The sequence below is a fragment of the Semicossyphus pulcher genome, unplaced genomic scaffold (assembly GCF_022749685.1).
Source record: "Semicossyphus pulcher isolate SPU_LCO1_2020_fin unplaced genomic scaffold, fSemPul1.0.p SCAF_4, whole genome shotgun sequence".
Lineage (NCBI taxonomy): Eukaryota > Metazoa > Chordata > Actinopteri > Labriformes > Labridae > Semicossyphus > Semicossyphus pulcher.
In genome coordinates, this window is record NW_027211715.1 from 25,354,370 (window position 1) to 25,476,265 (window position 121,896).

A 121,896-nucleotide genomic window follows, 5' to 3' on the forward strand; every position below is an offset into this window, starting at 1 on the left:
CCCTTTATCAGCCCAGGCCATAGATTCTCATTAAACGGGTGAATCCCCACAGTCCCTGACACTTTGGCCATCACACGTCCACTCTGCCATCTCTCCACCACTGACCATTTGTCCGATCCAACTGGACAGATAGCGGAGCAACTGTGCTACTTGCAGAGCACGTGTAGCTTCTTTGCTAACGTATCACCCTTGCAAAAAATGCACTTTTAAGATAGCATACAAAAACAGATACTTCACATTCTGTGATTATTAAAATATTCCCACCCGGAGCCAAAAAAGTGTCTTGCACGAGCGTCAGTGTATCTGTGCTTACTGTAACAAGACTGGACAATTGTCTAATCAGTTTAACCAGTGGTCAAACGCGGTCAGGAGATAGCCAGCGCTGTGTGGTCACTAGATAAGAGGCGCTGCTCCTCGAAGGCCGTGCTCGCTGCCTCGTTAGTGCTGGGTCAGTGAACTGCCGTACAGATTTCTAAATGGCCACTCAAAGCACACAACTGGACTTATGTGTGTGTGAGAGATAGATAGATGTGTGTTACTGCTGTGTCTCTGGACTTTCTCACTGAAGGCCCAGGGTTTACTGCGAGTTAACCGAGTTCCCCCAGCGTGTCTTCGCAGGAGGGAAAATATTTAAAAGGGATGTTTGTATACCCGTCCTGTTGCTGATGTGAGATTAGATCCGAGCTGCGGATTTTTTTTTCACCTTCTGCTGGGGACGAACAGCACACACACACACACACGCACGCACACACTCCTGAGAGGCTTTGTTGTAATGTTGAAGCAGGTAAATATCAGCCGCATACAGTATTTAGTAGGCCTGAATAGAGGAGTCCTCACGCTCTTCCAGCCCCTTGACCCTGTGTCTCTTTTTGCACACACACACACACACTTATCTCCTGCCTCTCACTCCCATAGCAGAGAGGCAGTGAGGTCTGTACTGAGCTGCTGCTGGATTGACTGGCAGTTCACGTGTCCACAGAGAGACACAGAGAGAGTGTGTGTGTGTGTGCGTGAGGTTGTGTGTGCATGCGCTATACAGGCCCAGTCTGGCAGCAGAAAGCAGTTCACTCCTGGGAGGGCCCGGATGTTGGGTCAGGAAGAGAGGAAAACAAGAGCGGAGGAAGAGAAGAAGGGATGGAGAGAGATATACATGGAAGACATGAGTCCGTCCATGTAGGTGTGTGTGTATGTGTGTGTAAAAAATGGATGCATCCTCCACCTCCTGCTCCATCAGGTATTTGTTTGGCATATGGGAATCTCTCTTATGAAAACATACAGCACATGTATGTATGTGAGGGGAATCTGCAGTAGATTTTGATTTATACATTCATGTTCATGTGCTGTATATACCTGTGTGTGTGTGTGTGTGTGTGTGTGTGTGTGTGTGTGTGTGTGTGTGTGTGTGTGTGTGTGTGTATTTGATATTATACATCAACATTTAATGGCAGCAGGAGGGCGGGAGCCAACACATTTTTTCACCCTGGTTTGAATGCACCAGATCTGTCACTACACGGGGGGTAGAGAGAATGTCATGGAGGAGGTATGTCTTTCTTCATCGTATCCATCCACAGAGTATTTTAATTGGGTTTTCGCTCCTCCGCAGAAGAAAAAAAAACCAAGGGAACAGAGGTGAGAGGAGGAATGAATCATGGCGGGGTGGAGGGAGGGAGGGAGGGGGGAGAAAATGTGCTGCTCTGGGTTTCCTTCTTCACCTCCCCAGCTATGGCCGTCTTACCAACACACACTTCAGCTAGCCTTTGGTGGTATTGTGTGGTGTTGTGATGTGTTTGTATAAAGCTTTATTGAACAACGATGCGGCTGACATTCCGTCTGTGTTGGTTAAGGCCGCCTCGTAGAAACATAACAACACTGCAAGACCCAAAGCGTCTCCTAGTGACCGCCAAACACTGAGTGAGCGATGGACACACTCATATCTGCAGAGAGAAAGTCAATGTGTGTGTGTGTGGATGCTACGTGTGTGTGTATAAATATGGGAGTGTGTGTGTGTGTGTTGTATGTTGATGGTTGATGTACAGGCCTGGAGGGCAAACGCTCCAGGCTTCTCTCGTTAAGAACCTGTCAGTCATCGGCAGAGAGGAACCAAAAGCAGTCCAAATCGCAACACTGAGCGTGTGTGTGCGTGTGTGTACACGTGTTTGTGTGTGTAGAAAATGCATTCAGCCACTTGGCTATTCCCAAAAATAAAAAAAATAAAAAAAACAAGTGAGGAGAGAAAATATGAGTGAAAAAATGGTGAACGGCAGTGATGCAACGTGAAGCCACACTGCCCTCCAGTGGTTTTCTGTTGCATCACAGCTTCATGCAGACGGACGTGTGTGTCGAGACACTTACTTGATTATATGAAGCCGACTTGTTCACTGTGAAGATCTGAGAATTAGAAGAGTGTAAACAGTTTACACAGTATGAAGGATGCATTTAATGGAGCCAGCCAGTGTTACGGTGTGAAATGACGCTGAGAAACACGGGGTGCAGACAGGAAGGAGAAAGAGGAAGTGAAAAACAAGCTGTTGACTCTCATATTTATCACTCTTCACGGCTGCTCTCATACATACATTTTGTGTGTCTCCATTTAGACTAAAAGTGTCGTGAGACTGGATACGACTCGTCTATCGATGTTTGTGATAATTTTTCTGAATGTATCATAGTAAATGTTTTAGCCATTTACATGATGACACTTTTTCCTCTTATGTTTAGACCTGACCATTTCAGACTGCGCTGGGATGGTTCGTCTATATCAAATGGTGTCTGATGCTGTGAATTTTTGAATCAGTAAGACAAGCCGGAAGTTACTCTCAGTAGTAACCACTTCCAACATGTGCGACCTTTAACATCAAATTAAATATCTTTATATGTCTTTATTTTTTGTATTTTAAGGCAACAACAACAAAGAACAACTTATATAACTTCATATTTGTCCCCACTGTAACAACACATACTCTCCCTCACTTACCTTAAACCGCCTCTTTAAACTGTGTAATGATAAATCTGTTATGGCAGAAGTAAAACAGGTTTTTCATGTCTGTTTGTAAGAAAGACTTAAGAGTGAAACCATTAATAATGATTTAATCTTGTTCTTCATGTTGCCATGGAAGAAATTGTTGTTAAAGTTTTGCACACACTTGAATCATGGCTTTATTATGTCCATAAAAGTATCTTTAAACTTTACAATATTTAAGGTGTTAAAAACTTCTGTTGAAAAGACACATGTTGAAGCGAGTGACAATAACTGAAACTCTTAACCCACATACAGAGTGTAGGTGCAGCGTGCAAGCAGTGGAGGGAAAATTGCATGCATCTGGGTGTAGAGCACACACACACACACACACATGTATGCATGCATTTCTTTGCAATCCATTTTTATCACACCTCCCTGTGGTCACAGCTGTGACTGCGCAGAGGAGAAAACAGCATAAACTTCAAGAGTTAGTCTTTGGCCTTCCAACTCCATGGTCCTCGCTGACAGTGTGAGAGCTCTGGACAGAGAGGAGAGGAGAGGAGAGGAGAGGAAATGAGAGGAGAGGAGAGGAGAGGAGAGGAGGACAGGAAGCTACAAAACAACAGATTGTAGAAATTGAAGCAGAAAAAGAAATTGGGGAAGCTGTGACACTGTTTCTCATCCAAACCACACCCCCTTCCTCACCCCCTACAAAAACATCCACAGCTTAAAAATAGAGACCAGAGCTGCTTTTACTGTAACACCAAGAATTATGTTTGTTCTCATGTCAATGAAAACTACCTGATGAACCTTCCCAGCTTCTTTTTATCTGTCATTTATATTGTGACATTAACGTAAGCTGGTTGATACAAGAGGTAGTTTCAGATATGCTTTTACACTGATCAATTCCCTTTACACTTTTTTAATGCATTGGGAATGTACCTAATCTAAATTGAGATAAGTATTTCCGTCTGAAATGTTACCCAACAAAGTAAGTTCTGTTCTGTGGGAGGGGATGACATCGTGTAGTTTCCCTTCACCTTGCAGCATCGCAGGTTTCTGTCTGAAGGATCTGAATCAGCAAGTGAGCCCGAGTTAAATATTATATTATTATATATTATATTTTAATATAATGTTACCAACCTTTTATTTATTATTATTGTTTTTTAATTGTTTTGTCCTTTGCCTTTATTGAGAGGACAGTAAAGATGGAGAGGAAATGTGGGGAGGAGAGAGTGGGGACAGACGACATGCAGGAAAGTGCCACGGTCGAAGTCAAGCCAGGGGCCGATACAGCGATGTCTTTGCCCCCGTGTACAGGACATTTGCTCTAAAATAGCACTTCTTAACCTGTGTTTTATTTGTGATTCACTGTAGCCTATACGAAAACATGGATACATTTTCACCTACCTGCTTATGCTAAGCTACACTTACCACACCATGTATAGAGGCACAGCCCGCAATGTAGCGGCCCCAGGATCAACTCCGACCCTTGGCCCTTTGCTGCACGTCATCCCCACTCCCTCTTCCCCCATTTCCAACTCGATCCACTGTCCTGTCCATAAAATAGGCCAAAAAATAATCTCAATAAATAAATAAGTGTATTTCCCTAAATGTTGAATTACTCCATTAAAGCTATAATCTCGAAGATCTCAGTTGTGCCGAATTACCAAAGGCAGCTTTTTTCAACTGCAACTCCGCTATACGAGGTCTGTAAGCTGACTACTTACGAGCAGGATTTTGTGAGATTTCATCTAGTTTATGAGCTGATCAGGGTCTGATATGTCATATAACGTCATACATACATTGTGTTTTAGGCTTAATGTCATATAAACATAGGAAATCTGACATTAAATAATTTTGCTGCCTCATGATTGATCAGCGACTTCAAAGACAATGCACTGTTATAACCCATAAGGACATTGGGCCATATTTAAGCTATCTTCACAGCTAACGTTAGCTTCTGCTACTTTGTAGCTAATATTACTGTAAGCTAGAAAGCAGGTAAATGCTGTTGAAAGTACTACAAGATATGTATTTTTCCTTGCTGAATGTAATGCTAGCTAGGCGATCGTTGAATGCTAACTTTAGCTGTTGTCTGATGGTAGCTAAAGGATTATAAATATGTTGTTTTAATTAGATATATGACCCAATGTCCCTCCCTGATCATGGAAGATTCTGGTAATCACTTAAAGCTGTAGTAGGTAACATTATTAAAACTAACTTTTTGTCATATTTACTCAAACGGTCACTTTAAACATACAGTAGTACAAGAGAGAGAGATTCTGTGAAAAAAATCATGTTCCTCTGGCTCCTCCTACTGCTCCTAAAGGCATTTGTAAGAATCCAACGCTCCGAAAGACAACAACCAATCAGAGCCGAGCAGTCTCTCAGGCTGCTGTCAATCACACACTGCGCAGCACCACTACTCCGCGCATGCTCACATGGTCAAGCTCAATTTCTTCAGTGTGCTCAGTGTCAGCCGTTTTGTGTCCACGAAAACAAAAACAACCACCAGGAATGACAAAACTGCCCATCCCTCCATTGCCAACTAGGCCTGTACTACGAAGACCGTTAAACAGAAGAAGAGAAATGAGGAAAAGTAAGCGAACGAGAGTAAACGTTGGAGCAGCATTTCAAAGGTGGAGAGAGCTACAGGACCTGGAAGCATTATAAAGCGATGCGGAGTAAGGCAGTTCTGCTCGACAGGTAATTACCCCAGCTTAATTTCTGCTGTATTTGTTTCAAATTGCTGAGAAGTCTGCGGTTGCTGTGACGTTGGGTTACGTTGGTGTTTCAGTCGGGCTAATGTTAGCTTGTTCTCAGTCTGGCTACGGTTCAGCGTTATGTCATGGCGGTGTGTCAGAAAATATCCTTGTGAAGTGTCTAGGCATTGTTTCCATTTCGGACTTTCTCCTGATAGTTATGTGTGTCTGTGCTTTCACGGCTAAATGTTCTCAGCTTCGGTGTGTTACTGCTTAGTTGGTGCTGTTTTTCCACAGTCTCTGTTAGCAAACTAAGTGCTGGTGGTTTTGCGAAAAAGAATTAGCTGTAGATTATCGTTCACAGAAAAAACACTGATTTCCGCTGGTTTGATGTGTATCTGCTTCGATAGTGTTGGTGGTGTTATACAACGGCTGCGGTTGTTGTCATTTCATGCTTTTACATAGTGTATATCTGGCTCCTTTAGTTGCTGTGGTTACTAGCCTGGTCGTGCATGACAGCCTCCTCTGCGGGGAGGGCTTTGGAGGCAGGACTGAGCGCCGCGGAGAGATATCTATATACAGTTTTCATATAGTCTTCTCAGAACTCACTCTCTGTCATACACTTGTGTTTTAGTTCTAACATCGTATGGACGTAGAAATTCTGACTACAAAATCTTTATAATATTACTGCCCCGTGATTGATCAGTGACTTCAAAGACAATGCACAAAAATCCGTAAGGACATTGGGCCATATTTCAGGTTAAAACAACAGATTTGATAACCCATAAGCTAACAGCTAACGTTAGCTTCAGCTACTTTGTAGCTATATGACCTTTGGCTAGGAAGCAGGCAAATGCTGACATTACTGTTTGAAAGTGCAACAAGATACGATTGAAAAGGCGTATTTTTACTAGCTAAATGTAATTTTAGCTAGACCGTGGTTGAATGCTGACTTTAGCTGTTGTCTGATGGTAGCTGAGGGATTATAAATATGTTGCTTTAATTTGATATATGGCCCAAATTAAATGTCAAGGTTTTATACATATGAGACAGAAGGTAAACTAAAGCCACAGGTGTTACCAATGTTTAAAACCAAATTCCACATCTATAACTACACATAGCATTGCCTCTGAATGTGTAGCAGAAGAATAATTCTTTAGTCTCTGTGCTGATTGACATACAACTGCAACTCCAAATAATCTTCAGATACAGCCACTTCTGAAGCAAAAACATAGTTTAAGTTTGAGCACCAACCAAAACGTACTCTTTTGTTTTAGTGGTTTCACTGTCCAGTGACTGAGTCATTTGTCAGTTCATGTGACTTCTGTTTTCATTTTGTGGTTGGTTTGTGACACAACAGTTTGAGGCTCAAATAAGCAAAGGCAGAAGTGTCATTTTATTGTGTGATTCAGACTGAAGAAAAGGTATTTAATTCACTATCATAACTTTGTTGTTATAGTGATAATAAGGAAAAGTATAAAAACTTGCTTGTGTACTTTTGTATGAAATATATATTCAGATTTAAGAAGCCAAACTTACGTTACAGAATTATTATATAAATTTAAAAAACCAAATATTTACAGTCATTGTGTCATGGGATGGTTACCAATGTCTTTGTTTGTCAGTGGTATGTTCCTCTTCCCTTAGACACTGACTCCAGGAACACAGCTGATCATGCTATGCTAACATAAACCTACTCTTTATATCTACTCTTTTTCTCTCTCTCTCTCTCTCTCTCTCTCTCTCTCTCTCTCTCTCTCTCTCTCTCTCTCTCTCTCTCTCTCACACACACACACACACACACACACACACACACACACACACACACACACACACACACGCGCGCACACACACACACACACACACACACACACACACACACACAAACACACACTGTCAGACTGTACGCTGCTCACACTTTGTGGTAGGAAACCTCCAAACATGGCAACTGACACTTCACCTGAGAATGAATGCAGATTCTACATCACACATACTTTGTTTGGTAGCCAACTGTTGTCCCAGCAACCAGTAGCCTGGCTAAGTTTCCCAGTTAGCCTATTTAAAGTCTATGGACTAGTCTAGGACTATTACTTTTCTACCTTTTATTCAAACAAAACTAAGTTGAATGCTAACATAAGCATGCTAATATTGTCACAGTAAAAAGGCTAACATGCTGATGTTAGCAGGTATAATGGTTACCATGTTCACCCTCTTAGCTTAGCGTGTAAGCAAGCTAACATTAGCTAAAAAACTAAACAGAGATTACAGCTGCCATGAGAAATATCATTGGTTTCTGGTGTGATTTTGTCCATACATTCTTGACCTGCCGATGATTATTTCATTCGTTAAATGTCTGGTCAAAGTGGTGAACTGACGTGCCAGCTCACTCTTGGTATAAGCACACTGCTAGCTCGGGGTGCTGGGGGTCAAGGGGTTTAATACAACATCCCCAGATTGAATCTGAATTGGTAGCTATTGTTCATTTTTCCTAAAGCCTTGTGGCGTCTTTACTGTTAGCTCCCTAAGACATTAAATCCCTAAAAATATTTTTAAGTACTTAAATTCTAAATGCTCCCTAATGGCCAAGAGGCTGCAAACATCAGCACACCATAAAATTGATGGGAAAAGAGCAGGTTTAACCTTTTGGGAGCATGAATTAGCTCTGTAAATGTTACCTTGATTTTCTTTCCTTTTTGTTTTAGCTTTTGTATGCGAGTGAAACTTTACGCCTGTTTGTAGTAAAGAAGCAAGAAGGACATATCTCGCCATGTTTCTCCGTAATGGAAACCCTCAATTATTGGTCAACAGCAGGTCCTGACAGCCAATTGGTTTCTCATTTTCTGCTTGGTTAATATCCATCCATTTATCATCTATACCACTTATCCTGTTGCGTCATTGGGCGAGAGGTTGGGGGAAATCCTGGACTGATCATCAGTCAATCACAGGGCTGACACATAGAGACAGACAACCTTTCACGCTCAGGCTCACACCTACGGGCAATTTTAATGTCAATGAACCAAACGAGCATGTCTTTGGACTGTGGCAGGAAGCCGGAGTACCCCACGCATGCACGGGGAGAACGTGCAAAGTCCACACAGAGAGGCCTCCTACATCCAAACTGAGATTCAAACCAGAAACCTTCTACATGTGAGGTGAAAGCGCTAACCACTTGCTTTAGAAAAATGATAGACTTTAACTTCAAAATGTTTTTGTTTAGTGTTTACTCGTTGCCATTCCCCTGAGTACATTTTAACACTGAAAACTGAGCTGAGCGGCTTTAGAAACTTTTTATCGTTAAATAACATTAAGTACATTTTTGTTTTTCTTTCCCTGCATTGAAAAACATGTTCTTGCTTATCTATTGTTGGTTCTCATAAGTACTTCCCTTTTTTGCAGTAAAGCAGCGTATTCCTCTTTACAGTGGCACAGATCTGACATCTTGACAATAACATGGTTGCGTGTCTGCATTTTGGGACACAAACCAAACAGTGACTGCAGCTTGGTTTGGATTGCATTATTGTGATGTTGCTTGCTTAAGAGCCACTTCCTGATTACAAGAATCTATGGTCTCAGGGGTGGAAATAGCCAAATAGCGTGAGTCTAAGAGGAAATCCATTATTAGATCTTCATTCTAAATATGTGAGCCCTTAGTCGGAAACGCTGTATGTTCCTTTAGAGTTTCAGTTTGTGGTTCTGGTGAATTGTGTGTTCTTGTCTTTGTCTTTAGACTACATTATCTGTTGTTTGACTGCTGTAGGATGTAGTAAAAACCTCCATCCATCTCTACGGTCTAAACTCAAATATGGCTCTGCTTGGTTCTGTGTATTATTTTCGTAGAGCTGCATGAAAAAGCTGAGCTGTGTTTCATCCACATTCACATCAGCTCACCACCCAGAGAGTGAGTCTCACTCCCCGGAGAGTCTCTCCACTCCTCTCCTTCCTCTTTTATCCCCCATTTTCTTGTGTATGTAAACAGAAGTAAAGCATTTTTGAGCTCCGAGGCAGAGCACGATGATCAAACGGTGAGCGCGATCAATGACTTTGAAGAGATCTAACATCCCCTTATAAATGTATTTCACACAGAAGGAACAGCAGAAATGAAGAAACTCACTTCTGGAGCCAATGGCCACATGTTTTCTCTCTCTTTGGGCCGAGAGAGTGAGAAAAAAAAACAGAGCACAAAGTTTAAGAAAGGAAAGACTGCATCTTTTTTCTTCTTGCACATGCAAGGATGCTGTGCTTGCTCTGGTGCTTTTTTTCTTCTTCTTTTTTTTGTCTACATGACCGAGCGACTGCAGGCCTGTTAGCTTGAGAGCAGGGAGGAGTCAGAGAGGAAGGAGAGGAGAAGTTTCACTGGTGTGTGTGTGTGTGTGTCAAAGATGTAAAATATCTCATGAAGAGTTTGATTTGTCTTCATGTGCAGGCCTCAAAGTGTGTTAAAATGATCATTCTCTCGCATTTCTGTGTCTCTTCAAATGAAAGTGTGAATGTGAAAGCCATCATATCCAGGATGTTTCCAAAGACTTATGTGTGAATAAAGTTTTTAAAACATCTTGGTCCTCAAACTAAACTTCATCCTTTTGTGTCAATAAGTCTGAGGCTTTTCACACTTGAGCAAAAAGCAAGAGAAGAGTAGATGAGCGAAGACTTCCTGTTCTTGGTGGCGTAGCTGAAATGAAACTTCCTGTCACCAAGCGTTAAGGTAGCAGCAGGCTGTGACATCACTCTCACTTGCCTTGACTTGAAACCAGAAGCGAGGTTTAAGGGTTTGGGGGAACAAGTCCAGGAAGCTGCGTCAACTGATAAGACAGAAAAACGTATGTAGCTTAAAAAAAAAAGAACATTTTCGACTTTCTTTAGAGTTAATAATTAAGAGAGGAGCTTTTAATTTGGCGTGTGACTTGTGCCTGTAGGACTGTCCTGTATGGTGTGTGGCTGAACACACCCTAACTCCTGGACATGGCAGGTCTCTATGGTCTGAAGATCCTGCTGCTCTGGGCCGGGCTCATCGCTTTGGCAAACTGTAAGTAATCCTCTTCTTTCTGACAGGACTGTGGACAGGAAATGGAGTTTTGTGTATTTGAGTCTTTGTGTTTGTCATCGCACAGTCTTCAAAAGGAAAAAAATAGTGTGTTAATGATGTAAAACATGAATGATAGCCAACTGTAGGTGATGAGGCGTCTTATTCTAACTCTTAAAGTATCTGAAGTTGTAGCATATGGTTGTTAAACATGCGATCGTGTTTTTACAAAAGGTTAAGATTGAGAGATTCAGACTCGGGTAGAGACATGAATCCGTCAGCACAAACAACCTGCTTTTATTTTGAAAAGTGGAACACAAAATGTAATCATTTAAAGTAAAAGCTGAGGGCAGGAATGACAAGCTACAGTATATCATGTCTTTGAGGCGCGCTGCGTTTGTGCTACTTCATGTTTCTTAAAGTTTCCAAACGCGAGAATACAAGAGAGTACAGAGCGCTCGGTTTGTGATGTGAGGAGCTGCTAAAGTGACAGCTTTGTGAGCCCCTTTGGCAAAAGAATAAACACTTATGTTCAATCAAAGACGGCTGCTAATAACAAGACGCTCTTTAAAACGTCTGCTTTCATTCGCTACAAAGCCATGGGAATTTTTGCAATCATGTTTCTGTTCTGCTTTGACATTTTCTGTGTGTGTGTGTGTGTGTGTGTGTGTGTGTGTGTGTGTGTGTGTGTGTGTGTGTGTGTTTAGTTGTGATGGTGCAAGTGTATATAAATGGTTGTGTGTGTGTGTGTTGGGGGGGGGGGGGGGGTGTTGGCTGTCGGCTGTCAGAGATGAAAAAATTAGTCGGGGTGTGTCGCTGCAAGCGCCTCACTTCAACCCTAGTGGCTGTGGCTGTTGTATAAGATACACATCTGTGAGTGTGTGTGCGTGTGTGTTAAGTCAGACCCACCTTGCTGCCTCTTGCATCATTCAGACTTCTGCTACCGTTCAGCACATCAAACCATTTCTGCTACTTTCAGCGTAGACGTCTCTGTATGAGCTGAAATAAACCCGGCGCTCTTTTTTTTTTCACTCCTCACTCCGGGTCACTGTTTGTCTTTCCTTCTGACGTAAGCTCTGTCACAGGTAGTGCGCCAGGTGAGCCATCATGGTGAACCACTGAATACACTTCTTTTTATGAGCAACAGTTTCCTTCATGTGCAGTGCGCCAAAAGTCGCAATAATTCATAATAACCGTAACCTTAAAGCATATAACCATCTCGCTCAAACACTTCTAATCAAATATACTTATCATTGTAATGTTATGGTCCTTTAAACGTCTACTCCTTTACATTACAGAATCATACATTGTACCTTTTATATTATTACTTTTCTTGTGAGATTTAAGAAAATAAAAGCCTATACGGACACGTATTTATATAATAATAATAATAATAATAATAACGTATGTAGTTATACAGTTAATTAAATCACCAGACAAACAGATTGAATCTACAGTCAGACCAATGTATAGAAGACATATACATGAAAATACTGTATGAATAATAATCCAATGATGTCACATCCTGTATTACAATATATCTCAATGGCCTAAAACAAATCCATTTTATTGATTGAATTTTTATTGATAAAGCTTTTATTTAGGGTGCAGATTTGAATGCTTTTAATTGAAATTGCATTTTTTATAAAGTGATTCTGCTTTTTTTCTACCCAGTGTTAAGTCATATTCAACTGCTGCTTCAGTTAAAAGCTGAGATACCACAGTGTGATCAACACTTGATTAGTCTGACTTCGTAAAATTAAAGTACAATCAGCTCAATACGCGTAAAAGTCAAAGTACTGGCCCCTGTGAGGGACAATATTGATTAAAACAGTGAATATTCGTCATGTACATATTGCACTGTACTTCTGACACATGAAACATGTATGTGATGGTGTTCTGCTATTATATCGAATAGCATGAAATGTGACAAAGAGAACACACTGAACGGCAGTCACAAACTCTACAAACGTTTCCTCGTTGTAAAAGAATAAAAGTAGAAGTAGAGTCAAATCAGCCCTGAAGCTTCCTTCAGATACGTGAACTCAGAGCAGCTCTGCAGATCCTCCATCTCTCTCCAGCTGCAGCAGCTCAGAGTTGTACGATCAAAACGTTGACCACTTCCGTGTTCCATTCTGAGTCGTCTTCATTTCCTGGCAGAGCCGAGCACTGTGGGCAGAGCAGACGGAGGCACAGCTAATGTAAATGCTTTGAGAATTCATGAAAGATAAAAAGGGGAAGTGCGGAGTCTAAAATGAAGAAGTGAGGTCAGAAATGTTCAGATGCTGCGTGATTAAAGTTTCTTTGAGGAGGAGGGGATGTCGCACGAAGCAGGGTACGCTGCTGTGCGGTGAGCGCAGAATAAGAGACGAAAGTCGAGGCAGATAAAAAAAGTAACTGATAAAGAGAAACTGATACATGAGATACATGTGCTTTAAGTTAACAGATTCATGTTCAGGCCTTTTACGGGGATTTGAGCTCTGAATGTCGCTAAACAGAATCTCTTCTTATGTCTAAACATTTCTTCTTCTTTGTCTTTTATTTGAGACCTTTCACGCGCTGATTGAACAGTTTAAACATCACGCCTTCATTTCACACTTTGCCCTGAAGACGCTGAAAAAGAAAGTAGCACTGTGTTCACCTTTTCATGCTTTCAATGCTGTCGCTCAAACTCTCAGTTGTGATAAAAATGGATTTGGATTAAGTTTTGTCATCGGTTATTTAAAATATTCATGCATCACACTTGAGTCTCTCAAACCTTTCACTGAAACAAAATCAGTCACCGCAGAGAATAAAGAGAAATGTCACTGCAGAGAGAGGGCGTGCATATCTGCTCAGTACCAACGTGCCAAACCACATCCTGAGACTCCATCACACCATGGCTCATTGAACACTGAAGAACAAATGTGCAAAACCGATGTAAGAACAGAAAGCAGCAAAACATTCACTTAAAAAAATAAATAAATGTATCTTCCTCTTGTAAAGAGTATTTATAATAGTCCTTATAGTGTGAACCCGCGATCTGTCCAAACTGAAAATAGTTTGTCAGTATGCAGTGGTTTTAGGTTTCAGTGCAAAGCAGGAAACAGTGGTTTGCCTTCTGAAAAAGTGTTGCGCTCAGCCACATTGTCATAGCAGCCAGGTTGCACAGCGCTGCCTCTTGCATACAGAACTACGGATCAAAATGGCCGCCTTTTCCTCTTTTTGACCTGTTTGTTATTAGCAGGATGCTGCAATAATTTACACTTGTTTTTTCTCTTTTGTAATTCCAGGTCAAAACAATAGAAGTAAGTAGAAATACACACAAAAACATTCATTCCACATTCAGTAACATCCTCGTTATTATAATGAATAAAATGTTTAATTCTGTGTTATGTCACCAGCTGTGCTGTACGTGTGTTAGCTTTAGCTCAGCCTCCCACTTCCTCACTGTCTCCTCATAAGGCCTCTGGACAGAATATTTTCTCAGTCTTTATAAGTATCCATTCTGGTGACCTGTCTTATCCAAGGTTTTAATTGCAGACATGAAGAAGCAATCCAAAGTTAATGACATGCAGAAACATAACAGGAAGCTACATAACAAACAAGCAACAATGATATCCATGTGCTGCAACAAAATGTTTGTTCGCCCTTAATCTTTTGGTCCCGAACATGGGGCTTCAGTCATCTTTACCTAGACACAGTTTTTATGTACAAAACATGTAAATTGAATTCTTGTAGCAGCATATAGCGATATTTGCATGGCAAAAAAGGAAGCACTTTCACTCCGAGTATTTCCCGTTCATTCCTCTATTGGGTTGCTTTTAATCCGAGCTCAAACAAACCGACAATAACTTACTGCATAACATCTGGACCATGATTTACATTTCCAAAATTAGATCCTTCACACAGTGTAAATGCATGTTATTATTTTTCGTTTGATTCCAGAGTGATTTCTAAACTGATGTTGCTCCTTTTCCTTTGCAGAAATTCCAGGTTGTTTCTCACGTTATGCATCATCTGTGATCTGTTTTAATGATTTTTAGATGTATTTAGCATGAAGCTAAAAAAAAAGTGGTGAAATGTATTGTGTAACAGTCAAACTTGGAAATCAGCAGCAGCTCTTTGTGGACAAATGTTCGGATTTAGAGGAGACAACTTTTTGAAAGGGCTTTGCAAGTTTATCCAAGAGCTTCACAAACTGTTCATTAGTGTTTTGGTCTTTCGAATCAGGCTTCATTAACTTCAGCCAAGGTTAATAATAGTTTATTCATTAATTCATTTTGGTTGAGATTAAATTGACAATATCTTAAAGGATAACGTCAGGATTTTTCAACCTAGACCCTATTTCCCCATGTGTTTGTGTGTAAGTAACTAGTGGAGACAACAATTATTGAAATCGATCCAGTATTCAGGGAGGGAGCACCGACCGGCAGCCGCGAAATGAGATATAATGTAACTAAACGGGGCACACGCCAATATACAGCTACTAAAAGCGCTTGTTTTTGCTACTGACAGGCTCGGATCGCTATAATAAGTGTCCGACAATGGTGCCCGGTGCCCCACTAATTACTTACACACAAACACATGGGGAAATAGGGTCGAGGTTGAAAAATCCCGACGTTATCCTTTAATATTTGAAGATCAGCTTGGTAGCTTTTTTTTGCAACATTATCCCACCACAGTATGAGCCTTGATACAACCCTGTTGAGGTTAGTATCATTGCTAAAGACAGCCAACATTAGGTCCAGAACCAGGAAGTTATTGAACTTGCATCTAACGCTCCACCTGATTCCTCTTCTCGTATTCCAGCCCAGTGCCACAATGTTGGTGTTAAAATGCTACATGCAGCACATTATGATGATGGAAGTGTAATCGTGATATTATGATTAGCTTGACTCATGTTTTCTTGTAATGCAGCTGTGTCAGCCCTCTTACCTTCACGCACCCCCACAAACACTGCCTCACCTTCAGTCATCAGCTTATCTGCCACCTCATCCTCTCCACGCAACATGACAGCTGCTCCTGTCATGTCTTCAGCTACCTCCATAACTGCCCCCACACCTCCACTCACCTCCGGCAATGTATCCCACATATCCGGTAATGTATTCAGCCTGGAAACATTAGCACTGAAATCAGCTCGGTGTTCTCCTGGTAAGATTATTGGCAGCAAAGTGTTTCTACTGGAATGTGACTCCTCCTGCTCTCCATCCTGCAGCCACTACTCCTCCTGCAAGCACCTTACCTGCACCCACAACCACTTCAGACCGCAAGAAAACAGACCCTCAGACAAACACCACTCAAAACGAGACCTCACCTGCAAACACCACAGGGGCTCCTACCACGGCAGGTTGGGCTTTTCTCATTTACAAGCGCACTGTTAGTTCTTATATATATAAGACTATGGTAAAACTGCAGTGTTCTTGTAAGTAAAGACAACAGCTGCTAACACGGAAAAGACGTTCATTGAATCCAATCACTTGCAAGTTGCTTTGGAAGAGTATTTCAACGTTTTATCGTCTAGACTAATATTTTGTCTTGTTTGATTGTTCTCCAGCCACCGCTGAACCTCCTCCATCACTCCCACAGTGTGAGTATCAGTGTTATGTAGGTCTCCAGTCTTCTCTCCAGTGTCTCACTCATACTTTACAATGAATACAACTACAGTAGATTTAAACAGTGAGCGTACAAAGTGTTTCTTGCTCATTTTTTCCAGTGGTGTATACAAACTAAGATGTATTGTTGATTTTCTCTGCAGGTTCTTACACCGTCTCAAAAATCCAGTTTGGCCTCCGGATAGACATAACAAGCTCTACCAGTGGTTCCTACAGCATAAACATCACCAAAGAGGCCCGACCTCAGAGTGGAGACAAATCCAAAGTTGATCACCTGAGCCGAACCTCAACACACAACATCACACACCTGAAGCCCCGTACTACATATGAGCACGCTGTGGCATTTATTGATAGCACTGGCAAAGAAACGTCTTGTAACCACACTGGAAAAGGAACGACTGAACTCACAAGTGAAATGAGTGAGTAAAAATAATTCATCTTACTTTGTTTCAATTGAAGAACTAAGTTTAAGTTTGTGCATCACTTTTGTGTTTCAGAAAATGGAGACGTTACAGAGGGCAGCTGTTTCCCTGATCATGTTTGTTACAGGAGTGAATGGGACATCAGCTCTTCAATGTCAGCATCCAATAATGTGACAGCTAAGCAATGCCCCAATAATGATAGAGTGTTCTGTATCAAACCTGGTAACAACGACACTTGCACAGACTTGACTACAAACTTCACTTCAGGAAACTATGGGAAATCTACTTTCAGCCTCACCAAAAGCATCACTGTCGGTATGTTCAGAAGAATCATCCAGTATATTCCACTGCGTGTTACAGACCGTGTTTCATCATGTTTAATATTTGTACTGTTTGTTGTTTTTTCACAGATTTCTTGAATCCCAGCGAAATAAAACAGAAAATCCCAACTGGGCTTCCTGCAAAGATTAATGCAACATTGCCTCCGAACTGTAAGAATCTCACCGTCGATTACACGTGTTCGGGTAAGTGAAGAGACGAGATGTAAAGAAACTGTCTGTGAATGGTTCACTTTGAAACAGGTTGAGGCAACAAACACTCACACTGTAGTGAGAAAGAGATGAATGAACCGATCTGAAATGTAACAGGAAGTGGAGGTGTTGCTTTGTGCACTTTTTAAATGTTAGACTTTTTGAATGTGTCCATGTTTGAATCTTGTCTTAAACCAAAAGATAATCTCTCATAGGCTCTGAGGCACAAACAGCAGTTGTTGAAATGTTGCCGTTCTTGTGTCTCCTCAGAGAAGTCCAATCCCTCTGAGTCCAGGAGTTTGTGGGAGCTGGAGCCCTTCACAAACTACACCTGTACGGGTCAGATCAAACACAACAATGTTATTGTGAAAAACACAACTACTATCGAGTTCAACATAGACTGTGGTATGTTGAGTTTCACTTTACTTCACTGCAATGACAAAAAAATAAGTTCATATCCTGAGAAAGTACATCATTTGTTGAGTTGAGTGTTACAGACGTCTAATGTGTTCTTACAGATCTTACAACAAAAATCACAGAGGAGAGAGTGACCAACACTTCCATTGTGTTTAGTTTGACCACGACCAGTCAGAGGTGTAAAGATGTTACCAAAGATCCAAAGTTTTCTTACGCCTGCAGTTGTTATAATTCCACATATGGATGGAGTAAGTAAAACAAGTTATATTAATCATTTTATAAATGTTATTCTTTATTTGGATCCCCATTAGCTTGCACAGAGTGGTTGCTAGTCTTCCTGGGGTCCACACAAAAACATGAACATAAAACACTTTAAAATCAAACAGTGTTAAAATATGAATGAACACAACAAACCAAATCAAACCTGAGATCAGAAAAGAAGTGAAAATGGCTCCACACAGAAACAATAAACATCAGTGGCCTGTAAACAACGCAAAAAATTAATTTAGAAAAAAATATACACACATGTAGCAATAATAATAATAATAATAAGTATAACAATAAAGTAACAAAGATAATCAAAAATATTCTCAGACAGAGATAACCAAAGAAATCCATATCACTCATCAGTTTTTGATTTGTTCTAAATGTCACATTTGAAAGTCATTTGATACTTGAGTCTCCCACAGACCTACAGTGCTACATGCCAACACGTTAGCATGAGTGATGGTAGGTGTAAATAACCTGAGGTTATAGTTCAAGTCAAAGTTTGTAGAATACAAAGTGAAGTATTGAGTCATTGATTGAAGTATGGTTAAAATATCAGGGTTAAAATGGTAATCTGGAATATGTTCAGTTGAATAAACGTCTGTTAGTTCTTTATCTATCACCAAGTGAGAGACACGATGGTGATTAAGCCTTTGGCACAAGGATAGAAGCCCTTACATTTGCTGTGATACCAAGGAACTAAATTCTGCGCTCAGTGGCTGATGTGTTTTAAATCTTGGTTGGTCCATCAGAGAGGGTAAAGTCCCCCTATAAATCCTTGGAGTACACAGAGTTACTTTGACCCAACAAACAAGATGGATCATATGAATGATAATGACTGACCTTACAGAGGCATTGCGGCTTAGATGACAAAACAAACAATAACAAATCATTTTACAAGATTCGATTATGTCAGATATATAATTGAAATGCATGCCACTAAATGTAAAACGCGAACACAATTAGTGTTGTACTTTAATTTTGAACAAATCAAACGCAAACACAAACTATAAGATCTAAAGTCACCACATAAACCCTCTGTGGATTTACAAAAGCAGATTCATCCATACTTTTCTATGGAAACAGCACTACACAGCTCCTGCTAGCTAGTAGCAGCCTGCTAGCTGTAGCTAACGATAGCCAAAGTGCAGCACATAGTGGTAGGTAACTTTCAGCTTATGCAATTATGTCCACTATTAGCTCACCTGCATCTGACAGTCCTCTTCACCTTCCTCCTCTTTATCCTCCATGTTTGGCCTCACAGTGTCTCCACCACGTTAGCATCCCATTGTCTAAATTATCAGTCAGTGATGATTCCCACAGACCACATCCTCTCATTTCCTTCTTATCAATAACAAAAGTGAAGCGGCCTGTAATCAGATGATGAGCAGGGACTTGTTGTAATTCACTGTAACGATTGGTCACTTGTCGTGACTTAAACTCAACTGTTAAAGTAACGTGTGTTAATGTTGTCACACACATTCAATCACACTAACAACTAAATTAACCCAACAATCCAAAAAAGCAAAGGTCAAAGGTCATCATCACTGGCGTCACTGGAATGTTATTTGGGGGTTCATTGAGGTCGAGTCCGGTCCAAAAACAGACCTGCAAGAGAACGAAACAGAGACCTGTGTGGTTGTGACTTTAACAGCCTTTTTAATAGAAAGTAAACATTGTAAAAAGAATATTTGCAGCTAAACGTGCTGCACAGTAAAGTATGAACCGGTCGTTCATAAGAAACAATCCTAAAAAGTAGTAAAGTTTCAGCTCAGGGAATCATTGATTCATTTACTGATGTTCGTTTTGTCGTCACTGATGAGGTGACCAACAAACCCGTCTGCTGATGTAATTTCGTTTGTGTTGCCTTGTTGTTGAATCAAACACAACAAAACAGCTGATGAAACTATGTTTCAGGGTCAGGTAACGTACGAGGAGGAACATGTTCAGTTGATGGACTGGAGCCTTTCACCAACTACGCCTGTAAAGTCCAACCCACCTACAACAACAAGAAGGAAGTTGTCCAAGCAGCTTCAGTTAAAAAGGAGACAGAGGTTGGCAGTAAGTGTCCAAAAACCAAAAGATTACAGTCAACACACGTGAAATAAAAACAGACTATCCTGATTATGTATTTATTGTTATTCATTCATTATTGCACATGTTGTTGAACATCTGAAGACAAGAGTTTGACGGTTTGAGTGAAAGTCTTTCTGGAAGTGTTTCAGTGTTTTTGGAGAAAGCTCATCATGTGACCTCCTGTAACTCTTGTAAAAGAAATATGGCCGCTAAAGGAATTAAATGAGCAGCAAGAAAAGACTTATTTTGTTATTATTGGAGCTATTTTTGACCAAAATACTAATAATTAAATTTACAGTGTAGCTCCAATGATAGGTAAAGCAGGGGCCGTGTACACAATAAAAAATCACAGTTATAAAGAAATGATGTTGTTTTTCTTCACAGTACCAGAGGAGATCACTGCAGTGGAGACGTTTGTCCATAACCATAATGCGATCAATGTTACCTGTCGTGAAATAAAAAGTTTTAATGGACCTGACGGGGTTTACATTGCACGTCTTTTTCTTAATGGAGCCCAAGTGAGAATGGAAAAGAAAGTAAAAACGTGCAAGTTTGAATTCAAAGATCTGAGCTACTCCACAACATACAGAGTGCAGGTTTGTATCATCAGATTTTTTGGCAAACTGGTTCGTCTTATTTCTTCAAATGAATAAATTCCTCATTAAGGATTTTTCTGTGTTTGTAGGTGACTGCTTCCAATGCACGTTTCGAAGGAATCGGGAAGAGCGATCATAAGGACACTCTCTGTATGAGCAGTTTTAAATTGTTACAACATGTGCATCTGTTTCCATACATTGTATCTTAAACGTAACTTGATGTTATTGTCCCATCATGCTACAGATAATGACAAAGCTGTCATTGGGTTCCTGATCCTCCTCATCATCCTCACGTCTTTGGCCCTGCTTCTGGTTGTGTACAAGATTTACATTCTGAGGCGCAGAAGGTCACAGTAAGGATCACCCTGCATCACTTTGATTCTGACTTTGTTCTACTGATCAATAGTCATTTATATGGATACATAATCATTCTATATGGCTCATTTAAAAATCTGTTAAACCAGTCTTTATTATCTTTCGCAGTGATATGGGTGAAAATATTAAGCTTATTCCGACAATAAGTGAGTAGACTTAACACTTCCTGTTTCTACTGTTTCAGTCTATGCACACACAGATGGATTCCTTTTTTCCTTGTTTGATTATGTAAAAATGAAAATAGTTTATAAAAACTAAACTATACTGTACTTTTGGAGTAATGGTTATATTAGCAAAATTAAATGCTCCAGTATTTCACTGTTTCTATGTCTCATTTCCTGGTTTGCTGTTGTAGATGATGAGGAGAACCTGCTGCCCGTTGAACCAATCGCAGCTGATTTCCTACTGGAGGCCTACAAGAGGAAGCTCGCTGATGAGGGGAGACTTTTCCTGGCTGAGTTTCAGGTACATTTTACATTATCGGTTCCATAGCAAGAGTGTGTTACCCTGTTTATTGTTTTTTGGTATCTGTAAATGACATGATTGTTTCTGCTTTAAGAGCATCCCCAGAATCTTCTCCAGATACAACGTGAAAGAGGCCAAGAAGCCCTGCAATGCCCCCAAGAACCGCTACGTGGACATCCTGCCGTGTGAGTCAGAGCCTGTCCGACAACACCTGAAGCTTTTTAAGTAGAAAGAACACTTATCAGATACACAGTATGATGTGTATTTTAGTCATCATTGGGTTGTATAAAAACTGGTAACTAGTGTTAGGCATTAGATTTGAATTTACTTTATGTGGGCCTACTTTAATTTTGGAATCTGCAATTTATTAAACAATTCTGCGAAATGTTGTTTTAATCAGTGTGAGATATAACCTGAAAGCCACTGTGTGGTGGACCTTTCAGTATGAGTTGATTTTGGCGCCCCCTGTGGACAAAGCCGTACCTCTTATCTCTTTGCTGATGTTGTCCTGTACATGCTAAAGTGGTGGTTTTTTACAAAAAATGTCATCCTGCTTTCTTGAACAGTCACATGAATCAGTCACTTTAAATGTTTGCCCTGGAAAATGTAAACAAAGGCAGCGTGCAGTTAATCGCTTCGTCTGACACCTACCCCCCGCCAGCAGTTTCAGGCATCAAAAATAACTATATAGAAATAATCAATCTTGTTGCTGATGGTCTGGTTTGCTTTTGTAGCTCATATAGAGTCATCAGAATTCATTTCACTCTGTTTCATAACCAGTGAAAAACTCCTCACAGGAGCTTAAAGTAGAAATCCGGTAAAGAAAGATCTTTTTCCATTGCCTCAGTATTCATTATCCTGAACAATGGATTTGGATACAACCATAATATCCATAAACAGAGGTGTTCCAGGGTTGTTAACATGCCCTTATAGTTTTTTTTTCTGTCTTGACCCAGACGACCATAACCGTGTCCAGCTGACCACCGGAAGTGGACAGACGGGATGTGACTACATCAACGCCAGCTTCATTGATGTATGAAAAAAATCCTGATCATTCTACTGCTAGTTTTTGGTTATTTAAACAGCACACACATTTAATATGTAAGAATAACATAACAATAAAAACATCATTTGTTTTCCTGCTGCAGGGGTACAAAGAGTCCAAAAAATACATTGCAGCTCAAGGTAAAGTCAAGCTCTCATGTTCTTCACATACTCTGTGTGTACATTTGCATTATGTGTCTGTCTAAAAGTCATTCTGCTGAATATATGTAAAATGTATGTATTATATTGTGTGTGTGTGTGTGTGTGTGTGTGTGTGTGTGTGTGTGTTTTAGGACCGAAGGAGGAGACTGTGTGTGACTTCTGGAGGATGATCTGGGAGCAGCAGTCCTCTATCATTGTCATGGTAACACGCTGTGAGGAGGGAAACAGGGTAAGAACAGGAACTTTTTGTTGACTTTAAAGAGGGGGTATTATGCTGTTTCACATTTTAAGATATAATGTTACAATGTCGGATGTCCGGACTAAACGTGGGTGAAGTTTCAAATCTGTAGGTCAAAGTATGTTGGAGTAATCCCCAGGCTCCTCAGCTCAGTCTGCAGGCTGCTGTGAACGCCAGGTTTTACACAGGTTTTTCTACACGCTGCACTTTGTGAACTTTGTTGTCACTTTGTGACTTTGTGAAGTCACAAAGTGCAGCATGCTTCGGAGAGCTGGCCGATCAGAAGAAAGTGGGCTTGTAGGGGCGGGGTTTCTTAAAGGGACAGAGCTGACTGAGTCGTTTCAGGCAGAGGCTGTATGAGGGCCTGCACAGAGCACCACTGTGAGAGAAATGAGGAGTTTTTTATACTGTAAATTATGCTAAGCTACTCCACAGGTATCACAGAGTGAAATATGAAGATTGAAATTAGCATAATACCCCCCCTTTAATGCTACTTTACTAGTAAACTTCTGTATGTTACAGAATAATTTGATCACTGTGTTACTGATTTGCCAAATTAGGTTGTCACTCACTTCTCTCTCCTCTCCCCTGTTGTGTTGCAGGTGAAGTGTGCGCAGTACTGGCCGTCTCCAGAGCGTGAGACCGAGATCTTTGAGGAGTTTATTGTGAAGCTGAACTCAGAGGAAAAATGTCCTGATTACACCATCCGCCGTCTCAGCCTGACTAACGTGAGTCCTTAATGGTGACGATGTGTGTTATTACTGCAGGCCACACACACACTACATTGGTTTTAACTTATTTGAATATACATGCAGTAAAAGCCAGCATATTTAGTATGTACTATCATAGATCTGTGAATGTGTTAACGAATGACTCATTCAATTTGCATATTTGTGTTTGTGTGTATCTGTAGAAGAGGGAGAAGAACTCAGAGAGGGAGGTGACCCACATCCAGTTCATGAGCTGGCCCGACCACGGCGTCCCGGGGGAGCCACATCTCCTCCTGAAACTGAGGCGGCGTGTCAATGCTTTCAAGAACTTCTTCAGTGGCCCCATCGTGGTTCACTGCAGGTACGCACACCATCCAAAACTAGATCAGCTCATAGTTGAGTTTGTTTCAATAAAATATTAAAATTAGCAACATTTATTTTTCTTATAGTGAAGCAAAATTATAATTTTCTACATCGGATGATTTCTGCTTTTTTTAGCATTTGTACTTGTTCCTTCCAATTTCATTGCTTCCATGACAGCTAGGCCAGGGGACTCATCAGACGACCCCTCCTCTCCATTTGCTTCTAAACTAATGCTTTGACATGTATTGACACAATGTCATTATTTCATGCGTAGTGCGGGAGTCGGCAGGACGGGCACCTACATTGGCATCGATGCCATGATGGAAGGCCTGGAGGCGGAGGGCAGAGTGGACATCTACGGTTACGTGGTCATGCTCCGCAGACAGAGATGTCTCATGGTTCAAGTGGAGGTAAAAAATAAACACAGATCATATTTTAGACTCAGAGATCTCACATGGCTATTTTAACTGGTCATGGATGTGATAATGTGAGGAATAAAACTGCTCTTGTTTCTGCATGTTGTGCATATTTTCTCTCTAGCGCCCACCAGAGGGCAGGAGCTATCATAGGTTGTGCAATGTATGTGTATGAACACTTACAGGATATGTATGTGTTCAGTTTATACTTACCTACACATTTAAAAGGCCAGCTCTTTTCATGAAGAACACCTGGAGGTAACATGGTACTTAACCAGCATTTCTCAGAGGAGAACATGCCAGCTGCAGATATTTGGAGTCATTGCGATATAGATGTGGTTGCTTAATAGCAGTTTGTCTGATGTGTGTTTATTCGATCACCTAAATACATTTGATCTCACGCAGGCGCAGTACATCCTGATTCACCAGGCGCTGCTGGAGCACAATCAGTTCGGAGAGACTGAGATTAATCTGCCTGAGCTGCACAGCACACTGAGCACGCTCAAACAGAAGAACAACGAACCCTCCTTAATGGAGGACGAGTTTGAGGTATGGTACTCTATCAGTCATGCTTTTTATCAAGGATTTATCAATCAGATCACCTTACAAACCCCAACATATAACTGTAAATTGCCTACTTATAAAAAGTCCTCGTTTTGTAATTCAGAGACTCCCCATCTTTAAAAACTGGAGGACCTTCAACTCTGGGATCACAGAAGAAAACAAGAAGAAGAATCGCTCTTCATCCGTCATCCCATGTGAGTGTCAGCTGAACACAGGAACACTTCACAGAATAACGCTTACTGTATTTGACAGTGTACATGCATTTTTATACCAGAGTTAATATGTTCACTTTCACTTGTGTCGTAAAACTTCAGATGACTACAACCGAGTGTTGCTGAAGCTCGATGAAGGACGCAGTCATGACAGTGAACCGGATGAGGATGACGAGGAAGAAGAGTCATCGGACGAGGAGGATGAGGAGTCCACTAAATACATCAACGCCTCGCACCTAGATGTACGTTACTATCAGCTTAACCTGTTTCCTGTTTCCAAATAATAACCTGAATGAACTTTAAAGTAAGTCTGATTCAATTTGTTTCTGCAACAATAGACGGATGTGTTTTCTTGCCCACACAGGGTTACTGGGGTCCACGCACCTTCATCGCTGCACAGACTCCACTGCCAGACACCAGGGCTGACTTCTGGTCCATGGTTTACCAGAAGAAAGCTTCTTCTATTGTCATGCTCTCAGACTGCACTGAAGGAGAGGAGGTATTGTGTAAAATGTTGTGCATACTCCTTACAGAGAAGTACCATGCATATAGAATAATGTATAATAATTAATGTTCCTTAAACATGTTCTCTTTGTACATATTTCTTGTTCCCAGGAGTCTGACTGTGCCTACTGGGATAAAGAGAAGAAAACATTCGGGGACTTTGAGGTGGAGGTGGCGAGCACAGAAATCGCCCCAACTTTCATCACTCGCAACATGCTGCTCCGTCATGTCAAGGTAAGACAACTGAGACCTCGTCTGCTCTGCCTCAGTGTTTGTCTGTATCAGCCTGTGATGACTGTTCATTACATCGTCACAACCTCTTTTAATCCAACACCACCTCTGCCGACAGAGGAAAGAGAGTCGGCCCGTGAAACACTTCCAGTTCCTGAAATGGGAGAGCAGAGAGCTGCCGGAGAAACCTCAGGACCTCACAGACATGATCAAGGACGTCAAGCACAGCAGCAAATCACAGAGCAGCAATCCCATCGTGGTCCACTGCAAGTAAGACCCCCTCTCAGGAAATGTCCTCTGGAATCTGCATGTATAACCAAAACACATCCGATTTCAAAGCTCAGTTTCCATCCATCCATTATCTATACCGGGGGTTCTCAAAAGTTTTGGGGCCAGGGACCCCTTTCCGGGGAAAATAATTTCCAAGGACCCCCTCATAATCGTAACACCGATTACGCATATGCTCGCTACCATTTACACTCTGTCCCAAGCATAACTTCACACATTTCAGCTACCGCAGGAAGTACGAGCTCTTGTACAATTGGCTTCTTACCTTTAGCAACATATTGAGCCACCAAATAAGAAGCTTTCTGTGCCTTCTCTGAAGTTGTGGCCATGTTCACCATCTGTGTTTTCTGGTGGGTGTATTCCTCGCTCTTTCGATGGAAAGAATCTTTTGTTTTGTCCTTATATTCCAGGTGCTTTGTAATCAGATGTCGCTTTAGCTTGGCTGGCTTCATAGCTTCGTTCGCTAGCACCTGACACATGACGCATTTTGGTCTCCCGTCACTGTTCTCAGTAAAACCAAACTCTACATACCTGTCGTCATATTTTCTCAATTTAGCTAGTTTGGGCTTAGCATCACTTGAGGATGTGAACTGCTCGCCAGCTATCTAGCTAGCTAATAAGCCAAGCTAACAGGAACGGTTCGTTGCGACCTGATTGAGTCGAGTGATTCATGACAGATTGCCGCGATGTGTCGCAATCACATCAGTTTCTGTTGATCCAAAGCTTATTTCGGTGTGAGTGATGGACACTGTATGCTTGTTTCATTGATCGTCCTCATCTGTAGAGGTGCAGTTTTTAATGATACAGCACAATTTTATAATTTATTATAAATTTATTATAATTATTTCGGGAACCACTGATCTATACCTGTTTTTATTTTCGGGGACATTTTGTATTTAAAGGACAGCTGAAGAGAGATGGGAAATATTGGGAGAAGAAAGTAGGGGATGTCCAGCCTACGAGCGCTGGGTTGAAGACTATGTATAAGGCATGCCTGCTCTATCCACTGAGCTAAACCAGCAGTCCTCACAGGGCGTTAATTAACATACCAGGAGCAATTCACTAACACAATCTTATATTTTTATAACATATAAATAGGGATGAAATAATGAAACCAGCCGAAATGTAAACAAGTCAAAAACAAGGTTTTTAGTGGTTTGGTAAATGCAGGCCCTGCATGCTAAGATATACTTGTGCCTACAAAGACGTAGAAAAGGTTTTGTTGAAGGGATTAATTGGGAAAAATCTGCAATCTTAACTTTTTTCTTCTGTGTGCGTGTGCTCCCTCTCATCAGTGATGGCTCGTCCCGCACAGGGGTGTTCTGTGCCCTGTGGAACGTGCTGGACAGCGCTGACACTGAGAAGCTGGTGGATGTTTTCCAGGTGGTCAAAACCCTACGCAAAGAGAGACAGGGCATGCTGTCCAGCCTGGTAAGAAAGAGGAACTCTAAGGCTTAAGATTTATGTATAGATATCTCTGAAACACCAAAATGGTCAGTCTGCTGGTTCCTTTGTCAGCACTTCCTGATTCTGTATCTCTCAGACACTCAGTCACTTATGTACTTTCATTTTTAAAAGCTGCAGGGCGCTACAGTGCAAACGATGCTCAAACAGAAGTTAAGAGTGAATTTTTTTGTACAGCAATAGAGGTCTATAGCACATGGCAATCAACTACATTATATCAGGCTTTTGCAAATCAAGTGTTAGTCGGATAAATGTATTGTTGGTTTTGTTAATTTAATATAATTTCGTTGGAAAGAACAGCAATCCACCAGATGTATCATTTCAGGCTAATTTTTAGGGCTCTTTTCTGCGTAGTATTGTTATAATGTTAGCTTAAGTTGATTTTAAGCCTACATCTTTATGTTTCCTCTCAAACCCACCTGTGTCTCCAACAGGAGCAGTACCAGTTCTTGTACGACGCCCTGGAGGGGGTCTTTCCTGTTCAGAACGGGGATGTGAAAGCAGCTCAGGCCTCTGCAAACGACTCAGTCCAGATTGTAAGTGAAACCAAAGCAGCAGCAGAGCAGCCAGCCAGCACTACCAGCAACGGCCAGGAGGGGGCGGCAGAGAGCTCTCCTCTTGTGGCTGATGGAGAGAAGGAAGACAAAAAAGAAGAGACGGAAACAACGCCTATGGAGGACACAAGCAACGGTCCTACTGTCACTGTGGAGGTCTGAGGGGGTGGTGAGCCTGGATGTGCCTACTTCTATGAAAAATAAGCGCTTCAGCTGAATGCTTTTTTTATGATATACTTCATGAATGTATAAACATTGTAAAGCTGTAACACAACGTGGTTCGGGTGGAAGAATTTTTTTAATTTCTAAAAATACGATTTGTATTAACTTATACATATTTTAGCGAAAAACGTTTTAGGCAAATTTTACTGTAAGAGCTGTTGTCAAACTAGGGGCGTTTAATGTATGGCTTATAAGATTTTCTTGATAAAGAAACATGCTGTGTTATACATTTATATATTTCTACAGTAATAACTTAGATGTTATGTTCAAATTTGATGATGTATCACTGTGTTGTTTGATTAAAAGAGACTTACGAGACTCCGTGACCTCTTTTCAAGATGTTTGTGCTCTTCTCACTGATTTGAAGTGTGCGAGGCCACGTTGGAAAAACTTCCAAATGCCCACCGCTGGAGTGCCCTTGACAAAGGGACACAACATCAATCTGCTTCATAGACTTTGGTTTGGCTGAGCGGCTTCCAGGTGTGTTTGTGTGTAAATATAAAGTAAGTTGTTTCTTAAATGGTTGTAGTAAAGTAACAGTTAAAAAAGACAGAGGACAAAACTGTTGAAAACTTACAATAATTTACTTTAAAGTCAGCAGTTTGTGTAATTATTGTCCAAGGCAAACAAATACAAAATTTAAGACACAAAATACAAATTCATGTCCTTTCTGTGGAAATGATGAGCTCAATGCGAACCTGTCACATTTCTCTGATCAGACCTGCTTTGAGAGATCAGTTACACATCTAAATATCCATCACAAATAGAAATACAGAGTATAAAAAGAGTCGTCTATGTAAAAAACAACGTCAAAATACTGTCGAATGAGGGGAGAAATCTGTGCTTCATTCACACCCTATACAAAAATAACATCTAACCTTCGTATGTTAGAAGCTCAGGGATACGTACATGAACTATTGCACCACTAAGAACATACACACATTGTTATAGTAGTAAAAAACAGTCACAGAATAGCTTTCTAATACTGGCTGTTTGGCCTGTGGAGATTCAGCACAGATGTTAGTAATAAACTGTAAAAAGACTTAAGTAGATACATAGTGTTATCATACATAACTGTTGGCATCTGATGTGCATACAACACACTCAACAAATACTAAAATTCATTTTTGTACCAAACAATACTAATAATATAATAGAGCTTAAAGGGATGGTTCGGTTTGTACTTATCAATAGTAAGTGTACTACATACAGTGGATGCCGTCCAGCACGGCCTGGTGTTTAGAAACCGGCCTGAGTGCCGGCACGGAAGCTAGGCTCTCAACACCAGAGCCGTGCTGAACGGCATCCACTTACTACTGATGAGTATCTCATACAACCCCACTTCAAACAAACCGAACTATCCCTTTAACTGTACTTCTCCAGGTTAAAGCAGCATAGTTTTGGGATTAAATAAATACCATGAACATTAATTGAACAGCAGATTCTTTCATGAAAATGTCTTAAAACGGACTTTTACACTTAAAAAATAAACAAGTTTATAATATAATTTTATTGAATTAGGAATTATTATAAATTGACAGCTGCATAAACATCGCCTTTTTGCAGGAAATAGAACAACTATCAAAATGTGTGATTTTTAAAGAGCAGCTCCAGTCATGTTTTAAGACAAAGCTCTGCTTGAAATAATAAATTGTGTCTGATGTGTTTTTTCTGCAAAATATGTTTAATTACTTTGTAAAAATCCTCCCAAAGCATCTCCTCCTTCTCCCTCATTAAAAATTCCTCTATCTGCATAGTCCCCGCCCACTATGCACATTTCCAACCGCCCCCTCCGTTGCGAAAACAAAACACATCTCTGCCATCGTTTTGTGGCAACTTGTTAAACCTTAGCTAGCTTGAAATGTAGTAATTAGTAGTAGTAACGTTAACGTTAGTAGTCAGTAGTGAGTTTGCAAAAATCACGATGACGGTTACAGCTGGCTCGAGCATCGCTGAAGTGGTTGCCATAGGTTACACATAATGATACGCATAGCATCACCCCGTCCATTAACAGGATTGGCTCCTTAGCTTTGTGACGTCTCAAACCTGCCAATCTGAAAACGTGTTGTTCAGCCTGTCCTTGGTACACTGCAGTTTAAAAGCAGACAGGCCCAGCCACGGAGATGACTGCTGATGTTGTCCCTGATACGTCTTGTAGCACATTAAATATATGAAAGACGCTGCATGCAGCACATGCTACATTGCAAAAATGATAGTTGCAGATTTTTGAATTGCATTAAACTGTAGTGTGACAGTTTGGGGTTTGAGTTTAACATCTCTTATGGTATTTGTGCAATTTTACATCCATTCTGTTCATTTAGGCTTCATTGGTGAGCAGAACAACTTGACTGATCAAACATTTCCTTGATTTCTAGGAAACAGCAAATTTACTTTCACTTTTGTCCTTAAAGTAGGCTACTTAATCATGCTTCACTTGTTCAACTTCACAAGAGTAGGCAGTGGGGCCACTAATCTTGAGCACTTCTAAATAGAAAGAGTGCAAAAACACCTGCGAGCTAGTTCAGGCAGGAAACTCAAGCTGCACTGATTTCACCACAATCACCTGACAAAGACTTCCTCCCAATGTGGCGTCTATTTAAGCTGCAAGATTTTCCGGTCTTTGTCAGTGCCACCGCCGCCCTGCCCCAGTACTGCGCTCATACTTCCAGCCCCACCACCACCCCAGCATCCACCTGCAGGCTCCAGCTAGGGGAAAGGGGGGTTAAGATATTATCTCATCACTCCTTAAAATTCTGTTTTGCTGGTGCAATAAACATTTCAAACTATGGCCAACACAAGTTGTGTGACTGAAATAAAGTTCTGGCTCTCTGAGATGTGTCAAACAAACGCATTGCATAGCTTAATTACTGTGTACCTATTTAATGTAGCACTTTATGCAATGGAAAATCCAGCTACAAACATCCTACTAACAGCTCAGTGCACCACGATCATAATCCTCAACTATATACATCAGGCTAGTTTCAGCAGGTTTCCCTAATATTTAGGCTCAGGTGCTGCTTTACATCAGTCAGTGTTACTGGTAGTCGACCTGGAGCCTTTATCATTTGTGCGTTTTGCTTTCTTCTCCTTGTTTTAAGAAGCATAAATCAGTTCAGGTGATCAAATGTTATCCTTCCTCAAATAGGTGTCGCAGATTAGTCCACAAAAGTCACAATGCATAATGTTGCCGATAGATAACTGTTTATTTTGTGCCCATGGTTGTACGTGCCATTTTGTCTCCTTGCTCCACCTCCCCTGCAGCATCACCAACCTTCACTTCGAGGCCCGGCTATATCTTCACAGCTCTTTGTTAGGGAGCTGTATGCCGAAGATTGGGCCTCCAGGACTCATTATTTAAGCTCCTTTTCAACTGTCCTTCAGATCAGCAGCTGAAATAGCTGGAATAAAAGTTGCATACTTTCACTTGTCCAACTGTTAAATTTCACGTAAACCGGCTCCCTTGGCTTGGCATTGGGTTCAAAAAGCTAGAACCAGCTCCGATTATCAGGTTACAGTGTAACAACCACTGAAAGCTTCAGCTTTAATCTTCGTCGTCTCCTGGTCTAGCTGCCCGACTTTTCCTCTTTGATGCAGTTCGATGAGGCCTGCCTGGCAGTCGCAGGTCTGACCTTGGCAGGGTCAGTTGCAGCTTTTGTGTTGTCATATTGGGTTTTGGCGGTCTCTGGACGTGTCTTGGACTCTTTCTTTGGCGGTGGAAGGGTGGCCGGCTCCCAGAGGAAGAACTCATGCAGGAGTGTGTTTACAGCGTCCGGACACTCCATCATGATCATGTGACTCCCGTCCTCCAGGACCTTCAGGAAGGCCATCAACAGGATCTGACAAAAAGTTGACAGACGTTAGTTGGTTATATTATATGTTTTGTTCTAAGGAACTGGTCGGTTGCTGAATGCAGATCTCTGAATAGGTGAAGAATAAAACGAAATAAAAGGTAAAGTCAAGGGACGAAGTAGATGGAGAAATAAGTTGATGTAGCCACTTATGGTTTATGTGGGCATTGTTGAGTTTATGGAAGGGAGCCTTTTGTAGGATCGTTCACTGTTTCTTTATCAGTGAATGATTCCACAACAGGCTCTAAATCTCAAATAATAGTAGGTAGATGCAACTACACTTTTTTCATACTTGACATCACTCCTGACCATCGTTGATCAAATCAGATCATATCTCCTAACTGAAATTCTTGGTACTTGGTAGCAGTAAAAACAAGCGCAAAAATCACAGAAACACATCAACATTAGCACTTATTTGGAGTCCTATTTCTGGCCCTTCGACATCAAACTCTCCTTTAAGCTCAGTTTTGTTCTCCACCAACTCCTTAAAGGAGCAGTTTGCCCCTGGAAAAAGCCACAGTCAGTCGAAGCTGGTGTTCTCTATAATCGATAGAAGCAATAATATTTGAAATTGGCACCATAGCTGTGGAGAAAGTTGTACAAACAGCTCGTAGTTGCGCCCATTCTACATTCCTACAACACCCAGCATGCATTGCACCCCTCCCTCTGAAAGGAACGGCCCAGCAAGAGACGCTGGAGTGAAATACTACTGTTTCACTGCAGGCAATTGGTCAGAGCGGTACAGGATCTGAAATACGACGAGTATATACCGGAGAATCGTCAAAAAAACATCTTCAGGTCTGCAGTCTACATTTCAAACCTGGCGATTTTGAACGAGACATGACATCGGAGGCGGGCGTTCTAGATTGAGGAAGTGTAGTTTAGTGAGCTCCATGGCGGTTTTACGTAGTCTGGTTGAGGTTTTCCACAGAGAAGCGGATTGCGTCCTCCAAAGGCACAGAGCAACATTGCATTGTTTTCCTACCATAATGTCATTAGCTCCCCATAATAGCATGATAGGACTGAGGTTAAAAATCGTATCTTTAGCAGCTGAATGCTCCATAATGTTTACTAGATAGTTGATAATTTTACAGTCTGCAGAAGGTTTACTTTCACAGACATTTTGCTGAAAACAGCTTCTTGCATCTGGCTATAAGATTGATGTTGATTTAAAACAGGCAATAAAACCAACATACTGATTTATCGGCTGCTAAAACTCTCAGTGGAGGCGAGAGGAACTGCAAAGTAAGGTGATATATCTCTATTTAATTTACTGTTAAAATAAAATAAAAAATTATAGCCCATTGAAATTTTTAACTGACTTCTTTCCTTCCAACAAACCATCTTCCATTCATTTGAATATGGTAGGAAAGCTATGATGGCATACTTTTAATAGGGTCACTTTCCCAGGAACCTGGGGGATGAAGTGGCCTGCTCACCTCCGCCATGCGCTGGTCCTCTTCGATTGGGACAAACTTGTCGTGCATGCCGTGAATCAGCAGGATAGGTACTGTGAGTTCAGCATGGTAGACCTCGTCCCCCTCAGGCCAGTACTGCCCGCTCATCATGGCACGCAGCACAAAGGACGACACGTTGAAGGCATTGTTGTCTCTCAGCAGCTGCTTCTCCTTGGCACCCTGCCGAGCAAAGCCAGCCCTGCAGGAGGCAGAGGGGAGGAGATTTACATGAATTACAAATGGCTTCAAAACTAAACAAAAACTGGATTGGGATGACATTAAACTGTGGGTGAAATGAACACATGCAGTTCAGCCAGATGTAATTAGACTTAGTAAAATATCCCAACACAGCCAACACATAAAGGATTGTTGTTCCAAGCTGTAACAGTTTTTGCTCATCTGATTACGCAGGTTAAACATCAGATCTCTGGACTGATGGACAGGACACGCATACATGTTTCATCTGATGTAAGTGAAATAGAAAGTATGGATTTGGCTTCTTTGGGTTCTTTGTTTCTGTTTGTCTTACTTGAGAAAGCTCCAGGCCAGCAGCGGGGACAGGCAGTGAAGCACACAGGTGGGCAGGTTGAAGATGGAGCAGAGGCTGGGCTCCAGAGCTGTGGGACCACCTCCATTTATCATCACCATCTTGTGGATCTGCTCCGGATACTCGTGGGCCAGGAAGGTGCAGAACGACACACTGGGCAAGCAGAACAGAAGGCTGGTTAGACAACAGACAACAAGGGTCAGGCTGACACGTGCTGGTTGTTTGGGAAGTGTGTTGGAGTGACAATTCTGGCTTTTAGCATCGAAGTTTTTGGATAATATAAAGCATTTTTTTTTTTCATACTGTATGAGTACTGTATCACTATTAAATTAAATAGCTGGAACAGTAAAATAAACAAGTATTAGTTGTGGCAAGTACGCTTTACTTTTCCAATTTTCTTGTTTTCTCGGACCAATTGTCCTAAACCGTAAGCACATAATGTAGCTTTTGCTAAATTAAACAATGTGGCTACATATGGCTCTTACAAGACAAGTGGTAGATAGGTAGTTTGATTTTTCAGTAGGTATATTTTGTTTAAATCGTGTTTTTTGCGAGCCAAAGTTAGCATTCCACTTTATATGACAGTCATCTTCAGTCTTGCCAAGCCTTGACAAGCTAGTGCTAGCGTTAGCTGGTAACTTGGCTTTTTCTAACCTCCCACTCCTCAGCCATATCTTTGAAATATGTTCACTTCTGGCTTCAAAAACAAACATGGAAAAGGCTTAAATATCAAACTCGAGGCTTCAGTCGTCAAACAGGAAACAACACTGTGGAAAAGTCCGCTTCTTATACAAAGTCCATGCTAACCCAGCAATATCTACTGTGCTAACACACGCTAACATTAGCCAACATAATATAGCCTACTTGTTATACCAGACCAAGAACAGCTGTAATTACATAACCCCTGAATGTTTTATTAAACTCTTAGTTTTTCAAATTGTTGTAGATCAGTTAAACAACTAATTGTGCCTGTATAAATGTTTAGTTCACTGAAACTGCCTTTGATGTAAGTACACAATACTGTATGCACGTGAAAAGCTTTCACATACTCAAATCACATGTCTGGACATCTTCTACACCTTTATGTTGTGGGAGATATCAGTGAAGTGTCTGAAACTATGACTATTTATATTTACTGTAACTATTTTCTGCATAACCTGTAGACCTCCTCTGGTCTGCCTCATCTGAAACTTACCCATAAGAATGTCCTATGAGAATATTCCTCTTTCTTGCGTATCTCTTAAAGATCAGTCTCATATCCTCTGCCAGGGCATAGAACGTGTATGCAGCAGCTATCTGTGGTGCTGAGCTGGCACCGTGTCCTGCCAGGTCCGGGGCAATCACCTCATAACCCAACCTGGAAAAGAAGTCCAACTGGCTCCCCCAGATGTCCAGTGAGCCTCCCACTCCGTGAATGAAAAACAAAGCCACGTCTGAGTGTGACCCTCTGCAGGCCGAGATCTTCCTCTCACAGTCGATCACCACCGTACGCTTCGGCTTCTTCCTGCGCCTCCTGGGTTGCTGCGGCTGCTCGGCCTGTGCAGCAGCAGGTGCGTCTCCTCCAGCTCCTGCTTCAGATGGCCCTTCTTTTAAAGGTGAGGCAGACTCAGACGTGGGCTCAGGCATGTCGACAGGAGGTGAGGAGTTGGCACAGTCTGCCAAATCAACCTCCACAGTGCTGTTTGGTTCTGTGTCCCCATTCTGGTAGTTTTTCACATCTCCACTTGCCCTGTCGCCCAAGTTCTCAATGAAAAGCTGTCCATTACGATACACTGTGATCTTCCGTTTGCAGCTGACACTCCCGCCGGGCCCACTGGGTTCCTCCGTCACCGGCCGGTCAGGGATGATGTGTCGAACCCGCAGGACGCGGCCTGGTTTCACCTCCACGAACTCGAAGCCGTCAGCTGGTTCAGAGGTTTCTACAGGGACCACAACGTTGGCCGACTTGGAGGTCATGCAGCAGAGAATACCCTCTATAAAGCTGGTCAGCATGGCTACCAGACTGTAGGGACAAATTAATGTAAACACAGGCACACATCAGCACACACATTAAAACATGAATGAAACAAGGTCAGAGAAAACCAAAGGCATATCCATTTTAAAGGATGTTAACAGGCGAGATGCAATGCAGATTTTTTATAAACATTTTTGTTTAAATTCAGCATACGTATCTTTAAAGAGGGGGTATTATGCTGTTTCACATTGTAAGACATATATATAATGTGTCCAGAGTAAACATGGGGGAGGTTTCAAATCTGTAGGTAAAAGTATGTTGGAGTAATCCCCAGGCTTCTCAGCTCAGTCTGCTGTGAACGCCAGGTTTCACAGTTTTTTCTACACGCTGCACTTTGTGTGCAGCCTCAGCAATCAGAGGAAAGCTGGCTTGTAGGTGCTTGTAGGGTTTCTTAAAGGGACAGAGCTGATTTAGTCGTTTCAGGCAGAGGCTGTACAAGGGCCTGCGCAGAGAGAGAGTTTTTTTTATCTGTAAATTATGCTAAGCTACTCCACAGGTATCAAGAGTGAAATATGAAGCCTGAAATTAGCATAATACCCCCTCTTTAAGGTCTAACAAGGCAGATTGTTTTTATCGTGTATTACTCGCTTCAACGTTTGCTAGCTTACATTCTCCTTCTTCCGTGCTCTTACAGACTCTTACATCACTTCACTTCTTTATGCAATGCGGCAACAACACTTGACTGGCAGAATAGCATGAAACCAGCAGGACGCGTATTACACAAACGATACAAAAACAAACTTGGAAAAAGGGGGCTCCATATTGCACCAGAAAATCTCAAACTTTATAGGGTACCTATATTAAAGTTATATACACCAGAAAAATATCTTAGCAATCTAGATAAACAATATTAATCTTATTCGGTTCATTATGAACTTTGCATCGTTTTATTATCGCCTGACACTGGCGACCATAAACATAAAAATATCAAATTGTATTGTTTAAATATGTGTAATGTTTGAATGCATTATATCAAAATAAATTTACCTGTATGTGGTTTAAACTTAGATTACAAGGAGTGAAGACAACTAAGAGTTAAAATAAAACACCCGCCATATCAATTAATAAATGTTGCATATGTGCAAAACACGAGCAGATGGTGGAGCCTGGCAAGAACAGTTTAAGTCCGTAAACAGACATATTTTTGTTGTAATTGATCATTTTCTTACTTTAACCATCTACAACCATCCAAAAAATACTCAGCTCTCTTACTGAGCTAAAACTAGCAAATACTAAACCAAAAGTTCTTCATTCGAAATAGTATTTTAATGTACTATGAAGATTCTTGATACGGCTATGAGACAGGTTCAAATGAAAGCTGTTGCCTCTATATGAACTACAACAGCCCACCATACCATCACAGAGAAGATCAACTATATTTATACAGTTGTTTGTAATGCCCGTCATCGCTGCCACCAGGTCGGATTAAGACCAAGCCTTTTCCAGGAAGTAGACCAAAAGAGCCTTTGTTTACATTTTGGACGTCAAAGTGTCACAGAGCGTAGTGCGTAAGACAGTTAAAAGGATGAAGGAGATTTTTCCTTAATGAATACTACACAGGGATATACAGGACCAGCTCAGCAAAGAGAGAAGGACATACAGCTTTGTCCACAGGGGGCGCCAAAATAAGTTCTTTACAGCAGCTTTAACTAAAAGTCCATTAAGTTCTGACCATTACAAGTAGCAACGGTAAAAGTAGTAGTTATGCAGAATGGTCATATTCAGAATTATAATTTGTCATGCATTAATGTTAATGCATCAGTAATGTGCAGCTGGGAAAGGCGGAGCTAATTTAAATCACTCAGACAGACAGCTAAATCTAGAATAATACATCATCATTTATGAGTTAATTCATGTTTTACATTAATAATCTGCAAAATAGCTATTCACTAAAATTATTAACCGTATGTAGTGGAGTACAAAGTACAATATTAACCCATGTAATGCAGTGTGAAGTATAAAGTTGCATAAAATCGAAGTATTTCAAAAAAGCTCCAGTCCTGTTTTAAGACACATAAAATGCTCTGCTTTAAATAATAAATTGTGTCTATGTTTTTTGTGCAAAATATGTTAAATTACTTGCTTATAAAAATCCTCCCAAGGCATCTCCTCCTTCTCCCTCATTAAAAATTCCCAAATCTGCATACCCAGCTAGCAGGGAACGTTCCCATAACATTGGCTAACATTACCTACATGTTCTAATAACGTTTGAAAGAAAATGTTTTAATCTAATATTCAAAGAACATTTTAAGGATCATTTCAAATAAAGTTCTTGTAACGTTAAAACTTAACTTATAATAAAACATTTGCTCAATGTTACATCAAAACAAAGGTAGAACATGCTCACTGCAACATGCTGAGGATCTTTTCAGGATGTTCGTACGGCCTGAACTATCAGAACACGATTTATAAAACGTTCCTGAAACATGACTTGTTAACAAAAGAACATTCTCACTGCAACTTTCTGCAAAGGTTTCTTAGAGAACGTTCTCCTACTATTAAAAGGAACATTCTGGGAACCAAATAAAAACTTCCCGCTCAAAACATTACCAGAACATTGCATTCTCAGAACGTTCTTACAAAGAAATTCTAGCTGGGCAGTCCCCGCCCACTATGCACATTTCCAACCGTCCATCCGTCGCAAAAACAAAACACGTCTCTGCCATTGTTTAGTGGCAACTTGTTGAAACTTAGCTGGCTTAAAATTGAGTAATTAGTTGTAGTAACGTTAAAGCTGAAGTAGGTAACATTATTAAAACTCACTTTTTGTCTTATTTGCTGAAACTGTCACTTTAAACATACAGTAGTACAATCTGTGAAAAAATCATGTTCCTCTGGCTCCTCCTACTGCTCCTAAAGGCATTTGTAAGAATCCAACGCTCCGAAACACAACAACCAATCAGAGCTGAGCAGTCTCTCAGGCTGCTGTCAATCACACGCTGCGCAGCACCACTACTCCGCGCATGCTCACATGGTCAAGCTCAATTTCTTCAGTGTGCTCAGTGTCAGCCATTTTGTGTCCACGAAAACAAAAACAACCACCAGGAATGACAAAACTGCCCATCCCTCCATTGCCAACTAGGCCTGTACTACGAAGACCGTTAAACAGAAGAAGAGAAATAAGGAAAAGTAAGCTCAAAGAGAGAGTTGGACTGAGACAGAAATGAGTTAGACAGTTCTGCTCGACAGGTAATTGTAATTGTATTTGTTTCACATTGCTGAGATGTCTGCGGTTGCTGTGACGTTGGGTTACTTTGGTGTTTCAGTCGGGCTAATGTTAGCTTGTTCTCAGTCTGGCTACGGTTCAGCGTTATGTCATGGCGGTGTGTCAGAAAATATCTTTGTGAAGTGTCTAGGCATTGTTTCCATTTCGGACTTTCTCCTGATAGTTATGTGTGCCCGTGCTTTCACGGCTAAATGTTCTCACTTCTCGCTTCAGTGTGTTACTGCTTAGTTGGTGCTGTTTTTCCACAGTCTCTGTTAGCAAACTAAGTGCTGGTGGTAGATTTCCGTTCACAGCATAAACACTGATTTCCACTGGTTTGATGTGTATCTGTTGGTGGTGTTATACAACGGCTACGGTTGTTGTCATTTCACGTTTTTACATAGTGTATATCTGGCTCCTCAGTTGCTGTGGTTACTAGCCTGCGTGCGCATGATAGCCTCCTCTGCGGGGAGGGCTTTGGAGGCAGGACTGAGCGCCGCAGAGAGAGAGGGGGAGGGACATGGAGGTTGTAATCTTTCAAATTTTGAAGTCTGCTCTCTTCTCCATCTTACCTACTGCAGCTTTAACGTTAGTAGTCAGTAGTAAGTTTGCAAAAATCACGATGACGGTTACAGCTGGCTCGAGCGTCGCCGAAGTGGTTACCAAAGGTTGCACATGATGATATGCATAGCGTCACCCCGTCCATTAATGGGATTGGCTCCTTAGGTTTGTGACGTCTCAAACCTGCCAATCTGAAATCGTGTTGTTCAGCCTGTCCTTGGTGCACTGCAGTTTAAAAGCAGACAGGAGTTAACTGCTTATGTTGTCCCTGATATGTCTTGTAGCACATGAAAAACACCACATGGAGATGTTTACAAGGTTTAACACTTGACTGGAACCTTAAATGCACCGCTCAGATAGGTAAACAACTTCATCTGCCTTTACAATCTGTCGACTAATTACACCTCAAACCCTGGAGACTTTGTGCGAGACGTAACTGAGCAGCATCTTCCCTCAGCGCGGACTTTGGGTGTATTAATAGACGGGGACAGTAATAGCTCCCTGCGTTAAAGCTGTCCACCATGTGACCACGCTGCACCGGCACACACGGCCACACCGTCAGTCAAAACCATAAAACTACCAACAGTGAGTTGGGAGACTTTTTGAAAGTATGGCCAAGTAAATATGCTTCTTAAATCAAATTAAGGAATAAAAGAGTTAGATTGTTGCTTAGGTGTAAATTGAGCTCATATAAAGGACATGCTTATGCCCATTCAAATGATCTAAGTTATAGCCGTCCTCACATGTTACACTGTGGCGAAAAAGTCCATTTGCATGTAAAGAATTTAGTAATAATTATGTATTTACAGACACAGCAAACAGGATGTTAAACTGTTGATTACCAGCCATGGCAACACTAAAGCGGCCGAGCAGGGTCTGCAGGTCTCTCTGCTGGTGGTATTATCCTGCCATCCTGTTGCTCCCCTCCCTGCTGCGGGGGATTATACTCTCCGTCTCTGCGTCTAAGTCCACACAACACAATCTGTCTTCCTCCTCTCTGGATAAAAACAGCGAGCAGCTACAGCAGCTACAGCTACAGTCTCACCCTCAATATGATATGTTGCATCTTTTTTTCAGTACAGCTGCTGCTTTCATCAGGGGGATTATGAACACATTGTAATGCAGCATTCCTGCTTTGCTGGCACATCCTTTATTTAGGCAGCAGTGTTGTACAGTGCAGTGTGTGGACCTGCTGCAGGAGGCTGAGCAGGCACCACCGAGGACGACACATTCACCTCCTAATATTATTCCACATCAAAAAACACCCATTATCCAAACACGGTGAGACTTGCCCAACCTCTTTTAGTGACAATATATGACTGAGTTATATTAACCATTAACCTTTGACCCTTGAATATGTCTATCTCTTACTACCAAATATTAAAATAAATGAATAATCCTTTCAGACAGGACAATTCCCATTCATTCACCATGACCCTTTTAAATTGCCAAATCAAATCAAACATAAATGACTGCTTTGTAGAAGAAACCAAAGGCCGGGTTGGTGTTAAAAGTAAGTCCTACCTTCCATCACTACGCTTCTCATTGCAGGCTCGGATTGTCATTATAATCTGCTCTATATATGTAATTAAACGGGTAAGAGTATAGATGCTGTTCAGGACAATCTAGCACCGTAATATGAATACTTTCAGGACAACATCAGTGACTGGCAGATAATTAAGGCCATGTCTACACGTACACGGGTATTATTGAAAACACAGTTTTTGCCTCTTTCGCTTCCAAAAAAAATCCCGTTCAAACAAGCACAGTTATAAAAAATCCCACACCAACAGGCGGCGATATAACCCGGTCATGCAAAGAAGAAGAAGAATGGCGGCCCATCAGAAATCTGAAAAAATCTATCCCGACGCCTTTCTTCCTAAATTTAGTGGACGAGTAACTGTACATATATATGTAAACATGTAAAAAGTCCTGTTCAGCATCACTGTTTTTGTCACGTCCGTCAGTTTGTAAGATATGTCGCCTCATTAGTGACGTGTCGGGAAGGAAAAAATGTTACAAATATAGATGTTATGATATCATTCATCTTGGAACTCAACGGCTATGGCTATAGTCTGACGACGATACAGCCTCTGGGGACAACGGTGAACATGTCGGCCGTGTCCGGTTTAGCCAGCGTTTAGCGATAAACAACTTCTAGTCAAGACTTCCTTTTCCGCGTGCTGCATTAATTAACAGGTCTCAAGTTTGCTGAAATTTCAACATCATGATGCAGATTAGTAAAATGTAAAAAATGAAGCTTTGTCAGGTCTGTCGTCAAGAGAAGAAGAAAATAACTTTTAAAATGCTCGTTTGTTGAACGGAGGTTGGATCGATCATTTCTGATGCATTCAAGGAAGTCGGGAAATCTAAACACCGAACGGCTTTTGTGAAACAGCGTCAGGGAATTTATCTCAAGTTGAAGTTTTTGATCTAGATTTTTAGCTGTTAGCATGCAGTTGTCTGTTTATAGAGATGATAGAGATGATAGAGGGATGTCATAACGACGCATTACGTTCCTCCTGCTTTTGCTCTCCACACGGACTGTTTTTCCTGCATATGCCGCAGCCTGCTGATACGTGATTGGTCAATATAGCAAGGACTACAAACATACCACAAACAGAAACCTCAACCCATATTAAAATCCGGTCACGTGCCTGGTATCAAGAGAGATAATGATACCATCAGTCTTTTTTTGTTGTCATGGCGCCGGTGGAGCAGCAGCCTGTTACTTGCTATTCTGTGTTTTTTTGTTTTTATCTTTTGTAGTTGTCAGTTTTTGTTGTACTTAATGCCACAGTGTTCTGTTGTAGGAGTGGAGTGGACAGTACATGCTTCTTATACGCCTCTTGATAGTGTGATGACAACACTACAGTATGACAGTCCAAGCAGAGGAGTGGATCCAGGTACAGTATTCCATTGGAATTATTTCAGATGAGACGTCGGGGAACTCGAGCTGGATTTAAAAAGGAACGGGAGACACAGAGAGAGAGAGCATGGAGGGGGAATTTTAAACCAGCCCTACCATCTGTTACTATGAGAAATGTTTGTTCGATGGCCAACAAGATGGAGGAATAGGAGACCCTTGTCAGAAGCCAGAATGTGTGTCGGGTAAGCAGCCTTGTGGAAACATGGCTAAAAGACTGTATACCTGACTGTAACACCACGGGAATGCTAAGCAAAAAGGTGGGGGGCATGCTTTGCTTGTTAACAACAGATGCTGTAACCCTGGTCATGCTACCATCAAGGGACAAATATTAGTTTGAGAGCATACTATCTGCTGAGGGAATTCACTGTGGTGGTAGCCATTGTTGTTTACATTCCTCCGTCGGCAAATGCTGAAGCAGCCTGTGACGTAGTACATGCTGTTGTCGCGAGACTACATTCTCTTGTCTTGAGATTTTAACCATGTCTCACTCTCCAAAATACTGCCCACATTCAAACAGTTGAATGTCGATTGCACGACGAGGGGACATGTGACCCTGGACAGTTTATATACTAATGTCAATAATGCATATACAAACAGTGTACAGGCACTAACAGGAAAAACAGCTCCAGTAGGATGGAGTGAAGCGGGTATGGGCTGGCATGAGGAAGATCACAGGTCGAGAGCAGAAGGGAGGGCCGCTGGTTAACGGAGGTCAGCACCTGGCACCTTAACAGATTTGACAATGTTACCCCCCCCTGCCTGTTGCCTGTGGGTCATGCTTCACCTTCCACCATCTCATCGATAACCTCGTGTGAAATCCTCACACACTTATTCAGTGTAATGTCCTGTAAAGGATGAATGAAGTATCTGTCTGTCTGTCTGTCACTGTTGCAAACCTGACTGTATTTGGTACACACATCTCATGGAGCAGGGCAGTGAGTTTGATTCCTCCTGCAGTCAGAGGCTGTTATATAACGACCTGCGTAGATCAGACGCGGTGAGGACTGAGGCCCAGAAAAGAGCAGAGACTGTCGTGGGGATTTAAAAGAACAGTAGGTTCACTGTCCTGCCGGTGAACCTACTATACACTGGCTCTGGCCTGATAGACCCTTACCCACCCAATAATGTTTTACTAAACACTGAATCTGGATCACTAGCTCGCTGTTGTTTGCTTCATTTAAATCAATACATCTATTTATCTTTGAAATACCGTATGTCTTTGTTTGCATGTTCTGCATGGAAACTGCGCACTACAAACCTGAAGACAAATAAACAACTACTGTCTGCATGTTGTCCTACATGAAGACAAACACTGTAACACAACTGATTAGAAACTCGGTTTCTTTGACTGCAATAAGGATGTCAATCAAACTGCATTTACTAGATTGCCACTTTTTCCTTATTGATACTGATTCCGATCCCGATTCCAATACTGAGAGTAACTGTCAATACCAAGTACACCTCCAATACTAATGCATTTATAAAATATACAAAATATTTGATGAATAAAACAGTAATTGCAGACATATGCAGTGACTAACATAACAGTTTCCACTAGCAACAGTGTTGTTGTTTGCTATCGTCATGATAATTAACCTGAAGCCAGTAAATTTAAGGGGGTGGGAGGGTTACTAAATTATAGCATCAGATGGTTGCATTTACAGATTACCTGCATTTTAGGACTTATTGGAGGCCGATATCGATACTGGTATCGGTATCAGAATAACTCTAGCATTAACTTCATAAGAAACATTGCATAATTTTAAAAAGCAACGAGGAACGAACCTCAGCAAAGTAAATTAATGTAAAAATTGGGACCAAATTCAGTTATTTTAATTGGATAAGTACAGTATTGTGATGGTGAAATGCAGAGCAGTAGGGATATTACAAGACATAAAAGGACTAATTCAATACCAATTTGGACAAAAGGAGAAGTAACTGTCCACACAGGAAACAATATAAGCGCTTCACTGCATGCAAAAACAGCTTTGTTGCTTCGGTTGAGTAAAACGTGTTGTTCTCAGTGTTTTGGGTGAAGTCAACGGTCCTCGTCTATTCATTAACAACAATACAGAGTTGAAAAGGCCACTTACTCGTCGGATACAACACATGCCAGAACGGTTCTCCCTTTCACCTGAATCTACTTCTAAAATAAATGAAATGATATAATCTTATAACACTTAATAAACCGTTTGTCTCGTTTAACTTGACGTACAGCGACCTGTTCCCTGTCTGCTGCCGGTTATCTACAGACTATGGTATAGTCTACTCTATAACATAATTTCAAAGTAAAACCAGATGAATAACACGTAAGTACACAAAATGACTTACCTTTCTATTTTCGAAAACTCCGCGTGAAATATGATCAGATAGATGTGCTTTTCTTATGAAGCATTGCGGATGTAGGAGAGCTATAATCTGTGGCAGTCAATCCAATAATCTAATTTATCTGGATTCTGTCGTCCTAAAAGTAGCCTCCACATGGCGGCGGCTATCAATCGACTGACAGCATTTATGAGTGTGTTTCAGAGTCAGATACACATATCTCAGTGTGCCAGCGCTCCGCTTCCATGTTGGAATATTGGTGACGCGCCGCAGCTCAGCTGGATGTCAGAGTGTTTTTACTTCACCGACTGAACCACGTTAACCTCTTGGTTCGGTGAGTGGACGTGAGGAGCTGCCCCCCTGCTGCCGTGTGACGCCTAACAACCAGAGGATAGATAATTAAAGAAATAAAACAACTTCCGCAAGAATTCTGTGGAAAAAAACACACGAAATAATAGGCTATAAATACGTTTTATTAGACTGAAAGTTACGTTAAGTGTAGGCAGTGGGCCTATACATTTTTATAAATTAAATAAAAGTGAACAACAAATTCTTATTTAAAGCTCCTGTGAGGAGTTTTTTGATGGTTATGAAACAGACTGAAATTAATTCTGATTTCTCTATACGACCTACAAAAGCATGCCAGACCATCAGCAACAAGATTGATTATTTCTATATATTTATTTTTAATGACTGAAACTGCTGGCAGGGGGTAGGTGTCAGGGGAAGTGGTCACCTGCATGCTACCTTTTTTGGCTGACATGGCGCAAGCTAGGGGGAGAGAGGGAGCGCTCCCACCCAAGTTAAGATAATCCATCCACCTCACAGGTGTGGCATATCAAGATGCTGATTAGACAGCATGATTATTGCACAGGTGCGCCTTAGGCTGGCCACAATAAAAGGCCTCTCTAAAATGTGCAGTTTTAATGTATTGCAGGGGTCCGGGGGGGTCCGGGGGGGTCAGAAAACCAGTCAGTGACCACCATTTGCCTCACGCAGTGCAACACATCTCCTTCGCATGTTTGTGGCCTGTGGAATGTTGGTCCACTCCTCTTCAATGGCTGCAAAGTTGCTGGATATTGGCAGGAACTCGAACACGCTGTCGTATACGCCGATCCAGAGCATCCCAAACACGCTCAATAGGTGACATGTCCGGTGAGTATGCTGGCCGTGCAAGAACTGGGATGTTTTCAGCTTCCAGGAATTGTGTGCAGATCCTTGCAACATGGGGCCGTGCATTATCATGCTGCAACATGAGGTGATGGTCGTGGATGAATGGCACAACAATGGGCGTCAGGATCTCGTCACGGTATCTCTGTGCATTCAAAATGCCATCAATAAAATGCACCTGTGTTCGTTGTCCATAACATACACCTGCCCATACCATAACCCCACCGCCACCATAGGCAACTCGATTCACAACGTTGACATCAGCAAACCACTCACCCACACGAAAACCGGGATTCATCCGTGAAGAGAACACCTCTCCAAAGTGCCAGACGCCATCGAATGTGAGCATTTGCCCACTCAAGTTGGTTACGACGACGACGAACAGCAGTCAGGTCGAGACCCCGATGAGGACGACGAGCATGCAGATGAGCTTCCCTGAGACGGTTTCTGACAATTTGTGCAGAAGTTCTTTGCTTATGCAAACCGATTGTTGCAGCAGCTGTCTGGGTGGCTGGTCTCAGACGATCTTGGAAGTGAAGATGCTGGATGTGGAGGTCCTGGGCTGGTGTGGTTACACGTGGTCTGCGGTTGTGAGGCCGGTTGGATGTGCTGCCAAATTCTCTGAAACGCCTTTGGAGACGGCTTATGGTAGAGAAATGAACATTCAATTCACAGGCAACAGCTCTGGTGGACATTCCTGCAGTCAGCATGCCAATTGCACGCTCCCTCAAAACTTGCGACATCTGTGGCATTGTGCTGTGTGATAAAACTGCACATTTTAGAGGGGCCTTTTATTGTGGCCAGCCTAAGGCACACCTGTGCAATTATCATGCTGTCTAATCAGCATCTTGATATGCCACACCTGTGAGGTGGATGGATTATCTCGGCAAAGGAGAAGTGCTCACTAACACAGATTTATACAAATTTGTGAACAATATTTGAGAGAAATAGGCCTTTTGTGTACAAAGAAAAAGTCTTAGATCTTTGAGTTCAGCTCATGAAAAATGAGAGGGGAAAAATGAAACAAACGAGGGGAGTCAGCCCCGTCTACTCTCTATATGGCTCTGAAAGAACCTCACTCAGTCACATATAGACCCTTGTGTAGGGCTGACCCCGGCGGTCAGCCAAAAAATTAAAAGTTAGTGATACATATGATGGTTAAAGAAAGCAGGATGAGATTTTTTGTTAAAAATCACCACTTAAGCATGTAAATTCAAACCCTAAAATCAGCAAAGAGATAAGAGGTACGGCTTTGTCCACAGGGGGCGTCAAAATCAACACAAACAGAAGTTCCTCACAGCAGCTTTAAAACTATTAAAACATAGACAACCCTAGTTTGTGCTCACTGATGCATAAATCAATTCAAATGATGAAATGGATTTAGGTAATCTATGCACTATTTTAGTATCTTTTCACTGGCTTTCACGATACAATCTGTAAATATGTAATACCTGTTGAGCTGAGATTTGACCTTGGTTTGAGAGATGTGGCCTCTTATAACTTTGGATGATCTGGCCTTCCCCAACAGAGTCACAGCCAACCTTAGAAAATCAAATTAGCAACAGTTTGTCATGATCTCCCCTTTAACCTGGTTGCTGTCTTAAATATGAGTGGTTAAATCTGGTATTTTGTATTGAATTTTCCTTACTGATATGATTGAAAGAGTTCCTTCAACTGTAATTTACTAGTTCTGAAGCATTTTGCAAATTTGGTCTTCAAAGACAAAGAAGTCCTCTCCCAGTTATTTGTTATTATTTAATTGTAATGTTTAAAATGTAGTCATATCTGTTTCACATAACTCCACAAGTTATGTAAAATAATTAATAGCCTAACAAAAGCATAGAATATTCCCTCCATCTTTTCAGCATCTTCCTCTCCAGCATCATGCTGGTGCTGCAGGAGTTGCCATGGCTGTTGTTGCTAGGGAACTATTTGTAAGGAGTCCAAGAGGCTGGTACCGGGGAGGTGAGAGAAGACAACAGAAATCAAGACCCAGCAAACCTACTGAGCTAGTCTAATAGATCACTCTTCAGCTCTAACAATAACGGTGAATTAAATATTAACATACATAAAGTGTGATATCTATGATACTAAACTATTGTGTGGTAGTGTGAGTATATATGATGATAATATAATATATGTTTTAAATATAGGATAAAGGGAATATCAAGCCTTTGACCTTTTTAAAATCTTAAATTAAATGGCTTTCATTGAAGTTCATGCTCGCTTACAAGATACCCCAAACCTTACAGATAAAACATCTCTTGATAACTCACCTGCCCGCAGTTTTGACAGAATAGAATAGAATGCCTTTAATTGTTATGTTTTGGCTATTGTATTTATACCTTTGTCCTGATAAAGATGATTCATTCAGCTGTTTGTTTTAACAAATAAACCTGAACTTGTGAATAAAATTGAGCCATGTTAACTTTTCCATGGGCATCACTGTGTATAAATAAATATCTGTAGATAAAGGAAATATATATAATATTTATATAATATTGTAATAACATCTGTATTAAGGAGACGTCTAGACTTTGAAAACTGTGTGAGTAGCTGTTGATGTTTTAATAATGAAGCTCATATTGTTTGAGAGCGAGATTTCCCAGTCAATGCTTAAGGGAAGGGCTAAAGAATGTTGTGCTTATGATTGGCTGTCAGGTCAAGCTACTACCACGTGGTAGCAAAAGTAGACCAATGGGAGCTCTCGGGGCGTGGTCAGGGAAGCATCGTTACCATCGAGCCATTATGCTAGCTGAAGTCCTGTGTAACTAGCTTTGCTAATACATGCAATGACAACTTTGGTTATTTTCTCTGGCTTCGGTGATGATTTTCATTGACACTGGGATCTAGAATGGATAGAACAACTTGTGTGTGAAGGCCATTTTTTTCTTTACAAAGAGGACCCGACAGGACAGCTGTCTCGGTTAACTGGCTGGCAAGCTAGCGCGGCTAACTGTTTCATGCTCACACTGCCTTCCATCACAACCAGCCGAGACACACCAAGCGAAGTCCACAAGTCGGGTTTTCGACGCTGGACATTTCTAACGTTACCACAATCATGGAGAAGGTACGTATTACACAGACGCAAGACAGGTAATGTTAGCCCAAGCTGTAGCACCGTTCTCATAGGGCATATGTTAATACCGAGCTAGCTAGCTAACATTATTGGTAACAGATAGCTGCTAGCCACACCTGCTTCTCCTGTTGGCATTCATTCGCCAAGGCCGAGCCGGCATCGTTGTGTGCTTTAAGCTGCTCAGCTCTGACATGCTAATTTGAAACCACTTGCTGCACCCTCTTCCTTACAGTATCTGATATCATCGCCTACAGTACGGAGGTTACTGGGGACGGTACAGGCCCGTCAGCGTGAATGGGTTGCTAAGATGAGGGAACGCCCAGCACTGACTCATTGATTGTTATCCTGCATCTGTAGCGCTAGTAATTTGCATTAGTGTTTTTCGCCAGCCGCCAACATCTGTATTAGATAACTCTTGACACCTACACTGATGCCAACCGATCATTTGCATTTCTGCTATGAAATGCCACAGGTGAATAAGTCTGTGTGGTTGAAGTACATTCTTTAAGGTGGGCAGATAGAATGGGAGACTTGCGGTCTGAAGGATCAAATTGTAAGCAAGATGAAAGAAAACAAACTTCACTTAATCAAAGCTATTTATCATTTCACCCCTCTTCCCACAGGCTGATTTCTTAAAAGGACTTCCTGTCTACAATAAGACCAACTTCAGCAGGTTTCATGCAGACTCTGTTTGTAAAGCATCTGTAAGTAGCCCTTGATAGTATTTATGTCCTCAGTCTGTAAATATCACTCCTTATGGATATCTGTGTTTGGATTATATGTCTGATAAATATTTGCTGCTACAGAAGAATTGCTGGAAATTGTGCATGAGAGGACAGGACTGCAACAATAATTGTAACCTCTCTCTGTCCTGTTCTACAGAATCGGAGGCCCTCAGTGTACCTTCCAACACGTGAATACCCCTCTGAGCAGAGTAAGTCCCAAACCCACAGCCCAGAGCTCAAGGGCAGAGCTGTGGCAAAAGTTAAAACTATAAATCAGTAAGGCACTATTAATTTAAGATGCAGGTTATTGTATGAAAAGCAAGTTAAATAAGGCCAATAATAATGCTCTTAATTGATTGGCTTCATGCATGATTTGTCTGTAATATGCTGACTGTGTTTGCTTTACAGTCATAGTAACAGAGAAAACAAACATCCTCCTGCGTTACCTCCATCAGCAGTGGGACAAAAAGGTGAGCATGTGCAGCTACTCTGTCTTTTCTTTACTCTGACATATATTTGAAGTCTTTGGCAGCTGGATTATTATTAAAGCAAAATTGTGTGATTTTACTGACTTCAGCTGAATCCTTTGTGTCTCCTAGAATGCAGCGAAGAAAAGGGAACAGGAACAAGGTGAGGGCGACAGTCCAGCACCCCCGAGGAAGATCGCCAGGACAGACAGCCAAGAGATGAATGAGGACTCATAAGTGCGTGTGTGTGTGCGTGTGAGAGTGAGAGACAATGTGTATGTATGTTGGCCTATACAGGGTATAGCCAGTACAAACTAAAGACTTCAGGCCATTCTGGACTATTGCAGGATGTGTTTTGTGGAATGAAATAAAGAGTCACTTATAAAGAGTTGGGGAAATTCCCATCAACAAAGCAGCCATTTATGGAGTAAAGAATGTGTACATGAAAAAGTCCCTGTTAGTCTCCAAACAGAGCAGTTTGTCGCAGCGGGAACTTTACACTGGTGTTTCTTTTATTTATGTTGGCTATCCCCTGTGGTGGTTGTATGTGTCTGAACGTATGCAGAGCTGTGAGTGTTGTATTGTGCTGTGTGTGAGACGTGGATGATGAGTTGAAAATGTCAGAGTAGATTTAAGATCAGAGATGGACTTGACAGATGAAGTCAGACACTATTCTTAAAAACAGTCTCAGAACTGGTCCATGACTCGTGTAGCCTTCTGTCACATGGAGAGACTGTCCTGATTTGTGCAGAGAAAACATTTTGTTACCGTTTTAATTTTATTACAACTATTATTGTTTATGTATGGCAATGAGCTTCCTGCCAGCCACAGTGCCCGCCCTCTCAGTTTCACTGCCCACTCTGCAACCACATGGGGGGTATTGTGACATTTCTCCACACTGTTCGAATCAACTGAACCAAGAATGCACTGTGAAGAACAGCACAAAGTAGAAACAACTCTTCCACAATCCCCCTTAGATGTTCGTTTTTGGCAAATATGCATATTTTTATTCTATTCTGGGCTTTGTGCTTATCGGATAAATGTTGTGTTGACGTTTCTGTAAAACATTTTTACATCTAGCACCACCATCAGGCTGATAGAGGCGAGTAAAAATAGCAATTCTCTGAGTTATAGCTGATCTTTCATCAAAGGATGTTAAAGCTAAAAAGGAGAATGTTGCGCTTAAATATGGAGCTGTCAATTGTAAATTTGGCATTTTCAGTTGCACAAGGTCACAGCACAGAAAGTTAAAAAAAATATGTGTACTTATTTCTGGAAAAGCAGAAAAGATACATTATGATGTGTAAATAATTGCCAGTACCAGAATTAGTTGATCCCATGGAGTATCTTTGTGTCTGCCTTTTTTGTTGGTTAGCAAATGACCCTGTTTTGAAAGGAAGGACAAGAGCCCCGGTTCCTGTTGAATGTTGCCTCGCCTTGCATGTTGACGGCTTGGTATTATATATAACTGGACCGGTAATAAAAGATAAGGGGTATAAGATTTGTGTGACTGATGGTATTAGTCTATCAGCCTTACAACCTGTCATCATGGTTTCAGGCGCAGAGAGGAGGCTTAGGTGAACGCAGGGGAGTTTAAAGGGTTGTTATATTTTCAGTCATAGAATGCACAATAAGCATGCACAGCCGAGTGCAGTCGCCATCCTGCCTTGTTCCTGAGCTTCAGTTTGTATTGGTGTCATATACTGTACAATACTGAATAAAGCTTTGTTTTGTTTTTTAAACGTTCTTATCACTGCCCAGCAGAGTCGCATCGAAGCCTCCTGTCCTCCCTGTTCTTTTCTCAGTCAATGCTGCAGTGTTGGTTGACAGTGTGGTCAGTCATCTTCCTACCTTCAATGTAAATACCGTCTGTTTCTGGAGCGTAAACTCATTATGCTTCTGCTCAGATAGACTGTTCTACACCCTAAGCCTTGCCCCGTCTCATAGGTGTTAAATCAGACATGTTCTTTTTAGCTTTGCCGAAATAAAACTGGATTGAAACTGGGTTTTGTTGTCATGTGGTGCTTTTAATTCATGATTTTAAAGCCCTGATTTTGACAGTGATGAAATCAAGCTGTGATGATTTAGCAGGAAAAACTTGGTCACGACACATGAAATGCATTTGAAATAGTTTTATTAACTATTTTTCAGGTCTTACAAAAATATGACAAAATAAATTAAACGAAATAAATAATCCCATTTCCCAGTATTTCTCATTAAAAGATCTTTTTTTTTTGTACAGTGGTACATTGGAAGAGCGTATGATGTTCAGTTAAGTGAGGCTTCAATGAAGATGTCTTAAATCTTAAACTGAGGTTAGGGTCAGGTTTTAATGTAGCTGTGGTGAGAATTTCACCTTCTAAAAGTCCAGAAGAAGACAATACAGTTAGTTAATACAGTCCTTTCCCACTGCTTTCACATTACACTGACGGTGCTTGTAAAGTGTGGATGAGCCCAAATCCTTCAAAGATTCGCGGTTGCTTTGATGGTGAATCACAGACGGCGGATGAGTCTCGGCTGTCTGAGCTGCTGTCCTTTATGTAAGCGTCTGCGCATGGCCCGATTCACTCCAACCAAAGCTTATTTAAAGACCTCCGTAATAACCACATGCAGAATTTGTTGCTGCTGCAGAGAGTGCAAAGATGAAAGAAGTGATGCGATGGTTAATGCTATCCATTTCTAGTATATTAAGTTGTACTGTAAGTTTTTCCCTGAATTAAAAGGAACTACAAACATGGAGGAATGACCTAAACTACACTGTGATCTCCACCTTTTTCACTGTAGCCTGCTCTGCTATGAAACTGGCTTCTCATTTTCTGTACAAACTATCAAACGATGAAAAATGGACTCTATTGCATCGTGGTGTCGCTCGTCCCTGAAATCAAAAAGCTGCAAGAATAAAGGTTTTGACGAGACTACGCTACCATCCTGATCTCTTTCATGTGTCTTTCTGAGACTGATACAAACACTACATTTTCTCCCAGCCTTGCACTCCTCGTTTTACAGTTTTCGAGAACACTGACTCCCAAATATAAAAAAGAACAGACTGTAGATTAACGGTAAAATGACACTGTGACCACACAAACTGATATCCTGTCTGTTTCCTTATTGCATTTAATGACAGTAAGATCTTTTTGTCTCTCTGTGGAAGTACGTGTTTGCGTTTTCTTGATGCGTGTGACTGAAAGCTGGACTAGACTTACTGTAAAGTTGTTACAGACATGAAAAGCAGCCCCGAAATATAAAAACCGGCTTGAATCTCAAGGTCGTAATCACCTCTTAACTAGACAGATTCTGTAAACACAAAGCGGCAGGCAGATGGATGAGAGGATTATTATTGTAGCTGTAATGCAGGGGAGATCCTCTCATGAAATATTAGGAATAAAGGAGCCAAAACAGTGAAAATTGAGGGGTCTCAAATAAAAGATGCATAGAGTCGGGTTGGGGGTAATGCAGAGGGATGGGTGGTGGAGTTTCTCTAGACTTGTAGTGTTAAAATCTCCCAAAACTCTGTTATTGCCAAAATCGTTGCCAGAAGTGTCGGTGAGGAAGTGCATAGTTGATGTTTCTGTCTCATCCTACAGCGTAGCAGCCTCTGAAACGTTTTCATTGTACCATAACACATTATTTATCTTTCAAAGGGCTCTCAAACTGCAGCCAAACACTCTAAGTTCACTGCTCCTGCTGTATTCTGATGACTACACACTGTTGTTAGGGGTTAATACTGGTGTGAGGGGTTAATAGTCTGCAGTGAATCCAAACTACTACAGAGTAGTCGAACGAGACATGTAGCTATGCAGATAAACTCTGGCACCACCTGCTGGAGACCCTGCAGAAGGGAAATACCGTTTAATGATGGGCTTGTTTACTTGGGTAAGAACATTGTTGATGCACACGAGTAACAGAAAAGAACTGGGGTTAACAGTATAATCCGACAAAAACACCGCTTTGGTTAAAAAATGATCAGCACTGCAATAAATCAATGCAGCAAAATGTCGTGTATAAAAAGATATGGAGCTCAACAGAAATGAGAGCAACTACTGTAAGAACTGAATATCCCGGAGATCCCGCGGGTGCTGAGAGCAGGTGAGTGGATAGCATGTCGTGTGTGAACAATCCAGCTTTTGCATAACGTTATCAGGCAGGCTGGTGTCTCCATGCACGGCGTAGGGGTTTAGTGCAAATGCTAACTTCTTTAACTCTACGCTCGTTTGCCAAGTCTGGTGAGAGTGTGTGGAATGGAGCGCCATCTGTGTTTACACGGCGCTCTGCGGGCTCGGATGGAGAACAGCAACGCAACAAGCTTCCATGCTCCCTTTCCTCAACAAATCATCTACTGCTTTTTTATTTTTTGCTTTTCTTGCCTCTCTTTTATTTGCTCTGTGGAAAAATACTGATAGGTGACAGCTCAGACTTACTAAGCTCCTGCTACTGTCACATGATGGGACGGAGTGTTCAAAGCTCAGACATCACCTCTGCTTTGAAAATAAAGCTGGTGATACATCGGGGATGCTGACTAAGCGAGGGTTTGTGTGACCATCAATAAGAAGAATTAAAACACTGATTGATATTGCTTTTCCTTTTTTTCCCACTTCATTATAAAAGTGAAGGGCCCCAAGAGTTCCTCACAGTTTAAAATGAGACAATATCTAATAATCACTTGTGTTGTGACAGCTAAAATCCCTCCCAGTTAGTTATTCATGTACAATCTGGTTTTCAACCATGTTTTCAAACGCTTTTCCCTCCACATCAGGCGGCCCTGTCCTCGTGTGAGGTCAACCAGATGCTTACAATTTATGACTAGAAGAAATTAAGAAACACAGCTCTCTGCTTTAAAGGCTTAAAAATATTAGAAACGCAGCTCATGCATTTCTTTATGTATTGCAGACAAGGAGGGATTTGTATGTTCGTGTGTGTGTGTGTGTAAGGGTGTGTGCGTGTGTGTGTTTTAATTTGTCATGGTAGGGGGGGCTTTTGTCTTTCTTACAAAGCCTGTTTTTTGTCTCTGCAGAAAAGCAAACCAAACAAGTCATCTCTGATCAGTTTCAAGTACCTCTACACGTATACTGTGATAACACAGAAGGTAGGTCAGGCCTTTCCTCACAGTAACCACATCACCTTTTTAGTTCAGATAACCAACGACAACTTTGTCCTCTATGGAGCTACTAGACTTTCGAGCCGGCGGGGTCCAAGTCTATCGAGTGTCCGTTCTCTGACCCCTCCCCTCCAGGCGAGGGGATCTCGTCTGGAACGCTGTTCAGGTCAGACCTGGATGCTTGTCTCTCTGAAGTAAGTGATGATGATGTTTCTGCGGATCTGGGCAGCGGGGCCCCGTTCACACACGTCCCTCCCTCTGATTTCCCAAAGTTAAACAGTTTCCCAGGGTTGAAGGCTTTGCTGGGTGACTGAGAACGCTCCTGAGAGCTGCTACCTGATGATGAAGATGACGATGACGATGCTGCTGCTGCGGCGTTAGCGGCTGTGGAGGCGGCCGCAGAAGAGGCCGCAGCACCTTCCTTCTTGTTCTCGGGTGACTTGAGGAATTTGAAGCTCAGGAAGCCGGGCAGCTTCGGCTCACTGCCGGTGGGGGACTGAGGGGAGCGGGCGCCACTCGAGGAGAACTTACTCTGCAGCGGGATGATCTGCTTCAGCTTCATCACGTTATTGTTGGCCAACAGAGAGCTGGGTCTCTTGGGTTTGTCCGACCCGCCGCCCCCTCCTCCCCCGGGCCGTGATTTACTGCCATGACTCTTGTCGTGGTGATGATCCCCGGAGGAGTCGCCCTTGCTCTCGTCCCGCTCCCTCTCCCGGCGGGCCATGTGCTCTGCCTGCCTCTGCCTCTCCTCCTCCTCCCTCTTCCTCCTCTGCAGCTGCTGGTAATGCTGCTGCGCCTGCCGCTCGTGCTTCTGCAGAGGAAGGGAAACATTCTCACATTGTGTTTACTACAATCAGCTAACCGTTACAATACTGCAGCAAACAAAGCCCTTAGTAAGAGTCCTGCTTTAGTACTGCAGATATCACTTCAACCTCATCTCTATTGTGTGTCTGAGAAGTATCATCGCTAAAGTATCACCAGAACTTCTTCTGCCTCTTGTAACTTTTTCATTAATACAAAATGTTCTCATCCGTTACCTTAAAGGCCTCCCTGCGCTGATAATCCAGTTTAGCCATCTCCTCTCTGACCCATGTAGGAATGTCAGGGATGGCCACGTGGATGACGTACTTCAGGAGGATGGCAAAGTGCTGCAGAAAGAGAGAAAAAAAAGATTAAATAAAAGTACAATCTCAATCAGATATCGTGCAATACTCTTTGCTGAGCCGTTACTAGAACTAATTCTTGCACAACATCTTGTTGGCCGTGAAATTCTCCTCCTGATAGGCCTGACTTCTTTATCAGGCCAAGACAGAGCTGCAGGCTGTTTACCTCGTTCCCGATATAGGCAGGAACAGAGTGCGCGGCACACAGAACCAGCATCCAGATATGTTACAGGTGAGAGGAGACAAAAGCGTGGCGGTTTCGTAACCCATTTCATATGACTGTTTTTGTGTTTGCATTGGCATTAATATCAGTTTGAACAGTATTGATGTGATATATTCTGCCATACAAGCCTCCAAAGCCTCTGCAGGTGGAAAAATCCACTTAGGACCTTAACACACCTGGTATCAACGTGTGGTTTATCCACATAAGTCTGGCAGTGTGTACGCACATGTGTCCTGGGCCACATAAAGCACCGCCCACTCTCTCCGTATCCACGGCAACAATCACATAGATACGGGAGATCAATCGCCTCTCATTCCCGCCTGATTTAACATTTCTCTGCTGTGTGTCTAAAATTTTTTTTTAAAATTTCTCATAGATTTACACAATGTGCACGGAAATATAGACACATCGTGTCTGTGTTTATTCAGTCACGAGACTGCACTTAAGTTCTTAATACGGGACGATCCTAAACCGACGAGAGGGAGAGACGGCGCGAGTCAGAGATATGATCCACGAGCATTTTATCACAGTTTAAAAATCAAGTGATCCACTTTTAGTGATCGGAGTTTAATAATGCAGCACAGTGAGGACACAGATCTGTGTGTGTTTCCCGTGCTCTGTACCTGGCTCAATAACGTTGCAATCTGTCCGTATTTCCGCGCACAGTTACTACAAAGTATGAACTTCTCCACATGCTGTCATATGCTGCGTAGTTCATATCCTTCACTGATAAACACTGAGCTGTTAGAGGAGCACCAGGCTTCATGATCAGCAGCTCTCGCCCTCTCTGTGCTGCGAGATCCGATCACACATCGTCACACCAATGCTAGTACTTAGAGCTGACCTCTTGTGATCCGATCACCCAGGACACATGTTAATACCAGGTGAGTAATGGGCCTTAGTTAACTTTTTTGCAGCCTGAATACCTGACACTTTTTCTGATTACGTACGATTTTGTGCTGGGTTACAGAAAAGCTAGTGCCCTGGAAATCAGTTTAAACGCTCCTCTAAGCGTTTCAGACGGACTGGCAGGATGGAGCTGCGGTACCTCGAGGATGACGATGGAGATGATGGCCATCTCAGGGCTGAGCCACGGGAAGAGACGCTGCAGCTGACCACACTGGCCAATCAGGTAACAGTTTACTATGATGGCAATCAGGCCCATGGCTTCCATCGCAGTCTATGAAGGAGGAAAGAAAAAGACTTTAACTCAATGTTTTTTAGGACTGACTCTTTGTACTTTTCTTTACACGTAACAATCAATTCAATTTAGCTTCCATCAGTTCTGTTCAGTTATTTCAGTAAATTATTGATGACTAGTAACATATAGATCGTCATCAACTGTCTCCAGTGTGTCTCACATATGGCAGCATTACTGTAATTCATTAAATAGTCCCTGCCCTAGCTTCTGTTCATGTACAACCACGGCATTAGCTTCTTGTTAACATTCACAGAGTGCGTTTCTGACCTGCCACTGGCCGATGCTCTCCACTCTCAGTCCAAAGGGCCTCTGCAGACCGGTGCAGAGCTTAAAGGCATCGCTGCGGATCTCAATGATGTTGTTGATGAGAGCGCACATGGCAGCCAGAGGGAAGGCGGAGGAGAAGAGCACCACGTAGCCAAACTGGACGAACATCTCCTGGTAGTCCTGGAAGGTGTCCTGAGAGGAGCAACATTAAACATCAGCTCAGAGGTGTACAGGTACAAGGCTACAAATAACAGAAAGATTCACTTCAGACTCATGACCCTTGTGTGGTGACATGTTACTGTGACGGCTGAGGGTTTCATGCTGCAGTGTTTCTTTAGCACATGTATGAAACCTGAGTTGCCTGTAACCTTAGCTGCCAACATATGGCTAAGCTGTTTACATACAACTATAACACTTGACAGGTATTCTCCATCTATTCTAATTAAACTGCTTCCAACTAGCAACTTCTATGGAGGAACTTTTCACCATCATTCATCATCTTGGTTTCTTAGTGTTTCTGGTATCTCGGCGGTAACTCCACAAGGTTTCCTGCAACAACTACATCAATCGGGGGAGAAACAGCACGACCGCCGGCTTTCCAAAGAACTCACATTTAACTAAAATTAGCTCACACTGGTTTTTTAATCCCATCATAATTAAATACTACAGAAAGTAGAAATTCACTATATTGCAGAGTTATACAGAAAAGCAGAATCCACGTCCTGGTCCACACATCACATGACGCATTCGTGCAAGGTTGTATGGGTTTCAATTTCGCTTGTATGCATACAAGAGGTAGTTGCAAAAATTTCCCTGGTGTTTATTTTGTCTTTTTGGCTGACCAACGGGGTCACATGGGTCTGTATGACTGACTGAGTGAGTGACGGTACTTTCAGAGCCGTAGAGAGAGAGTTGCGAGAGGCGGGATACACCCTGGACTGATCACCAGTCAGTCACAGGGCTGACACACAGAGACAGACAACCTTCACATTCACAACTATGGGCAATTTAAAGTCACAAATGAACCTGACGAGCATGTCTTTGGACTGTGGGAGGAAGCTGGAGTACCTGGAGGGAACCCACGCATGCACGAGGAGAACATGCAAACTCCACACAGAAAGGCCCACTTCGTTCGTACTGGGATTTGAACCAGGAACCTTCTAGCTGTGAGGCGACAGCGCTAACCACTGCACCAATTTTTATACTCATTTTCCAGCTGTGTGTTCCTATGTGAAGCACTTTGGGCTGCATGTTTGTATGAAAGGTGCTATACAGTATAATTAAAGTTTAATTACAAAAATTAAAAAGCAATGTACACATCCTTCTATTCTTTGTCACTACGCTACACAGTAAAAAGATCAGTCAGCTGCCTAATTGCTTTAAAGCTCAAAGACTGCGAGATGATTTTAGTTTTCCAGAAAGCTCCTCACCCCAATCACCGTCTTCCCTGAGTTAGCAGTTTCTCAATCTCTACAACAGAGGTGATTAATGAACTGCTAACATGACCAATAGACGTAATTAGTGCAAACTGCCTTTAAACCCGATTGAGTTTACAGAATAGCTTCGGTCCTTCTTACAGCGTACGACTGCATGCAGCTCTCCATCTCAGCCTGTGTGAGCGTGTTGCTCTCTCTCTCCTCCGGCGGGTCCATCCATGATTCCCTTTTCGTCTTCAGCTCAGGTCTCTCCACGCTCCTGCCTCTTCTTCTGTGTCGCAGTGACGTGCTGCTCTCAGACCCAGAAGGCAGCGGGGCAGCGCTGGCAGCAGCAGCAGCATTCATTACCTCCGCCGCACCTGTCCCTCCCCCGCCCGCCTCCTTCACATCATGGATGCCGTTATCGTCGTCGTCGTCACACAGTTCAAACACAGAGGCAGGGTCCATTCCTTTCTCCACCATCGTGGGGCTCCCCTCCTCCAGGAAACTGTTGTCAATAGGTGGTCCGCTGCAGACCGGCCTTCTGTCCACCTGAACAACAGCAACAGCTTAGAAACACTTGAACACTATCACTACTATAACTATGTACACAAAGTGTTTTTATATTTGCACAACACCTTTTGTAAGATACGATCAAAGTGCTTCAGCATAAGAACATTAACACCTAGTGAATCAATATAATCACAGCTTTTACCTTCTCTATGAAGCTGACTTTCCTCAGCTTCAAACCGCAGTCGATCAGACTCTCCTCCTCCGTCTCTCCTTCACTGAACCGCCCGCTGTCTGCCTCGTCCCTCTCACCTCCCTCCTCTTCATCAGGCACCCCGCATCCTCCGTTCAAACACTTCTTTTCCCTGAGAGAAGTCGGGGGGACAGATAGACGTCAGACAAAGTGTGTGCGTTAACCACTCCAGCTGGCATGAGTCATAACTGTGTGCAGCGCGCAGACAAAGTCAAGTGCACATAAAGAGGCTTTTAATTTGAAAATTTGTTTGTAGTGACTCATACTTTGAGTGTTGGTGTTAATGACAACTGTAAACACAGAAGTGTCACTTTTCCTTCCACCGGTCTCATAAGAAAGTGTCAGTTTCTCTTCTGTGCTGGTGGAGGATTCATTTAAACCCCTTTAATGTAAACAGCAGCTCTCCTATATGTACTGTTTATCCAGGTGTTTATTTACTGCAACAAGTGCTTCAATAATAATCTACCTTCTCTCTGACTGCCCCAGCCCCGGCCTGGTGCCCCTCAGTCCAGGTCCCGGCATGGCCTGGTCAGTGGGAGAGACTTGGGCTTTTCCAGCAGCCAGCCGGGCGTATTTTAGCAGCACGGAGAGCAGCAGGTCCCACACCGCTCGCAGTGTGAGCTCACCCAGCTTGTGGCGCTCATACAGGTAAGGCTGCAGCACCTCCTTCACGTTCTGAAGGAACTGTCGAATGATGAGCAGAGTGGCCAGCATCTGACGGGACACAGAGACACAGTCATGACAAAATTAGCTGCTACCCTGAGTGTAAATACTGCGAAGAAAAATGCAACTTAGGGTGCAAACAGATGGAAACAGTTGGATGGAGGAGAAGGAGAAAAGGACATCACAGGCTGACACAGCAGAGAGATACACCCTCATGAAACAAATGCAACTAATCAATCAAAACACTATTATGGATGCAGACATAAGCAAATCATATTAGACAGAAAACCACTGCTGGACAGATTCCTGTACATTAAAATGTTCATCGCTGTTTGGGTTGAGTCCAGAACAGCAACTACTGTTTTCTGGTTAATATGACTCACTGTGGATGAGCCCTTCAAGAGCATTAAAACCACATTTCAATAGCGTATGACGGACAGAGGCCAATGACTCATAAACATGGAAACCCAAGACCTTTCAGTACGACTCATACCTTATGAATACAAATCACTCAAAACAGGAAGTACAAACACGTTCGATTGAAGGATGATTCAGGTTTATTACGACTTGCGTTTTAACTCCAAGTAAAGTGGCTTTGTTAATTTGCTAATGAGATTTTATGTCAATTAAAAAAAATGTCATAGAAGTCATAGAAAGTTTTGCTTAAAGACCCCCTCTCCCTCCCCATCTCCATGTGGTGTTCTTCATGTGCTACAAGACATATCAGGGACAACATCAGCAGTCATCTCCATGTCTGGGCCTGTCTGCTTTTAAACTGCAGTGTACCAAGGACAGGCTGAACCACACGTTTTCAGATTGGCAGGTTTGAGACGTCACAAACCTAAGGAGCCAATCCCGTTAATGGACGGGGTGACGCTATGCGTATCATTATGTGTAACCTATGGCAACCACTTCGGCGATGAGTGAGCCAGGTGCAACCGTCATTTTTGCAAACTCACTACTAAGCTAGCTAAGTTTCAACAAGTGTTTTATTTTCAGCTGTAACTTTACGAAAGGAGAAACGTAGCGCATAGTGGGCGGGGACTATGCAGATTGGGGAGAAGGAGTTGCCTTGGGAGGATTTTTACAAGGTAATTAAACATATTTGCATAAAAAAAACATATCAGACACAATTTATTATTTCAAGCAGAGCATTTAACATGTCTTAAAACATGACTGGAGCTGGTCTTTAAACTATAAAAAAAAGAACCCAAGTTGTAATAAACCAGAATGATCCTTTAATACTGAAAATCGAGCAGCGAGTGAGTCTTCAGCCTTTTAATTTACACCCAGAGAAAATTCATACCAAGAAGTGCAGCAGCACAAAAATTACTATCTGTCTAAAAGTAACTGTTTCCAGTCAAATAATGCTGACTCATCATATACAGTAGCTTCAATCTACAGCACAAAATGCCAACACAAACATTAAATCCTGAGTTGGACTGAGTGTTCATTTCAGTCAAAGATTGGAGACCTCGGAAACAGAGAAAAGGACACACTGCTCTCCCGCTGCTACCTACAGGAACGTCGGCACAGATACGTCACAGTCAGACACAGGCAGATTCAGGCTGACAACACCAGATGGTTTAGTGTTTATGCTTGTTTCGCCAGGTTTTCTTCCCTTTGGGGCAGCGATTCATTTCACCACAGTAGTAAATTAACTGAGAAAGATCATGTCGCCTTATGCTTTTCAGTGTTACCAGCGTTGTAATGCATGACGTACTGGTTATGTGGGGGGAAACTTTGAAGTCAGGTGATGATAACAGATTATGAGAAGCTGAATGAGGAGGAACTCTGGCTGTGAGTGTGACACAAACTGACAGACAGAGTGAGAATTTGAGGAACAAGGGGTGACAGTTGTATCGGTAAAACAATTCCCACAAACAGCACGGAAAGAAAAGGCGAATGTGAAAATTCACTTTGACTCAACATCCCCCCGGCTAACAGTACGAGTACAGTTCTGCTTGTGAGGCGTCACAAGAGAAGGAAGATGGAAAGAATCGAAACAAAGACACAAATCATTTAAACAATCCGACTTAAAAAACGTGTGGTTAAAGCCACAGGTCACCAAAATAAGGGGGTGTAAGAAGCAACAAATAGTGGATTATAATTCCCATAACTTCTAACGTAACCCTTACATGAAAACAAAACAAGAAAATGACCAGGTTTGAAGCTCATCACCAGATAAAAACACAACACATTATCAAAAAGCAGGTTCGCTTGTGATCGGCGCAGAGCATGCAAGGTCAACACGGAGGTGGTCAAAAAAATCAACCTGTGACCTCAGGCCCAGACAGTGGATGCGCAGGGATCATACTTTGGACCTGAGTAAAGCCCTGAAGAACCAGGGGACAGAGACCACAAGCATCTGGATCCTGAAGAAGAGGGAGGGCAGCACATTGACCCGGACCTGCCGCTGCAGACTCTTTAACAGAAACAACACCAGCAGCATCTTCCACAGACGGACAAACAGGTGGATGATGGATGTGTGGATGGATGGTTATGTAAGCAGAGAGAGCAAAGCGTTTATGGATGGATGGATGGACGTTAGAGGCCAAATGGAAGCTAGTTTGTGATGGAGAAAGAACAAGCTGGGATTTTTCTCACCTCTTTCAGCCGCTCCATGTCTTTGAGGTAGAATCCAATGTAAAAAAGGCTGAGATAAGAATTTACAAACTGAAACTGAAAGAGAAGAAAAGGAGTTTTAAACAGCACGCTTTTACATCACACGGCTAGTTTAAATATAATATAAAGGAAAGCCACTCACTAGAACCATTTTGATGATGAGATTTTTCTCATAGGCACTCTGGAGTCTATAGTTTTCTACGGAAAAAAACATCTTTTATTAAACCCACTGAGCCTGAATGTGACTGAATGTGAGTGTAGATTTGGAGAAAAATCTGGAAGCTTGACTCTCACCCATGTCATTGAGCCAGCAGGCGATTTTCCTGTACACCTCGTCACATGCAGTCACAGTGATAGCTAGCATGATTTTGGGGATGAAGCGAGCCAGACGAGGCATTTCCTTGATCCCCATCACAAACTCCTGCAGAGACACAAAAAAGGCGTTGTATTGTTTGAAGTTGTAATCTCAAAGATCTCAGTTTCGTTGTCTTTGGCGGCACCTATGGCGATAAATGGTAATTGCGGGAGCACACTTCCCAGATTGGGACAGTGTCGCATGTGTGACGTCCACGGTTGGCTCCGGTTGTAACTCTAGCTTTTCCTCGCTGACGGTTGCTTTCCTTTTTGGACTGTTTGCCTTCAACTGAGCGTCCAATTTGTTTCTTGTTCTTTGGATTTTCCCTTATTTATGAAGTTGTATCTGTAGTCATCCATCTTTTCTTTGTTTGTTCAGCCATTAGTAGTTTACTCGCAACATTCGCAGTGACCGGAAAAGCAGCCGCTTAGCTCCGCCTACCCTCTCTGGCAGACCAACCACTGCTGGGTGATGGAAAACGCGTCACCAACTGGGCGCCACTTATGATTTTTTGTCTTTCGTCAGTGGGCCATAGGCTCAATCACCATTGTGTTACCTCATTCGGGGATAGATAGTGACTTAACAGACATTTATTTTAATGAAAATCTTCGAGATTATTACTTTAAAGCTCCTGTGAGGAACTTTTGGTTTGTGTTGATTTTGGCGCCTCCTGTGGACAAAGCCGTACCTCTTATCTCTTTGCTCATTTTGTCCTGCACATGCTTAAGAGGTGTTTTTAATAAAAAAATCTCATCCTGCTTTCTTTAACAATCATATGTATCACTCACTTTAAATTTTTGTCCTGTAAAATGTAAACAAAGGCAGCGTGCAGTTGATCGTCTGACACCTACCTTCCGCATGCAGCAAAAATAACTACATAGAAATAATCAATCTTGTCACTGATGGTCTGATTTGCTTTTGGTGGTCATATAGAGTAATCGTCTGTTTCATAACCAGCGGAAAACTCCTCACAGGAGCTTTAAATACAGATGCAAGACTATATTTGTATTTATACAAGCAGTTAAATCAGATGTTCCAGCTCACTGACCTGCAGCTCAAAGCAGATGAGCATGACCAGGAAGACAAAACAGAGACAGAGGATACAGATGGGCAGGCTGACCAGCCACCTGAACACACGCCTCCGCCACGGAGGATAGTAGAACTCCTCACATCCTGTTACGGGGCTGCAGCGCTTGACTCCCTGCCAAGAGAAAGACAGGGAGAGAAGATTATGAAAGGGCCTGAAAGAGCAGAGAAGAGGATAAAAAGATGGAAGGAGTTTTTCTCACCCTGAACTGAGGCCGTGGCTCCTCCAGGGACTCAGCAGGCGTGTCTAGTGTTCCCCACTTGTACGCCAACTCGGCCCCCCTCCTCTTCCACCGCTCCAGGAACAGAGTGGCCCACACAACATTGAACAGAGCAAACACCACGCAGCAGATGTCCCGACTCGTCTGGGACAAACGCAGACAAACACAAGTGCATTAGTCTATGATCAGGTGGTGATCCTTGGTGATTTAAGCATTTAGAGCTGCGACAGTTTCTCTCCTCACCTGATCGGATTCAGTGAGCATCCACAGCACAAAGCCGATCACAGCGGGATATAACATGGAGGTGGTGTAAAATCCCAGCCAGGCAAAATACATGGCGATCTTCACCCCGAAGTAGTCACAGATGTCATCTGTAAACACCAGTGAAAAGTAATGCCGCAGGTATGATGAGCAAAGGAAGAGATTCACACTGTCAAAAGTGCTTTCTGGTAATTTATAGTTGTTCCATAGCAGACCTAGTCAGCTGGTGGGCCAAATCCGGCCTTTGAACATGTTTGATTATGTGTTATGCCTGTATCTTGTTCTACTGACCTAAGGGCTGTTTCTCACAAACAGCCTGGACCCAAGACTTCATCAGCTGACTGAGGATCCTCTGCTCGTGGAGAGGAAACACCTGCTGGATCACACCTCGCGCGCTCAGCTCCGGGACTGCACAGAGACATAAAGCATTCGACAAATCAAGATGAGATAACAGCTATTTAATTTGTTAGAGACGGAAACACAGAAGAGAAAATCTATAAAGACAAAACTATTATTGACTACAATAAACCATCTAATCCATCACAATTTGCTTCTAATAATTTTAAAACCCAAAACAACAGAGGGACTATTTCCAGAGCGTGCAGCAAACTGCCTTCTGTTTAACAAGGAGAAATATCTCAGGGTGTCTTGACAGCATTGTTCTGATGGAGGACGTGACTCACTGATTGGCTGGCCCTCCAGGAAGTTAATATTATGAAGCACCTCCCCATGTTTGGCACGTAGATTGTCCAGCCAGTATTTAATGATGCTCTGCCTCTCCTGCAGGAAACAAGAGGAGGAGTTAGTTCAGTTAGTGCCAGTTAGTGTGTGTGTGTGTGTGTGTGTGTGTGTGTGTGTGTGTGTGTGTGTGTGTGGTGTGTGTGTGGTGCGTGTGTTTGTGTGTGTCTCGGATCCCATCAGCTATAGTCTGACGACGGTGGCGATGGCACAACGGTGACCATGCCTGGCGTGTAGCCAGCGGTTAGCGACTTACAGTCAAGACTTCCCCTTCTGCGTGCTGCATTGTTTAGTAAGAATGAAGCTTTGTCAGGTCTGTCCTCAAGAGGAGAAGAAAATACTTTTAAAATGCTAGTTTTCGAGGTCGGATCCATCATTCCTGATGCATTCGAGGAAGTCGGGAAATCTGAACGCTGAACGGCTCTCCTGACACAGCGTCAAGGGAATTTATCTCAAGTTCGATTTTAGATCTAGAACGGATTGTTAGCGGTTAGCCAGTGTTGCCAGATCTGACAGTTTCCAGCCCAATTCATAACCCTGCCATAAACATGTGTAAAACCATTACATACACAGTAGAAAACGGATCATGCAAAGCTTCATATCTGCATCAAAGAACCAAAGATAAAATGTTGTGATAAATATTCTATCGCAACCCAAAAAGAGTGCAGTTAGACAACCAAATACACAAATTGGCGTCGTGGTGGCATCTGGCGTCACGGCAAAGCCACAATAAAGTGATATACTGCCATGAAATGTGACACCAAAATCCAACCTATTTAAAAACTAAAGGATTATGGAGGAATGAAACTGCCCAAATCAAACAAAACATAAATAAATGAATATACCATTAAATGCACCAAAAATATATTTTTAAAAAATAGGGCATTATTTAGACAACGATTAATGATAAGCTGTGACTTAAACTGATATTGGTGATTTAAGAAATGTAAAAAGAAAATTTATGTCATATTGTCAATTATAATGAAGTCAAAGTAAATAGGTCCTCCTTTATTCACAGGATTGAATACAACTCATGTCAATCAAATAGGTAAACAATGAGTCAGTGGAAAACACAAGAGCTGTGTTTTTGACAGCTTGTTTGGTTCAAAATCCCACCAAATGTTGACAAAAGCAAAATTCATCTACCAGCCCAACACTATTTCCCCAGCCCAAGGTGATCTAAAGAAGCCCAATTGGACGGAACCCGCCCCGATCTGGCAACACTGCGGTTAGCATGCAGATGTCTGTTTATAGAGATTATTAAGAAGTTAAATCATCAGATGACCGCTGATAGGAGCCGGACTGTTTTTCCTGCATACGCCTGCTCATACGTGATTGGTCAATATTACTCGGACTACAAACGTAGTACAAACGGAAACAAGAACACTTGTCATCCCTAAAATCCACGTCCCTGCAAACCCTGTAAAGAGAGATCAGTGTGCGTGCCGACACCAACCTGTGACGTAAAGAAGCACAGCTCGCTCTCGATGTTCTCGTAGATGTAGTCCTCCTCACAGGAGAAGCTCCGTGCTCCTCCGCCAAATTCAGGCTTCACAGCTTTCCTCAGTCCCATCTCCTCGGCACCTCGTAACAAACTGCAGGACGACAAAGAGAGAGCTTAAACAAGAATCCACCTTCTGACAGTCTTACATGAGCATTACAAGTAACGGATAGTATCTAATTTAATAGAATTGTAAGTTCATCTGTTTTAATCTCTTCCTCTTATATTTTTTCCGACGTCGGTGCAAACTAGTCAATTTTTTATAAACTTTGACTCTACAGGGACTCTAATTTATTCATGACATTTACTTAACAAAAATATCCTCGAGTCCCAACTCACCAAATGTGAGGATTTACAGCTTTTCTCTGTTTTTAGAAGTTTGTAAATTTAATCTTTTTGGACTTTGGATTTTCTGTTTGGCAACAACAGCAAAATGAAGAATTCACTTTGTGCTTTTGGAAACTGAGATGGGCATTTCTTGGATTATAAAGTATCAGCAAAATTACAATTTGTCCAAAAATGTATTAGCAAATAAATCAATAACGAAAACTCCAACAACTTTCTCCACAACGAATCAGCTTAAGTGAAAACATTTTGCTGTGAGTAAATGACACCAGCATTTAACAGACATGTATTGTCCTTCGTTGTGTTAAAGTCAACTGAACTGATGCCTCAACCTCCTCACTCTCTCTCATCTAATTTCCCATCAACCCCTCCTCCTACCTCCTCTCTTCCCTCCCCTTTCAGTCTTCATCCTTTTATCTCCTCTCCTTTGTCTCCTCCTCTGCCCCTCCTCCTTCATCCCATCATCCCTTTCTCCTCTCCTTCTGCCCTTCCCAGCAGCTTTGTGCTACAATCGCAGTAATAATGCACCATCACGCCCTCCGTTGTGACAGCTCACCTCCCTCTTTGTGTCTCTCATGTACATGTATATATAGTTCATACACATACAAGAGCTGGAGCCTAGGAGGGCCTGCATCACCCATCCATCATCCAGCTGCAGGCACTTTTGAGGAGCAGTACAGTGAGGTACGTTCAACTCCATGATGGATTATAGCAGAAATGTGAGGTGTAAGCTTCTGTATCACCGCTGAATACTGCTTAGTGTGCAGCACCTCCACAATAAAGGTCCTTGCCTGAGAAAAGAAAGGCTGTATCTGTTTAAGCCAACTGTTTAGTAATCTGAGCCAATAACTGCAAGGCCTTCCAGGGTGTGTGCGGCTCCTGCTGCTGCCAGGAATCTTAATAAGATCCCTCCTTTTCTTATTTAATCAAAAACTTTATTGCCTTTTACACTCCCTCTGCACAAAAATAAGGAGCACTAGTTTGAAGACATAGTCCAAGCGAATGTGTGCATGAAGCTAACCTTGTAAAAGAGCAGAATACTGCTGAGAGAGAGAGAGAGAGCACTGCACATGAGGTTTATGCTAATATAGCAAATATCCATCAGACGTAAAGTAGAAGCTCAGCAGAACAGGATGGCAAACTATAAATCGCCCAGTCAGAGCTGGGAATGAGTAATGGATCGTATGTCAGCTAAGAACAGCGGGGGGGGGGGGCATTTTATCACTCTGAGTTTGTTAATTTAATTGTTACTTTATGATTAAGTGGTTTGTCAAAAAAAAATAAAAGCAGAAGTTCTGAGAATAACACACGACAGCACCAGGTATGAAAAATGGCTAAACTTGCATTGTTTCTAACAGCCAGCAGGGGGCGACGCCTCTGGTTACAATTACAAGTTGAGAAATGACCTTAACTGAAGTCCCTGAGGCTACGCCTGTCAAGCTTTCGAACCTGCATGTAAATATAATGGTCTTTCAACTATAACAGTGAGAGATGTTCCAAGGAAAATAATAGCAAATTTCTGGAAAAAATTGTTCCCAAATATCAGAGAGAAGTCGACAGAAAGGACGACAATACGCATCTGAAAGATACATCCAGAACATAATCTGTCAGCAGAGTGTTGAGAATGAAGAGGACATGCAAGCGTCAGGCACCCCACGTCTTGATAATTCATGTTTAGGACAATCATACAACAATGTTCCTGCACAGCAGGGTAAGTTAAAATATTGTTTTATTCTAAGCTAATGTTTAGTAATGATTCCCTATAACTTTCATTTTCTAATATGTTTTATCCCATTGCTAGCAAAACGTAATTATCACACCTTTTCATTTTGTTTAAAGTGCGTCAGGATTATGCTCGCATATCGTGGGCTTGATCCAAACACTGGATCTCCTAAAGGCACAACAGGGAAGCCCAACAAACTCCTGTACAAGTTTGCACAACAATGGCACAAACAGGAGTGGTGAAATAAAGGCTGTGTCGATATCATCAGTGAAGGTTGCGAAGGCCAGACAGGATCGCAAGCGGAGACCAGTTGACAGTCTTCCACAGTTTTAATCCGTGTCCGACATCTCTCCTCTCGAGTTTTTGGCTTTGGAAACTAAACTAAACTTTTATGCTTTTCGGTAAGCAAATTTTGTAAGCTGTTTTTCACTAACCAAAATCAGCTTCCCAATTAACATCACAGTTAACATAAAGTATGATGCACCTTGCTAACCAAGCTAGTGCAAGCATTAGCTGTTAGCTTAGTGTTTGCTAACCCCTTACTCCTTCCAGCTCTACCCACTTGTTGGCCAAAATGCCAAACTGAAGGCTTAAAAACAGCAGTCAAACCAATGGCTGATATCACGGTGGTTACGTCCACTTCTTATTGTCAGTCTATGTTTCCTACCTAGTATCTCTACAGTGGCAATCACTCTCTTTCGAAACAACCTTACAGGAGAAAAAGCAATTATTAATTTATTATTGGTATTTCAACTAAAATACCAAACTCGGCTGGAGCCCTAAGCAAGTATTTTTCATGGCTAATGGAAGGCTAGTTAAGTAAATCCTTATGGATTTTGTAAGCAAACTGAATGAGTATTCAAGGTGAGTCCGAGAGGATGAAAATCTTTCTGTTATCTTTTCTATCATGTGAAATGTAGGTCAACCTTTCTAGCAGCAGGTGTATGTGAAGAGAGAGAGAGGAGAGTGTGCTTCATGTCACACAGCAATCATTTTCCTTGAGCATTTCATCTGAAACCCACTGGCACACTTTCAGAAAGCACTCTCTCCATCCTCCTACCACATGACCCTCCCTCAATCCGTCCATTTCTTTCATCTTCCTCTATCTTCCTCTTCTCTCTTTGCATCTCTCTTTCTTTGTTCCTTCTGGCCATCTGTCTATTCCTATTCCATTCACGGGTAAAAGGATTGCTTGAGACGCTCCGGGTTGTTTCTCGAGAGGCCCGTCGCTGAATGCAGAGTCAGCAGAGAGGACCGAACGTTTGTCAGGAGGTGAAATGCAGTATGGAACAGCAAGTGCCACCCTGATCCCTCGGATTGTATTTCTCATATAAACCAAAGTCATAGCTGAAATTAAATTGACCCTGGGCTCATCCACAACTCCCCTGGGGATTTGTTCAAAACAAGAGCCTGTGTCTGGGCAGTGTAATCAGAATGAATACGATCCATATGTTTAGCCTGACTCTAACCTTCTGTAAAACTTTGAATAACATGCAGCCCGGCGTCAGAGGCAGAGCAGCGGTGCAGATACACCAGCCATCATGGAGCTAATGATTCACCGAGCTGAACTGACGTGTCTACTATAGCTGCAGCTAAATATACGATGATAAGAAACACGTAAGATTTTACAGCAGCAGAGAACAACAGGGATATTTTTGTCTCCAGTAGTAGCATTTAAAAATAAACCTCCGTGTACTAGAAGAAGAAGCAGTGATACATACTGTATTATTTATTTGGCAGTTGGTTCATTTTCTGTCTGCTACTGTTGTAGCTTTTTGCCTGTTCTCTGTACAGTGAGATTAATTCACATAGCTACAGTTAAAAGCAGCATTAAGAGTAAAATAGACAGACACTAGGTCATGATAGGAAAGCAGAAATCACACAGATTGTTTCAGATTTGATCGATGAAGATTGTAAAGCTAAAGCTAAAGCTGACAGTGTTGGGCCACCAAAAGAAAGCATTTTAATCAATCTAGAAACATTTTAGTCTCAAAGTAAGTAAGTGTAAGATGAGAGAATTGACATTTGACATCTGTATGTTAAATATAAATGTAAAGCCATTAGGTGGTTAGCTTATTTTAGCTCAAATTATACCATAAACTAGAACTAAAGTGGAAGTTTTTGTACAGAATACACAAACTAAATACAACATGTACATAAGTGAGCTTTAGAGGTGCTGGTGGCCAGTGTTAAAGGGCCAGCTCGCCGATTTTGAACCTCAGTCCTATCATGTTATAATAAGGAGCTAATGCCATTATGGTAGAAAAAAAGTGCCTTTGCAGGACGCTATCCGCTTCTCCAACGAGCGGAAAGAGGAAAACCTCCGCCAGACTACGTAAAACGCGTCATCTGGTTGAGGCCAGGAAGCTCGCTAAACCACACTTCCTCAGTCTAAGACGCCCGCCTCCGATGTCATGTCTCAAAATCGTCAGGTTTGAAATGCAGACTGCAGACCCAAAAAGTTTTTAGCTGATCCACCGATATATTCTCATCGTATTTCAGATTCTGTCCCGCTCTGACCCATTGCCTGCTGCGATCAATGTCCTTGACTGGAAAACAGTAGTATTTCAGTCCAGCGTCTCTCGCTGGGCCGTTCCTTTCAGAGGGAGGGACGCAGGGCACGCTGGGTGTTGTAGGAATGTATAATGGGTGAAACCATGATCTGTTTGTACAACTTTCTCCACAGCTATGGCACCAATTTAAAATATTATTGCTTCTATTGATTACAGAGAACACCAGCTTTGACTGACAGTGGCTTTCTCCAGGGGAGAACTGCTCCTTTAACTGTGCACAGAGCAAGACTAGCTGCTTTACCTTCTTTCCAGTCTCTATGCTAAGCTAGGCTAACCACATGCTGAATGTTTTGTACGTTAACTGTACAGACATTAGGGTGGTATTTTTCTTCTCAACTCTTAGGAGGAACAAGGAAAGTCTCATTTCCCATTTGTCCATTTGAGGTGATGTGAATCACTGAGAGGTACTTTCATATGCTATTATAAAATATAATATGCTGCCTAATGGGGAAATTCTACAGCCCAGCATCATCAGACAACTCTGTTAGTTATAGATCAACTTTTAGAGTTTTTAGAGTTGATATATTTTTGAATATATTTTATTGTATTATTTCACATTTATTCTTATTTAAATTCAGTTAATAACTTTAAGTACGTGCCAACCTCCTTTGGCTGTCAAACTGATAATTTATCGATTAATCAGTTGCCAGAAAATGTGATGTATCAATCATTGTTTTAATTTATTTATCAAGTAAGAGAGACAATCATTTGTTCTCACTTCCAAAATATGAAGATTTGTTGCTTTTCTTTTCTTTATGTTAAATATCTTTGGGTTTGGGTCGATTCCACCAAACAACACCTGATGGTGCCACCTTGTATTATATCAAACTGCCATCTCATAGACAAACCAGTGAGTCCATTAATCAAAAAATAAATTGACAGATAAATAAAAAAACATGTTGCTAACAACAGAAACCTTTGAGGCGAGCTCTTACTTCTCATACGTAGCGGTGACGAAGAAAGCGTAGACTCTCGTGTGCTTATGATGCCGGATTTGGATGATGAGTTCTGGGATTCCCAGCCGGATGTGGTTCAGTAGCCATAGCAACGTGTGGTCATCTGTACTGTCTGTAGCAGGAAATGAAAGACAAAAATACATTTTAAACCGTACCCACGCATCCCCGTACACGGGAGCTGCAGAGTACTCCCACAGCCTTCTTCTGTTTATTCCAGAGCAGCAGCTGGAGGTGAAGTGTCGTACGAACAAACACTTGAGAATCAATCTTCTTCTCTGCTTTCTTCTTGGGCAGATTCAGGCGAGGAGTCTCAGCGGCGTAATAGTCGACATCTGTATAATCCACAGTATGAGGCCGTACTGAATCGGACTGTTGCAGATAATGTTTAACAACCTCTGATGCAGTGGTATGTTGGGATCACTGCGCTTTGAAGAGATAAATAAGCATCTAAAACGAGACAGTTCATTTACAGCTTTATATTTAAAACACAAGTTTGGAATGAAGTTATGAAATAAGATCACATTACACATTTAGTGTCGCAGAATCATTCAAATAAAAGGAGATCTTTTATGCAATATTGGTGTTAAATTGCATAATGCAAATGTGTTTGTTTCGCTCTCGACTTCTATATTTGTGAGGACCAAACTGCAGGTCTTAAGAGCAAAGACACTCAAAATCTAGGACCTCAATTCTTTAAACAACCATTTGATAGTAAAAATGTTATTCTTGAGCGGAGCTCAGAAAATAGCGTGGACAGAGTAGTAGACAAAACATATTTATAAATGATATTTTATAAATTCATTATTTCACTTCTCAAGCAAAGCACCAAATACTTGCTTCCTCAGGCCTCTCAGATTTGATCCTTTCCCATGTCCCCATGTCATGTATTATAACAAGTAGGGATGCACGATATTGGATTTTTTGCCAATATCCGATATGCCGATATCTTACAACTCATTTAGCCGATTACCGATACCGATATTTTTTTCCCGCACACCTAATTGCAGAGATCATCAACTCTCTTCTGTATTGGAATTAGCGTACAGTATAATGGTGATACTCTTATCACATTTGTTACAACGGTCGGGGTGACGGGTCTCGAGATGGTTAATCAAGTTTGTAGTGTTGAAAGACTTTGCCTTGGCTCCTCCTCGCATCACCGAAGCTGAGCAGTCATTGCAAACAGCAGTTTTGCTTTCTATTTCGGACACTTTGAAAAACTTCCACACCACGGACACTTTGGCTTCTAACTCTCTCATGCTGCAGGTAGACACACGTGACGTCATCACGCTGCGCCGCGCAGGTCTTCTTCGCGCTGGGGACATTGTGCCGAGGTCGGGCATTTAGTCAAGTATGCAGCAGCCCATTATTTTATCGGTAAATTATATCGGCATGTTGGCCGATATCCGATAGTTCATTTTTAATCCGATATCGGCCGATACCGATAACGTGCCGATAATATCGTGCATCCCTAATAATAAGCTGAATGTCTTTTTTATCAATTTAACATACGTAGATTTTATATTGTTCAATATGAATTTGGGCACATGGGAATTTTGTTTGTCATGCGTCTTATGAGCATTTAGTCCACATCCTCATCTGTATAATCCATAGTATGAAACTTTATTGATTCGGACTGCTACAGATAATGTTTCACAATCTCTTCTGTTTCAGTATTAATAAAAGGGAGTCTAACATTCAGACCTCAACAGAAGAGACACTCGAAATTTAGGACGTAACAGTCGGGCCTCGCTTCTTTAACAGGCTGTTGAGAGGTAAAATTATTACTTTTCAGTGGTTGAGCTGAAATAATAATCAAGTAGAGAAAATATTATTTGGCAGCAACTTTTTTGTAACTGCTTTAATCATGTAAGTGGCTTTCAAAGCAAAGATGCCAAACATTTTGTTGTTCATGCCTCTCAGATTTGCTGCTTTTCTGTGTCTCATATGATAACAAGCTCTTTTTTTAGCAACCTGTGAGGAGTTTTCTGCTGGTTACGAAACAGACTGAAATTAATTTTGATGTCTCTGTATGACCTACAAAAGCAAACCAGACCGTCAGCGACAAGATTGATTATCTCTATATAGTTATTTTTAATGCCTGAAACCGCTTCAAAGGTTTCATTGACATTTTTGTGATCTTTTAAATAAGTCGTGGCTCCACAGTGTCAGTGATTGTCCTTTTAAGTGTCGAAATACAAACAGATGAGAGTGTGTGAGTGAGCCTGACCTGCAAATGTCATGAGGACATCACAGTTCTCTGTAGGCACCGTTTTCATCCAAGACTTATGAGACATGATGTGTCTCCCAGCCTGCAGCAGCCGCTTTCCAAATAGCTTATCTGAGAGGGAGAGAGACAGAAAGACAGACAGAAAGACAGACAGACAGGGAGAAAGAGAGAGACAGACAGAGATGGGAGAAAAAGGAGAGAGGGTCACCTTTTCAAAGTCAAACAGTATAAGGAGCTATGACATTTCTAACATTTTCGGCAAACCCCCCACCAAAACTGTTACCCCTGCTGCCCCATCACACACAGAGACGGACAGAGGCACACACACACACACACACACACACACACACACACACACACACACATAATCGTCCTTCTCGACGGGACAGATTTAAATGTCACGCCGCTTTGCCTCACAACACGAGATTGACAAAACTAATCCTGCCCTGCCAAGACCAGAGGCCACACATTGTCCACACCCTTTGGATCGTCACACAAGCAGACACTCCACTCAATCAAGTCAACACATGTAAGTGCTGCTATTTCTCAGTGTCTTGATACGTCCCGAGTTTCAGAGACATCCACATACAGAAGAACAGCCTTCATGGCATGGTAGGTAAAAAACTAGACACGGCTGAATATACAGCCACAACAGTAGATTCAGCTTCGGTATAGAATTACCTCGTCTCTATTGCTGAAGTCAACAGGACACCAAAAATAGCTTTACTGTAGCCAGACAGTCATGTCACATCATAACACAGCCGCCCTTAATACAGCAGTCTGAATGAAAGCAATGCAAAGACTATAATCCTTCTTGGATGGATACTTTTACATCATGGAGGAACTGCATTTTTAAAACACCTGCCGGTTTCATGTCCGGGCATCGAATAACGTCTTCACTCTTCTTGACACCTAAATCATTTGTCACCGATCTTCTAAGGTCTCATATTTCCACTGATGTGTACCTGAGAAAGGCAGCGGTGTCAATAGTTTAAGCAGGACTAAGTGATTCTGTAACCGGTGTAACCCCAGACGTGCTCAGCTGTCAGGGGACGGTTTGTGAAAGACATGTCGTGGGTCCTCCTGACTAATAATGACAGCAGCCTGCAGAGAACGTCCGCCCCGCAGTCACCCTGTGATCACTGAGGCACGGAGCGTCGGAGGAAAGTGGGGCACATACCAGAGATCAGTTTAATGTCACAAAATTCATCAAAGATATGAGAAAGATATGTATTTTAAAGCTGTAGAGAATGTTAGATCTGTAGGAGCGGATGCAAACAAAATATGAAAGCTACATATCCTTCTACACCTGGTTTATGTGTGTAAAGAGAACGCACACACATGCACTCTCACAAAGGTCAAGGCCATGGCAGCGGCTGTAAATACAACCATGATATCACCACTAGCATGACGCTGTAAATTACACGGTGTCTCTGCCTGTTCTGTGGATCCATTAAACACCTGTCACATAAAAACATCATTGTGCTGCAGCTCAGTGTGTCCTGTTACTTCCTGGAACTCCCTGCAGGGGTGACAGGGAGGGAGCCGCGGCGGGGCTTCCCAGAAACAAGCCTGATGGTCTTTTCCAGGTAATACATTTGTGCTCTGTGTGTGTGTATACGCGCGGATGTAAACACTTCAGCAACACGCAACATAATGCTGCTACATAAACTGAGTCAACATGCAATTTTCAACACCTGCAGGTAAATGTTTTGCACTCTGCTTATTTTCAGAAGAAACCAGTCTGGTGTCAAAGTCCCTGTTTTTAAAGCTGCACTTATTTTTACATAATTGAAAACAGAAGGTCGTAAAGAACCAACAACAGAATTAAAGCCTGTCAGCCCTGCAGAGCATTTTGTTCTGTTTTAGATCAATGTTTTGGTTTTCCAGCAAATAATCTCAACTCTCAACTTAATTTCTAGCCACAGAAAGCTATAATATACCTATCTGGCTCCAAACAGATATATTCCTAAGAAGTTGGTGGAGACCAAAATGGAGCTACGATAAAATGAGTCAGCTTGAAATGTAAATAGCCAACAGTTTACTTAAACAATCAAGAAAATACCTTTGAAGAATGTTCGCATTTGTGTGTTATTATAATTTAGCCATTTGTCTGAGGTGGCAGTTTACGATTGCAGGTACCAGCCAATCAGCGTCCTTGTTGTTGTTCTGCCCACATTCAATATGTGCCGACTGCCGTGTCGTTGTAGTTAGCAAAATTGGCTTGGAGGACATGTGTCGCTAAATTGTAAATACTTGCCATCTATAAACTATCCATGCACGTGTGTGTTCAGAAACGTGTGTGTAGACTGCTGATACATATTTCGGTGCCTTAAGTTTATATTGCATCTTCCGTTGCATGCTGTATTAGCATAAAGTACGCTAGCCGCATGCTAACGCTAGTGATAGTAAGGCGTATTCTGAATGCAATTCTATGTCACTATTATTGTGTGTAGTTCTTTAGTGCCTACAAATACGGTGCCTTTGCTAATGCTAATGTGATATTATAATCCAAATGACCTGCTAATTAGCCATTTACCTTCTAACTCATATAAAAGCATAAGGTATGCTATTAGCATTTGTTAGCACTAGTGTTGCTTAATGCATCGTGTCAGTGCTGCTGTTGTGCTCGTGTGCTGATGCTGTTTATTCTTTCTTGTTTATTGTAGAACTACCCACACACAGATATACACCAACCTGTTATTAATAAACCCACTGAAGAGAACATCCCAGTATCCCTCTATTCTTGCACCCCAGCACTGTGGCTTTCTTTTTAAACAACTTAAAGATTAATCATCAAATTACTGCTAATTTGTACCTTGTACAAATGCTTGGTTATATCTGGTGTGTTCTTTCCTTTTCATCTGTCATTCTAATATTCTCTTTTTTAAATCATATTATAACAAAATTTAGTGTTGAAATCTTTCAGTTTTTATCGTCTCTTTTTGTCGCTCTTTTTGTCCCCTCTGCCCTCTGAGAAGCAACATGGTTCTGAGTAAAAAAGAGGTCAAACAAGCCAATTAAGAAGCTCTACCCAATAAACATCAGGACTAAGTATTTGTCTTGACATTTATAAACATATTTTGCAGAACTTCCTGTCGTTCCAGTCAAGATATATCAAATCTGTTAGAGAAACTACAAACTTGTACCTGCGAACAGATCTTGCCTCAGAGGTAGCATTGCTATTTAAAGGATCCCTCTTCAGTACTTACAAAGAGGCTGTGACAACTTAATCTGGTTCCACACTTCTCTCCCCTTCTGAAGAACATTTTCAAACATCGCAACAGGCCGACAGGAAGCAGAGCGAGGTATTTTTGACTTTTTAATCTTGAGTGGTACTCCTAACGCTGAAATCTGACTGGACGCTCCGCTGTGCTTTAGATGAAATGCTGCAGGCAGCGCTGCGACATGATAGCAATTCTAATGAGCCCTGTATTCATCGCTGAGGGCAACACACACACGCGCACACACACACACTCCTGGAACAGCCAGCAGATTGGCTTCAACATCACTACAATGCTTTAATCTGTGAGCCCCGCAAATGAGAGTGTGTTTAGGTGGTTTGCAGGCATTTGTGTGTTTGTTACGTTGTTTGTAGCGACACATGACCCAGCAAGGCTTCACTGTATGGACATGGGCCTGTCTGACAGGTTTGTGGTTGCGTGTGAATGTGCAATAATGCTATTTTTACTACATAAACAAAACACCTGTAAATAATGTTGTCATTTCAGTGAAGTTTCCTCAAAGCTGCCCCCCTGAAACCACGACAAGCCGACCACAGCTTGAGCCCGTTAAGCAGCAGAAGCAGCAGATATTTTCTGCGGGTCACCATAAACTGTAACACCAACTATCGACAACACGGTCAGATTTCACAAGTGGAAAGAGGGACAATTAATGTCAATATTACTGTACAATAGGGGAAGGACAAAATACCATCATCCTGACTCGTGCAATACAATTATCAATAAACTGGTGCCAAATATCTATACTTTAATTTACAAATATACAATGTTCTGAACTGATTCCCTGCGATTTTGACTCACTGCGTCACTGCTTCATGACTCCTCGCTTATGATGTGAATGAGGGTAACGTGAACAGATATTAATTGGCAAAAGAAGAAGTTAATCAGATATGGTGATGTATCATTATATGATTGTCGCTGTATCACTGTATCGTGATATTATCGTTATCGTGGGCCACGTATCTCGTATCGTTCTGCGATTCCCACCCCTACTGTACAACACATCTTCAGTTGACAAAATATCTCCATTCAAATTTATAATGACACATTTTTGGCTATTTTTGAGGAAGCTGAAACATGTCCTATTATATATTTTCATATTTCAAGTTGATGAGAATTTAATCGTTGCTTATTTGTCTATCCAGCTGATACAGGACCTCGGCATTCATTTGGAATACAGTATCTGGCCACCTGGTGAGTTTAATTTTAATATTAACTCTCCTTTTATCTCTGAGGGAAATATCCGGCTCTCCAGCTGCTGAATGTTGCACTAGGATCATCGGTTTGTTGCGAGCTGTTTCTGTCTGCAGTTTGGTTTTAAAAAAGAAGTCTCAGATATTTTTGAACTCAAAACAGCTGCCTGCATGCGGCTGCAGATGTTGCTGATGATTGAACCAAAACAGTTAAATTGTCGGGCCTAAAAATAAAAAAGCAATGAGCTGCATGAAGCTATAAAGCTCCATAGAGCTGAATGGATCTACGGAGGCAGGTGATTGGTCTCTGTGGGTTGGGTTTTTTGTACAGGTCTTGATTGAATGTGAGCTACATTGTTGATGTGAAAAACTGGATAAGATCGTTTTTATTTCACATATAAAATATAAAAGGACCTCACCTTCTTGATTTTGATTATTTACAATCCTTTTTTTTTTATTTGCTTCTCATTATCTGCCTCTCTTCCTCTGTGATTGATTCAGCAAGGTAATCAATATGCAATGAAGGCTTTTACCCAGTTTGACCTCATCTGTGTTCTTCACGAGGAGAGTTAGTGCCTCAGATATTTAGCACATGCCGTCTATGATGGATTTTACCCTGAAAAATATATTGAAATGGTTGAAGTTTAAGGTGAATACAGAGTTTAAAATGCGTAACAATTGCACCAACAACACAGCTGTGTAACCTCTATATATAATAAGCAAGAATTTACATAAAAAGTGATCCCATATGTCATTTTTGTTGACAAAAAAAGCGATTTCCTGAGTTTGAACAGAAACCAGGTCGCTGTTCGGCGGGTTCGCCCCTCACTCACAGCGATACGGATAAAGCCTGTATTACTCACGGCCTTCACACTGAGACGACTGTTTCAGGGCTAAAGCTTATCAGACAGCAGCCAGGCAGGCATAACAAGCAGGGTGTCTCTCTGTGATCGCAGTCGCCTTCTGAAGCATTTCTTCGGGGTGTTTGTGTGTGTGTGTGTGTGTGTGAGAGAGAGAGAGAGTGTGTCTGCTCAGGTATTTGTCTATGTGCCCGTGTGTGAGATATAAAGTACCAGATTAATGGGGTGTAAGTCAGTTATAAAACTCAGGCAAAGCACAAAAAAAAGGTCACAGACACTTAAGGAAACACTTGACGAGGCGTTCGCTGTCTTCACTGCCTGTGTGACTTGGCTCAAGAGCCCTTAATACTCAGCTGGAGCAGCTTTGAGTCATGCTCGAGGATTTTACTCAATTTTAGTCAATTAAAGGTTATTAAAGGTTTTGGGCTCAATCTTCAATAAGCTGGAAAAAGCAGCTACGTGCTATAAGTGGAAATGTTAATTGTGTTGCTGAGTAAACGTGGAGATTAGATGTTCAGCTCCTGACTTATCGACTGACAATAAACAAATATATGTTGTCCACAACTCTAATCAAAGAGGGAACTCATGAATGACACCTACAGTGAGCGAGTTCAGCAGTCATGTTTGTAGTTTTTCAAATGGGACAATGAGGGCATCTTAATTTGAAGCATCAGTTGTCTGAGCTTTGGATTTAGTGCTTCCATAACAGAGCAAAGTAGCTGCTGCATTTACCTTGTTTTTCTTTATTGTATAAAAACTAATACAGATAATGCAGTGATGGTTTGGGATCAGGCCTCCCGGCAGTGTGGTGCAGTGGTTGGCGCTGTCGCCTCACAGCTAGAAGGTTACTAGTTAGAATCCCGGTTCGGACGAAAAGGACCTTGTAAGAGCAGATTTGATGTAAATTGGTTTGTGTTATGGATTGACTGTGATTGGCGGGTCAGCCTATATAGCCGAGGAACCTTTGTGTCTCGGCAGGTGTTTCCAACCGGAACAGGAGAAACAGTTTGCATGTTCTCCATGGCATGTGTGTGAGCGTGTGATTGACTGGCGATCTCTCCAGGGTGTACCCCGCCTCTCGCCCTATGACAGATAGGCTCCAGTCCCCCCGCGACCCTGAACAGGATAGGCGATATAGATAATAGATGGATAATGGATGGATTGTTTCGGAGCAGGCAGCAGGAACATATTCGATCACTAGGAGCATTCTTAGCAAGTTAAAGCTCCTGTGAGGAACCTTCAGTTTGGACACACCTATGATCTATTTGCTGAACTTGTCCTGTACATGTGGAAGAAGCTTTTCCTCCTGCTTTGTTTTCACATTTAAACATGTCACCCATTGAGAATCTTTGCAGTGGAAAATGTAAACAAAGGCTGTTTCACTCACGTGCTGTTTACCTCCTCGTCTGACACCTCCCCTGTAACAGTAGCTTCAGGCATTAAAAATATCTACATAGAAATAATCAGTCCTGTCACTGTTGATCTTGCTTGCTTTTGTAGGTCATATGGATGCATCGGTATTAATTTCAGTCTGTTTCATAACCACCGAAAAAAAACTCCTCACAGGAGCTTTAATGAAAAAATATCGAGTTGAAAAGTTCACATCACATTCCTGAAGATGTTTGGAGCAGTTGTGCCTAAGAAGTACGGTGCTTTATTAAAGTAGGTGTAAAAGGAGGCGTGTCAATTACAGTGATAACCTGCAGGATCTCGTTTACTGGCAACCAATTTTGCAGTCAGTAGTAAGTTCTTTAGTGTACTGTATGAGGGTTAGCTTACTAATATGCATTGCTGCTTCATATTATTTCAATCCAATAGGAGATTTGAACCTTGAACTACAAATGCTGTTAGCTTCATAATGAAAAAAAGGTTGTAGATTTTGTTAAATGTATTTAGTCTTTAATTCATCAAAGAAACTCTGCTACTCTCTGAGTTTAGACTAAGCATACATCTCCTTATTTGTAGCAACATATATGCTAAGTCCCTACCTTTGGTCTCTAATTCCAGGTCACTTTACCTGATATAAAGTCTGTCTTAGTCATTGTACACAGCATGAAAGTAAAAAAAGAAAGATTCAAACTAGAGCCAAAGCAGCCTGTGTGTAGAACGATAAATGTGAGGAAGGAATAGATTTTCATTTTGTAAATGAAAACAGAATTCAGCATCCTTTGCTTAATGTCAATGACCAGCTGTTAAAAGTGCTACCTAGAAGCCTAAATACAGCTGGCATCATTTAAGAGACAAAATGTTCCTGATTCCCGTCTTCCCGAGGCCTGCAGTGCAGATTCACCGCTCTGATATGTTGCTGAGGATTTGTCCATTCTCCAAATGCACCTCGAGAAAAAGATGCCTTCGCTTAATATGCCTGGCAACGCTGTGTATTTCCTTTGAGGCTGGAGACTAAAGCAGGATTTATATCTCCTCAGCAGCGAGTCATTTTGAAGTTGCACCGTTCTAATGGAGAGGCAGAAACACGCAGACATAATGTAATAAAGGCAGGAGGGACTGACAGAACTCAACGTACACAGAGGGAGGAGAGGGACATGCAGAAACACTGTCATTGTCGCATTTAATGAGTGCGGGACTGAAACAAATGACCCTATTAGAGCGATTACATCAGTAAGTGGGACAGAGAACCTCATCAGGTTCAAACACACGACTATGTCCTTAATTAGAATCATCTTCATCCCCGATCCTGAACAGAAAAGTCCACACCCAGGAACAGTGGGGCGTAAAGATGCTGCCCTTTCCAACACGTTCCCAACTCTCAAAACACAAACATGCAGAGAGAGAATCAAGTCACTTCACATGTCCTAATCTAGGAGGAGCAAACTGAGTCATCAAATCACGCAGCAGAAATGTCTGGATTAAGTCCCATATCAAAGTGTTCCACCTGTGAAGATGATGCAAATCAAGCTGTGGCTTCTGCAACTGCAGCCTACATGTCTGAAGGGAGGACATCAAACCACAACCCACCTCTCCTCCTATCTGTCCCTCTCTTTCTCTCCCACCTCTCCTCCTATCTGTCCCTCTCTCTCTCTCCCACCTCTCCTCCTATCTGTCCCTCTTTCTCCCACCTCTCCTCCTATCTGTCCCACTCTCTCTCTCTTTCTCCCACCTCTCCTCCTATCTGTCCCACTCTCTCTCTCTTTCTCCCACCTCTCCTCCTATCTGTCCCTCTCTCTCTCCCACCTCTCCTCCTATCTGTCCCTCTCTCTTTCTCCCACCTCTCCTCCTATCTGTCCCTCTCTCTCTCTCCCACCTCTCCTCCTATCTGTCCCTCTCTCTCTCTCCCACCTCTCCTCCTATCTGTCCCTCTCTCTCTCTCCCAACTCTCCTCCTATCTGTCCCTCTCTCTCTCCCACTTCTCCTCCTATCTGTCCCTCTCTCTCTCTCCCACTTCTCCTCCTATCTGTCCCTCTCTCTCTCTCCCAACTCTCCTCCTATCTGTCCCTCTCTCTCTCCCACTTCTCCTCCTATCTGTCCCTCTCTCTCTCTCCCACCTCTCCTCCTATCTGTCCCTCTCTCTCCCACCTCTCCTCCTATCTGTCTCTCTCCCACCTCTCCTCCTATCCGTCTCTCTCTTTCTCCCACCTCTCCTCCTATCCATCTCTCTCTCTCTCCCACCTCTCCTCCTATCTGTCCCTCTCTCTCTCTCCCACCTCTCCTATCCGTCTCTCTCTTTCTCCCACCTCTCCTCCTATCCATCTCTCTCTCTCTCCCACCTCTCCTCCTATCTGTCCCTCTCTCTCTCTCCCACCTCTCCTATCCATCTCTCTCTTTCTCCCACCTCTCCTCCTATCCATCTCTCTCTCTCTCCCACCTCTCCTCCTATCTGTCTCTCTCTCCCACCTCTCCTCCTATCCGTCTCTCTCTTTCTCCCACCTCTCCTCCTATCCATCTCTCTCTCTCTCCCACCTCTCCTCCTATCTGTCCCTCTCTCTCTCTCCCACCTCTCCTATCCGTCTCTCTCTTTCTCCCACCTCTCCTCCTATCCATCTCTCTCTCTCTCCCACCTCTCCTCCTATCTGTCCCTCTCTCTCTCTCCCACCTCTCCTATCCATCTCTCTCTTTCTCCCACCTCTCCTCCTATCCATCTCTCTCTCTCTCCCACCTCTCCTCCTATCTGTCCCTCTCTCTCTCTCCCACCTCTCCTATCCGTCTCTCTCTTTCTCCCACCTCTCCTCCTATCCATCTCTCTCTCTCTCCCACCTCTCCTCCTATCTGTCCCTCTCTCTCTCTCCCACCTCTCCTATCCATCTCTCTCTTTCTCCCACCTCTCCTCCTATCCATCTCTCTCTCTCTCCCACCTCTCCTCCTATCTGTCCCTCTCTCTCTCTCCCACCTCTCCTATCCATCTCTCTCTCTCTCCCACCTCTCCTCCTATCCATCTCTCTCTCTCTCCCACCTCTCCTCCTATCTGTCCCTCTCTCTCTCTCCCACCTCTCCTATCCGTCTCTCTCTTTCTCCCACCTCTCCTCCTATCTGTCCCTCTCTCTTTCTCCCACCTCTCCTCCTATCTGTCCCACTCTCTCTCTCTTTCTCCTACCTCTCCTCCTATCTGTCCCTCTCTCTCTCTCCCACCTCTCCTCCTATCTGCCCCTCTCTCTCTCCCACCTCTCCTCCTATCTGTCCCACTCTCTCTCCCACCTCTCCTCCTATCTGTCCCTCTCTCTTTCTCCCACCTCTCCTCCTATCTGTCCCACTCTCTCTGTCTTTCTCCCACCTCTCCTCCTATCTGTCCCTCTCTCTCTCCCACCTCTCCTCCTATCTGTCCCTCTCTCTCTCTCTCCCAACTCTCCTCCTATCTGTCCCTCTCTCTCTCTCTCCCACCTCTCCTCCTGTCTGTCCCTCTCTCTCTCTCTCCCACCTCTCCTCCTATCTGTCCCTCTCTCTCTCCCACCTCTCCTCCTATCTGTCTCTCTCTCTCTCTCTCCCACCTCTCCTCCTATCTGTCCCTCTCTCTCTCTCCCACCTCTCCTCCTGTCTGTCCCTCTCTCTCTCTCTCCCACCTCTCCTCCTATCTGTCCCTCTCTCTCTCCCACCTCTCCTCCTATCTGTCTCTCTCTCTCTCTCTCCCACCTCTCCTCCTGTCTGTCCCTCTCTCTCTCTCTCCCACCTCTCCTCCTATCTGTCCCTCTCTCTCTCCCACCTCTCCTCCTATCTGTCTCTCTCTCTCTCTCTCCCACCTCTCCTCCTATCTGTCCCTCTCTCTTTCTCCCACCTCTCCTCCTATCTGTCCCTCTCTCTCTCTCCCACCTCTCCTCCTATCTGTCCCTCTCTCTTTCTCTCCCACCTCTCCTCCTATCTGTCTCTCTCTCTCTCCCACCTCCCCTCCTACCTGTCCCTCTCTCTCTTTCTCCCACCTTTCCTATCTGTCTCTCTCTCTCTCTCCCACCTTTCCCATCTGTCCCTCTCTCTCTCTCCCACCTCTCCTCCTATCTGTCCCTCTCTCTCTTTCTCCCACCTTTCCTATCTGTCCCTCTCTCTCTCTCTCCCACCTCTCCTCCTCTCTCTCTCTCTCTCTCCCTCCTCTCCTCCTGTCTGTCCCTGTCTCTCACCCACCTCTCCTCCTCTCCCACCTCTCTCTCTCACCCACCTCTCCTCCTCTCCTCCTCTCTCTCTCTCTCCCACCTCTCTCCCTCCCCCCTCCTGCTTTCTCCAACTTCTAAACACTGAAATGTTTGTCGCAACGGCCACCTCTCTGCACCCTCCCAATGCAAGGTACACAGTGTGCATACATTCTGGCAGCGAGTCGACAAACACTCCCTCTTCCACACTGCATCTTTCTCCTCCTCTGGCAGCTGCACACACAGATGTGTTTTAAGATGATATGAAAGCTCCATCTTCCCTTTGCAGCACAGCTCTCCTCCCATCTCTTTTCACTTTCTCTCACCTCACTCTGCTCCTCTCCTCCAAACCGAGGACCGATAAGTCTCTCTCTCTCCTCTCTCTGTGTTTTTATTGCTTACCATCTCTGCCTCTTTCTCTCATCCAAATCCTCTTCTTTAGCCCCCTGGGCAGAATCTCTCAGTCCCTCCGTCTCTTCATGCTTGTTTTTATCACTCTGTCTCTCCTGCCCTCCCTCTCACTCAGGCTGTCTCAAGAGGTGTTTGTATATGGAGCTCTTATGGATGATGACTTCAAACTAGGCAGACGGAAAGAGGAGGGGGTGCTTCATAGTGATACAAATAAACCTGGGTTAACAAAGTGCAGGTGATACGGCAAAGCACTCATACAACATTACCGTCATGAGCAGCAACACATCTCTCACCACTCCTTAAAATGAAAGACACAGACAGGACTGAACATACATATTAGGATAGTTCTGTCATGTCCCTCTCATCAGGCGTTAAGCCCACATCAGCTGGGTTTTTTCTAAGCTGCATGTCAGCCTGCGATTAGGCCTGCTGCTTATTTACACACTTCTTTCTTCAGCCATTAAAAATTGCTGCTTAAACAGTCTTAGCATCACATTTATCCCAATTATCAACGACACTGGACAGCGTTAGTGTCTTATTTCAAAGGAAAATAGTTGTACTTAGCTGAATGCTAATATTGGCATGCTAACATGCTCACAACGATGTTAACATGTTTATGTTAAGAAGGTATAATGTTTAAGTTTGTCATCATTGTGAGTGTTACGAAAATTGTTGCGATAAATGTTCGTCAATGACCCTTTTACGATGACGAAGAGGAGATGTTGACGAGCTAAAAATAGATGATAAAAACTCTGACAACACGTATGTTGTTTTTTCGTTAATGAGACGAGACAGGACTCAAATGTGGTGTGCTGCCGGACATTTAAAATCCATGATATTTCAAAGCCTCAAGCACTAGTTAGAGATAACAGGTATCACAAAGGTGGTCATGAACTTTCAACTCTTTCTGCTTCCGGCTCTGTGCACGCTCACAGAAAAAGGAGTGATCAGTGCGTTATTGGACGCTTTGGCTGAGGGGGTCACATTTTCTCAAGTGAGCAACATTTTGACTAAAATGAAAATACATTTTATTGACTAAAAATGGACTAAAAGGTTTTGAGATGTCGTCGACTAAAACCAGACTAGAAGAACAGGAAAACCTCAAGTAGCCAAACTTTCGGCCGTTTCACTTTCACATTATTACACCTCCACTGCTAGTCTTGTAGTCGTACCACACATAAAAAAGTTTTACCTTTTTTTATTTAAATTAGCCAAATGATTCTGTTCTCTATGTAACATATTTAATTCGACATAACTTGTAACGGTGGCTGGTGTAGGTAGAGAGAGCTAGCAGCCTGGAGTTAGCTTAGCAGCAATCTCTGAACCCATCGGCTACCATTTGACGACGATATAGCCTCTGGGAGCAACGGCGAACACCGCAGGTATTCCGGTTTAACCAGCATTTAGCGATAAGGACTTCCAGCCAAGTCTTTCCATGCGCTGCATTGTTTACAGTCCAGTTAGCAACTTGAGAAGCGACCATGTCTATAGACTGTATGTCTGCGAGATAAATGGCATAATTTCTTGGTTCATTAAATCCCCCAGAGGAGCGCCCGTTCATCTGTTTCTGGTGAGTCTCAGTTTCACTGTAAATAGTAAGTTAAACTGAGGCTGCACTCTGGCTTACGTCAGCGGTATGCACCTGAAAAAAACACCACTTTTCTTCTTTTTCCTGCATACACCGAAGCTTTCTGATACGTGATTGGTCGACACTACTCCGACTACAAACGGAATTTTTTATGTAGTAATATCTGTAAATAGACATTAGCTTAGCAGTAGCTCCAGGTGAGCTGACAGAGTTGACAGAAAGGGGAATAGAGATTTCCAAACTGTAACTTTATTGTACAGTGTAACGTTGACGATACAGTTCTCCGTGATGCTACATTCACTAGTCATACATGACAGCATCTGTGACCTCTTCAATGCAAGTTGAAGACTTTTTTGTAGCCGTTAGAAATGCCTTAAATCTCTTGTGTTTTTTTCCCCGACTCTTTCCCCATTTTTCATAATTACAGCTTGATTGATATGGAGTGAATGTAGCATAAACACAAAGACCAGCAGAGGCTTATGGGAATGTGATTAGTTTAGCAAGTATTCGGTCATTATTTAAAGTAGTGGAGATATTTAAAATTCAATCTGATGAGGGCATAAAGATAATAAAGAAGTGGATCACTAAAGTCAGGCGTCTCTTTTGTAGAGATCATTTTATTCGAGACACAGAGTTCGATTAAGCGACCTACAGGAGTCACACTGATAAAATGCCTAAGAGCATCACAGGAGAGAGACCTGTTCTGAGATAAAATAACCTGTACGATGTAGTAGAGATTAGGCCTGTCTTTCTTCAGGGGTGCGATCGGAGATGTCTGTTCCACCTCTGTGACAAACGGTGGATGTCACAACTGTGGTTTCCTCATTAACAGGTTGCAGGTAGGATAATGGGGACTCGTCCTTGGCTTCAAAATAACATAATCACATGCGACACTGGAGCCGAGCGTGGCTGCGGGCCAAGAGGCCGACAAGGCAGGACCATGTAGGAGGAAAAGAGCCACAGTGCTCACACAGCAGAATATCTGAAGTATCACATTTCCCCGTCACGTCTTCTTTCTCTCTCATCACATCATTTGGTCTCGCTACATCTGCCTGCTTCATTTCCAACTCTTATTTTCTGTAGGCTAATCTTTGGTTCGCTCTAGGTCAGCAGATCATTTGGGATCACAGAAACAGGGATTGATCCGTCATATTTGTTATAAAGCCGGGGTCAAATGAGGAGAATTGTGCGATTCAGTCAGGTAACAATCATGAACTAACGCCAGTGATGAATCCTTTTCATGCCACAGACTACTCCCTCAGACAACCACAGACTGGTTATCTCACAGGCTGAATTGACCATTGTCAAGGGGTGGATTACAAATTATGAATGAGCGAGTGGTGATGATGAATATAGTGGAGTGAATAGGCGCCTTTGTGTAGCAAACAGACCACAATGTTGAGGAGTGGGCAACTGCCAAAGTTGAGGGACTTTTTTCTGATGAACACAGAACAAAGGGACACGGATTACACGCAGTAACAATGTGAACACACGCTAACGGTCATTACTGTGTTGTATGGAGCAGCTTAAGGGTTACTGCGGCACAATGGCATTTTTTGGATACAGCATTTCCAAATAGCTTGAGAAAAATCTATTTTAAGATGAAGGCTTATTCACTTTCTTGACTTGAGTTGAAATTGATACCACTCCCATGGCTGTCGTCTCTCTATGAAGCTAGAGGCCACTAGGCGGTTAGCCTAGCTTAGACAGGAAACAGGCAACAGCCTTACACATTAAACACACAAGATTAAAGGGGGGGTTATTATGCTAATTTCAAGCTTCATATTTCACTCTGATACCTGTGGAGGAGCTTAGCATAATTTACAGTTAAAAAGACTCACACTGGTGCTCTGTGCAGGCCCTCATACAGCCTCTGCCTGAAACGACTCAGTCAGCTCTGTCCCTTCAAGAAACCCCGCCCCTACAAGCCCACTTTCTTCTGATTGGCCAGCTCTAAGAAGCCTACTGAGGTCACAAAGTGGAGCGTGTAGAAAAAACAGTGTGAAACCTGGCGTTCACAGCAGCCTGCAGACTGAGCTGAGAAGCCTGGGGATTACTCCAACATACTTTTACCTACAGATTTGAAACTTCACCCACGTTTAGTCTGGACATCCAACATTATAACATTATATATATGTCTTAATATGTGAAACAGCATAATACCCCCTCTTTAATAAGTTGGCTGTAGAGGTTTTTTTTGTTACCTTTAGAAAGCGTTATGCTAACTGTTAGCTTTGTTTCCAGTCTTGACACTAAGCTAAACTAGCCTGCTGCTGGTTGTAGCCTCACTGCTAACGCATGAGAGTGGTATCATTCTTGTCGTTTAACTGTCTGCAAGGTACAAAATACGCAACATATTTCAGTGTGTTTTTAACTTAAAAGTGTAAGAAAGGGGAGCTACACTACAATGCAAATGTAATCGCTATGACACAAACATTCTTCCTATTGAGAGAGAAGGTCATAATGAGGGCTGAACAACTGAGGCGTTCAGAGAAAACAGACTCATACATTTTTAAGGAGCATTAAAAGAGGGCGTTAGTGTCTAATGCAGGCTTGTTACTGTACATATGACAGACTGTACCAGACTCAACCCTGACTAACATTGAAATGGGAAACCTTCAGTCTCGATGTAGTGGAGGTAAACTGATGTGTGGAAGAAATACAGAAATGAGACTGCTTTCATTAAAATGGAGGGGATTCAGTTTGTGGCAGTGTTTCAGGCTGTTACTCATAATGATAATCATTATTATTATCATACGATAATCAGGCACTCTAGTGTAGTGACATATTCAACCAACAATCCGGCAAACTGGCTTTTCTTTTCACATCAGACAATCTGCTGGGTACTTCAGCAATAGAAGAAGAAAGCCTTATAAGAGAGTGAATCCAGAGAAAAGATGCTGTAGCAGAGGGTCGGTAAGTCTGAGGTCTGTATGATGGTACGATATTCTATTCCTGGACAGGAAAGATGGGAGGGAGGCTCCGAGTCAGATCAATACCCAGAGGAACCAGCGATTATTGTACATGTCCACACCGTTCCTCCCATTTCCTTTCCAGCTCAATGACAGGCAGAGGAAGATCTTTAATGACTTGATCGGCTTTGATTTCTCGTGCAGTTTGAAAGAGAGCCTGAGGAAAGATCTATTCATCAGTTTATCCCCATTTATTCAGCTCCGGAGTTTCTACATAGGAATGTAAGAAAGATATCCCAGTAATAAAATGAAAGGTAAAAATCGAGTACATTTATAAGCGCAAATAGTACTGTAAAAGCAGCATATAAAGTGTAATATGGTTGTTTATTTAAAATGTGGTTATAATTAGTGATGCACGATATTGGATTTTTTGCCGATATCCGATATGCCGATATTTTACAACTCATTTAGCCGATTACCGATACCGATATTTTTTTCCCGCACACCTAATTGCAGAGATCATCAACTCTCTTCTGTATTGGAATTAGCGTACAGTATAATGGTGATGCTCTTATCACATTTGTTACAACGGTCGGGGTGACGGGTCTTGAGATGGTTAATCAAGTTTGTAGTGTTGAAAGACTTTGCCTTGGCTCCTCCTCGCATCACCGAAGCTGAGCAGTCATTGCAAATAGCAGTTTTGCTTTCTATTTCGGACACTTTGAAAAACTTCCACACCACGGACATTTTGGCTTCTAACTCTCTCATGCTGCAGGTAGACACATGTGACGTCATCACGCTGCGCCGCGCAGGTCTTCTTCGCGCCGGGGACATTGCGCTGAGATCGGGCATTTAATAAAGTATGCAGCAGCCCATTATTTTATCGGTTAATTATATCGGCGGTTAGCGTGTTGGCCGATGTCCGATAGTTCATTTTTAAGCCAATATCGGCCGATACCGATAACGTGCCGATAATATCGTGCATCCCTAGTTATAATAAAGCAACAGAATTTACAGTGGCTACATCTTTAGTCTTTGGTGAAGCTGCTTCAGCTGCTAAAAGAGGCTGAATAATGACTCTTCTCTTTGCAAATAGAAACAGGAAAACTCAAAGAGCTTCATGCAAACAATAGGCTGTTGACTCTAATGCTTGATTAAACACAGTTCAGGAGCAAAGTGACAAACTAATGATGTTTTACCCTAAAATGTAAATTTGGGTGTAACAACAGTGGTAATGCCTTTTTATCCATTGGCAGGCAACTTCTCCGGGCAGAAACACCGCACAGTTGCATCCTTCTCACAGCACTTTGCTGAGGGAAACGGGCAGGAGTACATGCTACAGCAAGCACAAGACCAGAATCACGACTCTCTGACAATATGACAAAACGATTTGCATGTTGCTGCAGATGACACATGGAGTATATTATGTTCTTTAATATGTGATGGTGTGGATGGAACAATAAACAGAATGGAGGAGAGAAGAGAGAGAGGCTGAGGAAATGTATGAGAGGGAAGCTCAATAAAAGCCTGCACTCTACTGCTGTAGGCTTTCATCAGTCAACATTGACGATGTGCAAATATATGAGCTGGAACAGAACGTCCCCCTGAGCTACAAAGACTTTCCCCACATTCAAACTCGTATTAAAGACAGGGGCCATAATCTGACAGGACTCCTCAAACAAGGAACAAACAGTTCAACCTCCTCAAACCCACTGACCCTTCAGTGGACAAGGCAGTGCAGCAAAGCATTATTTCCAATTCCATTGCAGACCCCAAAGCTCCCACAGATGCAGATGTCAGGCTGAACTTAGGAAACCAACTGTGCATGAAGGCAGAAGAAATCAAGAATATTTCTATTTCCAATGGAGCCTTGGGTTTAATTTATTTTTATAAAACCCTAGACCGAGAGCTGTAACAAGCTGATACAGAATATATAGCTATTTTTATACCATGAAATTTCTAAGAACCTACTTAACAGTACCTGCTTAGCATCAAACGGCAGGCAGAGAGAGTTAGCAACTAGCTGGTTAACACAGTGGAGCATTAAGCCAGACCAATTCAGGGTTTTTGGAACGGATACAAAATCTTTTTTAGATGTGGGAAAAAAACAGATTACCATCATGGTGTCTGATACAGTGAATGTTTATGGGATTTTAAGGGGGAGTGAAAATAGATATTTGTACTTGATTAAAGCACCAAATTTGCACAGATATAACTACGCAAAGGCTCCTCAGCAGGCTGCTTAGCCGTGCCAACAGTGCTGAGTGTATGGTAAACTATGGAGTCAGTCAACACTTATCTGGACAATCTACGTGTTGAAACAATTTCTCAATCACCCAAAGCATTGTTTTCTGTATTAAATGTTCTGATGACACAATATCTGTCATAGGTCCATATCCTCTCACAGCAGTAATAAAGGTCACGAAAAGTAACCCATAGATTTGTGTACGTTGACACTTTTTCGTGACTGTAAGAACAACCTTCAAACAAATGCATTTTAATTTGAAGTATTTTCAGAGCCTGCAATACAAACGCCTTTAGGAAGTCAGGAGTGTACGTAGTTAATGAAGGAGTAACAGAGTAAAAAGAGTAACATCGTCTGCATACAGGGAGGAGGTTGGGGACTTTCACCCAGGAGACCAGGTTCATGTCCCATGTGAAACTAAAAGTTAGTATTGACTTATCATAACAACCAAAATTACTAAATAATGTTTAGAAAAAAAATATTATTTTGGGTTAAATAATAGGTCAATAATGACTTTTGATTTCACAAGGGACACGAAACAGAGGTCTCTGTGAAAAAAGGTCTGAAAGAGAGCTCTAAAGGATTATGTGTCACAACCATGTAATCAGTGTTAAGAGGTTTTGGTCATTTCACAAACCAAAATGGAAAAATAGTAGGCCTTTCCATTTCTATACATCCTATCCTATAGATAAACACTTTGTGACTATATCATGAACTGCCATTATACTAAGCTGGGCATTTCCCTCGTGGCGGTGGAGACCAAAAACAGAGCGCAAGTAGAGTAATTATGAAACTAATATCTGCATGGTGACCAGAAACTTGACTCATATTTAATAGGCTTTTTTACAGTGCAATTCCACCATAGCACCCTAACAAAACTCCGCCGTGAGGCCGCCTTTACTATTTTACATTGGACCGAGCAACACCAGCGTGTGTTTTTACAGTGCTTTCCGGCGTTGCGCAAGCAAAACTGCCGCAAGGTGTACAAACAGCATGCTTCACACACACACACACACTCACACACACACATACAACGCTGTTCTGCCCTTCTGGCTCCTCCGTTTACACTGACGCCTTTCCGCCTCTGTTACTAACTCCGAACAAATTCGCCCCACCATTTCGCCTCCATTCATTTGACATATTAGACGAGGCGTAACAGAGGCGTGATAATCCTGCCTTGAACTGGCGGTGTAAAAGAGGCTCATGTGGTCTGGTTAATGTGCAACTGTTTACTTAGAAGTTGATATATCAACTTTAAAGGTGACAATGTGTTTTAAACTTAAAAATCAGGTATTGCTGGTTTGAGAAAAAGGTTTAACATTTTTACAAAAGATATTAAATGTTTTTTTGAGGATCTTTGTATTTCATAAATATTGTTGCTATGGTATTTCCTTAATTTTAAATATATTTGTAGAATATCATAGTTATAGTGGAGGTAAAACAGCTTTCCATTCCATTGCACTATAATGTATATGTTTAATATTTTCACATTTTATTCAGTTATGCCTTTTTATACATTTTCCATTCGTAGTATAGGTTTCAAGTGTCATTGAGGCCTCATGAAATAGCTCAAACTATAGGATACTCAGCCCTTGGCTGCACAGCTGTTTCTTGAAGGTTAATGGCACTGACATTGCACAACATCCAACAAGGACTCATACAAACAATGCAGTGCCTTGGTGACAAATGTGGCTTCTGGCACTCATATAAAGGACCATTGTATGAGAAGTGATTCTCCTGAATCATCTACAACAACAAGGAAAGCAGATTAAAAAAGGAGGCCAGAAAAGGCAAAATACTTAATTTTTAGAGGACATTCACTGAGGTGAAATCTTAGGGGGGAGAGCCATCAGGCACGCTCTTATCTGTCATCTACAGCTGTGAGCTCTATGCTAATGTAGAGCAGAAAATGTTGTCTTTTTCCATTACTGAGCTGTACAGAAGTTACTCTATGGCAACACTTCAGTCGCAGATAAAAGGTAGAGACCGATGAGCACTATTTCTGTTCCTGGTATGCACTCAACAAGCTCCTTTTATGTCCTACCAAACAAGATAAACACACGGAGCCATGCAGGACAAAGTGTGAACATTAGCTAAAAGAGAAAAGCGACAGAAGTTGGAGCTCTGAAGTCGTCATCAGAAGAAGCCTGAGCGCGCTGCAGCATGTTGGAATGTTTGTGACTCGAACAAGCAGATTACGCTGCTTTCTACCAGGGTTTAACTTCTGCCTGCTACAGAGGATAATGAGGACAGGATGATGAGGATTGATTGTACCTCTCTACCTACCAAACAAATGTTAAATTATAGCAGCTACAAAAAAGAAGTCACAGGAGAGTTTTCAGAGGAAACAAGGATGATAGAGAGGACAAAGAGCATTACAGACTGGTGCTTTAAAATCCCTTGCCTCTCATAGAACAGCTCTGTGCCGCCACTGACATGGATAATACGTCTAGTTATTAGGTTTTCTCCCCCATGTGTTGTACGTTACACTTTTATAGACCTTTAGCCCTCTCTGGAGGCCGCAGAGTGGCTAATGTGGAACAATTCCCCAAGACTGAGGCTAAAAACAGAGTTCTTCGCCGTGGTCGTTGAAGCTCACCTGGTTTTGCTTAGGAACTACAAGAGGGAAAAAATAATCCAGGTTTGGTCAGTACAGTCACAGAGGATAAAGGACAAGGTGACCGAATGCATTTCTGTCCTACATTTTCATCAGGAAGGTAATATCGGTTACACACGGGAGGAAGCCGCTTTATCGACTCTGCTCTGATCGCAGAGAATGGAGCCTAAACTCCCCGATAAGGTCACTGCTTCCTCACGGAGCAGGAGACAGAAAACACCAGCAGCACTTCCTCTCCGCGTGTGCTTGGAATGCATTAAGCTCTCGAGTGTGCATTATCATTTTCTGCTTACTGTTTGATAATCTTCATGGCTCTATAAATGGGAAAAGTGTGAATTTCCTGAGAGCATGAATGGGGATTTAGTAGTTGGTTGGCTGGAAGCAAAGAGGCATTATGGGTGATATGATTAAGCCATTAAAAACCGGAGAATCTAGGGCGAGAGAATCACCACTGGCAAGACAGATGGTTTATCACAACTCAGGCGATGTGTTTGTATCTCCCTTTAATACACCCCAATCTATTGGCTCTGGATAAAAGGTATCAACACAGCAGCTAGGTTGTGTCCCCTACAGGGTCCCTGATAGCACAACATGTATGGGATCATCTCACTACAAACCCAACAAGCCCCAGGTGAAAAAGGCAAACTGAGCTGTTGACCTGAGGGTGCGGTCCGGCTGATCCGGCACTAAAAGGATGTAACTTAAACAGAGTGTGTTGCCCTTGGTTTGTTTAAGGTTTATTTAATACAAGAAACACTTCCATGAATATACTGTCTGTTTAACCACACGATGAAAGCTCTCAAGCATGTCAGTCGTCGACAAAAATGTTCTGCACCAAAGATTTTCCTTCCCTCAAAGTAGGCACAAAAAGGGTAACATCATCAGCGTATACACAAACACGATTAAACATACAGACTGACTAAACAGACCAGTGTGGCTACACCTGTTCAGTGTCAACCAAGGTGAATTAGTTTATCAGTTTTCATCTGGTATGGGTTTCATTCCCTCGGCTCAGTGTACCTGCAGAGATACCAGGCTGTGTTTTTTCCAAAGTTTAAAATCACAATACCTCATAGTGTGGAAAGCATTGGCTTTCATGAAGTTATTATAACATAGTTCAGGACGTCTCCCTCACCAACTCCATCACCTGTGCCTCACTAGCTCTCACACCTGTGCCTCACTAATGCAATTGCCCGTGCTTACACATCCTGTTGACTAAGTTCTCAAAAGCACCCCCTTCATTCTTAGTCTCAACTCCCGGGGTCCTGACAGCTCCTGCTAACTCGTCCCCATTCGACCCCTTCTCATCCCACCCTACTTAGACCCCCTCTCATCCCACCTTACCTCGACACCTTCTCATTCCATCCTACTTTGCCCCCTTCTCATCCCACCTTACCTCCATCCCCTTCTCATCCCACTTTAACTCCATCCCCTCTCATCTCATTCTACTTAGACCCCCTCTAATCCCACCTTACCTCAACACCTTCTCATTCCATCCTACTTCGACCCCTTCTCATCACACCTTACCTCGACCCCTCGACCCCCTCTCATCCCACCTTACACGACCCCTTGACCCCCTCTCATCCCACTTTACCTCGACCCCTTCTCATCCCACCTTACCTCGACCCCTCTTATCCCACCTTACTCGACCCCTCGACCCCTTCTCATCCCACTTTACCTTGACCCCTTCTCATCCCACCTTACCTCAACTCCCTCTCATCCCACCTTACCCCGACCCCTTTTCATCCCACCTTACCTCGACCCCTTTTCATCCCACCTTACCTCAACCCCTTCTCATCCCACCTTACCTCGACCCCTTCTCATCCCACCTTACCTCGACCCCCTCTCATCCCACCTTACCTCGACCCTTTAGTATATTCCAAATAAACTACTTTTATACCATAAAATGGCGTGGTCTTGTTGGTGAACATTTACTTAAGGTTAAATGAGGCTAAGGATTGATGACACTAAAAACGAAGTCAAAACCCCACCATGACCGAATGACCAACTGAATGTGGATCAGTCACATTATCATGATGCTCATTCTAATCCTCACATAAAGGTTAAGAGATGAAGTTGTAGAAAGATTAGTTTGGGTAGAAAAGATGAAAAGATAGAGAAACAGAACATGAAAGCACCAGCCAAACAAATTTACATCAACAAAAATATCTATTAAAATATAAATGCAGTGTTGACCTTTATCTAACTCGAACCCACTTCACTGTAATGACTTTAACTTTAAGCTAAATTGCTCATAATAAATCTGTGTTATCCCAGTCCGGAGCTGGCCACTTAATATTTATAGTTCGCCTGATGCTTATCTGAAGTCTTCCTTGAAATGTCGCCCCGCATCAAGAGCTGGTTCACTAAAGCAATCTGTCACTCGTGTGTTTGACCGATCAGGTGAGGTTAATCAAGCTCCAACGTAACCAGCAGCAAGGTCACCCCACATGGAGGCGGTTTTCCTCGATCGCTAATGCAGCTAATGTGCAGCTCAGCACTTACTGGAGAGGAGAAGGAGAACAGGAAATATATCTCTGTGGAGCACAGAAATGATGCCGAGAGAGAGAGAGGGAGGCATTAAGTTCGGAGTCATTAGGCTCAACACACTGCTGTCATTATATCAGACTGCATTACATTCATTTATGGAGCTGTAGGAGGGCACAAAACCAGTGGCTCCGTCTGTCTGCTGCTGTGAAAAACAGCTCTTCTTCAGGGAACTTCAGTGTGATGCTTTCTCCTGCCCTGCCTTACTCTGCTGTATTTAAAGCAACCTGTGTGACACTGAACCTGTCTAAATCTGTCTGAAGCAAAGCTGAGGTATTCGGCTTGCTTAAGAGGCAGCGAGAGCCCCGGACAAGAGTCCATAAGACGAGTGCAGATCCCTGCTTAATACAGTTTTCTCATGCATTTTGCAGACTGTAAAGTGCAGGCATTAATACCAAGCATCAAGGATGGAGTTAAATAAGTTTACATGGCCGAAAATGGACCCTTCAGATCTCAGCACGGCCTCAGAGAAGACCTTTGCTATCAGATCCTAACACGGGTGAAAAAAGCGTTTCAACCCATCGTTTAAGATCAGCTTCACTTGCTGAACCGGCACACTTTCATACATTTTACACAGAGAAACACAGTTTATAGAGAGCTTTCAATATCATGCTTCCATTCTCAATACTACACTGATTGTTTGTTACATTAGAATTTGCCTGAAAACCTTCACCGGATACTTGCCAACACTCCATTTTAGGCCGTATTGGAGCTTGTTACAGATACAGGAATCAATTCTGGAACAACTCTAATTAACAGAATCAATGAGAAAAAGGTCATTTATTGTACAACAGATTGAGTTCAAATTCAAACACATTTTTAGGCGTGTATGCAGAAACAATAATTCATACGGTCTGTTTCCGAAGTGAGATCCTCTGTGTATCCGAACAAATGTCCTACATCTTTAACCAGAGTGCTGGCTGATTGGGCAAATACAAATTACATGACCTGATTTCCATAACACAGAATCTTATCAACACTGGCCTCCGAGGGAACACAAACTAATTGGTGAGAGTTTTTTGTAATGATGGCCGCTTAATTAATCTTTGAAGCGGCAGCTTGTGAGTATTGAAGCTACAAAGGAAGATGGCTGAGAGGATGAAAGTCATCCCGGTCTGCTCTGGAAGGGATTAGGAAGATGTGGTGGAGGGATGGAGACAATGAGGCGATCCGAGCCTCCGGTGAGGAAAATCTCAACTGGAGAAATCACCCTGCCTTTCTGCTGGGCTGGCTGACTGACACTGACGCGTGTGAGGGCTGTTAGGTGATATCATGCTAATCCCACTGAAGTCACCAAACCCAATCCTTCACTCCATGAAGCATTCAGGGAAATGTGCCGGCAAGTCGGAGCAGGAGGATTCCAGGGGGCAAAGAGTCACGGCTCTCCTCTTCTGGTCCACAGCCCACATGAAGCTTTGATACTTTTAAACAGCAAACTTATACTGAATGTTCATCGTCTGGGCTGCATGTTCCCTTATTCGGACATTTTGCCATCTCTTGGTTGTAGTTTATAGAGTCGCTATAAGACAGAATATTCTCCATTAAAACACAGAGAGGAGGCGCTGCTGGGATCTGACAGCAATTTAACACAAAGCAGGAGGTCCTGGTGAATGGCTCGGCAAAAAAGGGAATAAATTACCTCCCAAAAACATGGTGGACTTTCTTATTTATCCTTTTTTATTCCTACCGAATTCCCCACTGCGGATCAATAAAGTACTATCTTATCTTATGTCTATTATCGGTGATCTTTGAAAAACTGTAGTGTTGTGCATTTATTGATCTTACACTATTCACTTGTCTGTGTGTGTGATTACTCGAGGGGGACTCCATACCCTCTCTTGTGGACATAATAATCCCCAACTCGAACACAGTCTCTGAAGCGTGTCAAAGAAACCCAAGAAGAAACATTGATTTACAGCTGGGTGTCAGTTGGAATTCTACAGGACGATAGTTGATGCAATGCCTGAGTGTTAAATGCTGGTACCCGATCCATAACTTATGGACACCACATGTTTTCCAGGGTTAAATCTGCTCAGACTCAAAGAGTAAGGACACAAGATTGTAAGTCCGACAAAGCATTTGACACCAGTGAAAAAAAACTACTGAGATTTGATACAAAGCCATTTATATTTTAGACCACTCAGCCCTGATATTTAGGGGTGTTTACAGTAAGAGTAGACTCTTAAATGAGTAGATGTCTGTGAAGGTTCTCAGTCATCTAGGTCATGGTAATTCGAAGCTTATTCCAGAAGGCAACTGGACTTGGTTGAAGTTCTTGAAGTCGTTTCACCTCTGGAGGAGTTCTTCAGAACAGAAGAAGCCTTTCGTGTAACAGTGAGGGTAGCTGTTTGTTTTCTGTCTCACCTCTCACAGGTTAAGACTCCCTAAAAGTGGACTAATCTTTACTTTTCTGACCCTCCAGCCCTCCTGCAGTCCATTTAATGACCCCAGCAGTGCCACGCTCTCAACAGGATGACATCAGGCTTCTCTCTCAGCCAGCAGCAACCTGCTCAGGTTACCTCAAACCAAGTGTGGAAAGCAGCGCTCATCCGCTGACAGCAAACTGCTCCACTGCATCACTCTGCAGCAGTACACTCGTCCCTGCAGCCTGCACGCAGGAAAACAAGCCCGGCTCGGCAGCTGAGGCTCTCTTCCCGAGCTAATATTGTGGTCTGTTCCAAAAATAGAATCACATGCTATTCTCGCAATGAGACAACTATAATATGTCTTATTCAAATCCACTTTGACTGACATGGAGTGTAAACAGAAAGCCTGTTTAGTCTGCTTACCCTGTCTAAAATGGTAGCCTTTATATGATATGAAACACACCAAACATACCAGGGGATGGAATTATGGATATGTTATTGTAAGGGGAGCTGCCTTCATGGCTTAACTCCTCATTAAAATCACAAAACATAAACCAGCCCTATCCAATAGCAGGAGAGCTGAGGCATCAGACAGTCTGTAGTAGTCAGGCTAGTGTAGAAATCCCTGAATGACATCATAAAGTTAATAAACATTTGGTTACCTGGAGGAAAGATAGGCAGATCTCATACCAAATACAACAACTAACAGCCAATCATAGCCTACTATCAGCCTCTAAGGATGCTGTGGAAAACAACTAAAGCAGCAATTACTACTAGTACTCACAGGAATACCGTGTAAATAGGCTAATATATAGTAACCGACAATAAGGTCAAAACCAGACACTAGCATGTGCCAGAAAGTAGCCATTTTCCTTAAGAGGATATATAATATTAATAGGCTTATTTTAAACAGCTGCTACTATAACAACAAGCAAGTCAAAACCATTATTGTACAGGCCTGTGGGCTAATCAATTGGTAAATTTGGGACGCCCTCGTGCAGACAAAAGAACGGTGCCGCGAGGTGTATGATGGTGCGGTGCTCGTCTACCCAACATCACCTGTCCCTACTTCCTTCCCTCCTCCTTTCTTAAAACCGCATCGTCCAAAGCGAAACAGGCATCCCGGACTTACCCAGTACACCGGAGGAGGCTTGCTGCGGGGCAGCGCCAGGCTCCGGCCTCTCTGCGTCCCCTTGCTGCGAGCGGTGTCGGTGCCGGGAGCTCTCGCTGCCGTCGCCGGCGGTGGTCGCACCACTGGCGGCCGCCGCGACCGCAGCGCCGGCCCCCGTGTCGGGCATGCTCTCTATCAGCGAGGAGCGACGGAAGGTGAAGATATTCTCCGGGAAATAGTGCAGTGGTATCGCATCTCAAGAGGGCAAAGCATGGGTGTAGGTAGAGCGGCGGCCGGCGGAGGTCCGAGTGAAGGGTTAAATGAGTGTGAAAGTGAAGTGAAGGTTGTCGGTGTCGGTGCGGCGGAGGATCATCCTGGTGGTGCTGCTGTGGAGGAGCAGGATGCGCGGCTAGATGGAGAGCGCTCCTCCAACGACTACAGAGGAGGGACAAAGAGAGGGAGGGCGGGGGGAGGGGGCTGGATGACACACACACACACACACACACCTTACAACAATTCACTACTGTAGTCTAATGATTTAATGAGTTGTTTAATCAGTTGTCTCAGTAAAATTGTGAGGCTGATTTAAGAATTTCCTCATAAGAAATATGAAAATATAAGCTTTTAAGTCAATTTACTTAGCTATTATTACAAACACACTTAATTTACAGCCCACTTCAAGACGTCTTAACCCATGTGATCATTTTTAACTTGAAATGTTGCACATGAATTTTGTTTTTGTATATTTTTAGTGTGATTTTGATTTTTCTGTCTAAGCTACACAGGGACTACAGATGTAAATTAGCATTCTCGCTAACTCTGGCCTGTTTACATTTTCTATTTACATACTGATGTTCTTTAACTTGCTCTGTCTCTATTACATAAACAAACAAATACATACATGAATAAGATTATTTAAAGAACATTATAGTGTCTTATTATCTAAACATGCCAGGAGAAGTTACAGTGACCTCTACCAGCTCACAGGCTTGACCAGCTTGACTACATTAACACAGAACAGACAGACAAAACACACGTAAACTTAAAGCATTACTTATGTGATCACCAAACTCCTGATAACTGTCTTGGAGATTTATGCACCCACCTCTAATTAGAACACAATACTCGTCTCAGCAGCAGGTCTCTGAGGCAGGTGCTTTCTGCAGGTAGACTCCTGTGTGAGTGTGACGGCACTATCCTGTCCTGGAAGATTAAATAGGCCATGACTTATTTATTAACGCAAAAAATATCCTCATAGATTAAATTTTTAAAGACACACGGGTTTAGGGACAAGAATCTTCACTTCAGTCCACCCGACACTCTACAATACACACTGTGTACGCAGCAGCTGTATGATATCTGTTGTAATTGTATATAACACAAGAATGAAGGCTGACTTTACAATTAGGCTTTCATTAGTCTGCTAACTGTTGTCTTTTGTCTTTTAACATGGAAAACTATTGTTGACCTTTGTGAGCAAACCAAAGTGAGCTCACGCCCAAAACACATCCTCCAAAACAAATAGTGACACACTCTGTCAGTTGATCCTGCAGGTGAAGCATGTGTTTCTGTCATAAATGTACATAATGGTACGTGCTCTGTGTGTGTGTGTGTGTGTGTGTGTGTGTGTGTGTGAGAGAGAGAGAGAGAGAGAGAGAGAGAACATTTGATCATCTTTAATCCAGTCTTTTGGTCAGGAGAGATAAAGATTATTGTGTATTGATGCTGCTCAACAGCTGTGAGGTGGCAGCTGTCATGCTTTGCGCACACAATGAGTATCCAATAAATAATTGAGATCCCAGGTTAAAGATTGCTACCCGGGCCTCAGGCCACGTCTCCTCTGCATGTACACAATCCATCTCCTCGGCCCTCCTGGACGTTGTATCTTGCTGTACAACCATCGAGCAGGCAGGCGGGCAGGCAGCCCTCCCCCTCACATGGCTCACAGCTCAGAAGTATCTCGTCTTCGAACAGAATTTCTGCTTACTCACCACCCTCTGGGCTGACAGCTGCAAGGAGCTGCAGTGGGGCACACACACACACACACACACACACACAAGCACCATGAGGCCTTTACTCTGTGTTTATATTCTCTGAAATTCGTGATGCATGTAGGCCTACACTTAAATCAATTTCGGGTTTAAGACACAAAAACGTATCCTACGCAGCACACAGCAAAATGTTGAGTGGTGAATTTACTTGGTGTGTAACTCAACATGAAGAATGATGATTTACAGAAAAAAATATGAATTGAAAAATAAACCACCAACATATTAAATATATTAAACGAAATGTATATATGCAAAGTATTACAATAATCCTCACTGACAAATATGGAAAGAAAGACTTTTTTTTTTTCATACAATAAACTCTTAACTGTATTCGGGAGGACAGCACACGTTTGTGGTTTTTGAGACTTTTATTGAATAAAAATACTTATAATACTCTTTCTCTCGCAGACACTTTTCATGATATACATGAGGCATATTAAGCACTATTCTGCAAATCAAATATCACTCAATAAATAATGGTAAAATAGCCCAGCAGTAAAAATAAAAACCTAAATGTATATCAAACAACAAAAATATGAATCAAGAGTGTGTGCATTAGTTTTTTTTTTCCTCAGTTTTTGACACTCAACTGTGTTGTTATGGCATAAAGTATCTTATCTCAGAAGTTATATTCGTTGTATACAAAATGAATTCCTGTAGCATTTATATGAACAAATACCCAAGTTGCTCATTAAAATTGAAAATGATCAGTGAATCGTTTCGGCTTTCATAGTTTGATTGACGGATCTATTGATTTATTGATTGATAGAAAGAAAGAAAGCAGTAGGAAGGTCAGCAATAAAGAGCAAATGTAGCTACACGGACCAAATACAATGATGCACAGTAGGCGGTACTCATATTAGATTGACAGGTCCTTATCCAATTAGGCTTTAGAACCTGCCGCTCTGGTGGAAGATGCAGACCAATCACAACAAACAGCAGGAGTGTGGGACCTGTCGTGGTAAATGTAAACGCTGAGGGAGTCTGGAGTATCTAAACGCTAACACAAAATGCTTTGACATTTACGTCTGATGAACTGTCTCCGTTTGTCAGTCAACGTTACATTGACAGGCTGCTCCGACATTAGCTAACGATGGAATAACGTAAACATGATGATTTGGTCCAGGACAGATCATGACTTGCACTGCCAGTGTCTGAAATATGTCATAAGAAACAACTAGTTCATGACACGTTTGGCTTATAAACGTCTTATAGTTATGCTACCATCAATTTATAAAGGAATATGGAGAGCTGCTGTCCACACACTAAGGACAAGGTTTGTTACCAAACTTCAACTTCCATTTCTGTTTCTTTGGCAACACAGAAACTGTCAAATGTTTTTGACTTTATGCCAACATTTTCACAACTCTTCAAACCTTTCAATGACAGAATACACCAATAAGTGATACTGTCAGTTGAAACGGGAACACAGAAGACAACTTTATACTTGTCCTCAAATGAGTTAATTAAAAGTAAAACAAAACGTTTTTCTTCAGCTGTTGATTTAACAATTTTATCATTGTAATTTATGTAACCGTGTTATAAACATTCATTTTATAATTCTTCTCTTCCTTCTTTTATTACAAAGCTTTGTATTTTTTCTTCCCCTCCATTTGATTATTTAACAAACAGTTTAACCTTTTGGACATTTAATTTAAATTTTTGACATGTATGACAATCTTTTATTATTTTATTGTCAGTTTCAAGCCTCCAGTAGATGCAGGTTTTCTATTTACAATTCAATTTAAAGCATGAACATGTTACTTCAGAAGTTCACTATATAATCAGAACTTGCTGTGTCTCTTCCCATTTACTTATCTCCAGCAGAGTAACTCCACCTTGCAGATTCCTGTCCACCTGCGATGGACTCCCCGTTGGCCTTGCTGATGCTGAGACCATCTTTGCCTTATCTTCAGGCCACGGCAGGTGTGGGGTGGCTGTGGTACGAGTCAGCGGTCCAGCCTCGGCTACAGCTCTGAGGAGTATGGCCGGGCCAGCGCGCAGCCTGCCTCCTCCACGCACCGCCCTGTTACGCAGCATCACAGACCCGCTGTCCAAGGAGGTGCTGGACCGCGGACTTGTCCTCTGGTTCCCAGGTTTGCTCCATTACACATTGAATTCTTTTTTCCCCTTCAATTTGAAGGCACCATGTGCTTCTTCCCTTCTCCTGCCCAAGGTGTAATTAACACGACATTATTATACAGCACAATGTTGAAGATACTAATACAAACCATCCCTCCACCAGCTCTGCATGAGAGCCTGGTCCAGTAAAAACTTGACAAACCAACTTTGATAAATGTCACAAAGTCCCATATCTTATGTAGAAATGTGTTTTAAACTAGTTTTACCAGTTGCCATTAGGACAAAATATGTTACAAGCTAAAGCTGATCTGATGGAGTTTGTTGTCTCTCATGTGTCTTGCTGTCAGGTCCTCACAGTTTCACGGGAGAGGACAGTGTGGAGTTCCACATCCACGGCGGTCCGGCTGTCATTACTGCCGTCTTACAGGCTTTAGGTAACATGCAGATGCCATTACACATATGATGCAATCTTTTACACCTTAATACAATGCATACACACACAAACATACAGTGCCACGTGATGCAGAGTTATTTTCGGGGTGTTATTTGTGTCTTCAGACCCATGACTAAGCTGTAAGCCTGCACAGTAACTGTTCGGGTCATTTGCTGTCCATCGCTTTAACTTAAAAGGGAAAACTGACGCATGTGTTCCCATTTCAAAGATACTTATAATATGTTTTATGACAAGCATTACAATCCGTCTGTGACTGACAAGTAATATTATCCTGCAGTTCTCACACTGGCCCTCCAGGGGGCAGTGTTGTATAAATTAGGTAGGTTAATAAAAGCTTGTCTCCTGATCATGTAGGATTATCTCTAATCAGAAACTGGTTTTTAAATGACATTCCTGAATGATTCTTATTTTTAAAACAAAATGAAATATCTTTGAGAGACGACACCCGGCCAGTAGATCAAAACAGAACACTGGACTCTTGCTAACGCATCGTGACCTCCATTATGGTTCTGTGCCCCCGTTGTCTCCACGTAATGAGATTTGATAAATGGTTGTGAAAACAATGAAAAACGTCACCTCTTTATCCTGCTAAGCTGTTTTCATCCTCAGTGAACTCCGAGTGACACATTGACCCTGCGTTTGATCCTCCTCAGCCTACACATGTGTGTGCGTGATGCATGCCCACACGTGCCTCGTGCATTTCTTCACGTTTGTTTGCTGTGTGTGTTTTCTCAGGAAGCGTGCCTGGCATGAGGCCTGCTGAAGCGGGAGAGTTCACGCGGAGAGCCTTTCAAGCAGGGAAACTGGGTTTAACAGAGGTGGGTCAAGAAGAGCATAAAAAACACACTGAGGCCGATCTGTGCAGATTTGCATGTCAGGAGCTTTTCACAGTCGTTTTTCAGGGTAGATGTGGAATAAATCAGGCCGGTTCATAAAATGTCAAGAGGGAAATTCCTCTTTTTGCAAATTTAGCCTTTCGTACACTTCTTTCATTTGGTTGTCAAACATTTATGCATGGATAAAGCTCCAGGGCTTCTCTTCGTGTGCAGCCTTAAGCATTAAAAAGGGGCTGTTCTGAATATTCTGTTATAATGCCATAATACCGGGGTATAAGGCACAAGAAGGTATTGAAAAAAGGAGTGCTGGAAAACTGCGAAACGGCTGGTTGGAGGGGGAAGTCGCTGTCACACATGTATGACATTGTTATCCAATTACTTGGACATGTCTTGCTACACAACACAGGATTATATGACATGTTAACATAAAATACAATCTCTCAAGGACGCACACACATGAAAAAAAATTGATCCCCGATCTCTTTTCTTTTCTCTCCGCTCTCCGGGTCACTGCGCGTGCCCATCAGGTTTCCAGGGCGCGCTCCCGCTGTAACTCTCCGGCACCATCCTCCGATTGCAAAGCAGCCTTGAATTTAATCAGCAGTCGGTATAATACACGGCGTGTTGCTTGTTAGAAACTGTATGTAGCCTTAATAAACAGCCGGATACACACACAGCTTCATCAGTGTCAAAAATTTCAGCTGAATTACTTTTTCACATTCCCGCTCATTGTCGCTATCTTTCTTAGCTCGTTCTTAGCCGTTCAGCCGTTCCTCCAGCAATAGCCTGACCTCTGCTGGCGCATGCTGTGAATTACAACACATCGCCTTTTTAATTACCGTTTATCACCATAGGTGCCGCCAAAGAGAACGGAACTGAGATCTTCGGGATCACCACTTTAACCTAGTTACACCATCATGAACAAAATGTTTGAGACAGAAAGAAAAAGGAAAGCAAGAAATAGGTTCATTAATATAAATGTATGATAAAAAATATATATGTAAACAAAGTATCGTGATGCTCCTCGCAGGTGGAGGGGCTCGGGGATCTGATCCACGCTGAGACGGAGGCTCAGAGGAGACAGGCGCTCAGGCAGATGTCAGGAGAGCTGGGACGCCTGTATCAGGACTGGAGCCACAGACTGAAGCGGGTAGGTCGACCTGAAGGACACACACTGGTGGTGTTTCATCCATAGTAGTACGAACAGATGTTCCCATAGGACTGGAGCTCTGGGCTTAAACGTGTGGGTGTGGTTTACGTGGCAGGTGTGTAACTTTCTCCTGCCTGCGAGATAAAATACAAGAACATACATGTTTTTAGTACTTTTTTCTCAGTGCTGTTACCATTGAATTGACTGACTTTGTACTGTAGAAACAAGTGTTTATTGATTCTGCAGTTTCTACAAACAAACAGATGTTGGAGGATTTTACATCTGAGACGCTGTGTCTCCTGAAATCAGATTTAATTGACTTGACCTTGGATTTCCTCCCATCCAATTTTGGACCTCGTAGTGACCCAGACCTGCTCTTTGAAGTAACCGGTCAACAATGAAAAACAACATTCTTTCTGAGTGTGAGTTAGCTTGACAGCAGAAACAAGCCAAATCCTCCCCGCCGAGACGTTATGTTCATGTCTGACATTTCCATGAAAGCAGTGTTTTTGTAGAAGCTGTGTGTACTGTGCTGTAGGTCAGGTCTCAGCAGTTTCACACCCAAACAATGCCATCTGTTTCTTCAATTTTATCTCTACAGCTGCTTTTGTTACACAAGTTCTGATGGTTTAGCTTTTGGGAATATGAGGCTTCCTGTTTTCATGTTGCTGTGGCGCAGGTGTTTCTATTTAACACTGAGAAGGAAAATATCAATCTGCATGGCACAATCATCACAACATCTGGGAAAAAAACAGAGGAAAACATCTGAAAATAGAATAATATAGACAGAGTGGGAAACCCCTCCTGAAGTAAGCACAACACATCAATCAATAATTGACTCCAATTTTTGAAGGGAATACCAGTTGATAGTGTTCTGTGCAATCCTGCTCTGTTATTGCACCTTATTACACGGTTGTGTTAAATACTTGATTCTAATTTTGGCATTCCGAGGTCCGTTATTTCTCCATAACAGGCCGTTGTTATGAAGAACAGACCGTTGCTAGGGATGCGGCTCTAATCACACAATCTGGAGGACTAACTGTAGTCATATCAATCCGCCAAAAGAAGTCCATTAAATTTGACATCAGTTTGTTTACATTGGGAAAAAAGAGACGACGACAGAGAGAGGAAGCCATAAAGGTTAACGATGGAAAAACTTTAGGCTACGACAGAGAGATCTACAAAATTAAAGACGGCACATGAAACATTAGAACACAGAACAGGAGACGGCGGTGTTTAAAGACGGTGAATGGAGAAGAAAATGTCTCTGACAGTGACGAGACAGAAAACCTCCATCAGGATTCCTGTGGTTCCGTTTAATTTGTTTTACTTCACTATCAGTGGAAATGTTTCCATTCAATGTGAGTAAAAACAGCTAGCTTAGCTCATTTTAAAGAGGCTACAGAGTTAACTGTTGCTATGGAAGCAGCTCTCCCTGTGAGTGTAGCAAAAAACAGAAATATAATCATTTTTAAATTAATAAAATCCAAATTTTGTGTCAAATAATTCATTTTGTAAGTAAAAAGCTGTGTAATAAGCGGGAGGAACCCCTTCAGGGTGAGACAAGTCCTGCTCATCCTGTCAGGGTTCGACTCCGCAACAACAGCCTGCTCACTATACATCATCCCTTACTTAATTGATGCTGCTGACGCTCCGTGCTGTCTGAAAGCGGGTCTAGTTTCCAGAGGAACGGCGCTCAGTTGCATTTAAGGACACATCTCTGTTTGGATTTTTCACTTACTAAAAGAAGACGTTTTAAAAAAGGACCTTCTGGTCTGTAATGTGCTGTTGTTCCACACTCACTTCAATAACACACATTTAATCTGGCTTTGTATTCCTCTGGATTAGACATGAATTATACAGAGCCCAGCTGCTGTGTGTCTTTATTGTATGGCTGTCACTGAGGGACGGGCACACAATAAAGACAGTGATGGATTCTGTGCAGCAGTATTGTTTGCCTTATCTTTACTGTATCCTGTGCTATACGCTGTATGTATAAATAAGTGTCAGACTGTTTGGTCAGCGTTGAAGTTTATATATGATAAATTAGAGTGGAGGAAGAATGGAACAGTAAAGTAAGGAAATGCTCAGTCAGGCAATTTTTTTCTGCACTTTTGCAGTAATTTGATTGCAGAGATTTTAGAGGCCGACAGGAAATAAGTGGAGAAAGAGAAGGACATGACGCGTGCTATTCACTTTACCCACGGCCAGTACTCAGTCACTATTAACATCTTTCAACACAGTGAAATTATTCCAGACAAATTGATCTGGGAATTTAAATTTTAACGGTCCTGCGTTTGAACTTGAGAAAAAACAACATTTTGCTCAACAGCAGGTCACTGACCACACATGAACGCTTGAACCTAATGGACGCAGGCCAAACCCTCCTGTTCTGTGAACTGTTTTGGAGAATGTGTTCCAGTGATCTTTCAGCACTTTGGCACCAGATCTGACCAGCCGGTCCAGGTGATCTCCCTTGAGAAACTGTGTGAAGCAGCTTCTCTGCAGCGTTCTCAGGACGGTTCCTAGAAGAGAGTCTTTTCTTGGAATCCAAAGGTATACCATGTGTATCATGCTCGGGTCAAACCCTCGTTTGACGCCCAAACAATGCCGTTTTTTAACCGTTGGCTTCCCACGTTTGTGAATGGATTAAAGTATGGGAATCTGATGCTTCCTGTTGTTGTGCAGCGTTACTTCTCTTGTGTTTATGTTACTCAATGCCAACCCTGCTGAGGAGGTCAGATTGGAGATTTAATTTTAGGTCGTAGTGTTTATATACATTTATACTATGTTTAAAGTGTACATGCTCACTGTTTAGAAGCCTGACATGTGATTAAGTTCCTTACCTGAACAGAAAAGATGTTGTGGATTTCAGTGTTTGACAATAATGGTCTCCACTTGTAGCGCAGAGAAACCACACAATCAAGACGACATATGATACATAACAATTAATCAACAGCAAATTTGGTAATAAAGAAATAATTTAAGCATTAAGGATTAATACCAAATATTTGCTTGTTGAAACCGCTTAAATCTGATTATACAACAGTGAGTTCCAACCAAGTAATCTGATTGGATAAGAGGTATTCCATTAGTGCTGATATAGAGAACAACATCCCTGGGACTTTTCACTCTGTGTATCACTCCGCCTCAGCCAGGTGTTCTGAATACTGTTAGTTAACATCACAGCAGACCGTGTCTACATTGATCAAGCTGGTACTTCTGAATAACACAGCAGACTCTGATTTCACTGGCTGAACAAACAGATACATGTACATGATAAAATCAGCTGATCTGTGGTAACCTGTGGAGAATGTTTGTGTTGCTTGGCAACAAGAGTCCAGTTTCAGTTAAGTTATGGAACTAGTTGAGTTGGTGGAGCAAAAATAATCTGTTGATTATTACTGTTAACTACTATTTGCCGCTTGTATAACTGTTGTATAAAAGCAATATCACACTGGAGGTCGTGATGTTTTACTGAATAGCATCTGCGACTGAATCAGTTCCTCTCATGTGATGTTGCTTAAGTAAAAAATCCAGCCATGGCATCTCGGGCCTTGTGAATTCATGATTTGCCCTTATTTGCTATTTTTTTTTTTTTTTTTAAAGATTATTTTTTTGGCCTTTTTGGCTTTATTTACAGGACAGCTGAAGATAGACAGGAAATGTTGGGAGTAGAGAGTGGGGGATGACATGCACAAATGATTGGCAGACCGGGAGTCGAGCCTGCGATCAGTGCGACGAGGACTGTAGCCTCTGTATATGGGGTGCCTGCTCTACCGACTGAGCTAAACAGCGCCCCCTTATTTGCTATTTTCTGACAATGAAGCCCTTTATTCTAAAAATAACAAAGTGATATTAAAGAATGAAAATAATCATCTTTAATCAAATTATCTATACTAAACCACCATGAGAGTAAAACTTAAATGCTATTTTACCACAAGTTTAAAATGTGAAATGCTTTTTAATATGTTCTGATGAATAAAGGTGATGTTATATTTCTTTGTTTAGTCATTTAAGAAAAGTTAAGACACTTTATTTAGTTCTGTAGATCCATGTAATCTACAGTACACATGCATCACAGAGGGCACTGTTATAAACACTGTTAATGTCAGCTCACTTATTCTGTGCTTGCTGCTCACCTGTTAACATTGCAACATGCTGAAAAGCTTTACAGTATACACAGGAAGTCATTAGCCTAATTCTTGTGAAAAACAACTGATATACATGTTTTAATAGTATCTAATAAGTTAATTAACTGGCCTAACATAATGTGTTTTCCTTGCTCTGTGTCTCACAGTGTCTGGCTCATGTCGAGGCCTTCATAGACTTCAGTGAGGATGAGCTCATTGAGGATGGGGTCTTAAACCAAGGTATGTCTACACCGTGTTCTCTGTGTGAGGAAAAATAACAGTCGTCCCCTGGGCTTTCAACAGGGAGGTGAAGGGGGTCATATAGGGTTGTGCTTCTCTCTGAGGAGAGAGAGGTCTGACTGGCTTTCCTGTTTGGATCTTCAACTGTCCATCGTTTGCCTTTGCTGCACTGTAGGGAAAAACCAAAGACATCAAACTGCTCAAAAGACGGTTTCCTTCAGGAAGTGTGGACTGAGGGCCGGGGGGACAGTGGAGGCATTCGTCTTACCTTCAAAGCCAACCTGACATGTCGCTCACAGAAATAGTGCTGTCAGCAGCCGCGTACAGTCCGACTGTTCTGTGTGTGCCCAGGTTTCCCATGCTCACAGTGTGTGTGTGTGTGTGTGTGTGTGTGTGTGTGTGTGTGTGAGGGATGTCCCCCCTGAGCCTGTCGCCTGCTGTCTGGCTCTGTCAAAGCTCCCCTCGAGTTTCAGAGGTTGTGAAGTTTGGACACAATAAAGCCTGGGAGGTTTTGTTTATTGTGGTGGCACGGAACGAGGGCTTTCACCCCGGAGAGGCAAGAAATATAGACTTGTTTCTAAAACTAGAAAATCTGCCATAAATAGTTTACAAATAGTTTACATTCTCACCTGCAGACATAGAAAAATGAAATCTTTATTTTCTCATGTTTTATTCCAGGATGGATAAAATGTTGTGTGTGTGAGTCATTCAAAAGTCTCAGGATGAGGAAAGAAACTTTTCATGAAAAAAAAAAAGAGGCATTGTTGATGAAACATACTGTCAGAAGCACTTTTCCGTTATAGTCGCACGCGGAAAGAGACGAGTCCATGACCCATTTTCAGTCCTGACAAAGGTCTGTTAGACACGGAGGGACGGGCCTTTTTCCATCAAAGGAAAAGAAATCCTTTCCACAAGGCCGCGAAAGTGAAGCTGAACTAGAAACCTTCGTCACGTCCTGTTCCCTCTTCTGTCATCTTTGTCTCCCTCTCACGCCCCCCACAGTGGACACAAAGGTGTGTGATCTGCAGGCAGAGATGGAGCGACACCTGAAGGATGAGAGGCGGGGCGAGCGGCTACGCAGCGGAGTCCAGGTGGTGATCGCAGGAGCCACAAACGCAGGGAAAAGTAGCCTCCTTAACACACTCTGTAAGAGACGTTAGCCTGCACACACACACGCACACATATACCCACACATCTTAAAGGGATTAAGATTAAAATAAGACTATCTTTTAAATATAGACTTTCATACGACAGTCAGTCACGGTGGAGGTGGGAGGGGAAGAAGAAGAAGAATCTGTCAAACTTTAAACAGCATTTTGTGAAATGTGTGTTATTCATTAAAATGCAAATACTGCTGCACAGACAGAAAGGGAGAGAAATATGTTTTCTCTGCAAGACAGGAGTTTGTGAGGGAGACAAATTTAAACAAGCAGCAGCGTGACTTTGAAATAAAGCAGAATGAAAGTTAGTTTTAGGAATTATTATGAGCAATTATGCAATTACAACAATTATGAGCTTTTATTTTAATCAGAAATAATTTTTGTTTTCTAAATGCTCGTGCAAGGAAAGTCCCGCACACTGTCCAACTTGCAGATAATATATTTCTCAGGCAAACTAGCCTGATGAAGGTCGAGTACCAAAACGTTGCAAGCAAGTATTTTCTGCAAGTTGGACAGTGTGCAGGACTTTCCTTGCAAATGTGATTATTTTTTTTCCTCTCTTATGCACCTGTCCTATGAAACACATGTGCCAAGTTTTCTCTACATTTAAAAGTAAAAGATCCAAAGAACACTGTAAAAGTTGCTACTACTGGGGGGGCTACAGTCGTCAACGCAAATGTGTCAATTTCTGATTCTGGTCGTGCTGCCGAAAAATGTAAACAACTTCTACTGTTTGTTTAGCAAAGTTATAAATTAAAGAAAATATGTTATTTTACACATGAAACAGGAAATGTTGCATTTAAATCTTCTCATTCTAAGTAAGTAATTGTGTTATGTCAGTAAACCTAAATAAACCTTTACTGTTTATGATGTAAAGGTATTTAGGATATTTAGAATAACTTTATATAAACTATGCAGAGAGACCCTTGGAAGGGCTTCCTCTCTGTTTCCTATCGAAATAACAGACCTATTTATCAAACTTCAGATTATATCTTGTTGCCATTTCCTGTTCTGGTGAGTCTTCCCTGTGGCCTGAGCTCACACCGAGTTTATATTGAGCTGGCAGCGTTATTTCACGTGCTGTGCATGTGACTGATGAGTTGAGGGAAACTGACGTGTCAAATGAAGTTGATGTGGTAGACCAATATTTGACAGAAAAAATCCTTCCTGGCTCAGGTTTCATTTAATGTGTATTAAAGACATGATGCAGTTTATCCTGCGTGGCAGACTTAGATATGTCATATTTTTACATCTTGATACTTTATAATAAGGAAAAATGTTTTATTTTATTATTTACACATGAAACAAAGAAGAAGAAAAATAACAAATGTTCATGAAAATGTGAGGGAGGATGGCCAAAAAACAGACGCAGGGCTTGTAGAGTGGCATCCCCCAGGTACAATTAAATAACTAATTATTGCAATGAATACATAATTTACACATAATCTATGTATTCCAATATGTATGACATATTAAACAAGGACAGTATAAGGCAGAGCAGTACAGAACAGTACTAGACAGCAAGTTATCCCGAAATATTCATCTGTTTTTACAAATATTAAAAACATGCATCTATTTTATTGTAGACACAACAAAAAAAAACTTAGTTTTTCACTGGTTATGAAACAGACTTAAAATTAATTCTGATGACTCTATATGAGCTACAAAAGCAAACCAGATCATCAGCGACGAGATTGATTATTTCTATATAGTTATTTTTAATGCCTGAAACTGCTGGCTGGGGGGGTAGGTGTCAGATGAAGTGATTAACTGCACGCTGCCTTTGTTTACATTTTCCAGGGCAAACATTTAAAGTGAGTGATACAGATGACTGTTAAAGAAAGCAGGATGAGATTTTTTGTTAAAAAAACACCATGTAAGCATGAACAGGACAAAATCAGCAAAGAGATAAGAGGTACGGCTTTGTCCACAGGGGGCGCCAAAATCAACACAACTGAAAGTTACTCACAGGAGCTTTAAGGCTTTTTATAAAAACAAGAAAAATAGGGGAAAAAAGGAAGAAAAGAAGTGTAACACATTAATCATGTTAGGTCAATAAACTTGTATATTAAATAAAGTAATATTGGTGTGTTCTGTGGGTTTTTTTAGATAATGGCATCAGCTTCTAAGCTAATCAAACCTATAAAAATGCACGGACGAAGAATAAAACAAATTACATATTTTTTAATTCCTTGAATCTTTATTTATACTGGATGACATTAAGGAGCCAATCTCATTTCTAATGACACTGAGTCAATTACAAAAGCAAGTAAATCTTCCTTAATGTATATAAATCCGCAGCTAAAAATAGTCCCCAACCAACCATTACACTGTTTACTCCTGTTGTTCCTCATGTTTCACAAAGCTGCCCTGTTTAGTTTGTAAATTATCTGTCTCTGATAAAATCTCTGTATATGTTACCTGCATATTTTTGCCAGTATATTTGCTGCATTAATGTCCTCAGTAAAAAGAAATGGGCAGTATGATAAGTACAATAGTTTTGAAAGAGAGCCAACATTATCCTTAAACTTTCTTCTGTTTATGAAGGCCAGAGACCTGCAGCCATTGTGTCTCCCATTGCTGGCACCACCAGGGACGTAGTGGAGACGGCGCTGGACATCGGTGGATTCCCTGTGCTCTTGAGTGACACAGCCGGCCTCAGAGACAGCCCGGACCTGGTGGAGAGGGAGGGGGTCCGCAGAGCCCGGGAAAGGTACGGGGAAGAAGCACGTTTATATTAAATATAAAAAGAGGTAATCAACACTTCAGCAGTGCATGAAGAGCACATTTATAGAAGCCCGTGTAGCTGCCTCAGCGACTGTTCACATGTGTATAATATAACACAGGACAAATGAGCCTGAGAGGGATGGTAAGTGTCCTTGAAAACAAAGAAAGGAAGAAATAAGTCACTGCTTTTCCCTTCCACATAATGCTGTAGTCTTGTAATGTCTGTGCAACATCCAGAGTTTATATTATTGCTGAGACATGGTTATAAATACACGGGACAAACACTCTCAGGAGGTTGCATAATGAAGAGCCTCCTTTCCTCGTTTTCACCATTAACACATTCTTCATGTGTGGTGTTGAGAATGGACATATATGGCCATTCACCTGACAGCTGCTTCCACTGTTTACACCAGGGGAGGACAGCGGTGCTTGTCGCGCTCGTCATCACTGCTTCATCATACACAAACAGGCAAACAAAGACACAAACACGTTATTAAATCAGCTTTTATACACATGTTTTATCACGTGTTGGAGAGCAGGAGGGGAGAGGGTGGGACAAACAACACCTTGACAAGCATTATTAATTAATAAGGAGGTGAAAGGCCTTAAGGTTGGCAGCTGACTTAATGATAAAGAACTTAAGGGAATATTCAGGATAAAGTATGACTATTTTCTTGCCAAAAAACACAAATGTTAATTGTTTCCCCGGGTACTTGTGCTTTTGGCAGGAAGATGAAGAATCTGACGCAGCGATCAGGTTTTAAATCACTGTTTATTAATTGTTTTATCATTTATTGCGAATTAAATTTGTTAAGTGGTGGAAGATTTACAGGGACTCACAGCCCTTTCTAATCAAGAGAATCAGTTAAACATGTATTTAATTAAATAAATGTATTTACAAAATCATGTTTGGTGACGCAGGCTGCAGGAAAATCCGGAGTAAAAACATCAACAAGACGCAGACGTGACTACAGTACAAAAAAAGACCATTTTCAATGTAAACGTTCTGCAAGAAGTTTACTGTTTGTTTGAGTTATTTGGGCGACCTGCTGGCTCTATAGGAAGGGTGGGCACTTTGTGTTCTTTGGGGGACTTTCTGCGCAGGGAGCAGGTCAGAGGCTCGTGACCTGGGTCACTACAGGAAGGATGTGGCGAGTACAAGCATCCGCTGCTGCTGCTGCTGCTGCCTCTCTGTGGGACTGAGGTGACTGAGGAGACGCGAAAGTCAAAACCATGAAGAAGTAGAAGATTTATCCAAGTCTACAGAAATACATGTTATATATAATGTTATAAATATAATGTTTGTTAGTGAGACGTTAAAGTACAGCTGAGGGGGATGGGAATGAATTGTAGTTATTAATTATTTGTTCATAAATCAAATGATGAGACAGACGATCACCAAAGTTCTGACAATTCATCCTGAGAGGGTCAGGAATAATATTAACCAGAAGTAATGGCGATCCATCCAGCAGCTGATGTTTCAGTCTGCAGCAAAATGGAGGAGCGGCAATCGATCTGCCATCCTCAGCGGACAGTTAGCGTGCCTCAAACATGAATATACTAACAAACATTACCAATATAAACATGTTCACTAAGAAGTTAAATGTATTTATTTTACCCAGACAAATAAAAAAAACTAACTTTATTGCAAATAAAGAGACTGTCATGTTCTGTCATGACAAAATGATTATATTAGATGTTTAACAGGATTGTGGCTCATCTCCAGTCTCTACTTTGGTCCCATTTGATCTTTTAGAGTATAAATTTAAGAGTTAAAAAAAAGTACAAACTTTTTAATGATGTTGTGATCTTATGAATAAGTTCAGGTTGAAAAACGCTGCTTCTTTTCTTTTTTTCCAGAGTGGAGCAGGCAGATCTGACTCTGGTGGTCGTGGACTGTTCTGATCTCCCCGCTGATCCGCAGCAAGCTGCAGCCTTCCTTCAGGGACACCTCAGGACCGTCCTGCCCTCCCAGGAGCATCCTGAGTCAGGTGAGATCTCCAGTCAGTGATTCATCAAGTGTATTTTTAGGGTAGTAAGTATGCATGGCAAGTTTACACATACAGTGTGATTTGAAATGTAATTTATTTGCATTTAAGTTTGAGAATGTGATTTATTTTGACACCAGTCAGTTACAGCGCCATCTGCCGTTATGTAAAGGCTGGGGAGTAATTCAACTACCTACTTACTAATGAAGTAGTACTCCACAGGTTACAGGCTGTAAAGAGAGTCTCTGTTCCAAAGGGAGCAAAAGTTGATCAACAAATGTTTCCTTCCCTTCTTCAGTATGTCCTGCAGACAGGTTTCTCCTGGTGCTGAATAAAACCGACCTGCTGCCTGAGGAGCGGAGGCAGAAGCTGGACAGGGAGCTGAGACGAGTGTCTGGACTCCCTCCGGTTTGTCTGATCTCCTGCCGCAGTAATGAAGGTCTGCAGGACTTCCTCGCAGTGCTGCACAGCAATGTCAAGACTCTGTGAGTGAACATAATTTATAATGTTCGGTTGTGATGAAGATTACTTGTCTCAGCTCTCAAATCTGTCACTCGATCCAAAGAAAATGTATCACCAACTATTAAGACACAAACATTTTCTGGTTCCAGCATCTTGAATGTGACGATTTTACTGGTTTTCTTTGTCATTTAGGACAGCATGGAAGAGTCTCTGGGTTTTGGCAGATTAATTAAGAATAAAAACGATCATTGCTTGCAGCCCTTGCAGTCTCATGCAAATGTTGTATCAGAAAAGATTGATTACACCTGGAGAAGCTGTAATCAACAACATTTCTACAAAAAAAACAATGTTTGTGTTGCAATAGAAAGAGTTATAAAATCAGATTTCCCCTCTCTAAACTGAAAAAAAGTACAAAATAATGAGTCTGGTTCGTTCTGTTCTCTCACTTCCTCTGTAGGTGTGGCGACCCTCTGTCTGGTGCCCCCACCCTGACCCAGGCCCGCCACAGGGCCCACCTGCAGCAGTGTTTTGCAGCGCTGGCTCAGTACCAGCGGTACCGCGACATCGACCTCGCTCTGGCAGCCGAGGGGGTCCGGTTGGCTCTCACCAGCTTGGGCCGGATCACCGGACGGGTCGGAGCGGAGGAGATCCTGGATATCATCTTCAAAGACTTCTGCATCGGGAAATAGTCGCAAGATTAACAGCGAAAACAAGAATTACATGTAATATCTGTTTAGAGGGAAAGGATGCCTCCTTGTTTGGTCCCAGAGGATCAATAAAGAAACTAGGCCAGAAAGCGCACAGCCTCGGCAGCGTGCCAGTCTGCGAGGCTCAGCAGGAGCAGAGAGAATGGAGTTCATGTTCTTGGCTGCAGGATCAGTCGGCTCCCAAGACACAGACATGTTTGTTTTCTGTTGATGCTGTTTAACAGACTGAAATAGTTTCAGAGTGATGACAGGTGCCTCAAAGGCCTCGTGTGCTTGATGAAGGGTTTGGCAAATTTGAGTCGTAATTTAAAAATAGTGTGTGAAAGCCTTTGATAGGTGAATATTGGGCTCTTAGGACGCAACATAACGGCCAAGATCATTAAAAGTAAGCCAACTGAAGACATCTGCAAGGTCACCGAGCTGTTTACTCGCAACGCAGGACAATGAGGAACATTTTTCTAGAGGTCAGGTCAGGTATCGTTTCAGCTGCACTGAATGTGTATAAGATGGCTCGCGTATTTTTGATACTTCACATGTATTTATTGTCTTCTGTGCATGCTTGTGTACATTAGACACAGATGGCCCTTAGTAAGTAGACAGTTATTTCATACATAAAAAAGCAAATTCATCAAATCAAACAGACAGCTGAATATTTCTTACTTTACCTCTAGGGGGCAATGAATCAGGAAAACATACCATTTAAATGTCATCATCTTTTAGACAAAAAATGTTGGTATAAGTTGCCTATTTCAGCTGCATAGACACTCAATAAAAGTCCATTATTCACGCTCCTTTTACATCTGTTTTTAAAGCTACCAACTCCTGAAGGAAGTATCAGGCTTTTAAGCTCTCTCTAACCATCACTGAGTATACACCAGTTGGATGCTGATGTTATCAGTCTACTGTTGGTGCTTTGCTGTTTCTCCTGTAGTCATGCTCAGACATAAAAGCTCTCTCTGGCCTCCCTTATTGTCAAGCTGCAGATGAGGCCCAGCCTGTATAAATGACTTATCTTGTGTATCAGTCTTTAGTGTGTCAGACTTGTCTCCTTTAGCTGAAGAAACGATTGTTTTGTGAAGCCTGTCTCGCTTCCTAGCTTCCCCCTCCTCACCGAGGGG

General features: G+C 42.2%; 5 protein-coding genes across 5 annotated transcripts; 3 read left to right on the forward strand and 2 right to left on the reverse strand.

Annotated features, from left to right (window-relative positions):
* Positions 1-10,373: 10,373 nt before the first annotated feature.
* Positions 10,374-28,721, forward strand: ptprc (protein tyrosine phosphatase receptor type C). The gene is made up of 30 exons (XM_069680662.1): positions 10,374-10,478; positions 10,575-10,684; positions 13,954-13,968; positions 15,581-15,760; positions 15,879-16,010; positions 16,218-16,250; positions 16,419-16,694; positions 16,773-17,012; positions 17,108-17,221; positions 17,498-17,632; positions 20,372-20,583; positions 20,673-20,733; positions 20,828-20,936; positions 21,067-21,104; positions 21,314-21,423; positions 21,518-21,608; positions 22,380-22,456; positions 22,572-22,608; positions 22,761-22,858; positions 23,470-23,595; positions 23,781-23,938; positions 24,215-24,350; positions 24,762-24,905; positions 25,024-25,114; positions 25,235-25,374; positions 25,497-25,631; positions 25,748-25,870; positions 25,986-26,137; positions 27,451-27,586; positions 28,054-28,721. The coding sequence occupies exons 2-30, from the start codon at positions 10,621-10,623 to the stop codon at positions 28,333-28,335; spliced, it is 3,645 nt and encodes a 1,214-aa protein (XP_069536763.1). The 5' UTR covers positions 10,374-10,478; positions 10,575-10,620; the 3' UTR covers positions 28,336-28,721.
* A 931-nt stretch (positions 28,722-29,652) lies between these two features.
* abhd8b (abhydrolase domain containing 8b) lies at positions 29,653-45,317 on the reverse strand. Its single transcript, XM_069680557.1, has 5 exons — positions 45,288-45,317; positions 35,443-36,249; positions 34,230-34,400; positions 33,683-33,899; positions 29,653-32,231 (listed from the first exon to the last, which is right to left on the reverse strand). Exons 2-5 carry the CDS (start codon positions 36,237-36,239, stop codon positions 31,959-31,961), a joined length of 1,458 nt encoding a protein of 485 aa, XP_069536658.1. The 5' UTR covers positions 36,240-36,249; positions 45,288-45,317; the 3' UTR covers positions 29,653-31,958.
* Positions 45,318-49,183: 3,866 nt separating this feature from the next.
* dda1 (DET1 and DDB1 associated 1) lies at positions 49,184-52,722 on the forward strand. The gene is made up of 5 exons (XM_069679942.1): positions 49,184-49,521; positions 50,154-50,234; positions 50,413-50,464; positions 50,664-50,725; positions 50,855-52,722. Exons 1-5 carry the CDS (start codon positions 49,513-49,515, stop codon positions 50,957-50,959), a joined length of 309 nt encoding a protein of 102 aa, XP_069536043.1. The 5' UTR covers positions 49,184-49,512; the 3' UTR covers positions 50,960-52,722.
* Positions 52,723-52,839: 117 nt separating this feature from the next.
* On the reverse strand, positions 52,840-103,125 carry ano8b (anoctamin 8b). The gene is made up of 20 exons (XM_069680355.1): positions 102,810-103,125; positions 76,127-76,237; positions 73,876-74,008; positions 68,255-68,393; positions 66,744-66,840; positions 66,352-66,468; positions 66,043-66,170; positions 65,782-65,943; positions 65,541-65,693; positions 64,432-64,558; positions 64,280-64,335; positions 64,120-64,194; positions 63,830-63,964; positions 61,316-61,563; positions 60,802-60,961; positions 60,249-60,638; positions 58,672-58,863; positions 58,252-58,383; positions 56,855-56,965; positions 52,840-56,628 (listed from the first exon to the last, which is right to left on the reverse strand). Exons 1-20 carry the CDS (start codon positions 102,973-102,975, stop codon positions 55,888-55,890), a joined length of 3,573 nt encoding a protein of 1,190 aa, XP_069536456.1. The 5' UTR covers positions 102,976-103,125; the 3' UTR covers positions 52,840-55,887.
* Positions 103,126-106,056: 2,931 nt separating this feature from the next.
* Positions 106,057-120,796, forward strand: gtpbp3 (GTP binding protein 3, mitochondrial). The gene is made up of 11 exons (XM_069680448.1): positions 106,057-106,115; positions 106,685-106,935; positions 107,269-107,355; positions 108,111-108,193; positions 109,242-109,361; positions 113,662-113,734; positions 114,737-114,880; positions 117,442-117,607; positions 119,482-119,612; positions 119,908-120,094; positions 120,529-120,796. Exons 1-11 carry the CDS (start codon positions 106,057-106,059, stop codon positions 120,758-120,760), a joined length of 1,533 nt encoding a protein of 510 aa, XP_069536549.1. The 3' UTR covers positions 120,761-120,796.
* The last annotated feature ends 1,100 nt before the right edge of the window (positions 120,797-121,896 follow it).

What these genes read in the sequence shown, in the direction of transcription:
- ptprc (XM_069680662.1), top strand. Translation starts at nt 10,621, where the DNA reads ATGGCAGGTCTCTATGGTCTGAAGATCCTGCTGCTCTGGGCCGGGCTC. An exon ending in CGTCGATTACACGTGTTCGG is followed by an intron (nt 17,222 to 17,497) that starts GTAAGTGAAGAG and finishes GTGTCTCCTCAG; the next exon opens with AGAAGTCCAATCCCTCTGAG. An exon ending in ACTGCACTGAAGGAGAGGAG is followed by an intron (nt 25,632 to 25,747) that starts GTATTGTGTAAA and finishes TCTTGTTCCCAG; the next exon opens with GAGTCTGACTGTGCCTACTG.
- abhd8b (XM_069680557.1), bottom strand. Translation starts at nt 36,239, where the DNA reads ATGCTGACCAGCTTTATAGAGGGTATTCTCTGCTGCATGACCTCCAAG. An exon ending in CTCATAGGACATTCTTATGG is followed by an intron (nt 34,401 to 35,442) that starts GTAAGTTTCAGA and finishes CTGCTTGCCCAG; the next exon opens with TGTGTCGTTCTGCACCTTCC. An exon ending in AGGACCAGCGCATGGCGGAG is followed by an intron (nt 32,232 to 33,682) that starts GTGAGCAGGCCA and finishes ACTTTTTGTCAG; the next exon opens with ATCCTGTTGATGGCCTTCCT.
- dda1 (XM_069679942.1), top strand. An exon ending in TGAATACCCCTCTGAGCAGA is followed by an intron (nt 50,465 to 50,663) that starts GTAAGTCCCAAA and finishes TTTGCTTTACAG; the next exon opens with TCATAGTAACAGAGAAAACA. An exon ending in ATCAGCAGTGGGACAAAAAG is followed by an intron (nt 50,726 to 50,854) that starts GTGAGCATGTGC and finishes TGTGTCTCCTAG; the next exon opens with AATGCAGCGAAGAAAAGGGA.
- ano8b (XM_069680355.1), bottom strand. Translation starts at nt 102,975, where the DNA reads ATGCCCGACACGGGGGCCGGCGCTGCGGTCGCGGCGGCCGCCAGTGGT. An exon ending in TCATCATCAAAATGGTTCTA is followed by an intron (nt 64,195 to 64,279) that starts GTGAGTGGCTTT and finishes CTTCTCTTTCAG; the next exon opens with TTTCAGTTTGTAAATTCTTA. An exon ending in AGCGCAGGGAGGCCTTTAAG is followed by an intron (nt 56,629 to 56,854) that starts GTAACGGATGAG and finishes CTTCCTCTGCAG; the next exon opens with AAGCACGAGCGGCAGGCGCA.
- gtpbp3 (XM_069680448.1), top strand. Translation starts at nt 106,057, where the DNA reads ATGCTACCATCAATTTATAAAGGAATATGGAGAGCTGCTGTCCACACA. An exon ending in ACTTGTCCTCTGGTTCCCAG is followed by an intron (nt 106,936 to 107,268) that starts GTTTGCTCCATT and finishes TCTTGCTGTCAG; the next exon opens with GTCCTCACAGTTTCACGGGA. An exon ending in TGCCGTCTTACAGGCTTTAG is followed by an intron (nt 107,356 to 108,110) that starts GTAACATGCAGA and finishes GTGTTTTCTCAG; the next exon opens with GAAGCGTGCCTGGCATGAGG.